A 143,205-nucleotide genomic window follows, 5' to 3' on the forward strand; every position below is an offset into this window, starting at 1 on the left:
GTAAGAGAACATGAGGTAGGAGTCAGAACAGGACCAGACATGAATATGAATGAGACTATCCAGATATATTCAATAGTAAGGGATACATACTCCTATGCCTCAGGGCATATGATAACCTCTACAGACCGTCAAGAAGAAACTTTCTCCACAGACAGATTATCCCATAATTCCCCATTGCCATGTTCTTACACTTGTTGCTGAAGCATCCCACTCTGGACGCTGCCAAGGGCAGGATACTGGACTATATGGACTCCTGGTCTAATCTAGTGTGACGATTCCTGTAATCCTGTTTAGCTGCAGTTTAGATAGACGCGTTAGGAAGGGAGGGGCAGGGATGATTTCTCCCCCACCCCCTCTTTCCTCAGGGCACCCAGACAAGACAGGGCAGGATGTCGATGCTTTGTTATTCCTATCCTTCTCTGCATTACCAAGAGGCCCCAAATGAAAGCAGTGTGCCATGGTGATAGGTGCTGTACAGACATTGTGAGATTTTCTCCTCTGAAGGGTTCACAGTCTAATCAGACGAAAGGTGGGTAGGAAAATGACTTCCCCTAGGTCATGCATCAGGTCAGTGGCCAAGGGATGAAGCTAAGCCAGGTCTCCAGAATCCCAACTTTGTGTCCTGTCCCTTGGACTGGATGGTACAGCACATTCAGCTGTCATTTTTAAAAAAATTACTCCTTTTCCTCTGACCTGAGCTAGGAGCCCTGTATCTGAAATCCTCCTTGGTGAGGATGCAGAGGGCTCTTCCGTTCATTTCAAACTTGCTTTCATCCGTGTGCCGGAGTGAATATTCTTTCTCTGCCCATCTTAACCAGTGGACCACGTCATCCTTGCTCCACAGCGAGGGCTGGATTCCTGAAACCAAGCAAGAACAATGAGAAAGGGGCAGGAAGGGACACTGGTCTTGTCCGGCATCAAACTTCCATTCTAAAGGAGCCACTTGAATAGTACACATCAAGCTCGTTGCTGTCTATTTTCTTTCTCAGGTGTCTTGTTCTCAGATTTATTGTCAGTGGGAGAACCTCTCCTGCTGACATAGTTCTTGCTGCTTGCGGGGATGGTTATTGATCACAAAGGAGAGCGCTCGCCCGTCAGCATACAGCAGGGGTAGCCAAGCTTGCTGACACCCCCGTCCCCCCAAGACCTCCCTCCCAGCTAGGCAGAATCGTCTAGCCCCACTACCCTGCCACAGGGCAGAATCTGAGCTCCCCACCCCAGTCTGGTAGGTAGAAAATGGGGAGAGGCACAAGGGGCTCCACAAGCCACACTTTAAAAGAGCTGCGTGCAGCTCACGAGCCACGGTTTGGCTACCCCGGCATAGAGCATCTTCACCAGATGGGCTGCAGTGGCACAGCGCTATCGGTACAGCTCTAGCGCTACATGTGTAGACATGGCTTAATTCTCTCAGGCCCGTTTGAAAATCCCAGCCTCTGAGTAGAACTAGTGCTAACCTCTCTCAAAGCACTTAACAACTATTACTGCATCCTCACACCCCTGTGAGAAGCAAGTGGTATTCGCTCCCTTGTACTGACTGGTCAACTAGAGGATAACTGCCTACTAGTGCTATTTGTTAATGGAGTTACTACTTTAGCTCCAGTGATAGAGGTCTTCAGTATAGTACTGAAGATTCAGAAGACAAACTGCTAGTGACCTATATAGTGGGCTGTTGCTTTTTCAGTGCTTCATAAAGTACCTCCTCAGTAATGCTGATTTATAGATCATTAAACAAGGCAGCATCTACTCACTGAGCCTGCCAGGTAACTTGAAAATTTCGCCTTCACTGATTGGCTGCAGTGGTGCCACACATCTGGACTGTGATTGCGGTGGTAAGGAAGCTGCTGTTACAGGGTTGGAAGAAGAATTGACTGTCACTTCACCCTGGGGGGGGGGAAAGAGGTTAACACATCAACTGAAAATGAACTGCACCAGCTGTAAGTACCCTCCGGCTGTGCACAAGTAGGGAGTTTTAAGCAGTCTCTCTATCCTGTTTAAAGAAAGTATCCTCTTGTAACCGCCCCTCAAAAGCTAAGCAAACTTCCGCCTGGGTGAGGTGGAGGGGACACCCTCAGGGACAATCCAGGGCAGGAACTAGTGCTGATTCAGCTGAGGGTACTCTCCTCTGAGTCAGTTCTCCAACAGGGTGATGATGCTGAAGCTGTGTTCTGGGAAGTGCCATCTCACACCCAAGACCTAAAGCAGAAGTGCTAATTGTGTGTTGGTGGGGATGGTCAGATTTCCCCCCTTTGCTGCAAGACCAGTGTAGGGAAGGATTTTTAACCCTGATGTACTGACCAAAGTCACTTGGGCAATTGCTCCATCTCCCTAACTTCTCCCTCAACTTTAACATCGGCTCTGTAATTCTTCTTCAGTTCCTATCTTAAACACACCATGCTCAACTCCAGAGATGGAAGAAGTGATCCTTTGTTTGTAGACGGGATGAAAGAAGCTTAAATATATATAATGCCTAGATCTAGGAAGGATGGCCTAGTGAATAGGGTGCAGGCCTGAGTTCAATTCCTAGCTCAGCTACGGGCAGCCGGAGTGATTTTTAGGCAAGTCACTTAATCTACATTGTATTTCAAAAAAAGAGCTAATATTTCCCTACCTCACAGGGTTGTCTGAAGATTAATTCTGTTAATGACTGTGATGCTCAGGATGACGTGCTGAGGACAATACTATAACTAGCTAGATAGAGGGAATACAACTAATGCCCCTCATCAATGATTTCAACATAAATGGTAGTTCCCATCCTATGCACTTATATGGCCCCAATTGCCATAGTTTTCAAGCATCCTCACACTCTTTAATGGATTCATCCTTCCAACACCCTGTTAGGCGGGGCTACTCCCATGCTATAGATAGCTGCACTGTGTGTGTTCCCCAACTCCCACAAAGTCCCACTGGGGAAGGAGGTGCTGTGATAGCCTGCAATTAAACCCTAATCTCCACAGTTCCAGGCTAACACCATAACCCCCAGACCATCCAGCCTGTATGAGTTCCCTCTGCAGTCAGAGAATTGATCATATGGGGATATGCACACCTGATTCTTATGGATTCTAATCCTTGTTTAGTGCTGAAGGAGGAGGCAGGGGAAAGGTCCCTGCCAATGTACTCTTAGGAAATATCATCCCAACCCTATATCTGTCACTCAGTTTTAATTGAGAGCATGTTTTATTGGTCCAGTGGGTGTGTGGGGGGAGCTGTAGACATGATATCTTGATTTTTAGTAATGCTTTTGACAGTTACATGACATTTTCAGAAGCGAACTAGGGGAAATGTCATCTAGATAAATTTCTTTAAGGTGGGTACAAAATTGGTTGAAAGACCATACTCAGAGTAGTTATCAATGGCTGCTGTCAAACTGGAGGGACATATCTAGTAGGGTAACACAGGGGTCTGTCCTGGGTCCAGTATTAATCAATATTTTAATTAATGACTTGGATAATGGAGTGGTGTGTGTTTATAAAACTTGCAGATGACAGCAGGCTGGGAGGGGTTGCTAGCACTTTGGAGGACAGGATCAGAATTCAAAGAACCTTGAGTTCTCCAAACTGAAGAACGGGTCTGAAATTGAGATGAAATTCAATAAAACAAATGCAAAGTGCTACACTTAAGAGGGAAAAATCAAATGCACAACTACTAAATGGGGAGTAACAGGCGAGGCTGAAAAGGATCTGGGGTTACAGTGAATCACAAACTGAATGCAAGTCAATGGAGTGCAGTTGTGAAAGGCTAATATCCTTCTGGGGTGTATTAACAGGAATGTTGTCTGTAAGACATGGGAGATAATTTTCCTGTTCTATTTGGCACTGGTGAGATCTCAGCTCGAGTACTAGGTCCAGTTCAGAGTGCCACACTTTAAGAAAGATGTGGACAAATTGGAGATAGTCCTGGAGATAGCAACAAATGATAAAAGGTTTAGAAAACTTCACCTATGAGAAGGATTTAAAAAAAACTGGGCATGTTTAATCTTGAGGAAAAGTAAGGGGGGACCTGATAACAATCTTCAAATATGTGAAGACCTGCTAAGAAGCCAGTGATCAATTGTTCTCCATGTCCATTGAAGGTAGGACAAGGAATAATGGTCTTAATCTGAAGCAAGGTTAGGTTAGATATTAGGAAATCCTTTCTAACTATAAGGATAGTTAAGCACTGAAATAGACTTCAAGGGAGGTTGTGAAATCAAGCACTTGTCATGGGATGAGTTAGATATTCTTGGTCCCGCCCCTCCAGCCCTACATCTCTGATTCCATGTGAGCAAGAATCAGATTGGTATCAGATCCCGTTTACATTGTGAAATGTTCAAGGAAGTAATCTTCCCTCCTCCTTCCCCCCCTCCCGAATCACAGTAATGTGGTTCTAACCAATTGCTGAGCTGACTTTTACACTGGAAAAGATTTCACTCCCTGGGATCTTTACAACCCATCCTGCAAAAAGATTAGCCAAATTTTCTAAAGCAGACACTGATTCTGGGCAACTCAGTTTGTGGGAGCCCAGCTTGGGTCTGATTGTTGGAGGTGCTGCACCCTTCCAGCTTCTATTGGCTTCATTTGGAGTTGTGGGTGCTCAGCACCTCTGAAAATTGGATGCAAAAACTACCAAATTGGGCAGCCACAAATCAAGGCACACAAAAGCACTAGTCACTTCTTAAAATTTGGCTATGCACTTTTTTCTAGCCTTTCCAAGCTCCTAAGGAACATTCACAGGGTCTCTAAAGCAAGGATCCTCAACCACATGCAGTTCTTCTGAAGATCAGTATGTCACTCTGGTTGAGCCCATGTGTTAGATGAGAACCTGGTCTCAGCCTGATTGAGTGGAGCATTGATAAGAAGGGCCATTGGCAATATGAATATTCTAATCTACATGCACCAGGTCATCTCTCCTGGTCTCAATGTCTTCCTAATATCCCAAGGTAGACACATCATTGCATAGGAGCAGCAATTTATAACTGCAGAAGGATACACACAATATTTGGCTTTTCCTACTTTCATAATACTCAATCATTCTGTAAGTCTTCTGTGGACAGATGTCTTTAATGTCTAATGTTAATTGTATCCGAAGAAAGCCTTCCAAAAATGGCTTAACTACTGGATCTTTCCCAAACTACTCTTCACTTCTTTCAACAGGTGGTTAGCTTTATTAGCAGTAGTATCATTTATTATAATTAAAATACGCTTTTCTTAAAAGCTCAGAAAATGTATTAATTACTAGGAGACAATCCAGCATGAATTCTTAACTTCCTTTATAGCAACATGAGGTATGTTTCAGATTCATTTTAAGTAACAGGCTACAGGAAAAATAAAAGTGAAAGAGGTTAGCAGGGGAAACTATTTTTCTCTTCTAGAAAAATGCTTTCTGGCTTTATATTTTTCTCCCATCAGCTCAACTATATTGCAGCTAAATTTACCTTTTTTTTAAAAGGTAGATATTCTGCTAGTTCACAGGTGTTCTTGGGGGAGAAGAAAAACAGCCTTAATTTTGTTCCATTTATTTTCTCCTCAGTGTTTGAGTCTCAGGCTCTTTGGTTATTTTTTTTCCTTAGTTCTAATGGGTTCTCTTTGGAGGGTCTACGGAGGCTTGCTGGCAACTAAAACGTCATAAAACTTACTTAGAAATAAAACCTAAATCATGGAGTATTCCTCCAGCTCTAAGTTAAGGTGACCTCTTACAGGTAAATCTGTAAAACTGTGGGCAGGGATGTCAGGTTTTTTAATTGTCTTTGCAAAATGCTAGTTCTTGGTTTTATATATAATAGTGAAGCATGATCTAGCTGCTTTGCCTGCTTCCCCTTATGAAGTGACCCTAAGGAAGGAAGGGGAATTCCAGTGTTTGTTAATAACAGGCTTATGTTGACACAGAGCAGGGAGGATCAGACTGTTTCAAGGAAAGATCTGACACACCCACAATCTTGCTGGGGTATGGGTGGGGGGCAGAGTGGGGGCTAGGAGTGTTTGGGGATTTGAGGGGGCAGGGGTGGGAAGGGGAGAGCTGTACTGGGTGGGGGGGTCATACCTATAGGGGCGGTGTGGGTGTAGGAGGAAGGTGGCTGCGGGCAAGTGTTTGAAAAGAGGGGGAAGATTGTTGGGGGGCTGAGAGCTGGGGGGTCTCGGGCCGGGCTGGGAAGGAAGCCGGGCAGGAAGGCTGCACCGAGGGGTGAGTGCGGAATGGGAGGCGAAGGGCGGTCGCAGCAATGAGCTCTTACCTTCATTCCAGGTGGGAGGTGGGGAAGGTGCAGCTCCGGCCCTGGGGGGCCCTCCGCTCCCGCTGCTCCAAAGCAGGTTTCCTCCCCTCCGCCCCCGCCCCACTTGGCCAGGGAGGGCGCCGATCCCTTCCCTCCGCCCCGTGCTGCCTGGTCCCCCCACCGGCCGCGCAGACTCTGCGGTCGCTGGTATTATCCTTCCGGGAAACGAAAACGAAACGAAGCGGATCTGAGAGGAGCAGGCGTGCAGCCCCGGGGCCACCGCCACGTCCCCCTCCCCAGGCCGCCCGCCGTGCTCCCAGCCGGGCCCCGCCCGACCCGCACAGAGCTGGGGGCGCGGCTGGGGGTGGGCGGCGGGCGGCCGGGCACCAGCTGATCGTGGGGTTCCCGGGATTCGCGGCTGGAGGGTTTGGGCGGGGGGGCAGTGGGGGTGACCGCCCCCCTCGCACCTCCGATCCCGTCCGTAAATGGGTTGTAAATGTGTCTAGCACCAGGACAGACACCTGCCCGGCAGACTGACTAGCTGCCTTAATCGTACCAGGAGCCAGCCCTGCCTCTCGGTCTGCACCCGAACATCCTTCCGATCGCTTACTGCGAAGCGTGCCTTTTCCTAGGGCAGCGAGCTAGCTGGTGTGTCGCTGCCCCCTGCAGGATGAAATCAGCAGCGTTCCAGCGTGTGTCATAGCGCCTCTACTGCTAACAACCAGGAGTCCCCTTTAGCTAAAACGGTAGCGGCTTGCAGGCTGTGTTTCTTTTTTTAAATAGCAGCAGGGAATTCTAGTTCTGTGAAGTTCCCTATGTCCCTGGTGTGCAGCATAGGGAGTGCTGGGAAATTCTAGGTAGTCCCGATTGGTTACTTCAGTGTGAGATTTGAAGGGCTGTGAATCCTAGCTCCTTGAGGACTAGCTGTAATTTACAAAGGGGTAGTTAAATAACTGTCTCTGCTGTTTGGACAGCACTTAGCAATTGGGGTCCTGGACCCTACCAGCAGCTCTTAGGTGTCAAGATAATACAAATAAGAAATAACTGGTTAGTGCAGTGTTTCTTAACCTGGGGTTTTAGAGGGCTCGCAAGTGCAGAGCTGGTATTGGGGGTGGCAAGAAAGGCAATTGCCTGGAGCCACAGGGGCGCCATGAAACTAAGTTACATGCCTCAGCCCCGTGGGGGTGGGACTCAGGCTTCAGGGGTACAGTAGTTTGGAAAGGTTAAGAACCACTGGGTTAGTGTGTGTCCGTCACTGCTGTGTCCCAGGGGCTAATGGAGATTCTCCCTTTTATTCAAGTGCAAGGGGCTTATCACAACATCATGCCACCAGCAGGGAAAACTCAGATCTTGCTCAACTAAAATTAGAAGGATCTGCTTTCTAATTGTAGCTAGTGTGAAGTTGTAAATAGCTGTATTATACAGCTCAGTAACTAACAAAGTCTGGGTGGGTGGGCAGAATATCTTACAATGTTTTTCTAACATTCAATAAACACTGTGTACAGCATCTCCCTTTATTTACACTGCCCCAGTTTGAGACAGTCCTGTGTAAATCTAGTCTCTACATGTTGATTCCTCTTTCCCTTTGTGACAGTTAGCCAGCTAGCAGTGAGAACCTCTCTTTACGTGGTTGCCACAACAGCAGATTCTGATTTCCTTGTGTCTCCTAAATGAGCTCAACTTCTCCTTGAGGGCCCAGGGAAAGGGGAGATCGTGGAGTTGTAGGGGACAGTGAGATTTTGGTGGATCTAATCCCCGTTACATTCCTGAAACTAAGGCAGCGGGGAGCAGTCAGCTCCTTGCCAGCCAATCTTCCTCTTGCCAACAACTCCCCCTCAGGGCACTGCACCACCTTATGGACAACTTCTTAAAGCCTGGGCCCAAAGATGATATATAAATGCTGTTCTGAGTTGCTTCAATAATCACCGACCCTTTTACCAGCTATGACTAACATGGGGTTTCAGCGAGACACTGGGGAGTGATGCCCATGAACCACATTCAGGGGCAAGATTTCATTTGACTCACTTAACAAAATCAGCATGAAACACTAATTGCAAATGTTAAACATTTATTTTCTGTATCTGAATAAACATAAGCTCAATTAAAATGTGGTTAGAAATTTTTCTATACTTTAATCCTGAGCTCTTTAATCATAGAAACAACCATAACGTATCATGGCACAGACCAAAGAACACAAATGATGATTCACAGACTTTTTTAAATAATCATATGAAACATTAATGTTTGTTCTGCCACCTTCATTCCCTCAGGGATTCTCCTATGTAGATTCAAGTTAATGAATTGTTACCACCCATGAAGGAATGCCACACGAAGGCAATTTCAAATATGTTTACACTTCCTGACTTGAGCTCCTTTGAGAAATTAGCATTGACTGTGCAACATGCTGGCGGGTTTAGGCGATAGAACCTGCATGCTGTAAAACATCATCTCAAACATTCAGCTTTGAATCATGAACATGTTTGTTAGTGCAGCAGGTGCAATGCAATACAGCGTTCTCTTCACTGCTTTAGTGTGATCACAGCTTTAAATATCAAAGTAGCAGCTGCTCAGAATATATTATCACCTAACCTGGAAGTTTCTTGAAACAACCCAGACAGGAGCTTCCTGGATATACAACAATTCAAAAAGGTTCAAATTAATATTCATAACAAACATTTTCAAAGCTGGGTGCCAATGGTAGACCCCCAACTCCATAGCTAGGTATTTAAATAAAGTGGCCTGATTTTCAGATTTGCTGAGCACCTGCAAATCACAGTGAAGCCCAGGGGAGGGGAAGATGCTCTGCACCTTTAACAAGTAGGTCACTTTTCTTTGGATGTGTAAACATAGAATTAAGAGCCTAACTTTTAGGTGGCAAAAATTTTTTGGGGGGGGAGTAAATATTTGTGCACTCAGCATTCAAAACTCTTGACAAATGATTGACAAGGAATTCTATATACTGCATATTGTATCTGCTATTGATTTTTCAGGAATGGTATAACATGGTTGAAAGTAAGTAATTAAAAAGCAAATTCTGTAAATATTGTTAAATAAAGGCCCAATGCTGTAAACATTTGTGTAAGTAACTTTACTCATGTGTCTAGTCTCACTGAATTCAAGAGGGTTTTAGGTGAGAAATTAAGACGCTTAAGCATCTGCAGGGTCAGGCTCATTAATGTGCATCTTTCCCACCAAAGGAATGTTGTGAATAATCAAAATGGTTACAGAGGTTGTGTGATCCATCCAGCCACATCACTTGAGGTCAGTGGCCAATAGCTCAGTGCAGCTTAAGCAAAAGGATCTTTGTTGCACACATCCCACTGCAAATGTAGCTTGGAACTAATGCAAAACTGTGTGAAACTTTGTAAGTCTCAACAAAATAACATAAGCTCTCCCGTCTCTAACCTCTTGGGAGTCTCCGAGGTGTCGATCACGTGAAAATGCACATGCCAAGGTATCCAGCAAGATGCTGGGAATGCAGCTGCGAGAATTATCACATCCTCACTCTAAATAGAAAACAGGAGGGGGGCCGTCCTGCAACAGCGTGACTTTAGTAGGAACACTGCCACAGGGGTGGACTGCAGGCCTGGTTTTAAGGAGAAGGAAAATGGTAGAGACCTGGTCCTGCTGCAGTATATCCATGGAGCAGTGACAGAGCAGTGTTAAATGAAGACGGGGTGCTCCACAAGCATGACTAGAACTAGAGGGTCCCTGCTCAAAGGAATTTGCAGTTTAATGCAGACAATACTTGTGTACACTCCACCCAGGCCTATCCCCCCCTTCTCTACCTGTTCAACAGCCTCCTCTGCCTCCACAGGCTGCCTCAAGTTTCTGCCAGTGCTGTGCTCAATGCCCACCCCCCTGGGAGCTAGCGGAAGGCCTAGCGTCTGGCCCAGCTCCTGGTGGCTGCCGCTCCTGGAGGGAAGACCTAGCTGAGGAAGAAGGGGAGGGGGCCCGGGTGGCTGAGCACCATTTAAACCAGAGACTGTGGCAGGTAATCAACTGATGCTGCCTGCCTGCAACGTAATCCTGCCTGAGGCACCTACAACGGTATAGTGAACAGGGATCAACGGCACCAAACCTGCCCCAAGGAATAATCCTTCCTCGGGGTGAGACAAGGCCATTCCCCCCCACGCCGCTTGGATGCTGGAGATAGCACCCCTTGCCCATGCCCCTCCCCAGTGGGTGCCAGGATTATCCCCCGTCCCCTCCTGCCCCGTGGGGGCCAGGATGATCCCTGCATCATTCTCCGCCCCTTGGGTGCCACTGCCAGGGACAGCCCCTCATCTCCCCCGTGGGGTACCAGGCAGCCCTCCCACGCGAGAGCGAGTCACTGCCCCGCTGCGGTGACTTACCCCCGGCTGCCACCGGGAAAGCCCGGCCCGGCCCGGCCCCCCCCGCTGCCCTCTTCTTTCTCGGACCCGATTGGCTATCGCTGTGAAGCCACTGGGCCAATCAGCTTGAGAAAGGGGCGTGGTTTGGGGCGGCGACCACGCCCTTCTCCGGCGCCGGCGACTGTCCAGACGGGAGCGGCCTGCTGCAGTTTGTGGTAGGGAGGAGGTAAAAGAGTGGGAGTGGGGGGGGGGTTAACGGGTGGCGGACTGTGAGGGGGGCTGCCCCTGCCCCCGCCCCCACTCGGGGGGTCTTAGAGGGTGCTCGGGGCTGCGGCTGACCCCCCCCACTTCCGGGGGTGCTCGGGGCTGCGGCTGACCCCCCCTACTTCCGGGGGGGCTGGGGCTGTCCCCCCACTTCTGGGGGGGTGCTAGGGGTTGGGGCGGCCCCCTCACTCTCAGGAGGTGCTAGGGGTTGGGGCGGCCCCCACCCGCTCTGAGGGGAGGTTCTCAGGGGGTGCTGCAGACTGGAGCTCCCTCCTCGCTGTGTAGGTGACGGGGGAGTCTCTGAAGTGCATAGGATCTCCCCTGAGTGGGGCCCATATGGGTACCTGCTTCTTGACCCCTGTTTCGGGGGCGGGCCTACTGTGAGCATCCTTCTCAATGAACCGCTCCTCTCCATACTCCTTTCCTGGTAATGCTAGTCCACTCCTGCTTAATTAACAACCCCCAGTCCCCCAAAATGTCTCAGCTTGTGGATGGTTACATGTCCACTCCTCTCCCAGGGTAGGTATGTGACTTGTTTATTGTGGTGATCCCAAAGTCAGGACAACGAATGCTACTGTGATCAACCATCCCATGTATGTTTTCACTATAAATCAGGAACAAAATGTAGGACCGGATTCCCCCCTTTTGCACACTGTGTATCATTTACACTTTTGCAAGGGGTGCAAAATGGTACAGTATCACAATTCTGTACTTGCACTGGTGATAGTGTTTTACTCTGACTTGGCACAGTTGTAAATGACGACACAAGGTGCAAGGCAGTTGATTAGTCAGTGTGTACATTTAGATTTACTGTCTACAAGCAGAGTTGTAGTGGTTTAACTATAAGTGTGATTTTTAAACCCATTGAGACCTGGTTACATGCAATTTCTGTACCAGTGTAACTATTTTGGTTAGGGGTGTGATCCTTTACAAGAGTAATAATTATTCAGTGCAACCTAGTGTGAATGCACTTTTATCAGTATTAGTTAGTAGGCATCCTTTGGTCTCGAGAGATCATGGGTATGCACCAGGGAGAGGTAAAAAATTTCTCAGTTGGTTTTATGGCAGCCGCGACTGGCTGAAGAGACCCACTCAAGAGCGACAATCTCTGTTGCATTTGTCATATTTAAAGATAGTGTTTCGACACTTTGGGCTCTGCATTCAATCTTTTCTAGAAGCGCAAATAGTCTGCTTCTACTGACAAGGTCAAAAGCCTTTGTGGGATCGATAAAGGTTATGTAAAGGGGCTTTTTTTTGTTCTCTGCTTTCTTTTGTAGTTGTCTCAGTGAGAAAATCATGTTGATGTTTCAGCTCTGAAGCCACACTGTGATTCAGGATAAATTCTGTCTGCCAGAATCTGAAGTCTATTCACGCCAAAGGCTTTTTGCATGATGCTAAGAAGGGAAATGCCCTTGTTTTTATCAAGAGTGAAGTTGTTGGTATCTCTCATTTCTTGTGGTACTTTGCCTTCTTTCCGGCACAGATAGAGCAACTCATAAAGGTTTTGCAGTACCGGATAGGTTTTCCACATTTTATGACCTCTGACGGTATGCAATCTTTTCTGGGGCTATTTCCCTTGGGGAGCCCATCTATAGCAAGGCTAAGCTCCTCGACAGTTGATTCATCATCAAGTTGTTTCATCACAAGTAGGCTTTAAATGGCATTGATGGCTGCTTCTGTAACAATATTTTCATGAGTGTAAAGCTCAGAATAGGGATCTACCCAGTAATCCATCTGCTTGGTACGGTCATTGATTGTTTCCCCCATTGTTGATTTCAGTGGGGTTGTTTTCTGTGAAGTCGGACCCAAGGATTTCTTGATCCCATCAGACATATTTCTGATGTTGCCTGTATCGGCTGTTACTTGGATGCTTTCAAATAGGTGCAACAAATAGTCACTGGCGCAACATCGAGCAGTTTGTTGTACCTTGGTTCTTGCTGCTCTCAATGCTTGTAAGGTTTTTTCATTTGGGTCTCTTTTTTATAATTGATTCAGGCTGTACGTTTGGCCTTGATGACTGGTCTCATCTCACTAGAATATGCGTCAAACCAGTCATTAGTCTTGTTTTCCTTCTTCCCCAAAACTGACAGAGCTGTGTCATAGATTATGTTTTTCAGTTGCTCCCTCTTCAGCTGGGCACTTATGGCACAATCACTGGAGTCAAGGGCTTGTTGTAATATGTTCTTGAACTGCTGTGACTTTTCTTGGTCCCTTATGGTACTGATGTTAATACGAGGACGTCCTTTTGCTTTAGATGTGTGTATTTTCTTTGGTTTAAGTCTGACCTTGCTGCATACCAAAACATGGTCTGTGTCACAATCAGCATTTTGATAACTGGGAGTAATAAGGACACTATTAAAGTTGGTATGTCTTGTAATGATAAGATCCAGTTGATGCCAGTGGCAGATCTAGGATGTTTCCAAGACACTTTGTGTTGCAGCTTTGTCTGGAAGGATGATTTTGTTACACAGAGGTCGTGGTAGGAACAAAATTCTAGCAGTCTCTGACCATTTCCATGCATCTGACCAGTTCCATATTGACCAAGACAGTTGATCCATGCATCATGATCAGCTCTCATCCTTGTGTTGAAGTCCCCTAGCTGGAAAACATCTTTGTTTCAAAATCCAGCTGATGGTAGTATTCAACTAGTCGTAAAATTGGTCCTTGATGTCAGAAAATGAGTGTTTGTGTATGCTCTATCATGAGATTGACTGGGTCCTCAGATGTGAACAAGTGTAGGACCAAATTTCTCTCTGATCCATTGTAGGTGGCTCAATCATCCACAGAAGTGAGTTCTTTATGGCAAATTCCACTCCGTGCTCTCATGTTTCTTCAATGCTTTTCTCCTGCCAAAAACAATGTAGTCATTTTCCCTAAGAGATCCAATCGATGCTAGTTCTGTTTTTAGGAGGGAGGCGATATCCACATTGAGTCGTTTCAACTCGTCATTGATTACGGCAGTTTTATGTGCATCATTGATTTGTTGAAGGGCCTCAGATAATCCAGTTGTCATGGTGTGAACGTTCCGTCACCCTATCTTTAAGGATGTTTTCTTTCTCTTAGTTAGCCTGGTGCGTTGATTTCAGTCCACTTGTCAAGTTATAAAATTCTAAGCTCCAAGCACCCATTGAAGCAGGCAGACTGTGGCGGGACAACACCCTCCTGTCTGGGCACTGCCCAGTTTTATGGTGAGCGGTAGTTGTCCAGTGAGATACAAGGATCTCTCCCACCATCAGAGACAGCCCCTGGTGCTCAACTCTATGCCAGTCAAATAAGGGCTTAAAACCGGTGACTGCTGCCCCCCATGCTGTGTCAATGCTCAAGGCGAAGCTGGAGTACCTCTCCAGGACACACACCTGGGCAGATAATATGGCAGTCCTGAGTCGCCCATGCGTTAGGGGTCCCCTCCCAGCATCCAGAGGAGAGGAAGGACCAATACATCTGGTACCTGATTCGCTGCAGGAGTGGCTGGAAAGATACTAAAATGTTAGTACCTGACCACTTTAGGATTTCCACTCCAGATTTTCTGTCTGAGTTTACTGTCATAACCTTTACATTCTCCTGAATTCACCCACAAGGTAGTGGGGCTTTTCTGTCAGGGGTTGCTCCCTTTGCCCAGGAGGGTGAAAGACTGTGAGTTTGACAAGTAGCACCATCTATTCTCATTTCAGTAGCAGGCCCAGCCTGACCTGATTGAAAGGCTCTATACTGGTTTTAAAGTGCCTTTATCGCTGATTTCATTATTATTTTGCAACAAATCACTCAGGTTTATTTCAATGTATCTTACATCAATTAGGAACAAGTTAAAGCTGAACTGAAATAGGATGTGTTTAAACAAACATAAGAATCAATGCAGGGGTGTGCACTGGCTTTGCTAAACTGGTGTAGCTTTGTGGATACACAGCCCATGGTTTTGTGTATTAAAATTATCTTTGAAAAATATGTTTTCATTTTCTTCCAACCCTGCCCCATGTTAATAGTTCTGAAGTATTTTTGCTTGGGTTGAGGTTTAAAATACTGTTATCTTTATATATGGGAAGTCATAGCATAGATTTTTTTGTAAGGCTTCTTATCTTGTGAAGTGTTCTGTGCAGGCTAGTGCCGGCACCTTTGTGGAGCCCTATTGACGTCAGTGGGACTCCACGAGAGCACAGGGATTTGTCCGCTTCGGAGTCAAAAGGGCTCAGATCCCTGTCTGTGCTACAAATTCAGCCGTGTTGAGAAACTGGTCTTAGCAGACACAGTTATGTTGGACAATGTGGGTGATATATAACTGTGGAATTCTTTTTTGAATCTGTTTGAAACTAGTCCCTGAGGAGGGGAGCAAGGGATAACGGTCTCAAACTGTTTAACTGTATGCCTAATCCATCATGTTGGCGGAAATCACTTGAAAAGTGATGCTCCGAATTGCTAAATTTGTAGTGTAGATAGAGCCTAAGAGAATGGAGATAACTCTGTACTTTGTTTCATGCTCCAAGGACTGTGCCCTTTACTGATTTATGCATTGCAATACCTCCCACCCTTTGGCTTCCAAGTATATTTAGGGAAAAGGATTGAGAAGCAGTTTTATTTCATCTGATTTTTTGTAAATAACTTACTACCTGGGTTTCTTGCCATGTCTGATACTACTTCCCTTTGGCATATTCAGTCTTGCCTTGCTTATAAGTGTCTGAGAAAAGGGCTTCACTACCACCAGCTTTTATATCTGTTGTTACTTTGTGATTGTGTTGTTATAATGTAATATTTTTGTTGGTTGGATGCAGTCTGCTATAGCTCATCAAAAGCAACAACTTATGGTTTTGGTGTTTTTAATTGGGGTGTTGGTTTATATTCTACTAGCTCAGAGAGTTTGGGGGTATGCTAGGATTTGTTTATCATATGACCCGAACCACCCAAAATGTCTGTCACATTTTATTAGTATTTCCCTACTACCATCCCTTTTTTCACACTGCCTAATACCCATTTAAAGCCAGTGGGAGTTGAATTCCACTCAGTGAGCCTGAAGACCCATGTGCAGAAAAAATTAACAAATAGAAGTTTAAATAATACTTTGCATTTCATAGTAAATTTCATTCTAGGATCTTACAGTGCTCTATGAAAATTAACTAAGCCTCAACACCATTGTTGCACAAACTGTAAACATCATAATGTAACTGTAGTGTCAAAGTCCAAGTAGGTGGCAATATTTTATTGTTTGCATTACGCTGATGACTGGAGGCATCAACCAAGATTAGGGTCCCATTTTGCTAGGTGCCACACACATGCAAAATAAGATTGAGGGGTTATGTTAATATACCCTGTCTGATTTTGTGAAAAACCATATTGTACGTTAACTTCCATCTTGAGTCAACCTTGATCATATACTGCACTGTATATTGCTAATGTTAGATTGCGTTATCCCTCTTGTGCTCTGGGAAGGCACTGATATCTAGCTGTCTGATCATGAATAACAGGGACATTAGGAACCACCAGCAATTGAATAGCTTTGCTCTAGCAATGGAGGCTGCCATCAAAGACTGATGACTCATATCCACTGTAATGACCATCTATGCCAACATTGTGCGAGGTGAGCAGAATGGAAAACCCCCAATGGGAAGGCTGAAGGAGATCTAGTGTTAAAAACTGCTTTTAAAAAGACACTCACTTTTTAGCGAACTGTGAGACTGTTGCCAGGAGGAGAAGACTGAGCAAGAAGAGTTGGGTACTGGATGCTCCTCGACTCCCTGAAGAACACTGACCAAAACCCAAAAAATCCACACCTCTGAGAGATGTAGTTATGCCGACCTAACCTCCAGTGTAGAGGGTGCTAGGTTGACGGAAGAATTCTTCTACCACCTCTCGCCATGGTGGATTACCTATCCGATGGGAGAACCCCTCCTGTCAGTATAGCTAGTGTCTATGCTGAAGTGCAATAGCGGCACAGCTGCAGCTGTGCCATGTAGCATTTTAAGCGTAGACAAATCCCAAGTCAAGGTAAATTCTAGTGAGGAATCTTGGGAGTTGATAAACAGGTCCTTGGTGCAGTAAGCAAGAGTTGGTATCTGGACAGCATAAGAAGCTGCCAGTCAGACCAGAAAAAGGACTCTTTTCAAGAGGTGTAAGGTATCTACTTTTTTTATTTTTCCACCTCTATAACTAAGGACTTGTCTACACAGGGTAATTGACCTAATAGCTATTGTGGAATAAACTATTCTGCAACAGCTATTCTGGAGTAAGAGTGCCTTTTTCCAATTTAGTTTAATCTTCTTTGGAGTATCTCCATTGCAGAACTGTTCCTGACTATCGGTTGTGGAATAGTTTATTCTGCAGTAGCTGTTGGAATCAATTACCCTGTGTAGATAAGCCCTAAACTAGTTTAGCTTTTGAGAGGTGTAAATGTAGATGTTAAGCAAATTTGCTTTTTTTGTTTTTAATCCCAGTTTCTCTCTGTTTTTAATAAATCTTGTATTTATTAAGAGCACTGTTGGGTGGGTAATCTCAGGCAAATATTCCCAAAGAGAAGAGAATCCTGTAACCTCTAAGGAGAGATGCTAAAGGGCGAAGAGTTTCTGGAATCTACACCCATCTCCCAGACCACATCTACACTATACTTTACATCAGTATAACTTATAACTCAGGGGTCTGAATAAGCCACACACACCCCCGGAGGGACATAAATTATGCCATTTAAGCACCACTGTAGACAGCGCTATGTCGGCAGGAGATCTCCTGCCAACATAGCTACCACCGCTTACAGAGCCTGGAGTAATTAAATCAACAGGAGAGTGCTCTCCCATCGGCTTAGAGCCTCTTCACTAGCAGCCCTATAGCAGCGCAGCTGTGCTACTGTAAACTTTGTAGCATAGACATAACCTAAGTCTCGGTCAAAAGACAGGGACAGAGGTGTCCTCTCCGAGTTAGTTGTATTGCCATCAAGCTGCATTTGGGAAAATGCAAGGAGAGAAGCCATAGGACCAATCAGGAGACAAGGGGAGACTGGGGGTGCAGGCCACATATCCCATAATTAAAAATATTGTTGCATGGGAGCTTTGTGGATGTGTGAAATAGAATAGAGAGTTAAGTTTGGACTGATTTAGACCCCACTGAAGTCAATGGGATTACACGGGGTGGAATCAGCACAGAATTAGGCATAAGGGGAATAAGTGGAGTGAGTGGGATCAATTAATCTGTGGTATAAAGTGCCAAGGCTGCCTCTGCAGTTTGCATGTGAATATCGCTTATCAGTGTACATCTCAAGATACAAGAGTGTTGTTTTGTTTTTGGCTGTGGGGATTAAGAGAGCTAAATTTGTCCAAGATAAATCCAACTAACATTTTACACAACCCATATTAATTTGACAGTGGAATAAGCTGCCAAGGGAATATGTGGAAGTAATAGAAACAAGCGTAGACATGTTTCAATGGAATCCCTGTCATTCTCTATGAATGCTTTTCTGCAGTGACACCGAATGGGTTGGAATAAATGATCCAACAGCAGCTTTTTACTCTAGCTGAGAGTGTCAACATCATTCTCTTCACATCTTTGCAGGAAGTAGTATTATAACACCTCCCATTAACAGAACTTTGTCAAAATAGACTTCTGTGATTTTTTAAAGTAAATAGCTTACACACTGAACATGTTCTGGAACTTCCTGTTTCTGCTTAACGCTTTATTTCACAATTGCAAAACAGCTTATTACAAAGCAAAACCTAATAAATAAAATTTAAGTGTTCCTATAATAAACACAAGGTGGCAGATATAACCAACTCCAGAACTGGCTTGCTTGGATTTTGCTACTCCTCTGCTACCAATAATTTATTTCACTTGGAAATCTGTTCCTATTTTGTTGCTTTCGTCCAAATAAAACTTCAGCATGTACTTGTAAAGTCAGTTGTTGTCTGTCTAATCTGATTAAATTTATAATGTGCCCATTAGTGTGGTCTCTGAGCTCCTCCTTGCCAGATAGGAGTGACATGTTTCAGTTTAAATGGACTATCCTAATTTACAAATAAAAGCTCAAAATGAATGGATATTTTGCCATTTAATGTCCAATTTTATCTTCATTAGTCTCTCTGTGTTTTATCAAGGCTGTTTTTTGTTTTAGGATCATTTGTGGCTCTCTTTTGGGCTTTGGAATGAATTAGGGCAAAACGGAGATCTGAAATTTGGGTCAAATGAGTTATCTTTTGCATTGGTTTGAAAGAGAAAGGTCAAAGGAGAGGTAAAAAGTGTAAGATGTGTGGAGGAATTGGCAAGCTTTGAAAAAGAAAAAGAGAAGAAAGTATACAGCAAGAGAAGAATGATTATGTACCTGTAGGCTTGGCAGAATTAAATTTTTATTTTTTTATAACTTTGTTTTTAAGCATTTTTTAATTTTTATCTATTTAAATATTCACAGTTACAGGAAATTATAGGGAGGGTCAGATGATTGGGGATATCAGAAAATAATTATTTAATGAGAGTCGTTGTTGAGATTCAAAAAGTTAAAGCTTTATATAACTGTTAAAGCACAAAATATTAACAATATATGTCCAAATTTTGGCCTTGAATTAAAATCTAATATGTCCTCAAGCAACAGGTTGGTTTTTTATAACTTTGCTTATCAGTAAATTTAGATTTTTATCACTGAAAATATTTTTTCATTGGTTTGTTGATATGGTGAAATTGACATTTATGATAAATCTAATCTTTCCAACACTATTTATGTGTGTTAATTTGTCATGAAAGCAAAGATAGAGGGAGACCTTGGAAGAGAAAGAAAGTAGGTTGTGGAAAAGAAATAAAGGTGTGACACACACAGCATTTAGGTTAGTGAAATTGTTTTTATTCATCTTCCTTTTTAACATTTTTGTTTGTGTTTTTCTGGAAAGTATCCCTCAGTTCTCTTATTTAGGGGAAGAAGGTGAAGGCTTAAATGCTGTTAGATGAACTTGTGGTCAGAGGTCTAACATTTCCATACCTAATACAACATAGACTTAATAATTTGATACGGACATATCCCACTCTAACAGAGAGTGCTTTGTAAAGGTTAGTTGGCTGTTTATTGCAAGAGTAACAGGTTGAATAGTGCAAGGTGCAAAATCAGACACTAGTAGGACTGTTGCAGGCCTAGTTAAGCTCCCCGTGAGGCATGCTCAACAAGCTGCTGTGTTTGGATCCCACCATACAAGACCTATGTGTCCTTGAGCTTTCCTTGGGCTGGGTAGGCTCCAGCACTTGTTTCTTTTTTTGGCTTCTGTGGCACGCTCCCTGGACACACGCTGTCTGTTACCCCTTCACAGAACAGGGACCTCATGGACCAGCTTCCCCAAGACCAGCACTGATTGCCACCATCCCCAGACAGCCTCATTTCTTCAACACATCCTGTCCTGAGCTTCATAGCTTGTAGACATTCTGGGTTACAGTTTACCACTCCAGTAACACACAATAGTTGAAGCATAAATTTGATCAAAATTATTTTCCAGCTCAGGTGCGCTCCTTAGCATATCCATTGTTCATCCAGAGACCAGCTTGCATCTCCTGCCAACATAGCGCTGTCCACACAAGTGCTTACACTGGCAAAATGTATGTCACTCAGGGGGTGTTTTTTCATACTCCTGAGCGACAAAAGTTTTGCCGACATAAGTGCTAGTGTAGACCAGGCCTCTGTCACACACAGGCAGGTTCCCCGAGTCGTCACAAAGACAAATGAAAGACTGAGGAGAGAAGCACTGTTTAAGGCAGGGAGAAATAGGAGAGCAATTATGTATCTCACACCTCGATTGTAACAGTTCTGTAGTTTGTATGGAGTTAGATTTATTCACCAGAATATATGAATTTGTCATTAATGGTTTAATGGAAGAATAACACAGTTTCGAATTATCTTTCAGAAAATGAGATACTACAATTTCAAGGCCATATTCTGCCACCCTTACTCCATGAATAGCCTCATTGAAATTGGTGCAGCTACTGGCAGAAGATAGTACTACTCAGCATGAGTAAAAATAGCAAAATCGGGCCCTTATGCTTAATTCTCATGATAGATGAGTGAAAGAGCATGAAATGGTACAATGGAAATCTGCTTTTGTGGCAGGGATCGTGGGGAATGGTATACGTGCAATCAATTCTTACTGCAGTCTTGTCATCTTTCTTGTATGCAGTGATCTGGCAACGTTACATGAACGACGGATTGGATGGGTGTTTTGATTTTGATGATGATTTGCATTTCTCAGTCATAGAACTCAAAGCCCTTTAGAAAAGTGGGTAAGCAATATTAACCCCATTTTACAAACAAGATAACTGAGGCATAAGAGTTAAATGATTTGCCACAAAACACAAAGCAAAGCAAACAGTGGCATTAGAAGGAGAACCTAGAAGTCTCAACTCGTGACCCACTGTCCAGTCCATTAGATAACAGCAGCCATCATCAATTGCCAGTCACATTTCCTAAAGTTCAGCTACAGAAGAGCTGTGAGGCCAGGACACATTTCAAAATGTCTTATCAACACTGTTCATATTTGAAAGGGTAGGCCTTTCTTGTATTGCTGAAAGGCCCCCTCAAAACTATTGAAAGTATTTTCCTAGTAATAATCATTGACAATAGCCATCTGTCTTGGATGGTTTAGACATAACACATCCTGCATCATGGCAGGGGGTTAGATTCTTTCCTTCTTACCCTATGATTCTATTTTAAAAAGTGGTATTTGTAAGAATATGTTTATCTGTTCAGTATGCAACATGTTTTAACATAACTGCTATTCTCATGCTGCATATTTAGTTACTATTGTATAACTGCAGTAAGTGATCAAGTAAAGGGGAGGGGATAGTGACAGAGAGAAACCACGTTTGAGCGGTGAATATAATGGCTGCAGCATTTTTGTAGAAGTGGAAGATACAGGTTTTATCTGGGCATATTTTACAATGGTCTCCCAGATTATGTGTAAGTAATTCCATCTACTGGAACGACCTAGTTTATGTAGAGTAAATTGGGAAGGAAAACAGAGAATGAAGAGGCGTAAAGCTTTATGAAAGCAGGAGGATTTGTTCCTCCATTCTGTTCTGTGTGAGAGAGGATTAAAAGCATGGGGTTACATAACAGCTGGTCACAGGAAAAGTAACTACAGTCTAGTCTTATCTACAGTAGTAGTTAATAGTTATGAATGAGTTCCTCTAATCTGTTGATATTAACAATTTGGCACACGTTTGAAAACTTTCTCTAGTCTAATGCTCATTGGGATGACTGATCTTCATCAGGCAAGTAACAGCAATTGCGATACAGACCCAGGAGACAGAAGCTCACAATATCAAAGGCATTTTAGACAGACAAGGTAAAAACAAGTAATATTTTGTTAATTTGTTTTGAGCCACATTTTACTTTTGAAAGAGCTTGTCTTTTTGGTTTTGTGTCACTGATTAATTCAGTGTATGCCTAGATCTTGTAATCCTGTATGGTAACTTTGTTTGTTTGATAGTGAAAACTGGATATATTGATCGTGATTTAAACTACAGTATATGTTCACCTAATATGCTGCTGTAGGTACAGAATATTAATGTCTCAATTCATCTGTTGTTTCAGTGTAATATGTATATGTCTACAGTATTTTCCCCCTGAAAGGCATTTTCTGATTTTTTTAGTCTCTGCATTCTTCCCCTTCCCTTTAGTCAGCCTTCCTGATCAGTGTTGAAATCATTAGCTCATTCAGTGATCCTCAAATCACGGATGGTTCAATATAAATTTGTTGAAGGGTTTGGTTTTATAGTATATGAATTGGTCAAAATTTCTATGACAGTCAAGTGGAACAATTTCCTTACATATGGTTAGTTTTCACTAATCCAGCAAATTTCTAGAGGATCCATTCATATGGTCTGTTAATTAATGGAATGTTTTGATGGATTTGAGCTAGACAGGTTTTAGGTTTTTTTCCCCTGATACTGCATATCTGTGGAGTAAGCACGTAGTACAGAAGAGCTTAAATCTTCCTGTATCTTTGATGTGATTCAAGCCCATTCATTCTCATGCTTCACTAGTGGAGCAAAATATTGACCATACATGTATTTATGCATGCTACTAGGCACTATATTGGGCAGGTGCGGAGCATATTTTGATGGGATCTCAGATTGTTGCTATTATGAAATGTTGTGAGAGAGCAAGGGGTGATCAAATATGTTAAAAACCATTTAAAAAAGCTGTGTTTAAGACTACCCAGCTGTGTCACTACCCAGTCTTGACCATGGTTTCTAAAACTGATTTTAATATGGCTTAGCATTTGTATTGTCTCTAAACCATTTTATCCCAGAACACTTTTAAACTGTGTTTCAAACCACTTCAGGAAGCACTGGATTAATATTAAACGGATAGGGTTTTTTTATTCTACTGAGGTGAAACCATTAGTAATGCAGTATATATATATTACTCTCCAGTCCCACAATGAGTTCCCATGCCACTTGATGTTACTTTTTGTTGGGATGACTGCCGCCTCCAGTCAGCTGAGAAACATTTTTTTTAAAAACGTTCTTGTGAATTTAGTGCTGCTACAAAGCACCAGATTGACAACTGTTGGATTGAAGTCCCCCATTTATCCACAGAGCAAGTGGAGCTTTTACCACAATTACCATGCAAACTCCGTCTTGCTTCCCTACCAATGCACCTCAGTTCTAAATAGGAGGGACCATCCACCGCTAGCAGTGAGAGAGAGTGTTTAGGCTTCTTGCCCATTTAGTCCTTGGTCTCTCTGTTGAGACTGCCAACAAGAAAGCGAGTTAGCGGTGGTGACAAATGTGGACATTTGTCTAATTGGAAACTGGCCTAAGAACATCAAACTGATTTCACACAAGCCACAAAAACAGCCATTAGATGGCAACAATTTTTGGTCATTACCAGCCTGGGCTGGATTAAAATCTGTCATTGAGGAGTAAAGAGAGATTATATACATTACTAATCTCTTGAGCTATCCAGGCTCCCCTGTAAAACCAGTTTCAAATTTAAGTCCTTTACATAGGTGTCGCAGTGTATACCCAAGATGGGCCTCTCAACATGTGAACCCATCAGACTGCTGAGCAGATTGGTGCAGCTTTTCTTATAAAGCAAGAGGTTTTAAAGATTTTCCTTTCATCCTTCTCCTGTGAGGAAAAGACTCTCAAAACAGGCCTTAATTTGGATAAAAACATTGACATGAGATGAATATTATCAAATTCATTTAAAATTAGCTTAAATGGACTGTTTTGTGTTCTGTAGTTTACTAGAGTTTAGCAACTTTTAGATTCAAGAGCAACAGTATTGAGAAACCGCTATGGGCACCTGCTTAATTGTCACATTTTAGAGGCACCTATTTATGCGTCTTGGTGTAGGTGTCAGCTTGGATTTCTCAGTTTTTGTTTTTGTGCAATTCTCAGAATTTGTGGATTTCCGACAACAGATTTCCCAACAGGTTTTGCTAAAAACTGTTACACTAACTAAATATTTTGTCAGGGGATCTTTAGTAGTGGCATAAATAAAGATGTTGTTGAAATATTCTTAGAAAGCATATATTATTTATAAGTGTGCTGTGTCAAATCAGTCTTGTAAACAAAGCAAGAGGTCAGTTGCCAGTACACTGTAGTAAACTTTAGCTATTATGAAACAGGGAGCAAAACACTTTCAGCTGTTAAAAACAAAAGGCCAAATCCTCAGCTGTTGCAAATTGGCTTACCATCATGGATTGGAGCTTTGCAGATTTACCCTAGGTGAGGCTGTGGCCCCCCAAAATACAGGGAAACATGTTTTGTTGATTTGAGAGCTGTAATTGTGCTAAATAAGACCCTTGTGGTCATCTCACACCAAAGTAAACAAAATACTACTTACACAGTTTGCCAACACTACCCACACTTTTAAAAATAGACTTTACAATCATTTTGCTTTTTATAACTGTGTCACTTTGCTATTCGCTTTATTCATTTGGTTATTCCTAGAGTGCCCACTGCGGTAATTGCTTTTTCCTTTTACGCTCCTAGATTTTCCTCTACGTATTAGGAAGCTCTTGTTTTTCAAGTTAAGAAGCCTTTGATTTCAGAGGTATTTCAGTTAAGCAATATGTTATTTCCCTGGCTTTCTTTCAAGAAAACTGACCATGCTCCAGTGTTACAAGGGGGTTCTGCAATTAATAGCTGAACTAATTTTGACATAGCTTTCTAGAATCTGCCTTTTATTTTTGTCTTTCTCATGTAGTTGTTTAAAAATCAATGGCAGTTATAGAGTAGCAGATGAGACAGGAATGAGTTAGCAGTTACTTATTGGGATTCCTTCCAGGAAGAGAAGGTGGAGTTTTAAACTGATCTCCTCAGGCTTTTTAGAATAAGAGTCTAGGCAAGTAACTATTGTATGCTGAATCTTTGTGGAAACCATTGAAAGACACGTCAGGGAAATATCAATAAGTGATGAGTAGAAATCAGATTTTTTTTAAAGGTTGTCTTTAGTGATTTTCTCATATAACAAATACATTACAAAAATGTGGATATTAAAAATATTTTAACATGCTGTAAATTGTTAATACATTGGTCCTGATTTTGATTTACCTTTATTAACACTTTCACACAGGTGTAACTCATTGACTTCAGTGGAGTTACTTCTGGTTATCACCAGTGTGAGAGGAGGAGTCCTCTTTTAGTTGCACTGTGCAAATACGTGTGCATGGTATACTTTGCACTAAATACCTACATGTAAAAAAAAAACTCGTTTAAATCAGCTGTTCATTGATATTGCTGTGATTGCAATGATCTGATGTCAAATAATCATAATGATAGTACTTGCTTCTTCAAGGTCACTGTGATTATAGACATCATAAAACCTGATTTGCATAAAATGAAACTATACCCCTTGATTTTGCAGCTTTCACACTTTAAAAACTTTCTTCAGATGATTATTCCTTCATAAGGACTGCACGATTTGTTCCCAGAACAAAAATACTCCTTAAACATTGCACTGTATTTATTCAAAGCACATTACAAAAATATACTTAGCAAGTTAATGACAAGCAGATAGATTTTACAGGTCAGGCATTTTGATTTTTTTTTAGATAACATTTGTTTTCATTTATCTAGTGTTTAATACTGCATTCAGATTTAAAATTTGTGACAGAACAGCCATGTGCTTTCACTGATGTGAGTCAGAACAAACATTTTAACTTCTCCAAATCTTATTTGTATTGAAAAGCAAATATTTTATTTATATTTTATTTTAGTTTTAGCAGTAAAAGCCCAGTTCTGTAGTTCTCCTAAATGGTATTTGCATTTGATTCTTTCTGAGAAATCCAGAAATGTCTTATATGAAAGCATCAAAGAACAATAGATGCTTTTGATTTAGGGACTGATCTTCTAAGGGATAGAATTTCAGAACCACATGCCGTAATGCCTATGCAATACTGTGTGCAGGTACCACTGTTGTGTGTGTGAATCAGGTATTTGTAGATCTTCAGCTACGTGTCTAAATTGTCATTTGCACAAGCAAATGTCTGATTTATCCCCAGTAATTGTACATGCAAGTTGGAGCCATGATCCGAAATCCCATGGAGTCAATGACAAGGCCCTGCGTACATCCTTGCATGTGTATTTGGGTGTACAACTGCATGATTCTGCCCTCTTCAAAATTTGACCCATTATTCCATAATATCTGGATTTAATATTTGTAGCGGGAGAGGGGTTAGGGCAGGGGTTCTCAAACTTGTTTTGCTGGGACCTCCTTTGAAAATATTTCAGGCTGTGACGACTGCCTCCCTTCCATGCCACCTTTACTTCTTTACTTACCTCCCTTCGCAACTGGGCACCCAGCCAGCATCCGCCACTCTTGCGACCCCACCCTCTACAATAGTCTGGTCATCCCCCTTTTGAGACAGGACCCCCCAGTTTGAGAAACACCAGGTTAAGTATACTTGAATGTGAAATTGAAAACCTAACCATATGAGATCAGGAGGGAGTTAAAGCTGCATCTTTCCTACCAGCCTGCACAATCAACACAAACCAGAAGTCCAAAAAGAATGCTTTAAAACATCAGTCTTATAAGAATGTTACTTGTTAGTCATCTGGCTATATTTAAACTAAATGTGTAAATTCTTGCATATGCAAACATTCTCTCTCTCTTTCTCTCTCTCTCTCTCTCTCTCTCTCTCTCTCTCTCTCTCTCCTGTACATGCTGGGCAAGGACTATTAATTTGAAATATTAACATGAATCAGACATCTGGGTGTTGGGGGAGGAGAGTTTTTCGCTGAGGCATAAACAGTTTAAACTCTGGTCCGGAGCTCCTTTATGACTTAGCTTTTTCCTTTTTTTAAAGGCGGATTTCAGAATGTGTAGAGCAACTAGGAACATATGAACGTAAGTAATTGGGTATATTGCATTTGTCTGTCATAATGAGTGTTTGTATGAGAGCTTTATTCCAAGGTTAGAATTAGAAATATGGATGATTCTTTCTATTATTTTATAGTTTTAAATGCTGCAGTTAGACAGGGTCTGGACTTTTCAGAAATAGGATGATGTTGTTCTGGAGTTTTTCAAAGAGCTCATATAAAGAATGGGTTTCCCAAAATTAATTTAATTTAATTTAAAGTGTCAATCTGTAACTTAAAATATTTTTATGAACTGAAACAAAGTTAGGTGCCGATGGTTACTAAGGAAGAGAATTAAAAGAGCAAATACCATTTTAAAATATAAAGGGATTTAAGAAAATCCTGCTTTATGTTATGCTGAAGTGTAACTTGAGTTTTTCTGTAGGCTTTGTAAATCGTTCTGTTCTAAAATAGATGGCGCAGAGAACACAGGATAAAACACCATTTTATTGGTCCTCATGATCCTTTTGTAAAAAGCATTTATGTGAGTTTTTTTAGGTTTATCCAGCACGTAGAAAGGCATATGATTGTTAATTAAAGTCCCTGGTTATAATTCTGTCCTCATGCCCATGATTGCGTATGTGAGAGCAAAATTTGTTTTCTTGTCTCAAAATGTGAACAAAACTCTTTTATATTTGGAGCAGTTCAACTTTCATTGGTCTTTTCCCCTAATCTAGTCATAATCCAGGTATCCTTTTCTTCTGGTTGGGAAGGAGATATCGCTTTCTGAAGTGATGAGGCCAACTTTAATTGCTAATTTATTTAAAAGATAATTCTTTCACATAGTGATTCATAAATGCTTGTAACAAAGTCCCATTCCTGTAGTATGTGGCTGCTCTTTACAAGGGTTAGATTTAAGAGCAAACATTTATCAAATGATTAATCCCCAAATGGAAACAGCCTTCATATGCCGTTGAAGCCTGCACCATCCATGCATCATTAGTAGCACTGTCAGGTCTTCTGCTGAGGGAAATGTATGTAGAAGGATATTGGCCAGGTGGGTTATTGAGGCATTTTGGCTTCTTTTGAAGCATTTGATATAGATCATTATCATATGTCTAGATGGATCTTAGTCTGTTCCAGTTTTGGCAATATCTGTGATCCTGTGGTCTGCTTGTTTTGGATAAGTTTATAGTAATCATAGAAATGTAAGACTGGAGGGGACCTCAAGAAGTCATGTCCATCCCCCAACACTGAGGCAGAACCCAGTATACCTAGTACACCATCCTTGATCGGTGTTTGTCTAATCCATTCTTAAAAACCTCCAGCGATGGGGATTCCACAACTTCCCGTGGAAGCCTATTCCAGAGCTGAATTATCCTTATAGTTAGAAAGTTATTCCTAATATCTAACCTAAATCTCCCTTGATGCAGATTAAGCCACTACTCCTTGTCCTGACTTCAGTGAACACGAAGAACAATTGATCCCTGACTTCTTTGTAACAGCCCTTACCATATTTGAAGATTATCAGCCCCAACCCTCAGTCTTCTTTTCTCAAGACTAAACATGCCAATTTCTTTCATCCTTTCCTCATAGGTCATGTTTGAGGATATTGAGGTAGCTTTGTCTATGATTAGCTTTTCAGCAGCATTCTGAATAGCTATGAGCAGGGCACTCCATTTGTCAAGGCCAGAGGAAAAGGATGTTGCAGTAATTGAGACAGGAGATAAAATGAGAGCCCGGACAAGAGTTTTAGCTGTGTGAATGGCCAGGAAAGGCTGTATTTTAGGTACGTTATACAGAAAGACAATTCAAGATGTAATCATAGTCTGGGTGTGAGAACCTAGAGAAAAGTCAGGTGATGCTCATTTTATGGGCCTGAGAGACAGGCAGGATTGTGGTGTTTCCCACAACGATGGAAAAAGGAGGTGGCAAGGTGGCTGGCTTGGGGGAAATATTATGAGCTCAGCTTTAGCCATTTTAGCTGTTGAGCTTGACTTGATGGGCAGACATCCATGAGGAGATGTCAGAGAGACAGGTTGAGATTTTAGTTTGGACAGAAAAAAACAAGCTTGGAGTGGGAAGGTGTATCTGTGACTCGTCAGCACAGAGAGGTAGTAGAAATTGTTTGTGGCTGGCATATGGTGTACAGGAAGAAAAAAAGGGGGGCAAAGGGCACGGCCCTGTCGAATCAATGGTGTCAAAGGCCACTGACAGGTCAAGGAGGACGAGGGTGGAGTAATGGTTCTAAACTTTGGCTAGGGAGAGGTCACTAGAGACTTTGGCAAATGCAGTCTCAATTGTGTATTCCAAATCTCTGCCTTCCTGAAACCTTCCCTTCCCACTCCCATCAGACCCTCCCTGCACTCTATAGAAACTATTCCCCAATCCCTTCCCTCCCAATATCGCCAGTGTTCCCCACTCCCAGGTAACCTGGATCTCCTACCCAACCCTCCCCAACCTACAGCATCAATGCTGGGCCCTCCATATGCTTTTCCAGTCTCCCACTCCCCCAGCCCATCCTGCTACCAGTTCTCAGGTAGTCCTATTGACTCCCTCCCTCCTCTTCCTTCCACTGTACCGACCTTCCCTCTAGTCCTAATCCTCCACTCTCCCCTTCCTTTTACTGCTTTCAGCCCTCCCTGCTTTGTGGCATGCCAGGAGTACCAGCTCCCCATCATCTTCTCCCCTCCCACTGCTCTCTGTTCACTCTTTTCGCAAGCACTCCTGAAAGCATCATCAGTTCTATACAATTTGATAAGTCCAGCTAGTTTTCAAGTGTATTAAGTCCTCTGGCTGAGCATGTTTTGCCAAGAAAGTCTCTGAAGGGTCTGCTCTCTTGTGTTCCTGTAAAGAATTGATGTAACTCCCCTTAATAGTAATAATTGATCATGAGTTTTGCATGTAAATCATCCAACCATCAATGGGAGAACAGATCCCTAAGGGTGTTTTGGTGTTAAAGGTAAAAGTGGCAAAGCCTGAATCTTAAATCATGGTGTGGATGTGTGGTGTTACACCATTAAAACCATTTTCCAGACCATAGTTTCAGGTTACATTTGTAGAAACAGTGAATTTCTGTGAAGACTGAAATTAATGAGTAATGCTATAAACTTTGCAAACAGTAAAGTACTATATGCAGAATAGGAGAAAACAATCAGTCATTTCATCAGACTTTAAAATGTAGTCTGTTGCCAGAATTTTTGGGATTTACTGAATTGCATGAGTCCCCCTATAATTCCAACATTGTTGGAAAAATGAATCCACTGTGTATTGATAGAGCTCTTTCATGAAAAAGGAAAACTATTTTGTAATATGTGTTCATGATGCTTCATACTTTAAAAGTGCCCTTTGATTACCTGCGTGTGATTGTGACTGTAGCAAAAGTGGAATTTGCTAGCGTGTATCAGAAAAAAATGTGTAAAAAGAGCCACTGTAATATGAAGATATATTTGAGATGTCTTTTTTGTTTGCATTGGACCTGATTGCATGAATTATGAGGGAAGAGGCGGATGCGCAATGTTTTGTACATAAAAATGTTCTGCAGGTAATTTTTGACTGTCATGATCAGGGTTGTAGCTAATAATTTGCAGTTTGTACATATGTTGGATCTATTCATTGATCTAAATTAATATACATGTTATCTCCTAAAGTTCATATGCAAGATGCTCATTAGCCCATGGTGCTTATTAAAACAAAACACGTCAGTCGCCATAAAAGAATGATTCCACGAAGAACTAAACAATGCACTTTGTAGTATATGCCTATCTACAGGATACCTTGGATAACTTCTGTCTTATGTTCAAAAGAGAAGGCACTAAGGAGCAAGGGCTATGCTGCTGCTGTTCTGCTTGTGTAGAGATCTGCAGAGGATGGAGAGATTCACTTAATGTGAAGCACTGTACATCACAGCGTTCCAGAAAAATGTGGAAAATCCCTCTATTTAAAGAGAGAGAAATCCACCAGCCCCAACGATGCCTGGCAGTATGCCTGAATCTGAATCCTTCTCGTGCTGTCAGATATTGCTTAAGGCACAAACAGGGCTCTGTCATCTCTCTCTGTTCCAGCTGCTCTTTGCATGTTCTCTGTTGTTCAGTCACGTAAGTTTTCCCTCTCACAGTAGTGTTTGACAAAGGGAATCTTTTGACTGGCACCTCTTGACTGTTCTTCCAGCTGCTCAATGGCTCACCTGCAGATGCTCTGGCCTTATTAACACATGTCCCAAGTATTTCCATCTTAGTTTTTGGTTGATTTTAATTTTGAATCTTCCTACTGTTGAAGTATGTAGTATTAACAAAGTTTTTTGTCTGAGAATTTCCTTAGGTTTTTCCAAATGTTTAACAATTGTTTAATGACAGAAGACTCTGTGGATCTTAGAAACTGCTCAGACTGTGGAACTTAGCTGAAAATAAGGAATACAATTTAAAAGCAGAAGTCAAAGGCTTCGTAGGTCACAAAGCAAAATAAAATTCCTTCACATAGCTCTTGTGTCAGAATTAGAGCCCTGTATTTGTTGTCCAGAATTACCAAACATTCTAGAGAGTGTATTGTGCAATTTGTGATTGTGTAATATTCATAACAAGGCTAAAAATGGAAAAGGGCAGCATTACAGGGCAGGCATATAGAAGACAAAAGATTATGTAGAGGTTCTGCATTTTTTAAAAATGATTGAAGGAAGTTACTTTTTTAAAATAATGAATATTTGAAGTAATTACATATTAAATATTTGGAACAACCATTGGCAATAAAAAAGATGATTATTTGATACAGGACTGAAAATATAAGAGATCAAACATCAGTGTTGTGTGCGTAAATTGGGCAGAAGTTTTAGTAACAATAGCTTCAGATTTGTAACAGCTCACTTTTTTGCTGTATGTATTTGAGAGGCAATTAATTTTCTCTGTTTAACGATAGCTCCACTTACTGACTGCAGGCAGAGAATCAGTGTGGTTCATGCACTGTATAATATCATATCATTCCCCCTCTAGTAAAGGCTATATATTACTGGTACTGAACACGGAACCACTTTTATGCTTGAGTGAACAAAGAATGATAGTTTCATGTTTATTCTGACTGGCTTATATAGAAAATAGAAAAGCAGCCTCTTCCCCATCTTTATTAGTTTGATACAATTTACTCTAAAGATTTGTTTTGCCGATGTAATTTTCATATGTATCGTGTATATATTATTATTTTTAGAAAGGCCTTCCATTGCGAAGCATAGGAAGGAGCAAAGCAGACCAAAAAGAGGGAAGTTCATAAAAGATACAGAGAAGAAATAATCTAGCAGGCTTCGATTTCTCCCAAACCCACTGAAACCTCTCTGCACCAACTCCGTTTTGTTTGTTATGACTCCAGAGGCAGCCAAGATGCAGCCTGAGAATCAGTGCAGTCTGCTGGTACTCGGTCCGGTTTCCCATATTTTAGCTATGAAGGAGCCGTCTGGGGAACCCAAAACTCCAGAGGTTTCATTCTGGTCAAATTTACATCAGTTGAACTCCACTGGTTTCACACTTGTTTACACTGGTGTGAGATCAGAACCGGGCCCCAGATCTGCTATTTCTCTCTAATGGCGCTATATGAGAGAGAGAGAGAGAGAGAGAGAGAGAGAGAGAGAGAGAGAGAGAGTGTGTGTGTGTGTGTGTGTGTGTGTGTGTAACTTTTTTTTTAGGTCATGTTATGCTAGTATTCTATACAATCATCTGGAATTATTTCCCTATAAGTGCAGGCAGAGAAGAGAAAGTTGAACTCAGTTGGCAAGCAATTTCTATCCCCCTCTCAAGGAAGATAAGAGCATGAGCAAATATTCTGTTTTTCATGTGCTCATTTTTGACTAACAGTTTTGTGAAAATTAGTGCAGAGATTGGGCTGCTGACAAGTTGTCAAGATGGCCTGTTAAATAGCAAATTTTAGATCCCCCTGGTTTTAATTCCACTTTCCTGCTTTTTCATCACTCTTCTGAATCCCGTCTTTGTCCAAGAAAAATCTATTTCTGCAGTACAGCCAAATAATCCATATCAAAAAGAAGTTGTTGGGCTAGCAGCTTATTGAAGCACAGATCAGCACAACTGGGGGCAGGGCCAATGCGGGTGATGACTTATTCACTGCTGTCAAATGGGGGAGCAATGTGTAACCCCCGACCCCACCACTGAAATCAGAGGTAGGGCACTTACAATCAGCAAGTGATGCTTATTCTTCCACTCTTGACCCTCTCTGGTCCATAAACGTCACTGTTCCTCGCTGAGGCTCCCCGCCATTCATGAGGTACTGCTCTACACACTGGAATTGTCTACTTTTTCCTGCTGTCAGACAGTGGGTTTAGATTCCATTTGATCCTCTCCTTCCCATCCAGATCTTTCTCAGGTCTGTTATTTTATAGCTTGAGGATATATTGTTTCTTGCTCTTTGGCCTTTCTTTCCCATGAGTTAGAGAAGTCATTTATCTGCCACATCCCCTCATTCTTAAGTGATGCTAAATGTTACTGCCCTCTTCCTTTGGTCCCAGTTGTGCTATATAGACAACAGACCTGTGGTGAAGCCACAGTGACCCAGGGAGACCTCAAGGAGGAATTCCTTCCCGTAGTTCTCCAGCATATGGAGGGAGCACTGCTACATTCCTTCAGGGGGTGCATTATCCCCCAAATCTCCACCCACCCGTGTGGTCAACCAGCTGTGCTCACCAGTGCTTGAGGACCTGCTCCCACCCCTTCTCATCTTTTTGGGGATATCTCATGCCCCAGAGGCACATTCACAGACTGCAGTTGTGCTAGGCTACTAAACAAAGGCCCCATGAATGTGTGCTCCCCCCAGTGTCACATCAGAAACCAGTTCCACCGTGTTAACTGCTTCCTTCCTAGGTACAGATACAAAATACGCACAGGGGGTGCTAATGCTAATTCTTGTAACGTGCTGTTGTTCCCTCTGTATTTTTTTCTCATTTATTTTAATCTCTTGTGTGGAGGTAGGAATCGTAAAGGTGTAGACAAATATTTTGCTGCTTTTCATTTTTAAGGAGAGTCTTTTGGCATGTTCTCAGGATGTCTTAAGAAATGACAGCAAGGAAAAACATTTAGAAAGGCGTGCAATTAGAGGCATACATTCCTTTTCTAACTATTCTGTAGTATAGAATTAGGCCAGGCCACACCCATTCTAAGTGTGTGTTTCCTGCTTAACTCATGTTTCTCAGCATAGTTCCAGATGGGAATTTCTTTGGGGAATTTAAAGGGACACTGTCACCTTAAAACGAAGATGTTGTTTTATTATCTTGGTTACACTTTAGACTACTAAGGTTGGAAGAATTTTAAATATCTGATGCACTTTGTTCCATTTTTGCTGATTGTTTTTGTTGCCTCTCTGGTCTTAAATGGTGAATTAAGCTAGTCACTTTCATTTTTTTTAGTTAGTTTTACTTTCCTGTGTTGCCAAACACTGTAGGGAAATGTGTAATTCTAAACAAAATTCCATTTAATTAATTCATGAGAATTTTCCATTAATATTATGTTTTATAAAACCTCCTGACCTAAACTACCTGATAATGGCCTTTAAAAACAAGCAATTAAATGATCAAATTTGTATTGGGATAAGGAAGAAGGCCATAGTATCGCTATGAGAGTTGGCAGGAGTCAGCAGGTCTGCACTGAGTTTTTATTTTCTTTAATTTAATAATATACTGTGAACATACATGAACTTTCTCTTTGCTGGATGTTTATTATTGTGAACATACTTGAACTATTTTCCATTGCCATGTTCCCTATTTACGATTATTTTTTATTTAGCTCTGTGATAGGTGGCCCAGTCAACCCCTCTAATATCCATGTGAGGTGACTGTGTGCTGGGGAGGATGATCCCTAACATCACAGAGCCAAGGATAGTGTAGTCGAGACAGCTAACCATCCCCCCACTTTTCAGTAAATAACAGGGGACATCCAAATGGAGGGTTCTATCTTGTTGAAAATCATGTGGAACAAGCATCAAGACAGTTTGTTGTTTAACTTTGCAAAGTGTTTTGCAGGTTGTCTGAAAGATGCTGAACCAAATAAAGCCGTGTCCATTTTCACTTTAAAATGTTGTAAAAATTGTACTTCCTTATTCTTTGCCAGACTGCCTTTGTAGCTTCTTTACAACCTCATTCCTCAGGGAATCACAACAGAAAACTCTACACCTTCCAGTTTTGCGACCAACACAATTTTTCTCTCAACCGCTGACAATTGAGAAATATTTTAATTTTTTTTAAATTGCCCGTTTCTTGAAAAAGGAAATCTCTAATGCAGTGGTTCTCAAGCAGGGGTACACAGACGTTTTCCAGAGGGTAGAGCAACTCATCTAGATATTGGCCTAGTTTTACAACAGGCTACATAAAAAGCATTAACGAAGTCAATACTAACTAAAATTTCATGCAGACAATGACTGGTTTATACTGCTCTTTGTATACTATACACTGAAATGCAAGTACAATACTTATGTTCCAATTGATTTATTTTATAAATCTATGGTAAAAATGAGAAAGTAAGCAATTTTTCAGTACTAGTGTGCTGTGACACTTTTGTATTTTTATGTCTGATTTTGTAATCAAGTAGTTTTTAAGTGAGGTGAAACTTGGGGTACACAAGACAAATCAAATTGCTGAAAGGGGTACAGTAGTCTGGAAAGGTTGAGAGTCGCTGTTCTAATGTTCCAAGCCAAGTTCCACAGCCCTGTAAATCTCTACTACTGGACACTCAGTAGGCGGCTGTGTTAGAGTCCCACTACACAGGACCTGTCTGCTTTTAAACTTCCCTGGGTCTAAGTAGGCTCCAGCACTGTCTCTTTCTTTGGGCCTCTGACACACTTCCTGGGCACGGAGTCTGTCTGTTACTCCTTCATAGAAGTGGAACTTCATGGTTCAACTGTGCTAGGTGCTCAGGACCAGTGCTGACCTGTTCTCTCCCTTCCTGCGAAGAAATCCCAGTAGTTTGAGCGCACACTCTCCCAAAACTGCAGCCTTGCAGGCACTCTGGTTTATCGTTTACCTCTTCAGTAACACGTGATAGTTGAAGCACATAACTCACAGGCTGTGTAAAGGTTTCTAACACAATTACTGTTTACTTGGGATGGCACGAGATATACAGGTCTAGACAAAACAATAAAACTCCTCTGTGCCCTTCCCTGCCTCAGTTTCCTCACCACTCTTTGGGATTTGATCAGAGGAATCTAGGACCCCACTCCAGTATATAGCTTCTACAAATAATAGAGTGAGTGAGTTTGTTTCCTGCAGCTAGCTTCTTTTTCCCTCAGCTGGCACCTCAGTCAAAAAAGGTACTTCTCTGCTATGAAAACATACCCCTCTGTTCCTGTCTGTTGCCCCAAATTTCCTTAGACTTTCTGAATCCCTGCTCTATCACTTCTATCCCTTGGAGGTTTTCCATTCTCCACTCCTTGCAGATAAACTTGGTCAAAGTGGTTTTCCAGCTGACACACTCTTCTTAGCTTACTCATTGTTTGGCCAGAGCCTTCTTGCTAAGTTTAACAACTTTTCTTTTTTTCTGAAACTTCTTCCAGACAGGATGGCTGATACGTCAGGGCCTCATCAGCCCATGGTTGACTCACTATGTATTGAGACGTTCAAAAACACAACAATTTCATATAACTAAGCAGATTTCATAACATGCACATAAACAGGTTTCCCAAATTCACACCAAGTAAAATCAAATGTTGGGAACCAGACCCGAGTTTAAATTTTGGCTCTGGTACTCATTCCCTTACAAAGTCACAGACTAGCTGTTCAAAAACTAATCACTTATTTTGGGTGCTGAACTTGAGACATGATGGGCCTGATTTTCAGAGGTGCTCTGTACCCAAAAATCCAGTTGAAGTCAGTAGGAGCTGTGGGCCCAGACCACCTCTGAAAATCAGACCCAAGCTGTTTCATGTTGGGCACTCAGAAACCATGGCCACCTTTGGAAATGTTGTCCTTGTCTTTTCTGTGCCTCTGTTTTCTCTCATTAGAACACTTTCTGACAGTACCTCACATGCATGTAAAGGATTAATTAGTTAATATTTGTAAAGAGCTTCAAAGATGAGAAGTGCTAATTATGATTTATACACGCTTGTTCCCACCATGGCAAGGACTATGGTAGTGTGCCTTTATTCCTAGCTTGAAAGGCAATCAGAACACTAATGAAGTGGGAGGGCTTCAATATAGCCTTGTTATGTGGACTTAAGAACCAGTTTCCATGCCGGATTGTTCACATAATTGTAGGTGCATTAAATGACTAGCTTCTAGCATCTGTTGTGCCATCCAAGCGTGACCATGGCATAAAATGCTGACTCAACACCCATTTTGTTAATCCATCAAAACTGGGGTTTGGTCACATCTATAAAGCACAGGCTTTTATCAGGGGAAGAATGGAGCCACACTGCCCCAGTGGAAACAGCTGGCATTATTCACAGTGTACCAGATTTTCAGAAGGGCTGAGCACTCCCAGTTTCAGTTGAAATCAATGGGGAACCCCAGCCCCAAAGTCTACAGGCTTCCCATGGGTGTGCATCCTCTGTCGTCTTGAGGGCTGTTAGTCTGGTATCTTTCACCAGCACTAAATTCACTTACTTGCGTGGGAGGAAGGGGATGAGAAATAAGGTGCCCGAAAGCCAACTTCTTATAAAAGCACATCAGCAGGTTAAATAGAAAGATTAAATTTATTGCCACTTCTAGGTGTCTGGTACATCTAACTTTCTCTTTTACAACACTGGTTTATAAGAACTCATGAGGAAGGATTGAGTCATTTCAATCCAGGCTCCTCCAGAGTGCTGGAGATCAAATGTGTGGCTCATGGAGTCTCTACAGTATATGTGTTTTTAATCTGGAGCAAAACTGGCTGCAAGATTTGTTGGTTGACTCATCGTAAAAATTCAGATCAGATTTGATCACAGCAGCTATTTCATAGTTATAAAATTATGATCAGTGGGTGTCAGGATTTCCTTGTCACCCATCGCTGTTTAAATGTAGTTTATATGGAAAGTTTGATGTAAAGTTATAGAGTGGGAGGTCTTGTCTACACTGGAAAAGTTTTGCTGTGATATAGCTATATCGGCAAACCCTCGTAATGTAGATGCATCTTATATAGCAAAAAAGTGGTTCTGCCATCACAGCTCACTCCAGCTCCCCAAGAACTGGGAAAGGCATTTCTATACCAGTCTGTGTGTCTCCACTAGGGCTTATACTGCCATAGCTATGCCGGTTTTAAAAAAACAAACGAACTGCATCCCTAACCAGCATAGCTATGCCAGTATAGGTTTTACATGTGGCCCAGGCCTAAAAAGGTCTGATAAAGCTTTGTGATTTTGATTTATTTATTTTTAAATATATGATATAAGTGTGTATCAAAATGTTACAAGAATTGCTGTGAATTTTTATGTAGTTTGAAATTAAGTGAAAATCAATTTTGCAATGGTTTTGAAGGCACTTAGAGTGCTTTGCTGTACTTTGTGGATGTACTCACCGTATATACTCAGTCTTATTCCAGGAATTAAGTTGTATAAAGTTGCTAGAAACAGAGTTGTGCCATGCTGTGTTCATTTAAATGTGTTCATTACTTGGTGATTAACTTTGTCATGCAGTAGTATGAGTGTAGCCAAATTCTAGTAATTGCTGATAGGAGTTATGTACAATGATGCACTGTGGTCTGCTAAATTTCCTCAAACTAAAATGACCTTAATAGGTCTCTCATATTACTTTGTATACCATTGGAACCAGTGGTACTTATTTAAAATAGAGTTGCTATTCAGAAGAAGGTTTTGTGGGTGCCAAAGACCTATTTCTCATGAATATTACATGAAGGGCAAGCAGCATCTTTTCTAAAATCATCCAGAGATAAATACGTTGGTAAATCAGTGTTTATATTTGGAAAAAATAATTAGTTGCCTCTTTTGTTAATTTCTAATTAGGAAGGAAACACTTCCATGGACCTGCACTAATGATGGTCTTAAAACCCTTATTTCAGCTCCATTGTACTGCTCATTAAGACCATCATCCTTGGTGCATCATGTCTGAAAAGCTTCCTCACTATTATTTATTAGTAGTTTATTGTTTTGTTATCTAATTTATTTTACTCACTAATTCTGTAGCTTTGTACATGTTATATCCTGCTTTACTGAACACACTTGAAGACATTAGACTCTAATTGAGACAAATGGTACACAAAATAATTGTTGAAGCACAGTAAGTTGTAAAAACTTCACTGGTAAAATCAATGTAGGAAAGTTTTTTTAAAAATAAGAGGGCTTTGAAGGAGCAAAGGGAGGGCTCTAAAAGCTCAGAGAGCATTGGATCCAGCCCTAGGTAGAGGGAGTTGAATTCATCTTCCAACCCTAGCAGCCTGTGATTCTCTCTTATAGGACTTCTCTAAGGACCAGCAGTCAGCTTGCATTACAGAGGCCCAGAATGAATATTAACTGTGCCAGTGGGACTGATCGGTCAAGAAATCAAGAGTCCAATCACTCTGCAGAAAATATAATTCTTTCAATCCATGATCCAGAAGAAGGTATCCTGGTCCTAGGCAACCAAACCTCTGGCATTTCTGCAGTGCCCAGGAATGATGGTAAGGATGATGGACACATTTACTTTATAACAACATGTAACTAAGAGAGACGTGGTTTCAAAGGTCCTTTGATTCCTGGATAAGTGTTTCCCAGAATCCGGAAGGCAATTCAGGATAGCAAAAGACACATTTTTAACTGGGCCTTTAAATGGCCTCCACTTGTGAGTGTACAGAATTGCATGTGCACATACATGTGCCCTTACTTAGTTATTTGCACCTGAAAAGTATGTGTGTGTTAATCATACCAGTATGAAAGATGCAGGTCTGGGTTGGAGTCTGGGGCAGTGTTGTCTTGGAAAGATGATCATATCTCTTTCCCAAGCAGCCAGGAGGGAATCCACTGAAGCAGGCCCCAGTCTTTATCAGACTATTCCTGGCCATATGTACTTGCCCACTACATGTATAATTCATATTCAAAGCAAGCACCCTGTTTCTCAGTTAACATAGATCAAGTACTGGAAATGATGTGGTGATGGCCTCATCACCAAATTTGACTTCAGTAGGAGTGGAGGGCACTCAGCATCTCACAAGATGAGGCCAATTCCTTCTGTTTATGCCCCAAATATTTTTTACTAAGGGCACATGAACGTTAGGCCCTATATTTCTACCAAAATGTCTCAGCTCTAAGGATTTATTTCTTCAGTCAAACTCTTGTTAAATGACAGCTGTGTCTCAGAAAGGAAATAACATATATGTATTTAATATCTCAATTTAGAAGCAGCTCTCAATTAAAACCACTTGTTAGCCAGACCTGTTCTATACAATTCTTAAAGAAGCCACCCTGGTTTAAAACCTGCCCTAGGAGGGCTGGGCCAGCGTCACGTAGGGTTACCTGGGAGCAATGGTACAACAGTCCTTTTGCACTCCACAGAATTATAAAATCTATGTCCCCTTTAAACCCCATGTCCATTGAGAGGGCCTCTGTAATTTCAGAGTTCATTGATGCCAACAGCTGGCCTTGTTTAGTAAGTTGGACCTTTACCACACATACCACAGGGGAACGTAATTAAATGAAACCAGCACAAGAGGCTGCCCTTGCTATTGCGTGTCCTACCTCAAGTGACCTCTCCAAAGTATCCTCAAATGTACAGAAATAAGAGTGTAATTCTGCTCCGTCTTTAGTTCGAGTGGTTGCTTAAGACAGTTATCAGTGTATTTTCTCTTAACCTCATTTTAATTTTCATGCTCCCATTTCATGCACTTAAACATCCTTGTTAATGGAGGTGGATAGAGGCCCCCTAGAACTTTAGGGAAGTTTGGATCTTAATCTAGATCAAACTTCAGGTCCATCTGTAGCATAAAGGTGTAGTATGGTGTTACATAATATAATGTACTGTAAAATGCTACTCCATATATTGACATCCCTTTTCAACTCTGAGTGTTGATGTAGGTCAGGAGCTCTTCCTTCTTGCATGACCCAAAGCTTTTCTATGTAATTGTTGGGTTTTAATATTAAACACAGCAAATAGCGCTTCATTCTCACAATATTTGTTTCTGTTGGGTTTAGATACAGAATCCAGATACGCTGCTTGCCCAGCAACTCCCCAATTCAGTAACATGCTACCCACCTCTGAAGATACAACTGGCACTAATTTCAAAACTGGAAGTAAAAGACATCTAGAACATTTTAATGCCCAAGAACGAAATGGAAGCAGCACTATGGGCTCCAACAGTAATTCACAAACCCAGGCCCCGGAGAAAGTGACTCTTGTTGTAGATGGCACTCGATTTGTTGTGAATCCGCAGATTTTCACTGCTCATCCTGACACCATGCTGGGAAGGTAGGTGATTTCAATAACTTTAAAATAGGTCAAACACTTTCTAAAAGGGACTAGAAGGTGAGCTGTCAGATCTCACAAGCTAAGCAGGAGCAGACTGATTCAGTGTTTGGCTGGGAGACCTTGTATACCCAGCTAGAGGGAAGTTGGTGATTCGGTAGGTTACACTCTCCCAGTGAATCAGTGCTGCGTATGACAGTAGGAAACACTATGCAGCTGACTCGGAGACACTGAGCTGGCTCACTTCAGCCCTTGTCTTTCTGCTTATTGTCACGTCCTTCACTTTTTTCCATCCCTTTGACTGAAACCGAGTCCTGTTTTGAGTAATTCAGAGGCTTAATCCACAACTATCCCAGGATCCTCCTGGAGATCCCTTCCAAACCTGTATAACTTATTTAATATGTAGATAAGTGACTTGATCATAAACTCACTAGCTTGATTACTACTAGCTAAAGTATATATACTTATTGCCACTTCAGCTTTTTTCCCCTCAAGCTGGACCTCAGTGGCAGGGCTTCTGTAGCCAAGGAGTATTTATCTGACCCAAGGTTGAATGCCAGCCTTCGCTGAGTGTTGACTGCTGCTTGTTCCATACAGAGAAGTGGTTCAGTTATGGACACAGATGTCTGCTGCAGCAGAGCCTGTTTGAGACCAATGCTTTATTTTATTGTGACTTTGAGGTTTGAATTTGGGCCTCCAACTGTAATAGAACTGTTTTGGGTTTTTTAATGTTGATGCACCATCTAGCCCACATCATGAATGTATTAAATATATTTGAATATGTGTTTTTATGTTGCAGAATGTTTGGAGCAGGTAGAGAATATAATTTCACTCGGCCAAATGAAAAGGGAGAATATGAAATTGCAGAAGGAATTAGCTCCACTGTATTTCGCACAGTGCTGGTGAGGACACATTTTTAGCTCTGAAAACAGTCATTCATCATGTTTGCAAAGCTATACTTCCTTCGAAGCAGCCACATGTCTTTTCAAATTTACGTTCAAGAACTATTTTACATTTGGATTATAAATCTTAATCTCTTTCTTGCATGACTCAATCTGCTCTCTCTTGTGTTGCCACTTCTGTTCCCTCACTTTATACCATTTCAGCTTCTGAACTCTGTCCTCACCTCATTTCTGCATATATTAATTGCATGAATAATTCTTCTGTTACATTGCAAAGCTGCATTCTTTTTGTTAACTAGGAAAAAAAAAAGTTGTTCATGAATGTCAGTTTCTTGTTCTGCCAGCAAATTAACAACAATATATTTCCAGATTAGGCTGAGACTTTTTTTAAATACCATCTTCATCCTTAACAATTTATTTACAGGATTATTACAAAACTGGAATCATTAACTGCCCCGATGGAATTTCTATCCCTGATCTCAGAGATACATGCGATTACCTCTGTATCAACTTTGACTTCAACACAATCAAATGTCAAGACCTAAGTGAGTACGGGGGATGAGGGGAAGCGGAAATTAGCTAGAAGTTAGGGCTTGATCCTACAAAGCATTTAAAATCATGTGCTTTACTCTAAGCAATTTAGTCCCATTGACTCCAGCAATACTACTGATGTACTTGAAAGCAAGAGTATGCGTAAGTGCTTTGCTGGACCTGGGCCAGAGTGCTCCACATCTTGCAAGATCCAAACTCTTGCTCCTCACTTTGTATGTGATTGCAAACAATTGCAAAAATTTAAATATTGGAGGCCTATTGCTGGAAACGATTCTGTGATGAGGTAATACTTTTGTGACCGTTGTGTGGGCCTCAGTTTCCCTTATGTGTTGTATTGTTGGGAGGAGAACTGTTTGCTCTCAGCGCAGGTTGGACCTAGGTATGAATGACACCTAGCTATCTGAGTCTGAATGAGTCAGTGAAAAGGACTGGCCAAGGCGGACCCCATATTAGTGACGAATCTGAGAAGCCAATAGCAAATCCTATCACCAGGCCATTGGCCCCTAGCAACCAAGAAACCAGAGGGAGCTGGAGTTCCCCACCTCTCATCAGGGAAGCTGGGCAAACTTTCCCAGCTTGAGAACAAAAGACGGGGAAGAGGTGAGGTGGGGATTAAGCATTGGCTGCTGGAAGGAGTCTAGGCTCTCATCTGAGACCTGGCAAAGGAAGTCAGACTTTAGGGCTTGTTTACACTTGAAATGCCCCTGCAGCACATCAGTGTAGACACTTGCTAAGCCAGTGGGACGGGTTTTCCCATAGGCATAGGTAAGCCACCTCCCCAAGGGACGGTAGATAAGTCAGCTGAAGAATCCTTCTGTCGGCCTAGCTCTGTCTACACCAGGGGCTAGGTCGGCTTCACTGTGCTGCTCAGGGGTGTGGATTTTTCACACCCCTCAGCAATGTCACTGGGTCAACCTAACTTTTCAGTATAGATCGGGCCTGAGAGAGTCACGGTGCTTGAACAATGGGGTTCACTACAGCTTGGCTGAGCTCACCAGAATGAGCCATGCTTTAATCTTCAGCTCGCTGCGGTGACTGAAGGACTTCCTGTGGTGTGGTCCAATTAACTAATAAACCCGACTATTGAGTGTCATTGCAAATGTTGGTGCAGATGCTTACCCGTCTCTACCAGGAGTCTCTCTCTCTGTTGGACTCACTGGGCAGAGCTCGCGGTGTGAAACAGGAGTGCTGGTGCCCCAGGGTTCAGACTTAGGAGGTGGTTGAGAGAGCATGGCCTACCCTGTGCAGGATGAGCAAGACCCCTTGGGGTCTGGCACATGGAGGGTGTCCTCCTAGAGCCTGTTCCAAACCTGAGGTGCCTAGCGCTGACCCTGTGGATCCGTGACGGAGGCATAAATTAAGTCCACTGTAAGAATTCATAATCTAGTATTCATTCTCTATTATGATTTTATATTGATTGGGTCTGGGCTTGTTTGGTTTGTTGTTTTTTTGTCATTCCTTGTAATGGCCCTAAAATTTAAATGTAAGATTAAATCAAGTTTGTATTCTATTTTTACTATTGCCAGCATTGTGATCTGGGAGGTGGACTAGGGATACTGCTCATCGGAACGTATATGTTTAAGGTGGTTGTCAGAGGTGCCCAGGGATGTGGGGGGGCTCTTTTATTGTAGCTATAAAGCATAGGGGCAGGAGATGCATGTTACATGATATAGTGAGACGGTGCTGTGGTTAAAGGGGTTGGGAGTTGGGACCCGGGAGCTCTTCTCTTGGCTCTCCCAGTGACTTGCATTAGGGGTGTGGACAAGCCACTGAGTTCACACCTGGGTGCCTAAAGGTGGACTCCTGCTGTAAACCTATACACAGGTACATAAAGAAGTGGCCAGAGTAACCACAGCTGCCATTGACGTTCGAGATCAGTGCATGCCCAGCACCTCTGAAAATCAGGCCACCTTTATTTAGGTGCCTAAATACAAATTTCCAGTAGGAGCTTTATTTTTTTACAAATGCATTTGAAACATTTGGTCTTGATTTTTTTTTCCTATCAGTTTCCCATCTGTAAAATGGGGTTTAACGCTTTTCTTATAGGAAAGCTTTGAGGCTTAATTCATTAATGTTTATAAAGTGCTTTGAGATCATCAGTCAAGTGCTAGAGAAAAGCAAGTGTTACTCTTTTTAAAATCAATATCTTAAGGAGTCCTTCCCCCCCAGAAATATCTGTCCTAGTTCACCTTGACATCAGTAACATTTGCTTATTTATACTTGATTTGTCTCCTTTTAGGTGCATTGTTGCATGAACTCTCCAATGATGGAGCTCACAAGCAGTTTGATAACTATCTTGAAGAGCTTATTCTGCCTATAATGGTGGGTAGTGCCAAAAAAGGAGAACGTGAATGTCACATTGTAGTATTAACAGATGAAGACACCGTGGACTGGGACGAAGACCATCCCCCTCCCATGGGAGAGGAATACTCTCAAAGTGAGAACCGTGCATTGTTTTTCAAACACATTTGTTTTAATGATGTGGCCGACAGCTTCCAGTGAATGCCTGTCTCAGGAGCTCTATTTGATCCTGGGCAAGAACATTTCCTTATATTTTGTATAGAAAGGACAATGACTTTCAGAGGTTGTGAGCACCTGTTTCTCCCATGGGAGTTGTGTGGGTGGCCAACACATGGACAGATCAGACCCTAGATGTTTATTTCAGACTGCTTGATTCACTCTAATTATTCTGTTGAGATTACAATAGCAGTGGGGAACAGGTTACCATGAAGTGAGATTTCATCAAAAGCCTGTAATATTTATTTTAAAGGATAATTTTCTCATTAACATCCACTACTTTTGACCTGGCTATGTGGTTAGTGAGTAAAGGGTTGGTAAAATGTGTCTGTATGAGCTATATGACAGACCTCAATTCCAGCCTTTTGCTGTTTTTGCCATCAATGTCAGTGGGAGTTCTGTGAACATACAGAAAGCAGAATTCTCCAATGAAGATCAGTTACTTGAATCTGCCTTTAGATTTCTGGCTTCAACAGGGACTGTCATAGTGGAGCACACCTTGAAAAATGAGAACACATACAAAATAGTATTCCTTCCCCCCCCTTTCCTCTGCATTTGGCAGTGGGCCTAATCACGTATCCCTCCTTTATTCAAGATTCGTATGGATATTAATGGGTGCTCTGACTGCAGGATTGTGCTCAAATGTGTGTGTTGGACTCTAAGTGTCCTTCTTTATTAGTGTGTCTTCTCCTTAGCAATGCCAAGGAGGGGGTTCAAGTGACCCCAGTTCCCATTGAAGTCAGCATCTCCTAGGATCAGGCTTCTTCTGCTTAATCCCACAGAAAACACTCCCCTTTCTGTGGTAGTACAGTCTGACACAATGAAGAGGGCTGTGGGGGGTCTCACATTTAGAATAATTTAATGAGAATCAGTCTCATTTAAGAGCAGGTGAGCTGTAATGCAGAAAAGGGAAATCTCCTGGATAAAAATGTTCTAGTCAGCAACAGCAGGGAAGGGTAATTATTGAAAAGGGGCAAGGTAAATGGATCTAAGTTTAAAGTAAGTGACAGGTTTGACAAGGTTTTCCAGTGTAGGACAAACTCCCTTTTCAGTGATGGACATTGCATTGTCCTTGCTTATGCATTACTTTTGATTAAAATGTTATCTAAACAGCCAAAACCTTCATATTTCCAACCTGCAGCTTCCTTGCTAGATGGGACAGAAAATATTTTGTTCAGTTCAACACGATGATCAATGATACCCAACCCCCTATAGTTAGAGAGAGAGCAGCCCCCCACCAACCATGTTTTAAGATGAAGGGGGCTGCTTTTATTGCACTGTTACACCCTGCATTGTATTGATCATTGATACAAGAAGATGCTACTTCCCTAAAAGTCATGGGGACAGATTCATTAAAGATGTGATATTCACTGGGTTTGCAAAATGAGTAACAAACACTGGGGGGGTAGAACTAGTGAAAGGCTACAAGACAAAGCAACCCTATACACACATTAATTTGCACCTTTTACTTAATTTGCATTTCCTGTAGCAATCCCTTCTGTCCCCCCCCCCCCCCCACCCTTGAATGGTAAATGGCTACACCTTACATGACTTTACCACTCAGCTATTTCCAAACCCACTTTCACCCAACCTGTAACTTGTATCACCACCTGCATTATCAAGGAATTTGGACCCTTCCATTACTTGATGGGTTTTCAAAACTACTTTTAATACCTAAGGCTAACTTTTCCTGACTGCTTAAGGGCTGCCCATAGGCATCAAAACTGAATATCCCAGCCCATCCCACTTTTGCTGATTGCTAGATGAATGTATTTCTGGTAGTGATTGATTCACTTTGTTTCTCCAGTTCTTTACAGTTCCAAGCTGTACAGATTCTTCAAATACATTGAGAACCGGGATGTTGCAAAAACCGTCTTAAAGGAGCGAGGGCTGAAAAACATTCGAATTGGTATTGAAGGTAAAAAATATTTCCTAAACAAAGAAACCTTAAATAAAAAGGAGAGCAATTGCCTTAGACACCAACGCCACTGCTGCCATTTTAAATGTACACTGGGGGAGTTTGTCGAATCTGAAGCTCTGTGCTATAGTCCTAGTTCGTTTTTACAGTGTCTAAATGTGGAATGAGAGCACTTGGGCAGCGAGGTGCTAGAGCTTTTGTCCCAGCAGCCATAATTTGTTCTCTAGGGTTCCTTTTGTTTGAACAGTACTGCTGTTACATGCAGGGGGTGGATTGAGACTGACTGGCTAATTGTGTTTCAGGTTATCCCACATGTAAAGAGAAGGTCAAGAGGAGACCCGGAGGACGGTCAGAAGTTATATACAACTACGTGCAACGGCCATTCATCCAGATGTCTTGGGAAAAGGAAGAAGGAAAGAGCCGCCATGTTGACTTCCAGTGTGTTAGAAGCAAATCCCTAACAAACCTGGTGGCAGTAGGAGAGGATGTTTCAGAAGACCATGAACTTCTGATGCATCATCCACCCCAGGTAGACGAACTTGATAGATTAAATGCACCGTTCTCACAAATGGCTCCTAACGACCTGCCAGATTAATACAAACTAAGGGGTGTGCATCTTCCCACTAGCTCACCTGTGTTGGGAAATTTCTGAGCATTGTTTCATCCCAGGACATGGGACACGCTGTCTTGCAAGGGGTTTCATCCTTGTAGTTGCTCTTATTATAGTGTAATATTTCAAGCATGTTAATAATGAGCTCCGGTCCCTAAATCTAAAGGTGCAATTGCAAACAAAGTCTCCTTGAGCAGGAAGGGATGATGTTCGCGGCACTGCTGGAGGCTGGGAGATTTCCCCAGGTATCTGTGCCCACATGAAGTGGTGGTGGTTGAATCTTTATCTAAACCTGTGAAAGAACAGAAGTGTTAAAAAAAATTGTTTGATAAGAGGGGGAATTCCATTAATATAATGCAGTTCTCTTTTGATGCTAGACACTTGCCATTGTTTTAATGATAATCAGTTACAAAGGGACCAAACAGCACAGCAAGACAGATTCCATTCTTCCATACAAGCACAGGATGTGACAGTTGTGTCAGTAAAACACTTTGGGTGGAGGAATCTGTTTGCACTCTTTGCATCCGGCTGGTATACTACTGTGCTCTAGAAAGATGGCGGTAGTTTAACAAGAAGCATTCGGATGTTCACATGCAAATGCTCATTTAAAGTTCCATGCGAGCCAGGATCATATCTTTTTATTAAGGGCAAGATTGTGCTGTTGAGTTTAACGAGAGTAGCAGATGGTGTGGAGTGAAAACAAATCTAGCTAATGTTTTACCAAATAAATCAATCTTACTAAGTAGCCTGTTAAATGTGTGAAACTCCTTTAGGGATGGCTATATAGCAGAAGCGCTAGTTTCTGCCTGCACACTCCTGCTTAGCCAGAGACTCTCAGCATAGCCATGCAAACTGAATTTACATTGGCAGAACCTGTAGTTAGTTTTGTCAGCCCCTTTTATAATCACCTCAGCTATACATTGAAAATTCCCATTGGCTTCAATAAGCATGCCCCACACATACCTCAAGATGCAGAATGCGGGCTGCTTTGCAGATTCCAAGGTAATCTACTTCCAGTTTGCAACTGACTGGGTAATTTTATTCTGTTCAACAGGCAAAAGATATGGGGAAGGGCGGGAGAAATAATTTTAGCAACATTTTATATATACACAGTAAGAACAGCTTTGTAAGAAAGTCAGTGTATAGTTGAGAGAATATTTTTCTGCTTCTCCTGAATTGTTTTGGGAGGTGGAGTGAATGCTAACAGCTCAATTGAGACTGGTTTCAGGAACATGCTAACCATGACAGTGTTAAAAAACGGATGCAGCTAACCCAGTCCAGTACAAAGGGAGCCTGAAGCCCTAGTTTTTTTTTAAAAGGGGTGCAAATGTTCAGTTCTTCCCCTACAAATAACCACCTGCGGTTAATTGCAGTTGAAACTCATACCACTTAGACTTCTTCCTGCCTACAAATATAGAGCCTAGTTTCTTAAAATCAGCCCCTAAAAAAACTAAAAAGCATCCACTTTCAGAATTGTTGCTTTCCTCTTTTCACTCCACAGCCCGCCCCCCTCCCCCCAAAAACAACCACTGTTTGGTGAAAGCAAAGCATTTTTCCAAGCATATTTTCATTCTTTTCCTTCTGTCTGTTTGCAGATTGTAAACTAGATCTAGACCCTCTCACTGCTAAACATATTTGTGTATTTTTCTCACCATATTTAACTTGACAATATTAAGTACAAATTGTCTTATGAAATATGTAAACACTGCTTTAGTTTAAAAAGAGAAATACTTGCTGATGTATCTAGTTTCCATTTGTAGCTGTGCTTGACTATCTCTGAGACCAGGTTCCCATATTTGCAGTGTTTCTTTTTGCCTCAAAAGACATTTCCTCTCCTCCTTACAAGTGCCTAAGGAAAGGAGATTTTCAAAAATGCCTACTAAAAGTCACTAGGACATGTGCTCCTAAATCCCTGTAGGTGCTTTTGAAAAAGCTCCTTCCTAACTCTTTAGGGCAGTGACAGAAAAGTGTCCTTATCCATTTGCTGGCAGGTCAATAGACATTTTATGCAATCACTTATTTTTTTCCTTTCTGTTGAGTACTGGAAGACTTTATATGGCACATGGAAAAAAAAGGTCCTGGTAAAGGATCTGATTGAGCCCTTTACTTGTGTTGATGGGGAGTTGCTCACATGAGAAGATGAATTAACTTCATTCACCAGTGAGATTCCAGGGCTTGCAATCTGGCCTTACTGGTTGTATGTTGTGTATTTATTGCTGCACCACCTTAGGTTATAAGTAAACGATACATATCGAATAGCTAGTCTGGAATTTGAGTTTACGTATTTGTCTTTTAGGAGCCTCAACACACACCCACTGCCCTCCAACTCCCTTGTCTACATTAGAGCTTCAGCTGCTGAACACTGGGCACTTGAACACCTCTTGCAGGGTCAAACCCTTTTAGGCTTTAGTGAGTGTTGAGGGCACTCAGTGCCTCATATGATTAGGTCTAAGTGTGTGAGGGGTATGGGATACAGCCAATTAAGAAATGGCTTACGTAAGCCATTTTGCTCACCCAAAATTGTGTAGTTTACCTTATCAGGTAGCAGCTAATTAAAGATATGGCATGCTCAAAGCAAATTCCTCTGGAACATAATTTAAAACTAAGTAAATGGTGATATTTAATGTCACCTACTGTTCAGGTACAAGAGCAACTCCTTTTTTGTGTTTTATATTTGGTTCAATGTTACTCATGGTGTTTTCCAGGATCCTGCAGTTGTAAGGTTTCTTTTTGATAATAAAGTGTTATAATTTACATGCAGCCTCTGTTCTCTCTATTAAGCAGAAAGGAAATTTTAATGGCTGAACTGTCCATCACACCTGCAGCTTTCCTGATTCCCTTGGTATGCTTTCCACTGACCGTTCTGTTCCTTTCCCTCCTCAAGATCCCTTAGGCAGCCCTGAAGAGACCCCCATTTTCCTCTGCTTTACCCTCAGGGCCCAATGTTGTTACCATCATTGTCCTAGCCAAGGTAGATTGAATGGAACAACTGGTGGAGCCCATAAATAGACGACATTAGTCAGCCTTTGAGGGCACACTTGAGCAAGAAGAGGGGACCCTCCTTTGTTCCAGGGGCTAGGCTGGAGTGAACCTGTCTCCCATGCATCCAAACATTATTATTAGGTCTCATCTGTTTAAAGGAAGTTTCCTAGGCAAAGCTCTCCATGGCCTGGCTTTTGCAGTCTTTTCAAAGACAGACCAGTGCTGCCACTGACCAATGATGGAATCTCCTCATTTCCTGGCAGCTTGAAAGGCTGGGATGGCTGTTGAAATTCAGCTTCCTATTTTGGAATTAACGCGGCTTGTTCATCTAGCAAAAATGTTTGCAGGTGTCAGACCTGTTTAAATCTTTCATGCAGTTGTAGGCACAGTAGGTTGTAACAAGAAGTTATACAGTAAGATTATTACACACCAGCATTAAGCGTCAAATTGGCTGTTGGTATAAGTGGTGACCAAGATTTTCAGAAAGGGCTAGTGATATTAGGGCTCTGTTCTTGGGGGCCCAACATGACTACGTTAGGGGATCTGATTGTCAGAGTATAGGTGTTTGGCCCTTGGTGAAAGTGTCCATCAAGGGCTTTGGGTCAAAATACCCCTGAGCCTTGCCTAAGTTTGAATGCAGATTTACATTTCATAGCAGGTACCGTAGCTCCATAAAGAGCTGAACCTAACACCCCACAATCCCAGCAGCCCCAAACTGGGTGGCTTAGTTCCAAGTTTACATACAACAGGGAGAGGACTACATCTGCATTATACAGGAGCAATGCTCATATGGTTTGGCCCCACTAAGGGAAAAAAACCTAAACTGCTGCATATTTTCCCTCTTCCATTTGAACTCCATACATCCTTTTTACCAGCCCTAAACCCCTTCCTGGGGAGATGGCAAAGTCCAATGAACTGTGGATTGACTGCTTTTGACCCCACCCCACTGCCTGATGGGTTCTATTCCCAGGCTGAGCACCCTGACTGTCCAAGACTTCTGACTCTCCACCCTAGTGACAAGGAAGGAGCAATACCTGTGCATGCAGCAAGAGTTAAGTTCACATGCAAAGGGTCGTTTCTGCACACATTTCAGGGGTTACCACCGAGACCTGTGATGATTTACTTAGGATAGACCCTACAGGCACCATAATAGGATCAAGACCCCATTGTGCTAGACTTTGTAACAGAGACTGTCCCTTACACAAAACGCTTAGAGTATGAGACAAGGGGAGCAGTGAGTTGTCTACCCATTGTCAAGTGTTTTGTAGGCATCACAGCAGCCTGTGATTACGAAACATTTTAAAAATAACTCTAGATCCAGACAGGTAGCAACACTCAGCATGCCTATGGCTGTTTTCTTGCTGGAAGTGTAGCCTGGAAAAAAAAAAAGTTACTGAAGAATCTAGGTGGTGAGTTAATACAGTGGATTAGGACAAGAGGTTTTACTCACCCTTCAGCATTTTCAGCCTTGGTTTAGGTCAGTGCTACTAGCAAGACTAGCAATGTGTCACAATCGTCAGCTGTTGCCCAAGATCATTCTGGCTGGGGACAATGGGGGCTAGGACAGAAGGCTGGTGGCAGAGCTATAGGAGAAAGCTTGAACAATACTTGCATGGTTCGAGTTTCTCATCCTTGACTCTTCGCATTCATGAGCCATAATGTCTTTCAGTGGACAATAAAAGCCCCAGGGGTTTCATAAATATGAAGAGCATGCATCCAATTCATTGAATTTTTTTAATTTGGGGCTAGGGGAGGTGGGAGGGGATGTATGCTCCTTCATTCTAAGAGTGCCATAGAACACAAGAGGAAACCACCACCAGCTTTTGACTCAAACATTGATCTCCAACCGTCCTCCTTTCCATAGCACCTTTTCACTACAGATCTCAAAGTACTTTCAGTTCTCAGCACTTGATAGGAGTAGTATCATCCCACCGGTCCAATGGAAGAGACACCGGACCAGGAGGCAAATGACCTGAGCTCTGTTCCATGCTCTGACCTAGTGGGTGACCTTAGGGAGTCACACACTTGTGCTCTGGCTCACCACCAAAGACTGGCCCATTTACAGGTGCTGAGGCTACAGGCTGAAGAGTTATCAGCTGCTGCCGAAATCGATGGCAATTATGGAAGCTTCCACAAGGAAGCATTAGTCACTCAAAATCTGCCACAGGGGAACTTCTGGAAAAAGTTGGCTTGAGTTTAATTTTACCACTCGCTAATGTTCAATAAGAGGCAAAGTAGCAGGGGGTCAGAAACCAACATTACCACTAACCCATGACACATGCCAGCAGGCTTCTGGCCTAGCTGTGATTTGTAAAAAAAATAAACAGGCAAATGTGGCTTTGAAGCCATCTTTAATTAGATCCAGTACAAGAGAAGAGAATATCTTTCATCATTTAGTAACCACTCCACATGTAAACTGGCCAACACAGACAAAGATGGCATTCTAAGTCCTAGATCTTTTGTAAAAAGATAAAAGAAGGTAGAGCACAATTCTAAGTTAGTTCCCGTCTATTTCATAAACCATTCAACCACCTATTGCATTCTGGCTTATTGCAACTTGAGATAGGGGTTAAAGCATTTGTGAACACACAGAGCTAGAGGAATCCCAAGCTGTAAGTGGTAATCAGATATTGGGCCCAGGGCTGTGTGTTTTGGCAAGATTGATCTGGTGTTCAAACACAGACTTGACAAAACTGCCAAGCATTGAGGTGAGAGCTACCAACTGGCTGCAGCATATCACAGAGTGGTAGGAAGGAGTCTAATCTTCATAGTCTCCATCATGTACTCCCTCCTCACCCCTTTTAAAAGAGTGAGCAGTTTATTCTCCTGCTCCGGTCTCCATACTCCACTCTCCCTCCCTACATGTAACCCCCTTTTTGACAAACCTCTTCTCTCCTCCTTAACTCACCTACCCTTGCAGCCACTATCAATGCTACACTTCCCCCTTACAGCAATAATGGGTCACATCCTCAGCTGGTGGGAACTGACTTAGCTCCATTGAAATGAGCCCAAAGTATTCTGACTTACACCAGCTGGAGAGCTGGCCCAGAACCTTAGCAAACTAAGAAAATCCCATGTTCCTCACCAAAGTCCTAGTATTAGGGTTTATTACAATCTCCTGTTCTTGTGCCTCAGATATAGGGTTAGCTATTGCAAACTGCCAAGATCAAGACGTTAGCAAGCTGAGCTCAGTGACACATCACACAATGCAGCCTTTAGCAATTTAGAGCAGACACCACCTTTCTTGTGTCCAGGAAATACATATTTATGGTACTCTATAAATACACGTGTATGTTCTTTTTAAGAACATTTGACCATAATAAGGTTGAGACAGCCTGTGCCCTTATAGTCACCCTTTTTACAAGACTATGATAAGCTTTGTATAAAGTATGTCTTGTGAGGCATCACTGGAAAACTGATAATGCGCTGATCATTATTGTCCTGGTAAAAGGGGTGGCAGCATTGTATGTAGAGTTGAAGGATTCTACTGTCTGACTTCACGGAGATATGCTACAAGTTTAGAGAAGCAGGCACAAAGGAGTTCCTCGAAGACCAAAGGCAAACTGACACCCAACCCAGGTGTTAACAAAATCAACTGGACTATCAGCTAGGGAAGCAGCCCTTCTTTGACACATCTTGACAATAAAACAGCTGGGGGGTTCCCATGTAAACAGACTGGCTGTTGCCTGAACCCCAGCTGCAGATCATTCTCAAAGAGGAGGAACAGATACAAAAATGAGTAACAAAGGCCCCAAATCACCTCTTTCTCCTCAAGCCATCAATGTTTGAAAGACAAAGGAATCATCCTTGAACTGGGGGACGGGTCCTGGCCGAGGGAACCCAGCCAGCCTGCTGTGTGGTAAGAGAGCTTTTTGGCTTTTACTTCACTTACCTAATTGAATAAGCTATTAGTCTGTGTTTTACCTTTTATTTCTTTGTAACCACGACTACTTATGCCTCATTGCTGCTAGTCATTGAAAAAGCTTTGTTTCAATTGTTACTAAACGTGTTTTATCTAAACCAGCGTGTGCGGCTGGAGTGATTGGGAACCTTCTTTGAGATAACAGAAAATGATATGCACAAACTCTGTTAATGAAATGACAGATTTTTCTATGTGCTCGTATTGTCCAGAAGGAAAACGCACACATTTCTGGGAACAAGTCTGGGACTAGGAATTTCAGATGTTGTGCTGCAATATACTTTGTGGCTGGCTAGCCAGAGCAGCCCTACACTACAGCTGGGAGTAATTTACATGCTGGAAGCAGTTTATGAGTGGCAGGCCAGGTGTGGTTGCTCTCACAGCAAAGCACTGAGAAAGGCCCCCCAGGCTGGAGAATTGGGGAAGGGGGAGAGACAGCTGTTCAGCAGTCTAGATTGTACCTTGGGGAACGTCAGAGACCATATTTCTTTCACTGGCAACATCTTGTTCTTTTGGCGGTGTTTTTTCTACACTGAAGATTCCACACCCCAGGGCAAAAGCAGAATGCACATCAGGAAACAATCCTTGATGTAGCTGAAAAATAGAAGATGTTTCCCTGGTCAAATCCACACAGTTGTGGTGGTTTTAGGGGGTTAAAATAATGAAATATGCCAACACCAATATCTAAGTCCAAGTGCTTAAGTGAAGGACCTTCTTAAAGTAAGTAATGGCTGGTTTACAGTTTCTATGAAAGAGGAAGTCCCCTTTGTAAAAGCAACATACAGCAGCAAAACTGCATTGACTGAAGAGGATATGTTTATTTGCACAGCTCAATAGAATGTAAAGATTGTGCCATAAAAATAAGTTAGGTATCCCCTTGCTGAGACCCCACCATCACAAGAACAAGTCTGCCAAATGGTACAATGATTTAGTACTAGCTTCATATATTACACACTGCTTTTCCAACTGACCATTTAAGACTAAGTCAAGGTACAGCAGTAGTAAAAGACACCTCACTACCGTTTTGTGCTAGGTATAATATGAAGAGAGAAAATGGCAGTATAACTCACAGTCACAGCCCTTAGGAAATTTAAGATTGGAATCAGTTTCTCCTGCAAGTCTAGCTGGAAAGAACTAGTCCTAGTCCTCAGGACCCTCCTCTGTTTGCAGCTTTAAAGAAAACCCACAAGGTGTTCCTAATTACCTCCATTTACCAGCTAATGAGAAAATACACAAGCTGGTAACTCGTTAACTTAATCAAAATGTTTCTAGCCAACCGCAACCCCCCAACACTAAAGATTGCCTTGCTCTCCAGATTTAGAAAGGAGTCCAGGCCTTTACTTGGATGGTGGGGTACTACCGGAGGTTTGTACCCCCTTTAGCTCCCTGGACCCTGCAAAGTCTGACAAGGTGGGTGGGACTGAGCACTGCTCTCTCTGCTCTGAAGAAGGCTCTAATTCAGGGCCTGGTTCTGGTAAGCCCTGGTTTTGACAAGCCCTTTATGGTGTTTGCAGCTGTTCAGACATAGGGCTGGGTGTGGTGCTGATGTGCAGCAGGGGGAGAAGTGAGAGAGAGAGATCCCCATCATGTCCCTGAGCAAGAAACTGCTTCCCCAGGAGCAAGACCATGCTACCAGAGCGCTGCAATGCCTGGCCATGGCGTGGGCCCTTGAAAGCTGCAGCCATAACTATCCGGGAGGTGCTTTACTGTGTTTACTGACCACGCACCCCAACGTGGCTGCCTCTGCTGAAAGGGTCTAATGCCAAGCTCCTGAGATGGAGTCTGATCCTCCAGGACTGAAGTGGCCCATGTTAAAGGGAGTGCAAATGTTATAGTAGATGTTTTGTCACGGAAGGGGGTATGTGAACTTCCCCCGGTCACAGGATGACGTGACCTCACTCACAGACGGTGGCGAGATGTGACAAAGTGGGGAATTTTCTTGATGCTTTGTCAGAGTGCTATGTGCCTCAGTTTCTCCGACGTGCTGCATGTCTAAGGAGGTGGTGGGAAAGGGTGTTTGTTGTTGCAGAGGACCAGGTGTGACTCCACTTAGCAGCCTGGACCCAAATAGCCTGGGCATTTTGTAACATGCAACTGATGGCCCAGAGGCCCACCCAACCTTGGGAGCCAGCTGGTTTTGGCCAGCGGAGGAAACCAAGAGCTGAAGAAAGAGACAACTGGTGTTGTGTTTGCCCAGGAAAGAGAACAAAGGACAGAGGAGGGACCTTGGAGGTGATACAGTGTGGGCCCCTGGGAGGAGTGGTGTCTTCTGGACTGGGACAAACAGGGGCCCGAGCCCTCATGCATAGTCCCAGCTGGACTGTGCTGAGACTTCCTATGCGCTAGGTCCCTGAGGAAAGTCTGTGCTGGGTTCCAGGTGTACAATAAACCCTTTTGGTTTTACACTGGCGGAGAGTCACTCCAGTCTAGAAAGTGGGGTTGCGTTGCTCCCCCTTGCAGGGGGAGACAGGCCTGCTGAAGGCTGAGAGGTGGTTCCAGGAGGTGGTGGAGCACAGGGCTTAATCCCTGAGAGAAAGCATGACCTCCAAGGAGGGCTGTCACAGGGAAGGGGGTTCCCCCAGGGACGTTGGGAGCTGAGAGTGCTGTCCCTGTGATTCCATGACAACTTGATAGCAGAGATTCGCAAACCAGGGGCCAATAGGCAATGCCCTGCGGCACTCAAGTTAGGAGGTGTGCACAGCAGCTGCCTAACTCCACACAAGGCGGGCGGGGAGGAGACAGCCTGCTGTATAATGTTTAGCTCAATGGTGGCGGTCCTCACCCACGGTAGGGGTGAGCCTGAGTCTTTTTCCTCTCTGTGCCTGATGGTGAGAGGGGGCTTCAACAGAGATCTGCCACCTTCCAGCTGAGTGGCTGGAGACAAGGCATGGGTCTCCTTCATAAGCTCTGGCCCAGTGACTAGGGTCCTCTCCTGGGGTGTGACAGCCCCTCTAAACAGAGATGAACAGGGATCTGCTGTCTCCCAACTGGGTGTCCTAATCACTGAACTGAGGGGGTGTGCTTTTTATTGCATGGTGAAACTGTTCCACTTTAACTATTAATGGGGCCAGACCAAGTCTGCAACAAGCTGTAGTCCAGTGGCTAGGGTACTTACCTGGGAGGTGAGAAATCCTGGTTCAATACTTTTCTCTGCCTAGTGGGCAGGGAGTACCTTTCTTGACAAGGGGCCACTTTAATTAACTGTTAATGGGGCCAAATCAAAAGTTCTCTCTTACGAAGGCTTCCCTAGTCTAGTGGTTAAGGCCATGGGCTGGGATGTTGGTGTTCCTGGTTCAATTCCTGACTCCTCTCACAGAGAAGTGATGTAGCAACCAGGTTATGCTTTTAATTTAAATATGAAATGGCTGACACAGTGGATTGCAGCCCACAAAAGCTTATGCCCACAGAAATGTGTTAAGGTGTTACAGGACTCTCCTTGTTTTTTCATCATTTGGTAACCATTCCACATGTAAACTGGCCAACACAGACAAAGATGGCATTTTAAGTCCTAGATCTTTTGTAAAAAATTAAAAGAAGGTAGAGCACAATTCTAAGTTAGTTCCCATCTATTTCATAAACCATTCAACCACCTATTGCATTCTAGCTTATTGCAACTTGAGATAGGGGTTAAAGCATTTGAACACACAGAGCTAGAGGAATCCCAAGCTGTAAGTGGTAATCAGATATTGGGCCCAGGGCTGTGTGTTTTGGCAAGACTGATCCGGTGTTCAAACATAGACTTGACGAAACCGTTATGCACTGAGGTGTGAGCTACCAACTGGCTGCAGCATATCACAGAGTGGTAGGAATGAGTCTAATCTTCATAGTCACCATCATGTACTCCCTCCTCACCCCTTTTAAAAGAGCGAGCAGTTTATTCTTCTGCTCCTGACTCCACTCTCCCTCCCTAAATGTAACCCCCTTTTTGACAAACCTCTTCTCTCCTCCTTAACTCACCTACCCTTGCAACCACTATCAATGCTACACTTCCCCCTTACAGCAATAATGGGTCACATCCTCAGCCGGTGGGAACTGACTTAGCTCCATTGAAATGAGCCCAAAGTATTCTGACTTACACCAGCTGGAGAGCTGGCCCAGAACCTTAGCAAACTAAGAAAATCCCATGTTCCTCACCAAAGTCCTAGTATTAGGGTTTATTACAATCTCCTGTTCTTGTGCCTCAGATATAGGGTTAGCTGTTGCAAACTGCCAAGATCAAGAAGTTAGTAAGCTGAGCTCAGTGACATATCACACAATGCAGCCTTTAGCAATTTAGAGCAGACACCACCTTTCTTGTGTCCAGGGAATACATATTTATGGTACTCTATAAATACACATGTATGTTCTTTTTAAGAACATCTATGATAAGAAACCATGTTTCTTTCACCTGCAACATCTTATTCATTTGACAGTGTCTTTTCCAAAATGAAATTCCACACACTAGGGCAAAATTCAGAATGGACATCAGGAAACAATCCTCAGTCTATTTAAAAAATATTTTTCTCTGGTCAAATCCATAACAGTTGTTGTGGTTTAAGGGATTAAAATAATGGGAAAATGCCAAAGCCAATATCTAAGTTCAAGCACTCAGGTGAAGGACCTTACTTAAAGTAAGTAATGGCTATTTTTCATTGAAAATTGTAAATATCTGCAAGAGGAATTCCCCTTTGTATAAAACAAAAAACAGCCGCAAAACTACATTGACTGAAGAGGATTTCTTTATTTACACAGCTCAGCAGAATGTAAAGATCATTCCATAAAAATACATTGGGTTTCCCCTTGCTGAGACCCCCCACCATCACGCAGACAAAGTTTGCCAAACATTACAACATGATTTAGTAATAGTTTCATGTATTTACAGAGCGCTTTTCCAACTGACAGTTTAAGGCAAAGTCAGGGCACAGTGATAAATGACACCTAAGTGCAGTTTTGTGCTAGACATAAGAAGAGAGAAACTGGCAGCATAACTCACAGTTACATCCCTTAGGAAATTTAAGATTGGAATTAGTTTCTCCTACAGCTAATTCGCTGGAAAAGAACGAGATCCATTCCTTGCAACCCTCCTCTATTTGCAATTTTAAACAAAAAACCACAGTGCATTACTAATCACCTCCATTTATCAGCTAATGCGAAAATACACAAGCTGGTAACCAGTTAACAGAATAAAAATGTTTGGCTAGCGTATCTAGAACAAAGAAAAAAAATCTTATTCTGATAACAGTGAAGTATAGATCCTGGAAATAATACACAGTACTGTTTTTCTAGTGTTGATTAAAAAAAAAAGCCTGTAGTAAAAGTGGGCTTATGATGCATCTGTTGTATAGGAAAAATTGCCGCGTAGAAGAGACGACTGACAGGTCTTCACATTTAGGGGGAGATTTTCAAGGGCACCAAATCCCCATTGAAAGTTGACAGAAGTTAGGTTCCTAAGAGTCACTTGTGCCTTTGAAGAACTCCAAGTTTTAACTCAAGGCAATTATATACACAACACCCAAGTGGACAATCTGAGTCTGAGTTCAGAAGGCATTCAGAAATCAAATGTTGAGATTTCCACAACACAGTATTGTATATAGACTTTCACAGCAAACCACTACAAACTAGAAACGTTTAGCTCTCTCCCTTGTTCTTTGGTATTTATAAAAACACCAGTCCCTTTTAGTAAAGGGCTAATAATGCAGCTGCTGTCTCAAAATCCTTTACTCCCGAACTTTAAGAGCTTCAAAAGGGTTTTGATTTTCACATTTTAAGAAAGCAAATAAGCTGTTAGGAATTGCAAAACAATTTTCAATAGTTAAAAATGCCAACAGCTCTTAACTTTCTAGTAGTTTATAAGGCAACGTTTTCAAATATGAGTGACAGAGCAATTTTACCACATCTAAAATGTAATAATCAGTCCCTGATTAAAAAAACCTATAAGTAGTACAAAAGGATGCTTTGCTGGCTAGCAAAGAAGACCCAGATCTTATTTTACTTTGCTTAAGTAGTCCTATGAATAATTCCATTGACAACAGTGATCTTTGTACCTAAGTAAAGACTACTCTTGAATTTAGGATTGACAGAATTTAGTATTTAAACTGTTTACAGCAATGCACTGAACCAATTCCTACTATGTAGAAATACAACAGCACAGATTCAGTGTTTCTGGAGGATGTTAAGAAGTTGTCACCCACAATCCTAATCAGCCTTTCTGTTATCTATAGTACTTGCACTCAAATTAATCCTTCATTCAACATTTACTCTGACTCTTTAATCCAAGAGACATTTAGTGGAATATTCCCTAGTGCACCCATTAAAAAAAACGATTACATTACAATCCCATTTTCTTCCCTTTGTTAGTCTAGAAAGCTAGCGTTAAATACAACCAATAGCCACCGGGTCATCTTGAGACACTGATCTAGCTTTTAAAAACAGTGATTTTTATATGCTAGGTATTTTTAGTATTCAGCACCAAAAATATAATGTAGCAGGAATTTAAACTGTTCAAAGTAATATGCACTTGTTAAAAATCTCATTAATTTAAAATCTAGTGACAAACTAAAGGTCAGCACCACAAGGGGGTGGATCTGTTTGTTTCACGCGCCACTAGGAATGCACTGATTGCACCTATTTTGTAGCTAAGTGGTATTCCTGCGCATGGAAAGGAATTATCAAGAGCTCAGCTGACAAAGAATTCTCCAAATTAGTTTGATCTACTTAGACAGCTCTGTTAGAGGTGTTTAGGCAAGGGAAGGCACTTCGGGGCTCTCATGGAGAGCATCCTGATTATAAAGGAATATGCTTTCATAAACTACATTAGGCAATAGTTAGTCAAGAGAGACATGGCAGGACTCATGTACCAGAATTTTCAGACCCCCCTTGGAATACTCTGGGTACAGATGTCCTAGCCGTGGTACGGAGAGGAACTTTGAAACGCTAAGTAGTGGATAGGAAGACCACTGTGAATAAGGGTTTGCAGAGGAGCCCTAGACAGAATTTGACACCGTTTGCCATAACTTGCTGCTTGACTAGCCACTAGCAAGTTTGCATCATCATCTTTGAAACTGATCAAGGCTGGCAGGTTTTACAAGAGATGGCAGCAGCAAGGACAGAAAAACCCCATGTCTTGGCCTATTATACATAGGAGGCTCATAATCAATCAGCATAAATGGATTTCTCTTCCTCCTTCTCATATGCCCACCACCCACACTCCTTTTCCAGGTCTGCTCCTGTTATTGGCTAGTTTACTAATCTTCCACAATAGCCACGTGTTTACATGGAGGTTCTTCCATACAGCAGTTAAATTGTTGGCGTCTGTGGAATAAGTTCTGCCAGGATGTGTGGGCTGTTTCTTCCGTGGTTGCTCAGAAAAAGCAAAGTGTTACCCAATTTAATTTAGAAAAATATTTAATGGCTTGAGGGTCATTGTCTTAGTACCAAAAGTAAAGTGCACCGCAACTTGAGGCTACTGATTGAGCTGAAAAAATGCTATTAAAGAGGTTTTTGAGTAGCATTATAAAAAATAGCACTACAAACTATGGTTAAGGCAATACAAGTTTTATCCTTCTACGAGATAATTTACTGGACAGTTTTGTCTATCTCAAGCTTTAATTATTGCTTTATTTCCTCTGTGCTACAGCTCATTAGGAAACAGTGCCAGCAGAACTGGCAAATTGAGTATATCACTCAGTGCAAGACTGGTGAAACATTCTGTAAATGCCAAAAGTTTTGTGATGTTAGAAAGCCGAGGCTCTCTTCTCTCTCTCCTCTCCTGATGGACTGAACAATCTGGCAAGGAATTTAAGGTGAAAACAGAGAGAGACTTGCTCCTGAAGTAGCAAAAATAATCCGCCTGCATCAGAGGTGGCAGAAGAGTCCCGTGGAAGTTTTCAGTGGAGCAGAAGAAACAAATCCAAGTAAATAACAATGGTGTGTAATATATTGTGTCCTGAAAAACTTTTCAAAGAGTTCATAGCCCTCAGATAAATTGTTTTAAGGTCATAAACCCAGTACAGAGAAACAAGATCCAAGGTTCAGAAATAGTCCCATGTCACAATTCACTACTTTCCTGCTTTCATATAGGATGGTATTGCCCCTCGGGCCGTCAGCCCCTCAAATCGTTTGTAGGTGTAATTGATGAAGACCCAGTCTTTGTTCTTGTAGTCGGTCTCTGGATGGTTACTTGTGGCCACTGGAAGAGAAATTGATACAAGTGTTAACTTCTTCAGATATTATACTGTACTCATCATATGTTCTGGCTGGGAAAATTCTGTTTCCTAATTTTATTCTTCAGTTCTAGAAGAAAGGGAGTTGTTCCAGTCTATGGTGTGTTAAATATCCACATGCTAACAAATGCTCAAACAGGCCTTGACACAAGATTTGTCATTATAAAACATATGGTGGAACAGCCATTCATGGATTAAAGCAGACCCATTTTGGCCATCTCACTAAATAGAGCATGTTATAAAATTACACATATTAAGTCTCACAAATGTGCCCTGAGAAGCACTGCCACATCCCAACTATGCATTTCTATGGCAGTCACGTGTAACAGCAGAGGAACCATCGTGGTCTTATTTGCACAATAGAAGATGAAAATGTTCTTCATAACACATTTATACAAAAGACACAGGTCTGCTCATCAATGTCACTTCCATGAGGGGTTTTTGACTTTAATGTAGCCACAAAACATATTACACTAATCAAGTGAGGAGGATGGGGGAGGGAGAAAGATCTGACAGTTCTGAATTTTGCTTTTGTTTGGGGGTTTAAGTCTGCAACTGTCCGTAACTCCCCTCACATCTAAGATGGCAGCAAATACAGAGTCTACTCCCACAAGCCCTTGCCTCCCCATGATGTCAATGGAAGTATGAAGGACTTGCAGACTTGGGCCCATGGTTTGTAAAACTTACCATTTAGAATCACTCCTAAATATTAGATGATTAAGGATTCTCATCATGAACTTGCTATCAAGACAGACTTGCAGAGTCTACTTTATCATTATATGTAAAATAGTGACAAGATGAAGGGGAGATATTACCTGTTGGTTTAAGGATATCAGATTCTGGAAATTCGTCGAAGTTTGAGGTGTCATCAATGCTTTTAATTTCTATTGATATTGCAGCGGGTCTTTCTCTGTCAAGAGCAACATTCTCAATATTAGGTTTTAAGGCAGCATATGGCAGGCAATGAATACATTTCCATTTTTACAAGGACTCAAAACAAAAGCCTGGATCTGGATGTGCTTGAACCTCAGGGAAGCTCAGATCAGGATCTGAACTTCATCGCTGTCACTCAGGCCTGGTTACTTCACAGACCTGGTTCCCTGCAGGTTCAAGTCAGAGCTGCTCATTTTACCATCACAAGCAAGTTTTTATTGTAGCAGCTCTCCTGACAAACCTAACCATTTAATGTAATTAGACCACTGGACTGAAAAATTAAACAAGGACTTGCTTTCTGGAAGGATACTGAAGTGTCTGGCGTTATCCTACCTGATATGCTCCCAGTCAACCCCTTCAAAGAAGGGATTACCCTTGACTTCTTCGACACCAGGTGCACCAATTCTGTGCTCCCATTCACAACAAAATCTGTGAAAGAAGGAAGCATGAAAATAGTGTTCTATCTAGAAACAGTGAGCCATTTTAAACTGAAGCTAGTATTTACATTTAAGAAATTGTAACTGAAGGATAAGGATAAGAGGTCTCATTTTTAAAGCAACACACAAAACTATGCTAAGGAATGTTAAGGCTGTGATAGAACACAGGGAATTTACATTTAAGGATAATACGCCCTTTCATTCAAGACCACCAGAGGGCAGCTGTACACACAAAGCCTGTACATTACACTAGGAAATGCATGGTTTTGTATTGAGACTAGATTCAATGTGATCAGAAATATTACACGCATGGTTAAGATTAAAGAGCAAAATGATTGCACGTTCTCTTTCGCAAACCCAACTCAGTGTGCACTGGAATGTGTTTATAAACTAAGCTCTACACACACACGATGCCCAACACACTTGCCTGTTGTGTTGCAATGCTGGGTCTGGAAAAAAGTTTGAGCCACTTCCAAGGAGATTTATAAAGAATGTATTCCCTCAACTAGTCTGAGTTTTAGTGTGTACGTTTGCCTTGGTTTAGACCAGGAAGAAATGTTTCTGCGTTGCTGATTGCTTCTTCTGAAAAGCATAAAGACTGATGGGCAGTTAATACATATCTGTCTTAAGGCTGTTATATGGAAGCAAAGTGGGTAAACCTTATTTTCAGACAGGAGTTTGTTTGGATAGACTATCCAATTTCCAAAGGAATTTAGACCACTCATAAGAAATGTTTCAAATGCATATGATGGAAAGCCAGCAATTCTAACCTGCTGTCCTAACAAGCATAAGCTTTTTTCAAGGACATCTTTTGCCAATATAAACAGAAAGGGTCCATACAGCCAAAGAACACAGCTCAACATCCTCATTCTTTGTTTCCTTCAAGTGGAGATTGAATTTCTGCAGAATTCAGAGGCACAGGAAATAAGGGGATGAAGATATTGGGAGCATCTCATCTTGTAGCCTCTTTGCCTCCCACAACATCAGCATTTTACAAGAGCCTCCACTAATGTGGCTCTTCAAGAGCTCCCAATTTAAATGACAATGAACAACCACGAATTTGCCGAGATGCAAGACATTTGATTAGTGATTTTCTGAGTCAATACATAAGTGGGACAAATGTATCACCTTAAACTAAGCAGCACCAACTCTCCCCTGATAGGCAAGTTGTAAGAGAGGTGTTTTGTGCAGTCTGTAGGATGAGAAAGTTAATGACATATACCAACTGGCACCACACTACAAGCTTGGTTAACTGCACAGTTGACTGACTGGTACCTTAGAATCAGATCCTTTGCTTTCTCAGAGATTGGAACTTCTGGGGGGAAGGTGAGAGTCTCTTTCCAGTTCATCACTTTCTTATATGTTTCTTGTGGGGTCTCAGAACAGAAAGGGGGATAACCTGAAAGAGAAAATACATGCCAGCAATGAAGTAAAGAGTAATTTGTGGCTCCTGCAGCTTAAATTGCACTAATTTAAAGCCACCAGAAAAAAAAAACAGGACGACTGCATTTGGTTTAGGAGACAGAAGTTTAAAAAGTTGAACAGTAAACTGGAGAAAATTGTTTAAAGTGAAAATGGGCACTAAAAGGCAGGTCTACACTAGAATCGCTACATCGGCACAGCTGCACCGATGCAGCTGTACCGCATCTGGTGAAGAAGCTGTATGCTGACAAGAGAATGCTCTTCCATTGGGATAATTACTCCACCTCTGCAAGAGGCAGAAGTCAGTGGGAGAGCGTCTCCTGCTGACATAGCACCGGTGTGGACAGCTCTTAGGTCGGTGTAACTTGCGCCGCACAGGGGGCCTGTCTTTTTCACACCCCTGAGCGACGTAAGTTAGATCGACTTAAGCGGTAGTGTAGACCTGCCTTAAGTGTTAAGGTGCAGCAACAAGGATAAATGAAGCAATGAAAAAGTGAACTTTGACTCTGCTATTATGTAATATGAATTTAGCATATACTCTTAAGTTTTTGCATTGCTTGTTTCTTACCAATTAACATCTCGTACATGATGACCCCAAGTGACCACCAGTCACAAAGCTTGTTGTAACCCGTCTGCATGAAGACTTCAGGAGCAATGTAATCTGGAGTTCCCACAGTGGAAAAGGCCTGAAATGTAATGGCTTCAGTTACATTTTGAGACAGATCCTTTCTCTGAAAACGAGGATATATACTAAAAAAGAGGAAGACTTTGTGGTAGATGCTACGCTAGCTCCAAAAAGGATAATCCACGAAGGAACTTGCAAAGCAAAATTGTTTTTGCCCTTTCCTTCAAGATGTGTAAAGATGGAGTCAGTCTGTTAATCTTTCCACATTATAAGCCTTGGACATAACTCTTCTTCCTGGATGACTGACAAATCTTTGCAGAAGCAGAGGGCTTGAACAGAACCCACAAAGACAACTTGTCCAAACCAAAAGACGACTTTTTTTTTTAAAAAAAACAAGATCCTACATGCTATCAGGATACCATTAAAGTGACAGCTGTGAAAAAATACTATTGTAGGAGAAGGGAATAAAACCTGTTTAAATGCTGCTGCTTTATTCTTAGAGAAGATTTACTTTTAGAAATCTTTTAAGTGAGATTCAGAAAGAGAGAGCTAATACTGTTTAAAAGTCTCTGTAAGGAGCTGTTCCTCCCTCCCCTAAAGATACAACCAGGCTAGACAGTGACCAACAACTGCAATGCAAATGCAGTTCACACCAGAGAGCTTGGCTCGAGTTCATCTCTAGCATTAACACTACCAAGTAACATGCGATAGATATAAATCTAACCACTGAGTTTCTTTGCCAGATCCAGCTAGACTTGGGCAGATGTTATTGTTTATGAAATCTTCAGGGTAAAATCACCACCATATGCCTCAATCTGCTTTTTTTCCCATTTCTCTTAAGGCATCACAGTCTGGGTATGGGCTAGCAGTCTCCCCAGAGGCAATGTTACATTGGAAGTGGCTAAGAACTTAGCAGGTTTTAGCTATAATGGCACCAGAAAAAGCATCAAGCCATGAGGGTACTCTGTCTTAAGCGTAAAAGTCACCAGTGTTTTACATATGGACAAGCTACAGTTATTTCTGTTTTAAAGCCTGTAGCCAGGAAGTGTGGCCTCCCTCAGAGATTGACACCAAGGGAGAGCCAACCACCTCCTCCCCAGGGGTTGGAACCCAGGAGTGCAGCACCTGACCAGAAGCAGGTAGGCAGGGCTAGGCCTATAAAACCCAGGCCTGCCCGCTCAGTCAGGCCCCAGCGGCCGAGGGAGAAGGATGCCTCTCCCTTGGTGCCTGTGCCTACGGCCACACCCAACTGTTACCCAGAGAAGCTGCCAGAGTTACCCATGGCGTGGGGCCCTGAGGATCTGCCTGAACCAGACGAGCCAAAGGAGACCCCTGGATCCTACAACCCAGAGGAAATGCTACCGGAGCTGCCTACTGCCTGAGGACCTGGAGGAGCAACCCCAGCTGCCAGCCCCTGGTGAGCCAGAAGGGACACCCAGACTCTGGGATCTAGAGGAACTGCCCTCTGCAGAGGACCCCGAACAGTTTCCAGACCTGCCGTCAAGCAATGAGGAACCAGGGTACGGCTCAGGACACCAGGTACTCTAGGGAGAGGGTGGGAGGAAGAAGCCCAGAGAAGCTGACTATGGTTCAGCTGAGCTTGCACTTGCTCCGAGTCAGTGTGTTTCGGCTGAAGTCCCACTGACCCAGTGATGGGGTCACTAACAGGGCCCTTGCCTGGGACGCAGTGGAGACGGGTGGGCCTGTGTCCCCCTCCCCCCTTCCTAACCCATCCTAGGGGTGAACACCCATTGAGTGCCAGAGCCTGTCCCTTGCTGCCTGCCACACCCTGCCAAAGGACTGGGGGTGGACTAGCAATTCACCCTGCTAAGGGCTAGAGACTGCTGCCCTTCTGCCCTGCCCTGTGTAAGGGCCAGGGCCTTGGACCATTTCCTCACCCTCTTGGGCAATAGACTGTTTACTTGCCCTGCCAAGGGCTCGAGACTGTTTCCCCCATTGTCTGCCTGCCCTGCCAGAGGGCTAGGCCTGAGACTATTGCCTCACCCTGCTGAAGGCTGTTTCCCCACTGTCTGCCCGTCCCTAGCTGAGGGCTGGGCCATAGGCTGTTTGCCTGCCCTGTGAGGGCAAGAAACTATTACTCCTAAGGAGTGGTCTGAACCCAAGGCTGGTCCTACTAAGGACTGGAGGCGGCCCCTTTAATTTGGACTTCCCGAAGTGCGTAGGCGCCACGAGGTGTGGCCTCCCTTCGAGATTGACACCGGGAGAGCCACCTGCGCTGCCCCCTACAGGAGGTCTTCTACAAAGGCCAACTGCACAGGTCTTTCACAGTATTTCAGAGGAGTGCTCTGAGAATTTTGAGAAGTGTCAGTGTAAATGCTGGTCATTTTTAATATCAAAACAGCCAAGCCACTAGCATCTCACAGCTCAGCTGTAGCATTTCCAGACGGAGGGATTGCACTTACCAACTGACGTCTATTTCTCTTCCACGTTTCTGCTTTCCTTTTGGAATTCATGTTCTGGAAAGCTAAAGAGGACAAGAACAGACAACAGTATTGCTAATTTTCTTTTCTTTTTACTTTCTAGCCAAGATAAATAGCCCCACTTGAAGTTACACAGAGGGGTAGAGTTACCCCTAGCTCGTCAGCAGCTTCCAGATCCTGCCACTTGACTGTCTGCAAGCACTAGACACCGCTGTATTCTGAGCACTGCTGTATTCTGTAAGCACCTCCATTAAACATCCATGTTTTCAGAAGTTTATAACTCCAGGATCAAAATACTCACTTCAAGATGACAATATTCAAAGGACTAGATTCTGATCTCAGTTACATCCATGTAAATCTGGAATAAATCCTCTGAAGTCAATAGAGTTGCCTCAGCTTTAAAATGATATAAAAGAGATCACAGTCCAGCCTTTTCTCACATTTCCATAAAGTTCCAGACAAATCTATTCATGCATGGTATATGCTTTTGTCGGTGGAAGGCAAAATAAAGAAATTGATGTTGTGGGGTCTTTTAGTCAGTCATGTAGCATAGATACAACTAGTTAAAAAGCCTAGATGGGGTACCTGGGCCTTAACTGCTTAGTAAAACCTTAACCTATGGTATTTTACAGTACACACATTCAAGCTGAAGTGCAACACAGAAACAGGAGGGATAATATAGGTTAGCATTTTCTTCACATCCATCTCTTGTCTGCGAATTCAGTTCAGAAGTTCTCAGATTGAGATCCCTGGACACTGAAGTCCTCTCTGTCCAAAGAGCAGGTAAAGCAGAGGCAGCAGCAGTGCCAGCTTCCCAACACTGCCCTCCTAACATACCTCAACCCTGATTTGAAGGGACCATCTGTAAAGGATATGGAGGTGTTCAATCTCCACAACTCAGAGGCTAAAGACAGACTGCCAGTAAAAGGTCAGTTAGTGCTAACTGTGTTGGTGGTTTTTGTAATGTGTACTCCTGTTCCCTGGGAACTGGACTAGGCCCAAACTTTCAGTGGTGTCAATCATTTGAATGAAACTATTTTGAAATAGCCACGACAACAAATAATATTCATAAAGTTAGTTAATTGGGATTTCAAAGCCTCTGATCTGGAGGAACTGTTTCATTTAAAAGCACTGGCATGGACATATCAAAAGTCTCTTTACCAAGCACACCTCCTCACCAAGGAGAGAGCCAAGAGAAAGTGACTGCCTCCTCCATTCCAAGTTATACATGAAAGAGGAGGCACTAGCAACTACAGTCACACCAAGATCAAGCACAGAAGCATTTACACTGGTGTCACTGCAGAGAGAAATTAACTAGAAACTGAGGAGTAGGAAGTTCTGTTTATTGCTAAGAACCTAGCTTCAGGAGACTCTCCAATTGCTTATTGTTTTGGTGCCATGCCCCAGCTCTTCTTGGGATGCAAAACAATTAAACAGCATGCAATGAGTCTACTGAGTAGAACAGCAAGGAAATACCAGGCTTGAAGGAAGGAGCAAGCTCATTAGAAAGGTAAATACTTATTTGTATAAATATCTTGATTAGTAGCAAAAATAAGAAAGAAAGAGCAAGAGGCAAGCTGCAGTTTAACAGAGACTAATGTGCCACATATACCATCCACCCTTTCATCCCCCAGCTCTCCACACATGCAGGGTTCATTAGACCCCTAGCAGCAGCTTTCCCCACTCTATGGAAATCAGTCACTTTCAGAATTTCTAATGCAGTTCCCAGAGGAGAAAATGTAAGTGCTGGTACCCGACGACAGAAAACTTACTGAAATCACTAGGAAGACTGTGGTTCAAGTTTCTGTAGAACTCCGTTCTGTGAGCTTTCTTCAGCCCAGTGCAGAGACCGAAATCTGATAGTTTCACATGGCCCTAGAGATATAGAGACCCAAAATGCAGAAGCAATATAATACAAGACATCCACCCAAAGAATAGTTATTTACCCAAATATTTCATACGACAAGACACTAAGCATATTTGCTGTCTTGCTCTAGCCTACCACTGGAATGAGATATTGAACCAGTCTAGGAATAATGTTCTGAACTGCCACACAGTGGATGTGATTCAATTTCCAGTAATGCTCCCAATACCTGTTTACTTCAATGGGAGCTGAAGGCATTTAGCATGTTGCAGGATCAACCCCATCGTCTCTTGATGGGGAATGCCTCATGCCATTCAATAACCACCATCCCAGGTAAGAACAAATGAGTCTGCCCGAGGAATGCTGTCTAATCCTCTGTCAGAAAGTGGATGAGTTACGGGTCGACTCTATAAAAAACACAGGGCATTCCACAAAGAGCAAAATATGTTACTCTGCCCACTGGTTGAATTGGCCTCATCCACAATGCAAGACAGCAAAGACAGCAGTGACTTTCACTGTGAAGTTCTTTTCTGAGCCTAAAAAGGGTACATTAAACCCTAAACTTGCATGACTCTGTAAAGGTCTGCACCAATTAGTGCATCTTATTTTGGAATTAAAAGAAGTCAGTAAATTCTTCTTGCCAGCAAACTTCTCCCGGATGAGTGAAGCAGACTAATGTAAAATTTTACTTAGCAATAGGAGGATATTGAAACACCCCCAACTTCCTGGGTTCTACCTACTAAAAATACACACAAGCAAGCAGTATCCTGATCAGTCTGGAGAAAGACGCCATCGTTTTACGAAGAAATCAGAGCTAATGAGACGAAGCTTAATGGATCAGCTACACCCTCACATTTGGTGTAAACACACTACTCAATATGTGGTGAGCACACGCAAAGCGGATGTCAGGAAATTTTTTAGACTAAGGAGGAAGAAATGAAACCAAAAGACTGTTTTAAACAGCATTGAAAACCACCAAAAACAACTCAGAGCAACTGCCACAAGAGAGCACTCTGTGAAAAAAGGTACTGTCATTTAAAGATTATACAGATGTAGCTTTACTTCTATCAGGCCCATTGAAGATAACCTTCAATTTCTTACCTTACAGAGGGTAACTAAATAATAGTGCAATCTATTATAGTACCCAAGTGTGACTCAATGGGTAAGGTAACATCTTCTGTTGGTTCAAAAAAGATATTACCTCACCCACCATGTCTCTCTCACATCCTGGGGCCAACACAGCTACAACACTATGACTATACAACACTATGCATACAGTGATTAATACATTTGTACCTTACTATCCAAGAGGAGGTTATCTGGCTTGATATCCCGATGGATAAAACCCAGCTGATGAATGGAGTCAATAGCTAGCACAGTCTCCGCTATATAAAACTGAGTTTCTTCTTCCGTGAGGGTGTCTTTTTTCATCAACAGTGTCATCATATCACCTAGAAAAAGTCAGCCACCACACACAGTAGAGGTAAATACAAACTGATAATTACGCTCTAGCCACTTAATAAAGTATGTCTCCACAGCTATTAAATAAGACATCCGTTTTACAGCAGAGAATTGAGACACACTTTTTTTTTTTAAATAATTATATTTTATGCAATGTGAATTCACAAACACCCAAGAAATGCATACAGAAGTGTAATTAGTTCTTCACTCAGCTACAGTCAAGCCCATTGGTGTGTCTTAGTTTGTTCAGTTGAAAAAGTATTTAACAATTAGACTATGAAAATAAAACTTCAATAGACTGAAAGCTCTTTGGGGCAGGGACCATGACTACCTGTTTGCTTGTACACTACATAGCACGATGGGGCCCTGATCGAGGCCTCAGGTTGCTAGCACAATACAGATGCATAATTTAAAAATCGAAGGTAGCACATATCTCGAATTTAATCTAGATTCCGGGCAACGTCTTCTCTAGGTGGCAATCGCAAATAGAGTGATCACAGACCATCAGCTGGCAGCGCTAAATGACAGGTTGAAGTTGTTTAGTGATGTAAAGCCACATACAGGAATTTGTTGGTGGCAGGTATTGAGATATCCAATTTTATATAAATCCAGTTGACCCAAATTAGTTTGTACTAATCACCAAGAGACCCACTGAAATACACAGTCTGTGAATTAGCGAGGAAATGAAATGTAAAAGGATATGCCAAATGCACTTTGGTTCATTTTGATCATTTTAGTTTAGTTTTCATTAAAGACTGGATAACATACCAGATGATGTTATAAAATAATGGATATAGGAAGCCTCACTACAACAGTCAGTTAATTAAGTCATCACTGAGAAGTGAAGAGAGACTGTCTTCTGAGTGTAAAATATTGTGTGCTATGTAGCAAGCGTCTACTGTATTTGATTTTGTGCCAGTCTATTTGAGAGTTTCTCACATTCATAACATCCAATTAGCAAAAAGCTGAATTGTCTGCATAGGATGTCTCTCAAACCAAAGTTAGTTATGGACAACCACACAAGATTGTATATCTGGATCTTAGATAGCAATTGTGCAACCAGAAGTATATATTTAGCAAGAACAGACTGCATTGTTGAACATCGGGTCTGAAGTCATTCTTTTGGTTACAATAGTCACATCATATGCTTTCAGTATAACCCAGCAAGATTTCAGTATAACATTCTTGTAGTTAGTGTACTACAGTAGTTTCAGCACTTAGGAGTTAACCTCTTTACTGTCTGCAAAGAAGAGCTTTAAAGGTTATTTCTGATGCAAGGCCAACTACAAGAAAAGAGAAAATTGACAGCTGGTTCTGGTTCTAAGAGGATAGTTGTTAGACTTTGAAGATAAGCCCTAACAGAACATCTAGGCAAGTTTTCAAACATCTGCACTTAAGAATGGCCGCAAAAGAACGTGCATCCAGCACAGATGGTTAACTATGGGCCCGGCAAGGTGCCACACACCCTCATTCCCCAATGAAGTCACCAGGCATTAAGAATGGCTCAGTTCCCTGCAAGATGAGACCCAACACGACACTGGACAGCAATTACACATGTACAAATACCAGTAACAAAGACAGACAGGATATGTTATAAAAAGAGAAGACAGCCACAGGAAAAAAAGGAAAGTGACCTTTTGATCTCAAGTAATTACCTCCAGGCAGGAACTCCATGATAAGGTAGAGGTTTAGCTTATCTTGAAAACTATAGAACATTTTCACAACCCACAAGCTGTCTGCCTCCACTAGAATGTCCCGCTCCGCACGAATATGGCCAACCTAGGGATATATGCATGCATTTGATTAATTATGATGTTTACTATGTTTTATTAGATGCACATGTCTTCACACACAGTTCAAACGTTGTGAGGGGATTCAAAGACTGAATATGCAACTGTCAAGCCTCTACATTAGGAATGGAAACACCATCACATGCCTCGATATTTTCATCACTGGATATTTTCAGATATTAAAATGGTGCAACAGGTTTTTAGGCAATTATAACTTTTGAAGACAGCAATAGCTTTATAAAATATGCTTCTGAGAATGAAAAGGCAGAAAAGCTTACTAAAGATCACTGCCATTCTTTCATCTGCTTTGTTTGGAATGTACCTACTGCATAAATTCCTTGCGATTCTGACTCCATCTGACCCTTCAATGTGTAGATCTGAAGATCTTTTATGTTCAACCTTATGACAGGTTTTTGTTTGGAGAATCTTTAAAAAAAAATTATCCAGGTACAAAATACCAATGACCTCCATTATGCTGCCATATACTAAAATGCCTAGAGTTCTCTTTGTGGCTTCTCTCTGACCTACAAGATGGCAACAGCTTAAGTGCTTCTGGAGTTAAATAAGGGCATGTTTACACAGGAACATTTACTGCTATAGTCATAACAGCATAACTCCCCATGTGGACACCCTTACTCTGGAATAAGAACTACACAAGCAGGAGAAAGTGACTGAACAAGGGAAAAGTGAAAGTTACTATAGTGTTGTCAAATGCATAAAGTAAACAAAAGAGCAAGATTCCCTCTCCCCTTTTAACATTTTCCAGTTATAACAATCTCCTATGTTACCTATTGCAGTTATAGTTACACATTTTCAGAGAGAAGTGTTCTTTTCTAAATTGACCACGTTCCTTTATGGTCTTGTCTATACTTGCTTTTAAAAGTGCAGCAGAAAAGCACAGGCTCTTCATCTAAAGGATTTACTAATACTGAACTATACCATGAACTATTTGTTAACACTGGCGAACAGTTACATCAGTAGATATACTAACTACAAAAGGACTGATTGTGTGAGTAACTGTTCACCAGTGTAAGCAAAGGGTTCAGAATAGGACCCTAGTTTTAATGGCAATTGTAGGGCTTGATCCTGGAACCACCATCACCACAAGCAGTGCTTGCTACAATGAGCAGTCCAATTAAATGCACTCAGCAGGACTATTCACAGTAGGGAGGACTATGTCTGGTTGTGAACAGTTGCACGATCAGACCCTAAAAGTTGTCTTTGTCCTCATCCATTCGAGCAAAAGACCAGCCTAACACCACAGCGTGTAACTCAACCCACTGCACACAACTATTCAGGGAGTTTTCATGGAGAAAAATAATCCCCTTTTACCCAAGAGTACCGTTTATATATACACACCTACTAAACCTATAAAAAATGGATCCCCTACAAGTCAGAACTGCCGCTGCGGCTAGTATGGTGAAGCTTGTCTTACAGCTACCTGCTTTATACCTGGACTGTAGACAAACAGAGCACTTCAAAGTCTAATACTGTTACTTCCTTAACCTTCACAGGGAAAAGAGAAGATTGATTGAATTATAGATATGATGGAAATACACATTTGATTTTGAGGCACTTATTATACAAGATAAACCACTTACTATTTGGGCTAAAATATCTACTATATTAAGAGCACTAACTAAAACATGCACAAAAGGTATTATTTACAGTTCAGACAGATGAGACATGGATATTTCATGACCAGGTCTACTGGTTACATGAGTGAGATTGGAAGTCAAGTCCAGATCTCAAACACATCAAACACAGTCCCACACACCAAGCACTGACTTTCAAAATTGCTACATAAAGACAAAGAGGTCGAGAATGCAGCGCTATTTTTTTAAACTAATACCTTTAAAAGACAAAAGTTAACTCAGGAATTACTGCCCACAAAAACACTGCTTCCAAGATGAACTCCAGTGCCAAACAGGGATTGATTGGTTCAGACTGTAATATTTCCAGAAGTGCTATCAAAGATATAACACAATGATTCAGAGATTGGCATTAATATAAAAAGTGTCACTATTCTGGAGATCCTGCAACTAAGTCTGAAAGATTTGTACAGGTACAGCAACTGATATTTACAGTTAAATCCATTAGACGTACTAAATCAGGAAGAAATCAGACTTGCAGTAAACCAGCACTCTGAAGATTATACTCAGAGTTCACATACATATCTTTGGTGTCAAGTGTAACATAGTAGGACATAAAATATAAAAAGAGGACATAATCAGTTGCAATACAAGTGTTCCTCTACTCTGTTTAAGGGAGAAAAACTGCTGTTTTGAAGACACCTTACCATGTATTCAAATGGAAACAGAATTTTCAGTCCGACTCTATATCAGACTAGAATGTCTCTTGAGAAAAGCCAGTACAACTGCAGCTTTCACCAAGAGATTGACCAAAGTTAGAGACAATGAAATTCTTTTAAATGCTATTTTGAACATGTGAATTAATGCATATTATTACATATTTACAACAAGTCACTGATACTGTATCTCTTTATTTTTAAATTAAAACTACATTTTTCCTCATGACCATATAAGTGACATGATTTTCTCCAGTCTCTCTTCCAGAAACAGTTACAAGGAGGTTGAAATTTTCAAAGCCATCTAAGGCAAATGGAGTATCCAAATCCAAGACAGGTTGGAAAGTGTCAAAAAAAAAAAAAAAAAAAAAACACCAACCCAAAATCTCACTCTCTCTCTCTCACTCACTCACTCACACACTTTTTAGCTAGCAAAATCTAAACCATATGTTGCTGTGATTATTCTTTAGTCTTTTTTTTCTTTTCTTTTAAATACAGGCCCACTTTGTTCCCCCGGATTCTGAATTTGCAATGGAGCAGAAAAAAATATTTTAAAAAGAGCAGAGCTACTAATATTGCTATTTGGAATTACTATTACTCACCTGCTCTTTTTCAAGCATGTCAGCTTTGCGTAATATTTTCATCGCATACACATGCCCTGTATCTTTCTTCTGGACAAGCCGCACCTTCAAGTTGTGCAAAAATATGGAGTCAGAAATACATCGTTATCACCCCAACTTTTTCAAGTTTCTTTTATTGTATTCTGGGTATCATACCCTAAAGGCAACATTTCACTTCTATTTTCGAAAGCAGAATCAGAAAATAAAGACAATCAGCACTATATGGTTTATGATATGGTAATGGGTACAGAGCTTGCTCTAGGATACCATATCACTGTAACAAAGCTGGTATCATCTGATAGCATTTAGCGATCTATGATGTGAAACGAGTTGGATGGCCCAAACCCAGTTTACTGGACAAATTTCTAGGTCATGAAACCCCATTATAAAAGGCATGGTGGTGCACAGTTTCAGCTATCATTGTTTCCCAAAAATAGTACTACAAGATCAGGATTGAGGCATACTGACTGACACAGCAGTGTAATGCCGGCACTGCTGCTATTATATCTGTTCTACAGATAGAGGGGCTTTAAGGTTGCCAACCAAGCCCCTTTCACCGGCATTTCAGTCTTTTAAAGTATGTGGGGTTTTGTTTATTTTTTTATACAAATTAGCACTTACTACACATAAAGGAAGATACACTTGAATGTCAAACTTTAAACAAACATTCAGGAGAGATTGTGTCATTTGCCTTCAAACTGTACTGATCTTTTAAAAATAATCTTTTCAAAGCTATAATGCTACTACAGTTTTACTCAATAATTAGTTGTTCTGTTCTTACCTCTCCAAACGCTCCTCTGCCTATTACTTTTAAGGACTCAAAATCTTCCAAACCAAGTCTTGTTCTCTTTAAGCGAAGAAACTCCGTTTCCTTTCGAGCATGTGCTGACCTCCTGATTCTCTTCTAGAGTTTGTTTTGAAAAGAAAGTCATACAGTTTATGAGATTCCATAGTGAAGTCCCCATCTGGATCATTCTGAACCAATTAGAGAGGTCATTAAAGTTATGACAATGGGTTACTTATATTATCTAACCAAAATACTTGTTTTGATGTGTTCATTACCTCTTCATCTTTTAAACCTTCCTCTTCCATTACTTTTTCTAGCTTCTTCTGTCTGGGGAAAAAAAGCAATGAGAAAAAATTTGTTTAATTCTTCAGAAAATCCTACAAAAAACATACATACTTTCAACACCGGGGGAGTGTTGTCTAGAATTAAGAGCCAGGGGACTAGGAATTTGGCTCCCAGGTTCTGTTCCTGTCTTACCCAGTGTCACACCAGGCAGCATGAAAGTCTAACCTCTCTGCTTTGATTTAATTCATCTGTAAAAGGGAAACGATATTTGCCTACATCACAGAAGTATACATGTTTATTCAAAGACTTTCAGATTCTTGGAGAAAAGGCAACATGGAAATGCAAAGAATTAGAGTTATAGAAAGATGCTGGTCTCTCTAGATTTAAGCACAAGCCTAACTTTCCAATAGAAGTCCAACTTCACCACCTCCCCTTTATAACTTCGCTAATTTAAACCAGTCTGCCTGAATGCCTTATTTTATGCAAGGATGGTCTGATGGCTACAAATGGACTGGGATTCAGGAAATCTGAGTTCAATTCCTGGTTTTGCCACTAAGTTCCTGTGTGATATCAGACAAGTCACTTAGTTTCTCTGTACCTCAGTTCCCCATGTGTAAAATGGGTAAAATAATTCCCTACCTACCTACCTAAAGAATAAATTCATTAATGTCTGTGAGACACTCAGCTACCAAGGAGATGGGGGCCATATTTGTACCTAAGCTGATATTAATGATTTTCTCCCTTAAAATATTGATACACATTTACAACCTTAATTCCACTCTTTTTTCCTTTTCTGGCCTTGAGTTGCCACTAAGCAACTGCTGGGGTATAACATTTTAGCCTCACATCTCTATATCATGTACACTGAAATAGCTCTCCCCTTATTTAGGCACCCAGGAAGTACAATCTGCTCATCCTCACCATTGCATATGCACGTGCATGCACACCTCCAAATGTGAACTGCTGCAGCAGTAGCTCAGCAGGACCATGCAGTTGTTGGAAAAAATTTCAACACAAGCATTTACAGGTAAAGGGAAGGAAGCCTTTCTGAAAATTCTGGTTATAGGGCCTATTCTTGTGAGGTGCTCACCACACTAACTTCTCACTGAATTCGCTGGAAGTTGAAAGTGCTCAGCACCTCAGACAATCTGGCCCACAAAAAGAAAATATAGGTTTAAGGAACTTAAGAAACTCATTACATCTCATCTATCGAAGCCTATTAGGCTCCTCCTGACTAAGAGTTAGTCAAGTTAATGTTAAATGAGAGTCTTTACAGAAGTTGCTTGGCGCTTTTGAATAAGTGAATTTCCCCTTATCAGATGGTTTCATCATGAACTGTAACGCAAAATGAAGCTGAAACCACATAAGTTCATAAAACTACAAGAAATGTTCAGAGGAAACAAAAATCAAAAGGGTAAATATTTGTAGAGATTGGCCTCTTTACTGCTTTTATGAATTTAAACTAACTATAAAATTGATTCCCACTTAGATATAGCAAATTTTGACGTGTCTAATTGACTATTTTCAAGCTTGAAAAGAAAATGTCTCAACTAATTTTATCAAAGCAAGCTTAACAAAAAGGCTTTTTTTAATTGCTCGGCACTAGAACAATGGATTTAAGAACCGATATTTAGAATCAGAAAAATATTTTCTTTTAATTTATAATAATATCCTCTAGCGAAACATTTCTATTCTTATCAGCATCATACTTGAGGAGCTCAAATAAGTAAGGTAGTTACTAGTAAGGCCTAAGGTAACATTAAGGAAAGTTAAATTTGGGCTATAATTTACTAGACAGCACCTGCTCAAATAGGAGCTCAAGTTAACCAATCACGTCACTAGTTTCCTTTCACTTCCCCTCTCCAAACTGGGATTTTTACCTCATTTCCCGTTCTTCATGCTGTGCTATGAGATTGCTATAGAAATTTTCTAATGTCACTTTTGTCATTGTAACTCGCTCCTTGGTGTGGTTACTCATGGATGAACAGGGTGTTGGACCCGTCATTGCCATGGCTACTAGAAAAGGAAAAAAAAAAAGGTAAAAAGTATATTCGACATTACTAATGACAACACAACATTAAAGCAAGAACTCTGACCAATTAAGTGATGCTCAACTGCATTAGAAGTTGGAATTAAGTATCCAGATTGAAGATAATATTTTATATAGTTTTAATATCTGAGTTATCAGAGAGAGACAAATAATGATAAATTAGCTGTCTAAACTGGAAGCCATCAGTAAATTAGAGCATCTGTCGGAAAGAGGGTTACAAAATAAAAGGTACCAGTCAGGCTTCCTGTTTTCGAACAGCATTCAAAAAGAGGGAAGGAAACTTGACAAATATTATGCCTCAAAACCATAATCTTGGGCAGTATTGAAAATGTTTTGTATTTCTCCCAATCTGTTCTCCCCATCTTCTACAAATGTTAGGGATTAAAAAATTCAACCCGGAGACACTTTGTCAGGGGTTTCTCTTTCTTTTACACTTGGAGAAATAGGGTACCTCTATGTTTATCAGTTACATGCAAATCCCCTTATTATGAAACTTACCAGGAACCAAAATATTAACAAATGGATCTGTAGGGCAGCTGAAGAAAGACAAATTTGCTATTTTTAGCTGCTTTTGCAATTAGGTTCTCCCACTTTAGTAGAAGTTTCCACAAAACAGCTTGCCAAAATCCAGATAGATAATTACCTCTAACCAAGTATGAACTTACACTAGATCGTTTTTTTATTTTTTTAAAAAAAGTTTACTGCATCTACATCTTAAATTAGTTTCCAAAATTATAAGTTTAAGAAATATGCAAAGCAAGTCAATTCCATGTTTTGGCTCAAATTCAGGGCAAGACCCAGGCACCCTAGCTTGTTTACTGCAAGATACAATAAGTAAAATGCAATGTATATAAAATGTACTAGCTCTTTGAACATTTTAAGATTGTATTTTCATTGAGGTTTTCTAGTGGTAATATAACCCACAAGAGCAAAATTCCTACTGCTGGAACATATCCCTAGTAGTCAGAGATAAAGACAGAGGTGTAATTTAGAGACACTCTCTCATTTATAGGGCAGCAAATTTGTCATGGTGCACAAGAAGTCTGGCCCTGCTGCCTTCCCCACCCACCATAACAACAGAGGGGTGGCAAGACCAACCCAGAGCAAGTGGCATTGTGACCCTGTGCACCAGGTTGCAACACCTGGACCAGAGAGCCTGACCCAGCCCCAGGGAACACCACTGCCTGTGTCAGAGGTGTGTGCAGGGCAGGCTCTATCCAGCCCCCTCTCACCTCCACTCCCCAGGGCCTCTTCTTCTCTCCAGCTGGGTTAGGGTTGCCATGCCAAGGCCGAGGGTGCTGCAAGGTGGGAGCTCAGCCCCGACGCCCGGCCGGGTTAGGCAGCTGCGGGGCGAGTGGGAGGAGATGGCGGGGTTCCCGCCCCTCCGACCTTTATAAATTTACAGTGACTGCTCCATGAATTTTAATTTTAAAAAAATGAAGTGACAAATCTACAACCCTAGTCCCTCCCTCAAAGAACTTATAATATAAGCTATTTTTATTTGACCTTTTAGACATTTTCTCTTTCTTCAAAGAAAACAGGCCATCTAGGGACTGTTGAGGAACTTTTGCTGTATATTTGATGATGATTTTTGAAATTATTTCTTTTAAAAAATAATAGCTCTAAGTGACACTATCTGCATTAGAAAGGCCAGAGTCTCTCTTTACACAGCACCGCAAGAGCCTGCAGATCGGGTATCTGTGTACTGTAAGCACATTTGCATCATTCACATTGATTATGCTACTAGTTCCTACTTCCCAGAGAACAGAAAACCACCCAGTGAAAAGCAGGTACTGGGTGGCAGATAAAGGGAGGGGGAGGAAGAAAGACAACTATACCTTGCTCAAATGCAATTATGCGGGTGTAAAGTTTGATAAAAGGGAGAGAGTGCATGCCTCTATTTGACTAAAGTGGACAGCGACAGTGCAAGCTCCCTCCACCAACACGGGGCACCTTGAGGAGCCAGAGGAAGTCTCTGTGGCCCATTTGGGCCGGCAGATCGGACAAAAGGGTCGATCAGTGCCAGGCCCGGTAGCGAGAGGCCAGAGGAACTGGACGAAGTGTCAGTGAAAGGAGCCAGTCCGAGTTTTAGCCACACACCAAAGAAAGGATCAGGCTCCCTGCCCCTCCCCGCGACCTGCTTTACCCCTGCGCTGGGAGCTCAGCCCCGACGCCCGGCCGGGTTAGGCAGCTGCCCATCCAGATGCCCGGTTCGCAGGAGGAGCGGCAGGACCCCCCAGCCCTGGCCCAGCTGCTCTGCCCCAGCGGGTTACAGGCCAGCAGGCCCCTCCCGCCCAGGCGGCTGGGGCAGCTGCAGATCGTCTGCCACAGGGGCCGGGGCAGAGCCCGCGTGGGCCAGGTGCAGCCAACGCCGCCGCCAGCCGCTCCGCGCTCCCAGAGCTGGGGGGGGGGGAACAGCACGAGAACCCCGGGGGGAGGGCACTGGGGGGGCAGGCCAGGAGGGGGGGGGCGCCGCGCAGTCGGAGCAGAGGGGACAGAAGGTGGGGGGCAGGAGGTAACAGGGCAGAGCCAGCTCCCCCAGGGGGATGGGGACAAAGGCGGGGGGGGGCGTCACCGGGGCAACAAGCTGAGGGGAGGGGGTCTGGGAGAGTCACTTACCGGAGCCCCCTGCGGGGCGAGTGGCAGGAGACGGCGGGGTCCCAGCCCCTCCTCGGAGCCGGAGACTTGCTCCTCACAGGGGAAGGGAGGGATCGGGGCGCGTCCCTGAGCCTACCGCGGCCCCCCCAGCGCTCCTCTCCCCGCCGCCGCTCACGGAACGGACGGTGACTCGCACGGGACAAGAGACAAGCACCCCCTGACCTGTGAGCTTCCTAGCGACGACGTTGCGCATGCGCCACCGCCCTAGTCCGCGCCGAGTCCTTCCCCAGGGAGCGGCGGGGGCTGCTGACGAGAAGTACGCATGCGTACATTTCATTTCCCTCCAGAGGCGAGTTTGCGGCCGGGAGGGGGCCGCGCGGGGCGCATGCGCATTTTCCTCCTTCCCTTGCGCTCCTCGCGCAGGGTCGTTTGAGTCGGTCCCGGTCCCGCACAGCTGGTGCAGCTGGCTGGGGCCGGTCGGTGTGTGGATAAGTCTGTAACGCGGCCAATGCCATCTACTGGATGACGTTTGACAGGGCGTGATGACAGCACTGTTCATGCCAAGCATGCAAAAATCAGGACAGCCCCTTCTCCCCCCCAAATCATGAGTGGCCTAAAATTCGTGAGGTTTTGTTAAAAAATAAAGCGCAGCGGCATAAGAGTCAAGACTCGCATCTTCTTTTATCAGCCGTTGACGTACTGCTTGGGAAACTTAACCACTGCGCGCCTCAGTTTCCCCATCTGTGAAATGGATCTAATCACCTCTACTGCGTAGATGTCTTGGAAAGTTCACTGCATTGCATTAATGTTTCTAAAGTGTTTTGAGGTCCTCTGACAGAAGGTGCAATAAATGGTAAAAGAATATTATTGGTAGAATGGAACTGGACTGAGACCATCAATTCGTTTCACAGAGGTTGTTGAATGTGGCTTTTGATTGTTGCCTACCAGGGCTGATTTTGGAACAGGGGCTTTAGAAGCTCATATTCCAATCTCAGACCCTGTCTACACTTACCTCCGAGATGCGGCGGCAGTCGACGGGAGTTACGCAAGCTACGCACAAAACTTGCGTAACTCCCATCGACTTCTCTGCTCCTCTTCTGCGCACCGCCTTCGCTGCACTGCGCCGATGGGAACTGCGTTCCCGTTGATGCAGCGCTAGGCCACTTGTGAAGGTGGTCTTAGCACGTCGATTTCTGGATCGACTGAGCGGGTCTTCACTGACTGCTCAGTAGATCTAGAGAAATCGATCTGACAGTGGCGACTTTGCCGCTGTCAGTGTAGCCGTAGCCTCAGCTGAGCCCATCCAGTCCTGCCCCCGTCTCAGCACATATAAGAAGAGCAATTGTGATTCCATGTTAATTACAAATATGTAGCGATATTAGCAAAAGATAATGTTGCTTTATTTTATTTATATAGTAAATCAAGTACAATATTATATATATTTCATGTTAAAAGCCTTTTAATTGTAATGACACTGAGGACTTTCGTTTAAATTCTGTCACTGTGTAAGATGAGAAACATCCTCCTGACCTCTGCCCATACACCAACAGTGGATTTTCAACGAATTCATGTGGCACATGAAATCTCCCTGTCAATGGATATGTTGATATATTTGTTACAAGCATGACCAAAATATACTATCTAAAATTGTTTTGCAACTGAACTGGATGTTGCTTTACTTAGACACAGCTAGCAAATTTGGCATTAAAGGTGACTGGCAAAATAAAAATGTATTTGTGCCCTTTATTGCTCCTTTTGGATATGTGGAGATTACCTTATAAAGTTTATTTTTCCTCAAGAAAATATTTATGTCACTCACATCTTCTTCTGTTTTTTCCTTGGAAAAAAGTTTCTACTTTGGAAACTTTAGGAGGACCTGAAACATGATATCAAATATGGAGCTTGTAAACTGAGCTGCATCTGTTCCATTTCTCCAAAGATGCAGGGTGGTGATGTTGAGTCTTATCACTTGTCTATCTGGGGAAACTGACCAGCATAGTGATAGCAAAATAATTGTACCACTGTAATTATGCTGGTATAATTTCCCATGTGGATACTCTATTCCTGAATAAAGTGACTTTATTCTGGTATAATTGCTCTGGTATAATTATTCTGCTTTAGCTATGCTGGTCAATTTCCCCATGTCCACAAACCCTTAGGCTGGGAGAAGTGTTGATCAACTTCCAACCTTCTGCTATCATGCCCTCCAAAGATTTTCCAATATCCTCCAGGAAAAACTGAGTGGTGGGGAGCTTCTATCTCTGATGTTAAAAACAACCAGAAATATAAATCCTGTGGCCTGGCTAAGAGTTGCAGAAGACCATGAGCACAATGGAACAGGCGTAGGACTTCTGCACAAAGGGAGATTAGGATGTGGCAAATTCAAGCAAGAGCTCCCCATCCTGGCTGCACCCAAACATACAAATGGGGCATTCAGAATCATAGGACCATAGGGATCTACAATCAGGCAGATCAACCAGACAGGTGACTTAGCAAATGGGTGGCAGGGGGATCAGTGGGGATGTGTGCCAGAGCTGCAGGGACTACTGCAATCTGGAAGCAGCAGTAGCATTTTCAGCAAGGGAAAATTCTGACCCCTGCAGACCAACCTGGCACACAGACCCACCAATGGGGGCGCAAAGGGGGCAATTGCCCAGGGGTCCGGCAATTTAAAAGGGACCGGACCCCTTCCACCTGCGGCCCTGCCCACACTCCACTCCCGCTCCATTCCAGGCCCTGCCCGGCCCCATCATGTTGCTTCTTCCCCCCTCTCCCGACCCCCCACAACCTCCCCACCAACACTTGCCGCTTGTATTCCTCTTCTCCTCCCCCACTTGCGTCCCCGCCACTGCTCGTTGCGTCTCCCGCTCCTCCAGTAAGCTCCCCCCAGCTATCTCTCTCTACCTGGGAGAAGAGGGAGTGTGGAAGAGAGGAGGGGGAATGGAGCAGGGGCCTGCAATGGTGCGGGGGCAGGGCCTGGGGCGGAGCATGGACTGTGGGCAGGGACGTGAGCGGAAAAGGCAGGATGGGATTGTTCTCTCCTGTGGCCCAGAACTGCTGTCGATGGGCCTTCTGGCACACGATCCTCTCACTCAGTCTGTGGGCTGAGGAGAGGATCTGGCCTTTAAGAGGCTGTCCATGCAATATCAAGGAGTAGTAAATGGAATGAACAAACACCCTTTTTCTTTTGTCGTTCACCTTTAAATTAGAGCTTACCCTCAAGATAACATCACACGTCTCAAGCAATGGGCAGACTCAGATGGAGTCAGTCTAGACGGAAGAGTTCTTTGTCTGACCAATAGGATTTCTCTTGCTACCATCATCTTTGACTTGAAATAGGTCGGAAAGGTCTTGCAGGTTCCAATTACCCTTTGCATTTTTTAGATACTGCAGCAAATCGGTTTTCTTTAGTACAGGGAAAGCTTGCTCCCTCTCTGCCAGTCCCAGCAGCTGCTGCTTCACCAGGTTTGGGGTCTCCTCCCTGCTAATACTGTCATAGAAGTCAGGGAGGTCTTGGCTCTTCTGCCAGTCCCATAAGGAATTTGAATGTGCGGCGTCTCTGGCTCTGGCTGTGTGCACACCGCCCATGGCATTGTGGAGCCACATCAGCCGCTTCAGCCCTTGAAGTGCTCTTCCTTTATCGTGCATGAACTGGTGTTCCGTTACTGCTCTTTTACTGTGATGTGAAAGGAAAGCACAGTTAGGAAGCAGAAGACTGTTCAGGGCTGAGCTCACATTTCCAGTGGATCTGGTTTTTATACATAGATTCCAGAGTGTTTTACAAAGCTAGGTATGTATCATCTGCCTTTTAGAAATGGAGAAACTGAGGCGCAAGGAGGCGATGAGACTCTCCCAAGGTCACAGAGCAAGTCAGGACAAAACTGCAAACAGAACCCAGCTCTCCACCTCCCCAATCTTGTGCTCTGTTCAGTGGTCCAAATATAGGCCCCCAAATTCCCAGATTCAGACCTCAACTTTATGAGTTTGAATTTTCTTTTGTTACACTAGCGTAAATCAGAAATAACTCAGTTGAAATCAATGATGTAAGTGAAAAGAGCATTAACCCCTATAGCCCTATAATGAGCCAGGCCAAAACTGTTGACACAAACACTCCTGAATGCAGGGATTGAAAATCTGGATACAAACCCAACTGTTCCCAGATTTCAGTGAGTTTAGATTAGGCCAACTATAGCAATAGGCTCAAGCTGTGAATCTGGAGCTGAAACAGGATTCAGATCTGGAATACTGATTAGGACCATTTTCTAAATAAATCCGGTACTTGCAGTTTTCTTCTCCATGAAATAATTTGTTGTTTGTGTTGATTCATCATTGCCTGGATTACTACTGTGCTGTATTACAAGGTGTCTCCTAAACTGCATTCAGTACAGTATAAAAGTAACAACAAAACACAAATCATAACATTAATGTATCTAAAAATACAGAGGGTCTGATTCTTTACTGTGCAAAGTGAATGTAAATGCTAGCAAATCAGACTAATAGCATTTTTGTACAGGAGTAAAAGGCTACACACGATGCTTGGCAGTGAAGAAAGCAGCCCAGTGGATTAAGTGCACACCACTGACTAACAGCAACTTACTAACCACATTATCTTCAAAAGTGATTTTTCTTACTTTTCAGTTTCTTGAGATGTCGCAAAACAAGCAAGAAAAAAGATAACCAGGAATGTAACTATCTGTAGAGATCTTTGGGATAGAGGCATCTTCTGACTTCTTTGTATCTGCTCAACAAAACAATGAAAGGTTGACATTATTACCAAACCACTCTTTCTTTCAGTTGCTTCTTTCATTCTGTCAGGTGCATTTTCAACCTGTAGGCATATTAGTAACTGCTCTTGTGCATCTGCAAGCACAGTAGATCCCACTAGTTTAAACCAACAGGAGGTGTGCCTAGTAAGGATTGACTGGAGTAAAGAGCTCAGGACTCATCCCTAATATTTGCCATTGGCTTCAGTGGGAACAGGATTGGAGCCTAAGGACTGAGTAGAATGTAGAAGACTGAGTAAGAACTCTGGGATTTGGTCCTATTATAATGTGTCATCTCAGAGCAGTAAATGTATGGTGAGCCAGATTCTCTTCTCACCTGCACTGTTGTAAATCCAGCCTTGACTGGAGTTACGGAGATCCAAATCTGCCAATGACATGAGATCGCACAACTCTGATATTAAATCTTTGCTGAGAAGCAGGATGAAACTGTTGTGGATTTTTCTGAGATTTACTGGATTTGTGGATTAGGGAAGTAAGAATTAGCTCAATGTAACTCTATGTGCAATTATTATTTTTAATTTAAATTATCACTACAATCAAGTCGACACCGATATCTATCTATCTATCTATCTTATCACCACAATGTCTGGGTTGTCTATTTTAACTATAGTACACAGCTTTAAACATTGGATTCTTCCTATCATTTTATTAGCAGTTCTTCAGATTAGCTGTTATAAGGAAAACCTGGCATATATTAATTAAGGAAAACAAAACAATTGAAAAAGGCAGCATAAAATTTATGCAAAGGAAAGATTAATTTTTTTGTATATAATTTAGGCTTATATAGATTTTTTTTTTAGATGGAAAAGATTGTGTTTGGAAACAAAAGCAACTACAGAAGCATTTTGGAATAATTCTTTTGAAGCCAGCTTCAACAGCATCCAAAAATGAATTTGCTTTGCACTGATTTTGAGCAATAAGCTAGCAGTACCTGGATAGAAGGGTTTTCCATTTTTCTTACATCCATGGAAACTATATCAAATAGGTGGACAGTAGAACTTAACCTCACTCTTGACAAATATATTTCCCTTGTTTTAGACTGATCTCCAAGGAAGATGGGGAAAAAAGGCATTGGAAGGCAAATGGCTACCAGTTCTGATTTTTTTCAAGTATATCATATATCAGCTATGATACAATATTGTGGACGATTCAAGATGTAACTAGTCTTTTTGTATCTAATACACAAGCTGAATCTTTATATTGTGATCTACAATAACCTGTGCATCAATGAGAAGCATCTATAAGACACAAAAGTACGACATTAACATATGGCATACTTACTGTTGAGCCTAAAGAGGGCACGGTCAGTTCCTGATCAGCACAGATCTGTCTCACGGCTAGTCCTCTAGTGAAGTTCCAGTTGCAATGACAGTGTGAGTCTTCCAGCTTCTTTTATACCTGCTCAGAAACCACACAACCAATAGACATGAGCTATACAGTACCTTCTGTGGCGAAGACCTTTCCTCTCATATCAGTGAAATCAGTGGGTTTCATTTTTCCAAAGACAATAAAATATGGATGATAACGTCTGCTGTCCCTTTGGTGATTAAGGAAAAGACTTATATTATGTTAACAATTTTTCATCACTTTGCTAGCCTCCCAGACCTATCAGTAGCGCTTTAAATTTGTGAAGTATGTGTCTGGATTAATAATAATGTAGAAGTCTGTACTGCTAACGATGACAAAGTTGGTAAAACAGGACAAGTATTCATGGAAAATGTATTGGAGACATCTGTAAATAAAGATACCACTGGACTATAATGTTCATGAAGAAGAATTTTGCTTAAGCCCATTGCTTGTTCAATGAAACACATCTGTGTACTTGGGATCTTATAAATTAGGTAGATATGGAAAAGACTTAGCAGATCATTGAATTCATACTGCCACAAGGAATGTTATAACTGCCCAGATAAAGCCTGTATTAGGTATTAAACTGATGGGACACTAGATCTTACACAAGAGGCCAAATTCTGATGTGCCTTAAGCCAGTGGTTAAGGCTAAACAAGGGAACATGGTATGAATATTGGCATGCACTTCAGGAACTGTACCCATGTGAAGTTTCGCCTGAATCTGGACACCCATGAAAAAAACAAAGCATGGCAGTGCTGCATGTATTGAGTCTGTCTATGCATGGGAAAAGGTTGGAATGATTTTCAGGGATGCTGAGTATCCGCCACCCCACCTGAAGTAAATATTCCTTTGGCGATCTTTACCATATTTATCTTCACAACACCCCTTGAAACAGGGAAGTTCGATATCTTTGTTTTTACACATGGGGAACTGAGGTACAGAGAGTGACTTACTCAAGGTCCCAAAGAATTCTGTAGGACTGAACCAACTTTCCCCAAATCCTAGGGTAGTGAATTAACCACTGATCCATTCTTCTTCAATAGCAGTTATATTTGCTCAACACCTCTGAAAATCAGGCCCAAGATGTCTCAAGTCAACAAGCCAATATCTGAGGCACCCAAAATAAGTGTCCACTTTAGAAAATGTGGCTGTATATGTTTAGCTACCTGGAAAATGTATGTCTGAGTGTGTTTTCACTAAACACTGGGAGCCAGATTCTGACCGTTGCTCCTGCTATTTAGTACCATTCTGGTGTGGCAAAGGTACAGAAAACATGGCTTAAACAGCCAGCTGAGGATTCCCATAGCATGGAAGAATCTTAGGTTGCTGATTCTATGCACATACAGACAAACGTCTGCCCCAGTTTACCAGGTGTACACAAGGTATGTTGGGGAGAAGGGACAAGGTGAGCTTTGGTGATCCCCAGGTACAGAGCAGCCCCATGTGGACTTTTGCAGCCAGACATAATTTAGAGCAGTCTGGAGAAGTTGGCTTAAAGCAGAGCTCTGGGGCAGCTGAAGATCTAAGCTTGGAAGTCTTAGGCCATGATCCTTGCTTTGCATGGAGTTTCTTTAACATTAAGGGGCTCTGGTTAGACATATGCCTGGGTGCACCTCATTGCAAGAGCAGGGCCATAGATGTTAAATGAATTTAATAAACAGAATCTAGTTTAGGATTGAAAAGGACCAGAGTTCTGCTCGGAATACATGAATTATGTCTGAAGTTCTTCTCTGCTTTGATTTCATTATTTCCCAGCTTACATGCACCAGCTAGAAAGCATTTTGAACTTTTGCTTTTCCCTACATAAAATTCAGTTTGTTCATTTATTTATTTATTTACTTATGTTAATATCTTTAATTCAGGTGAATGGTGCTGCAGTGATTGGACAGGACACTAAAATCTTCTATTTCTCCCAAGAAGGGGGTACAACGCCCAACAGTGCTTATTGCCAGTAGGTCCCATTCCTGACCTGGCGCCTAACTGATATCAAAAGAAAGTCTCCCATTGACCTCAGTGAGTTTTGGATAAGGTCTCTGTATCAACCACAGTGAGAGGAAAGAGAGGATTTGAGGCCTCAATATTTCTGCACGGACTGCCAAAGAGATGGAGTCATAAGTCTCAGCTGTGGTGGTGGGCGGTTTCTTCTGTGATGTGGACTGTCCATCAGGTGACTAGAGGAATCACTGGTCTATTCTAGAGGGGCAATTTGTATTTTCTGAGTTTAAAAGTACTTGTCCTCTTGGAGGATTAATTCCCTGAAAAGCTTAAAGAAAAAGACACCAACTCAGTGGGAACAGAGACCACAAATTCACTTCACATAGGTCACCAAACAGCCATACATTTCCAATATTGGATTCATGGCTGGTTGCAAGCCAGTGACTTAATGACAAAAGCATATGTACCCCAGTATCAGCCCCCACAGCCATCCAATCTCTACCAATAGTTCCTATTGAAATCAAATTGCATTTATTATTGTCCTCGTGTGGGTTTATTTTGAGCCATGATATTTCATGACAATCATATTAGGATTCTTGGTCTTCCTTACATGAGTTCCAGCTGACAGTGCAAGGGTAATTAATTTAAGAGGACAAAGCCTGTCACCAATTAAAAACTAGTTTTTAAAAAGCTGCTAAAATAGAAGTCTGCTTCTGTCTTTAGTTTCCAGGGTAGCCTAAAGTTACACTGAATTATCTCCCCATGAAGGCAGAGCTTCCTAGTTACATCTTCAAAGACTAATAATCGTTAGCAAAAGTCAAGTCCAAAACATCTGGTCTAATTCATCCTTGAACTTTTCTCATCTCCTTTATTTAATGAGCATTCACTGAGTGCAGTTACTGGCATCTTCATCATAAGAACTCAAATTGCATTTGTCTGAGCAACTGCAGGAAGGTCAGGGCAATTGAAACATGGCCATTGAATGAGCACTTGAAGCATTCTGTCATGGCCAAAGTGCATTCATTACCTTGGCTACTCTGCCTCACTGGATACTTTTTTCCACTTAAGAACCAAGAGGAAGGAGGTAGAAAATGTCCTTTGAGGTTGTGGTTTCAAAGGTCTTGTATTAAGTGAAATTTGGGGCCAGATTTCCTACATGCATATATAATTGGCTATGGAACTGCCCAGTTTAAATTACAAGTGTAAAGCAGAATGCACATTATTGCAATACTTTCAACAAAACCTACAATTTTAAGCCTTCAAAGCCAACTTTCTCCTTTTCCTTGCTGACATGCAATTTTCTAATCCCACTTGGAGAAGTGTAAACCAAGAGTAACCAGTGCTTAATTTGTAAAGAAAGAGGTGCTGGGGTTCAAGCAATTATTGTTGGGGCTCAAGCAATTTTTGTACATTCATAACTGGTGCAGCAAGCCCAGAGGTCCTGGGGCTATGAACTGCCAAACCTAGAGGTCCCGGGGCTCAGCCCTGGCACGAATTAAGCACTGGGAGTAACTCCACTGACGTCAGTAGTGTTGCATTCAGTATTCAGTACAGCACTACTGGTCGTCCAATCTAAAAAAAATATATATATTAGAATTGGAAAAGGTACAGAGAAAGGCAACAAAAAAGATGAGGGCATTCTCCGTATGAGGAGAAATTCAAAAGACTGGGACTCTTCAGCTTGGAAAAGAGGTGACTAAGGGGGGATAGGACGGAGGTCTATAAAATCATGAATCGTGTGGAGAAAGTGAATAAGGAAGTGTTATTTACCCCTTCACATAACACATGAACCCAGAGATTACCCAATGAAATTGCTACTTATTAAACAAATAAAAGGAACTACTTCTTCACACAACGCACAGTCAACCTGTGGAATTCGTTGCCAGTGGTGTTTTGAAGGCCAAAACTATAACAGAATTAAAAAAGAACTAGCTTAAAAATTCATGGAGGATAGGTCCATTAATGGCTACTAGCCAAGATGGTCAGGGATGCAACCCCATGCATTCAGTCTCCCTAGCCTCTGTTTGCCTAAAGCTGGAAGTGGATGACAGAAAATGGGACACTCAATGATGGCCTGTTTTGTTCAGTCCCTCTGAAGCACTTGGCAGTGGCCACCATCAGAAGACAGGATAGTGGGCTAGACAGGGCCGTTTTAAGACCTTCGTAGGCCCTAGGCACACTTGCCTTCATAGGCCCCCCGACCGAAATAACTAATTTGATTTTAAGCTATTAATAAATAGTTTTTTAAATAAAAATAAAAAATTATATATATAAAAAAATGTTCGTAGGCCCTGAAAGTTTCGAAGGCCCTAGGCACTGTGCCTATGGTACTTAATGGATAATACAGCCTTGGGGCTAGATGAACCATTGGTCTGACCCAGTATGGCCATTCTAATATATAAAACTGCTATGCGAGGAACATCAGGCCCAATGACTCACTGTTAGCACTACCAACATTATTAAACCAAAGAAGTGCTAGCAGAGTTTGACTGTAGCACTTCTAAAAATAATAACACAAAGCACTTTATATAACACATTTGTATCAGTTCTGCACAAGCATTAATTAATTAATCCCTATAATACCTGCTACCTACCATCATACACGACTACACAACACTATCATCACCATCAGCAGGCAATATTCTTATCCCCATGTTAAAAATGGGGAAACCGAGTCACACAGAAGTTAAGTGACTTTCTCATGGACACAGCTAGTAAGTGGCACCACATGGGAGTATGGATATAAATTAATTTTACAGGGACTGTTCTGTGGATTCATCTGGAGTTGGGATTCAGGCCTAGCCTACACTTAAAAATTTCACAGGCACAGCCATGTCATTTAGAAATGTGACAAAAATCACCCCCTAATCAGCATAGGTCTGCCAGCAAAAGCTCTAACGTAGACACAATTATATCAGCAAAAAATAGTCCTTTTACAGGTACAGCTTATTTTGTTCAGGAAACTGGTCTAAACTGTACCAGGAAAAGAGTGCTTCTGCCAACATAAGCAGCATCTCCACTAGGAGGGTTTGCCAGTATAGCTACATTAGTAAAACTGTATCAACCGGACAATCTCATTCCAGGCGATATAATCATTTGTTTAGGAAGCAACTGGTTGAGATTCTGCTATTTTAGGGCCTTCTTTAAAGTGCACGGAAATCAACAGGAGTCTCTCCATTGCCTTCAAGAGGCTTTACACCCAGTCCTAAATTTGCCTCTGGTTTAGGGCCTGTTCTTGCTCCCACTGAAGTTAACTGCAAAACTCCAAGTGACTTCAAATAGGATGAGGCCCTTAAAGCTTAATAACCCTGTTTTCAGTGTAATGCATTTGAATGAGGAGGCCTGTGTGTATAGAAAACAGAATCAGGGGTTCCCATGAGAGCGACTCTTTTGTTTTGCTCTGTAATCCACTCCCCAGGGAGCCAGGTGGTGTGAGGAAATGAATAGGGAAGGGCTCCACAAAGCATAATAGAAAAGGCAAAGAAAAGGGATGGAGGCCCAGCACAAGGGCGAGGTTGGTGGGGGGAAGGGACTGAAATGCAAAGGAGAGAGGAGGCAAATAGTCTCTTTAGGGCAGTGATGGAAATCCCTTGTTTGGGGCTACTAAAATTAGACTGGGCAAAACACTTGAATATGCTCTATCATGGACAATCCCTCATCTGCAGAGAGACAGGCTGGCTGATCTAATGGTCCTTTTCCATTTATTATCATTAATTGTTTGTTATCATTATTGTTACGATGATGATGATGATTACGAAGACTATTATTATGAAGATGATGATGATGATGATGATGATGATGATTAGCAGTAATAGCAACAGCAGCAGTTGTCATTTATGTATATTAAAATAGCGCCTAGAGACCCCAGCCAAAACTGGGACCCCACTGTGCCAGGCACTCTACTCTAATACACTGATCATAATAATAATTAATAATCATAGTCATGGGGCTACTCATGGTAGCAAAGTAAAGCACATGCAAAAGTACTTGCTGGATCAGGGCCATAGAATGAGAAATAGTCCTTCCCCAGTGGTGCTTACAATCTAAATAGGCAAGACAGATGAGAAGTTGTGGGGATGGGAGAGAGCACACAAGCACAGTGAACAATCTGATGGCTTGCAAATGTCGTCTTAGTTCCATGATTTTTGTTGAATTTTGTTTTGTTTTTAATTTTTCCTTCTTGGACTTAACATGCTTCAGTTACATCAGCCTCTAATACACTAAGGTTTGAAGCAGGCAAGTGATCGAACTGCAGGGGATGGGGACCCAGAGGTGATGGGAATGCTATTCTCTCCAGGGGAAATGCAATGGAAATTTGTCAAGAAAGCAGCATTATGCTGGGTGCTCAGTCAGATGAAAGTAGTCACAGGGTTAACTTCAGGTTCTCAGGAAAGGGCAAATTGGAAGGGAATCAGGAAACCTATCTCCCTTAGTTATTCATATGACCCTTATCACAATGCTACCAGAGCACACACCTCGTGAGGTGGGGCAGGGTGTTCTCATACCCATTTTACAGATGGGGATGAGAAGCAAGGCATAGAAAAGCAGTTTGCCCAAGCTCAGGAAGTTTGACAGAGCATGGAATTGAAGCAGGGGTTCCCATCTCCCAGGCTAGTATCCTAACTGCTGGGAAGTCTCTTCTCTTTGGAAGTCTCCCTGAGGTGTCAGAGGCTGGACTTAGCAACCTTGCTACAAAGCTCTCCTACTTTTCCAGGCTTTTCCAGGAGGGGTAGGGGGCATGCTCATGGGAGAGGGTATTCTTTGAGATTTCATTTTGGAAAGGATTTATTTTTTTCTTAGCATTTGGGAGGTTCAGAATTTGTCTGGGGGAAAGAAAGAAAGAAAGAAAGAAAGAAAGGCACCGCCCTGCTGAGAGGAAACTGTTTGACCACATGGATGGTAAATATAGCCCATTTCCCTTTGTTGATGGTTAAGCAGATGCTAATGAATTGCTGCTTTCCCTTCCCCCCCATCCTGACTGAGCAATCTGAGGAATCCACACCTCACAGTAAACTCTAAAAATCCCCACCACCACAAACACACATTGTAATAGCCACAGAAGTTTGAGGTGTGAGAACTCATCCTTACACCTTCCTTCACCCCCCTATTCGCCCTCTCAGGGGAAGGAGGAGGCAGAAGCAGCATTGTCTTGGCAACCGTTTAACTGAGTTTAGGCTCCCATTTGTGTTTGAAAGATGATGGCCACATTTCGGGCTTCACTTTGTTTATGTTTTTTACAGCTGTTCTGTAGTGCATCTTTCCTACTTTGGTGGGGAATGGGGGAGTGTTGGAGCAGGGGGACACTCGTATGTTCCAGAAAAGCAGTAAGTAAAAGTCACACACAGCTATCGTATGGTGGGTAGGCCACAGAGAGAAGTTCTGGGTCCTGTGGATAGTTATAAGCCCTGGCCCCTTTCACCTTCTCCCAAACCCTATTATAATGCTGAAAGAACTGCGCCTCTCTGCCTTCCCTCTACACTGCTTTAAATGGGAAGAGAGCAGTGGTAAATAAGGCTCAATGAGTATTATAATCCAGCTGAGTGGGAACGGCTCAGCACTTCTGAAAACCATGACCCAGGTGCATGGCCCAAGGCTGCAGAGACAGTTATGTAGTAGGAGAACCGGAGTGAGAATTCAGGATGCTTTGAGCCTTAGGTTTGTGCCTAGGGAATTACAGTGCATGTACTAGTACTGGGTACTAGAGCGCATTTCACTTTGGATTCACAGCAGCTGACTTGTTAGCAGTCAAAAGCATGCAATAGACAATCAGATCTACACTACAAAGATAAGTCAACCTATGTTAGATTGACTCACAGCCACCTCCTTGGGTCGTTGGTGCACGTCCTCACTGGGCGCACTTCCACCAACCAAAGAGAGGCAGTGTGGGAAGCTGAGAGCCTGGTCTTTCAGCTCCACTGGCAGCTTCCTGCCGGGAGCCCAGCTGCCCCACAGGCTCCCAGCGGGCTGTTCCCTCCCAATCCCCATTCCCCACTGGGAGCGGGGTCCAGCCACTCAGCTCTCCAAGGATGCAGGGGGCAGCTGGGCTCTAGCTGCCTGGCTTTCTTGTCAATTTAGGGCTTCACTGGAGCTGTGAAATTGACAAGTATGACAGCCAACATCTGATGCAAGTAACACAATGTCTACACTGACACTGCCTCACTACACCCTCTTGTTGAAGTGGTTTTATGATGTTGGCATAGCAGGGGAGTTACATCAGTGGGAGGAGCATTTCAGTGTGTACACCACCACTGTTTTGTCAACAAAACTCTGCTGTGTAAACCAGTCCTAAACCAGGCAGAAACAACTGACTAATGCATGGTATGAGGGTCCTGGTTGGATTGAGAGATTTTTTTTACTCACTTAGGCCTGGTCTTACAACTAAAAATTAGGTAAATCTAGCAACATCACTCAGGGCTGTAAAAAATTTCACTGTGCAACATAGTTAACATAGTTGTCCCTGTGCAACATAGTTAGCTCATTCTAACTCTCAACGTAGACATGGGAAGGTTGATGATAATTCTTCTGTTGACCTAGCTAGGCAATTACCTACATCAACAGAAAAATCCCTTATATCAACATAAGGAGCATCTACACTACAGTGCTGTAGCTGTGCCACTGTAGTGTAGACATGGTGTGAGTAACCCTACAAACACCGTTTCTGATCTGAAGCTGCATTTCATAATTGGTTCTTGCACAACTTATTCTAGTTACAATTGTGGGAGAGGGCAGCTCTGATGCAGTTTGCAGAGGTTTGGAAATCAGGTTGCTTTAGTTCATCTGATCTTGCCTCTGCCACTGACGTACCATGTGACCCTGGGCAAGTCACTTCATCTCTCTGTACCTCAGTTTCCATATACATGAAATGGGGATGATCATATTTATCCACAATTGTAAAGTGCTTTGAGATCAAGGGATGAAAAGATCTTTAGAAGTTCATTAATATTACATCTTTGTCTCCCATAGTAAGTAGCTTGTAGCTGTAGCACTGCAGCTTGGGCTTTTATTGTCTCTTACAAACATCAGGGTCTGTACTTGATGGGCGACCTGCTACCTGCTGCGGGTAGTTTTGTTGGTGATTCAGGAAACGGTGGAGCTATGTTCCTTCTATTCACAGTGCTTAGATCCATTGTTCTGTAGCACGTTCTCTTGGGCTAAAGATGTGAGTTGAAGGGGTTACTTCCATTTTCTCCCAGTCAGTCTCCGACAGGAGGGGGAAAAGGTGGAGGTACGCTTTCAAACTCTGCCTACTAAATAAACTCTGCTTATATGAGCTGACAAAATGAGACGGTGCTCACAGTATGTTGTGCAGTTGTTCAAAATATGATGCTCCCTAAGCTCCACTGGGCTCCTTTAGCTTGACTCCCACCTGCGGGGCTTAAATATGCCCTTGGGTTCACAGTACATTGGGCAGATCTGTGATCCTCCCATTCCTTGCTTACATGAATGAGGAATGAAATAGGTAACATGTAGATGTTTAAATGATCATCACTGGGCTTCTGAGTTATCACTTCACTGAGATGAATAAAGCAGTTCACATGGCTCAGAGCTACTGTAGGTTTTCTACAAAATAAGGCGAGAAGCTTTTGCTGGTATAGTATAAGGATGAATAATAATACTCATTAAATCTCATAATGTATTATTACTAATACGATACCAGCAAAAGCTTCTAGCGTAAGTGTGTTTGGAGAAAACCTACAATATTATGGATATTAATGATAATTTATTATTATTAATAATACTACTTAGCTCTTAGATAGCAGTTTTCATCAGTAGATCTCAATAATGTTGGTAAGGGCTGTGAATTTTTGCAACATTTCTATACTGACAAAAGCCCTAGTGTAGATATAGCTATACCAATACAAAAGTGCTTTCAACGGTACAATTTATTTCGTTCAAGGAACTGATATAAACTATACTAGCAAAAGCATTTGATACGTCTCCACTGGGAAGCTTGCTGGTATAGCTATATATTTAGCCTTAGACATCTCTGCATCATATTGACTCATATTTCTGAGGGTTTTTACACAACCATAACAGACAGCAGCTTAAAAGAGTTGCTAGTATGCCGTACAGCTGCATATTGGCCCAGTCCAAACCTATGTCTCCCATAATGCTTGCAATGTTTTAAACAGATGAATCCTTTGCGCATCAGTGATGTCTCCTCAGGAGAAGCAGAATATACTTCACACACCTTGTTGCAGCCAGAGACAGTATAATCTTTACCCATTGCTGTAAAATGGCCCTAAGCTCATTTTTTGTGTCAGTTTTGCCTGACCACATTCAGATGCCAACAGTCCCTACTTTACACAGGAATATATGAATGGAAAAAATAATTCACTCCAATGCATCATCAGTATAACAGCCATGAATGATATATTTGTCCCTGTGCTATATGATATTGTAATAACAGGAAAAGGTAGAAGACGAATATATTTCTTTCTCTTAACAACTCCAGCCAACAGGATTTTTCAAAAGTAATTTTAGTACTTTGCAAACTTTGGGGAAGGAAGAGAAATTGATGGCACACTTACAATACAATTCTCATATATATATATATATATATATATATATATATATATAAATAGATTTGGGAAGATTAGATTGTTATCGGTAAATGTTGATAAACGTTGATTTCATTGTACACACACAAACTGACAACAAATATTTCCATAGAAAATAACTGATATTTGCTTTGTATATTTTGACATGTGGGGTTGATGGTTTGTGTTTCACCAGAAAGAAAGCTTGAACTTTTTGAATCCCAATGTCTACTGTCATTATTGCCTGACCCTCCATAATTTTGCACAAATGTGAAAATTTAAATCAGTACACACTGAAAAAAATGTTTATATATAAACATCAATATTCTCCATCAATGTTATAAAAAATAGAAATAGACTTTTGTCAAGTCTCTTTATAAAGCTGACTAGGGATGTTCCCTTGTGAGTTTGTCACAATGCTGTGATCTTGATGATACCAGATTATGACACTGGAATTACAGTGCAGCCAGCATTTCAGATCAGCCTCGATATGCATCAAATTGATCATTAATTCCTATTTGTTTTATGCCTTTAAGGCAGTTTTGGATCCTTGAAAGTACTCTACTACTTAATTTCCTTAATAGCCTCTTGTGAGGGACTTTGTCAAAGACTTTTTAAAAAGTCCAAATAAATAATGTCAGCCAGTCTTCCTTTAGCCAAAATAGTGTTGATGCACTGAAAGGATTGTACTAGGGCCCTGTCTATACTTACAACCTTACAGCAGTACAACTCTACTGATACAGCTGTGCCATCATAAAAGCGCTCGTGTAGATGTGTTATGCCGATGGGAAAGAGCTCTCCCATTGACATAATAAAACCAGGTCAACGAGCAGCAGTAGCAGTGTTGGCAGAGAATGTCTCCCGCTGACATAGCGCTGTACACACACGTACTTATGCTGGCAAAATTTATGTCACTCAGGGGTGTATTTTTTTCACACTCCCTTAACAACAAAAATTTTGCCGACATAAGTGCTAGTGTAGATGGCCTAGATTGAAGAGGTACTATTTTCCTTTACGGAAGCCACACTAGGGCAGATAAATGATGGCTGGGTAGGGCTTGTCTACACTTAAACCATTACAGTGGCACCATTGTAGCACTTCAGTGTAGACACTACCTACGCTGATGGGCGAGATGCTCCTGTCAGCATAGATAATCCATCTCCCCAAAAGGCAGTAGCTAGGTCATGGAGGAATTCTTTCATTGACCTAGCACTGTCTACACCAGTGGTTAGGTCAGTATAGCTATGTCTCTTGGGGTGTGGCTTTTTCCCACCTTTGCGAGATGTAGCTGCACCAAGGTAAAATTCTAGTGTAGACCAAGCTGTAGATGACAAGCTGTAGATGACAGCTCACCAAGCCTTTTTTGAGTTTGGCAACCTCAGCTGTTACAAGTCTGAACATTGCTTCCCAATGTCATGACTCATGAAGACTTTTCTGATTGTCCACTCTTGTGATTTTTTCACATTCCTTGTTTTTCTTAAAACTCCAGCTCCTCAGACGTGATTATGTGAGAATCTCAGTTTTCATTAAAAAAAAGCATGTGGTTGAGCAGAAATGCTGAAAAATGTGACCTGAGGAAACCCTAAAGACTCAGAAAACAGAAGGTAAAGAAAAATAACTTAGTATTTATTGTTACTTTTTAAAATCTCATGATTTTTAAGCCAGTCTCTTGAGTTGCTGTGGCCTGACACAAGATATTTGAACAATTGGGATTGGCAATAATGTGTCACTGATGTTTGTGAAATGCTATATAATTGTTATTAAGCCAGTTGCCTTTTATGCCTGGAAGGCTCAATTACTCCTCCTCCAGTCCCAGAACCCTGAACTACCCAGAAGGGAGTTTGAGGACTGGAATGGAATGGAAGGCCCCATGTGAACGTAAGGCAGTTATTATGAGGGATGGGCCTGCACTGCACCCAACTATCCCCACGCTCAGAGGGATTTGGACTGGGGAGGTTCTGGTTCCACTCATTAAAGCCAGAGACCAATTGGGGTCTGGTGTGGACCCCCCGGTGTTCAGGGGCTGGGTTTGCCATGTCAGGATAGGGGCAACAGCTTATCCTCATGTCTTTGTACATTAACCCCAGTCTCCTTCTTGAGTCCTTTCTGGGCCCCAGGCCTCAGGGCTGGGGTCACTCTGAACTGGTACTGGCCCTGCTGCTGACTCTAAGGGAGGGAGGGAGAAGAAAGAAGGGCTCGGCTGCCCCTGCCCTTCTATTCAGGCAGCAGGAGAGGGCGGGTTCCATAGAACTGTCACTCCTCTGAGAGGCGCTCTGTGATTTGACAGCAGGCTGGACACGTGAGGGCAGGGTGGGGCTATATAAGTGCGGGCGGGGGAGGTGGCTGCCGCCATTTTGTCCAGTGAGGAGAAGCGGAGCGGGAAGCTGGTTGGGATCAAGTCGGCTGCGGCGTAGCGCGTGCTCCCTTCTCGCATCCACTCGCCCACCCCGGGATTCGGTGAGGGCCTCGCCAGGGTGGGGGTCAGGGCGTGGCTGAGCCGGGACCCGGCTCCGCGGGGAGGACGGGACGGATGGAGGCGGCAGGGGCCGCCGGCGCCGAACAAAGAGCCGCCGCCATTTTGTGTGACTGGGCCGGGGCGGCGGCCGCTCCGCTGAGGCGATGGCGGGGCCGCAGCGGGGAGATGGCACCCGAGGGGGGACGCGCCTTTCCCCCTGCGATAGGGCGCGGCGAGATGAGGCCTGGCTGGGCGAGAGGCGCTGCGTGAGTCCGGGGAAAGGGACCTCAGCGGGGTGGGGCCTAGACGGAGCCCTCTCTAACTACCTTCCTTGGCGGGAGCCGGCGCGGAGCTGCGCCGGGAGGGCTGTCTCTCTCCCCCCCCCCCCCCCCGTCTCCCTACAGCCCCGGCGAGACGGGAGGCGCGTACACGCCCGGCCTACGCCTTGGCCCTGATCCACGCTCCCTCTGCGGCGGGTTGCAGGACTGGCCCTGATCCAGGCTCCCTCTGCGGTGGGCCGGCCCTGATCCGGGTCCTTGGCTGTGCGGTCCGGCCTGGCGCGCTGCTCGCAGAACAATGGCTCGGCGCGCCAGGTCTGGGGCGCCCCCTGCAGGCCTTGATGTTGCCAACTTTCTAGCCCCCGCCATTTAAACCCTGGCTGCTTTGGGGGCGGGTTTTAGAGCTCGCCTCCAGGAGGGGTTAAAGAGCCAGAGGGCCTGTAGTCTTGCTAAAGAAGGGTGGTGTTAACTGGGAGCTAGCTAACTGGAGTTCAGATCCTAGTGAAGACAAGTCACTTTGCAGTTCTCACCAGCTAACAGGTTGAGTTAAAGCCTGTGGGGGAGCCTAATCTTTACACTTCATTATGCATCATTACTGTGGTTTCTGGGCACGGGTATTTAGATACCTATGGATTTCAGTTGATGTTAGCAGCCTAAGTACGTCAAAGGATCTGGGCCAAAGGCCAAAATACTGCACTTCTGTCTAGGCTGAATGGAAGTAAAAAAATTTACTTTCAGTATTTCTCTCCTAGTGATGCATCGAGACTCTTGTCCGCTGGACTGCAAGGTTTATGTAGGTAACCTTGGAAACAATGGCAACAAAACTGAATTGGAAAGAGCTTTTGGCTACTATGGACCACTGCGCAGTGTATGGGTTGCTAGAAATCCTCCAGGCTTTGCTTTTGTTGAATTTGAAGATCCACGAGATGCAGCTGATGCAGTGAGAGAACTAGATGGAAGGTAAAATTTGCTTTTAGATTATGTAATTAATTTAATTAAAATTAAACAAGCTATAGCTAGTGTTAAGCAATTTGTATTCATGTTTAAACTGACTAAGATCCAGTAACACTGTGAAACATGGTCTTGGGGTACTTAACCAATCATTTGGCTGGTCTATAGTCAGTATTACTAACCCATTAGTGTAATTTATAATGCAGAATAACCATTTTAATTGAGATGGTCAATTGTGCAAATAGGCTTTTTGTAGATGTTCATATTTTTGGTCTTTAGGGGGTATGATGGATTCCTTTCTAATACTGACAAAGCCCTAGTCTGGATGCATTTATAACAGCAAAGAAGTCATTTTGCTGCTATAGTTTTTCATTTGGGGAATTGGTATAAGAACTCTGGTGTTTGTATTAGCTTTCTCTGTTAGAGGAATTTGCTGGTATGCTGACAAACCCTTTCTGATATAGACTTGTCCTGAGATTAGAAATTCCAAATATCTAATATGTTTGGAAGAAATACATGAACCTCTAGAGTGCAAACTAGTTTGATTCTGCCTGCACTTGGCATATGGGGCACAATACATGGACACCTAAGTCTACAACATTCCAGTTTGAGTTGAAGGGGCCTTGCAGTTATTGTGAAAAACCTATGAAAACTATTAAATACTTAATGTAACACTTCAGAAGTGTCAATTTGATCATTGCCCTTAAGATGGAACTAAGTTTAAAAAGTCTTTGAAAATGGCTTGTTCAATTGGAAATGCAATAGAACAAAAATAGAGTTTATTTTAAAAAAGGTATTTCATACTCAAAATTCAAGACAAAAATAAATACTTGCATTGACCACCAGCCAGATTTGAAAGTATAAGCAGTTGAGCACAGCCTTGATTTTGGAATTCACAGGTCTCTATAGCTACAGCTTGAGTACAGATTTCATGTTAAACCGTAGTGCAATTGTGACTTCCATAAATTGTGCCTGAGTGTTAAATGCTTATCTCGATTAAATTTAGAAAATGTATTCGTTTAGCTTTCTTGTAAAAGCCTCTACATGGAGAGAGGATACACAGGATTTTTTGTTCACTCAGAAATGGTATTAGTAGAGAAGCCATATTTGTTCTACAGTATACAGTAAAATCTTCAACTAATAACAGAGGCAAGTGTATTGGAACATTAAATCAGACTTACCTTGACATAAGACAGCAATGCTGTGAAGGAACAAAACTGCAGTGTTCACTAAATTCTATCCTCTAGTTTTCCAGCTGTATCATGTATACGCTACAATTTGAATTAATGGAGTCACAGCTACAAAATCCCTACCCAGAAGAGCCAGGATACTTGGGTAGCTTGTCTCCTGTTTTCTCTCTCTCTCTCTCTCTCTCTCTCTAAGTAGCTTTGGACATGAGGCTCTGGTTATCTGTGAATTAGACTTTTTATATCCTGCTGATAGTATCCAAGCATCTTATTCCTCACCTACATTTAGTCAAATATATATTTCCCTTCCAGTGTTGTCTGTGTCTTCAGTACACCACGTTTGTTGGTAGGAGCATTAACAATAACATTTCTTCCAGAACACTCTGTGGGTGCCGTGTCAGAGTGGAGCTATCTAATGGTGAAAAACGGAGTCGTAACCGTGGTCCGCCTCCATCGTGGGGTAGGCGTCCTCGAGATGATTATCGCAGAAGAAGTCCTCCTCCTCGCCGCAGGTACCCCTAAGTCAAAAATCATGCATAGAGCTGTTGAGATTGTTACCATTTAGCATCATAGAATCAGGCTTTCTTTTAAGCATGTTGATGGGTAACATCTTAAACATCCTGATCACAATTTGGAGATGCCAGACACTTAATATATAAAAAAAATCAAGAGGAACATAAATTGTGTTGAACGTTGGCTTTGTCCTTAAGTCACTACGCAAGTGATAGTCAGTGCCCTCTGCCCTGGATTTACCCTTTTCCCTCCTAAAATCTGCACATCTTCTAGTCACACTTTCCCTTTCTTCCCATACATCTATTTAGGCTGTTCCCTTTCCTTTACTCCATAATGGCAAACATTACATACAGCAGCTTAGCTTTTCCATGCAAATGCATTTCTCCACTTTGTAACAATTCAAATACTTGCCAAGCAGGCAGCTGTTTAATGTTAAAACCAGTAACAGTTGCATTTAAATGTACAAATCATCTAATTTATGACACTAGTAAAAAGTTAAAACATCTTGTGACAGCATCTGTCATTTGAGCTTTGCAAACCCAAATCTAAAATATAGCAGGGTTTTTGGTAACTACCTACGTTCTTGGACCTGAACTAACTTGTGTAAATATTATATAACCGTGCACTTCTCAAACCTACAACGTGGTTCATACAGAACTCAATTTACCTATTGCAGGTGAGTGAAGTCCTCACAAGATAATCTTGAAACCATGTCCCTTTTGCTGTTTAAAAAAAAAAACACAATAGGAGTATTTGTTAGCTGATAGATGGTTGTACTGATGGCTTGTTTTTCATTTTTATGCTTTTTGGTCCATCTATTAATAAAAATGAACCCGTTACAGAGTCACCATCATGTCTCTTCTCACCACCCTCTGAGTCTGCATTAGCCAGTCAACTAGCCCTTTCAGCGTCATGTGACCAGCGCGCCCCATTCAGCTTGGCTGGTGTCGTTTCACATGACCCAGGCATGGCCAGTCGTCAGGTTGCACCGCCCTTTGGTTCCCGAGCATGCTGTTTTCTCTCAGCCTTCTCTCCAACCTTAACCAAATCGGCAGCAGCCACCTCGACCGCCCACACATTCCCGGCCAATCAGCTCAGCTGTTTATTTACCAAATGTCTTCACAACAACTACAGCAGCAGCCTTCGGCTAACAAAAAAGCAGGAAAAATCCACAACACCCCCTTCGCCAACCAACTAAATACAACGCAACATCTGGCAAAACCTTTTCAGCAAATTCTTCTTGGCAGTCAGTCCGGCAGCCTCACCTCACCATTTCTAGCTTGTTGAAACCAAAAACTAGTAAGTTTTTCCTGCTTATACAGTTTACTGCTGGTTAAAATAAGGAGTAAGCGGCTTATAAGTATTACTTTTTTCAATCAAAGGCTGGCTGTGCATAATTGAGTGGTAACGTACATATGTTGCTTGAATAAAACTTTTAAGGGTGATAAGGAAACTTCTAATGTAAATGGAACCAAAAGTAAATGAGGTATATTTGCATGTGAGATGCCAAACTAAATTTTTAATAAAGCTCTAACATTTAGCTTTTCCTTGCAAATCTGCCAAGTCCTATCACCTTTAAATGGTTTTACTAACAGTTTTCAAAACTTAAAACAATTACTTTTTTTGGGATGAACTGGGCCAAGCTAAGGTTTTTAAATCTAAACACACTCTATGGCATTTCAGAAAATGCCAGTCACAAATATGCAGTTCTAATGTAGCACTTAATGGCATATCAGTATTTACACAGAGCGCATTTTCACTTTTTCTCCACTTGGTATCTCTTGTCTTGTCATGGACCTTTTTGGCTTGCATGGGTTCCAAAACATTGGTCTATGCTGTTTTTTGGAACCACTTGTGGGACTTTGGTGTGGTGTTATGGGCAGTGGATTTAGTTGAAATGGAAGTGTTGCATTGGACAGGTCTGCTGTGAAGCATTTAGTTAATCTGAATTCTTGGTTGGAAAAGTGCTGTTCACACTGAGCTTTGTTTTACTGCATTAATCTTTCCATGCGTTTTACTGGACGATGGGTGCCAGTTGTTTCTTGGCACATTCACTGGGCCCAACAGTGAGTTTGACAAGTTGGGAAATACCTCACCTCCTTAATGCTAAAGAAATTCATAAAAAGCCTCATTTTTCTATTTCTGGTTCTAGATCACCACGAAGGAGAAGCTTTTCTCGTAGCCGCAGCAGGTAAGCAACAGTTAGTTAAAGACGAAATCTAGTGTTTTGTCCTGAATACCTTCTAAGGCATCTTTCCTTAGTTGGTTGTATTCACTCAAATGTCATATTTAAAGTAGTTCTGCTGATACAAAACAGTTTTATGATGCAAAAAATGTTCCAAAGAATAACAATAGATTGTTTTAATAGGCTCCAGAGTAGATGGAAAAAACAGGATTTCCATTATTGTTCCAGTAATGGTGTATTTCTAGCATTACTGCATGCATGGCATTAATGCATCTTATTTTCTTGTTGCTACACTGCTTTGCGACCCATACAAACTTCTGGGGAAATTGACATTACCCACAAGGCTGTTCTCATGAAATGGACTATCTAGAGTTATTTTTCACTTCCTGCAAACATAAGTGTTTTGTAAGAATAGTTGTAAGATACTGTCCCTTTAAGTCAAAGCACTTAATGCCAAACTGCTCGAGCATTGTGCAAACAATTCATAGGAAAAGTTGCATCCATCACTAAAATGCATTAGTTTCTTGTTTGGAACAGGGAAGCTGCTTAGTAGTATGTAGTTGCATGATATAGCAGTTGATTGAGCACAGGAAATACTGATGGAAACCAACGAGAGTTCTGTGGCACTTTAAAGACTGACAAACTTAATATTTGTCCAGTGAGTTCTCTAGCACTGTAGTCCTATGCATGTAACTTTTAAAATTGGTTTGATTAAATATAAACCTAATCATGCAATAAGAGTTTTAAGCAATGTCAGAACTCCAGTTGATTTCTTTTAACTACATGAGGAAGGAGAGGCTACTGCCACAATCTTTTATTAATGGATAAGCATTCTTACTAAATAGTTGCACATTTAGAGAATGTGAATTCATTCTTTTTATGGAGGTGTAATAGAATTGTGCTTTTAATGCAGCGCTGAACTAGCCATATTAACCATCAGGGCAGTGATGTTTGAAAAAGACCATTTGATATGAAAAAACTATTCTGATGCTCAAATAATGCATTGCAAAGATGGAAAGACCTGAAATTTTCTTCGTCTGTTGTAAGATAGAAAGAAATACACTTGACCTTTCTTTATACATTTCTTTGCATAGTAATGTTCCTTCATGCATATTCAAACATTTTGTTGTAAATAATCCAGTTACACTTTTTGCTGAATAATCTTTCATTGTAATCTTATAGGTCCCTCTCTAGAGACAGAAGAAGAGAGAGATCACTTTCACGGGAGAGAAATCACAAGCCTTCCCGTTCCTTTTCCAGGTCTCGTAGGTAAGAATATATTGTCTCTTCAGAAATACTTCGGTACAAGACACTATTTAAAAATAGTGCTGTAAAATTATGCTCATTCACTTTCCAGTTAGAACATTTCTCTAGTGTTTAGATAAGTTTTCTCAAGGAACTTGGAACCCAAGTTCAGTTTTAATAAATTTATAACTTCATTCACTCAATACAGTATTTAGAACCTTTTCAGAGATTTCAAGTGTATAATTTATGGGTTAAGTCTCTCTTCCCAAGTAAAATGATGTAAATGCTTCCATCTCTAATACACTACCTTTCATTTTCTTCTTTAGTCGCTCCAGGTCAAATGAGAGGAAATAAGACTTCAGGAGGAGCTGTGTACAGGAAGTCATTAAATCTGAAGACAAGAGGGAGGAGCATGTACAGACCATTGTTTTGTTTGAGACTTCATAAAGCTTGGTGCATTTTTAAAATGTTTTAGCTGTTGAACTTGCTTTGTTTCTTGTATCTTGTAACAGGTGACAAACGTAAAGATGTGAATCTGTATATGGTTCTGGACAGATCATATGATTTGTAATAACATTGTTTTATGATGTACCCTTATGCCTAACTCATTTGCCTGGAATGGTGTTCAACTTGTCTTTCATAGACAGAAGAACATATTTGTAGTCTCCATATTGTCCTGGAATCTTTTTGAATATCAAATGTAGATAACTTTTGAAAGGAAGTTTGCAGTGAATATACATAGTAATCTGTTATGACAAACTATTCACTCTATCGAGAACAAAATGATTATTTCTAGTACAGTTTTTGGAAGGAAAGTGGAAATTGCAAACCAGTAGCAAGTAAAGGAATGCATTGCAGGTGGTTTTGTACAGAGCTTTTTTGGAACTTCTATTGACTTCCCACGTTGGAACTCTGGAGAACTACATTACATAAAATGTAGATTTTTATCCCTTGGGCCAAGTAATTTTGTATTTAATGTGATTAGAGCATTTCTTAAATGGTTTACCAGACAACTTGCATTTTAGACTATTCCAGAATGTCTGAGCAGACCAAATTACACAACTAGAGTGGATGGCTTGAGTGCATATGGGTACATTGTAGAAGTGAGAAAACATTTCTTTACTGTGCAAATTTTCATGTCACTTGTAAAATGTTTTGTGAAATCCTTGGAATTAAAGTTTTGGTTACAAATTGGTTGTAAGCATTTAACTTGAGTATCTAACATTTCTGTGCAGAACATTTATATCTGGATGGTTAGGCACTTAATTCAAATGTAATACTGTTTCAAGGTAAAAGGAGTTAAAATTACAGCCCTATTAAAATTTAATACATTTGTAATTAGCTAGTCAGCAGTACTACAGTTCAGTTGTAGAATGCAAGTTGTTGAGAAACCACTTGCTGCTTGGAAATAGTAACTGCTCCATGACTTTTCACACTTAAGCATGGTCTATGATCCCATGGTTGGGTTTATACCAGTCTTGCTAACAACTTAAAGTACCTTCTAGCTAGGATTGGTGCTTCTCAGTAACAAAACTTGTCCAAAAAAACACTTCAGTTATATGTAGGGCACTGACTTCCTGCAACCCATAATTGAGTTGGCAGCCCATTTAATAACCAGGGATTCAGAGCTTATCAATCTAGCTTTCTATAAGGCTTTAAAATTGCTTCTGTCTGTAAACAGAAGTCTTGCATGGAGATTTTATTCAGGGTGTAAAAATCATTCATGGGATGGTTCCAAGTGTAAGAGCTCCAAACTGCAGAATGCTTTTCCTTCTGGGAGGGAAGGGAGTGATTTTTGTATTTAGATTGTTCCAAGTATAATGGATTTAATCTTGTTTAATTTTGTTTGAGAGGAAAGGCAAGAAGGGTGCTACATCAGGTTCACTTAGTTTTAATGGAAGGAATTACATGAATGCCATTCTAATCTAGGACCTTTTTATTCACAAGGAAAATACAGATATTAAGTATTAATGAAATGAGTTATGCACAATATACAACTAATCATTTGTCAGGAACAGAACCACTTCTCAGATAGTTGACATGGATACCAACCCACCTGATGTAGTGGGGTTTTTCATGACTTTATCATCAAGTAAAAACATCAGTCTTAGCAAAAACACTGCTCATGGTAGCTTTTTTTCTTTTCATGAACATAAACACCCTGAAAAGTAGGCATGCTGCTCAGCAATGGTTTTCTTTACTTCAGTTTAAGATTCCTGAAGTTTGGCTAGAGTACATTAAATTCCCTTTATTTTTGTATCTTAAACACTACACACCCATGGGATTAAAAGTCCCATGCACCTTCATGCAGAATGTGTGGTTCCTACTGAACTAAATGTTTTTCTGAATATTGCCTGCTCTTTAAAGGTTTGATTATAGGAAATGAAATACTGCTGCATTGCAGTAAAAGCTGGATCTGTATGAACTTACATTGTCACCATGATAATACATAACTACACTTTCAGAAGTGATCTGATTTTTGGGTATTTAAGAAGGTTATGCAATGTACCTGGCCTCTTCCAGAAGAGCAGAGCACATACCAGTCTTGTGAACTTCATTTGGAATTTCAGATTTTGATGTCACATTAGGCAATCACAGTTGACTATGTTGAAATGTGGTAGCTACTGTGTATGCATTTAGCTAACTGGCAGAGGTCACCCTACTATATATTCTTAGTAGTACCTTGTTACTATTACTAACCTGTGTTCTTGGTACATCCTCCATAACACTCCTTATTCTGTCTCCATGCCTGGTGACACACCACTGAAATGCAGCCAGATACCTATATAGACGTGACCATGATGATTTAATATACTGAATCTTACCTGTTTCTTTCCTCACTCCTCTGCTCTCAGCAATTTGCACAGAGGGTGCCAGTAGGCTACTTCCATTCTTCACAGGTGCCTAGCAGTGATCTTTCCTGCTATATATGGGTTCTTTAAAGTTTGACTAAAACAATGCAGTCCACTTGAAGTAGCAGGGATACAGTACACTAAAGGAACAGTGATTGAATGGTTCCTATACCAGTGTAGGTAGGAATTTGACTTGCTTAATTTGCTTTTCATTTCTCACCTGAAAAATACCACTTTGCAAATAAACTGATGCTTGTTTAGGTAGGAACTGTCCTACATCAGACCAGTGGCTATCTACTCTGACAGAGACCAAAATCAGGTATTTCAGGGGAAAGTGCAAGAACTGTGGTAAAGGACAACACTATAACAATCTGCTCAGGAGGCACTCAAGTGTCTTATTTAATATTTTCTTATGTAACAACCTGTGTTTTCAATTCCATGCTCTGCATCTCCCTCCTAGTTCTGAAATAGACAAGACCAAGTTATGGAGCTGAGCTTTGGGCTGCCTGCATCTTATGCTCCCTTTAGAATCTGTGTAGTAAGATTCCCAGGCTATCACTCAGGCTAAAATGTCTGGAGTCAGCAGGAAGTAATGGAAGCAGCTGCAAGCAAATTAACAACCAGCATACACTACCTCACACATGCATAGCTTCCCTTATGTGCCATCCATTCAAATCTACACAAGATTCCCAGCATAAGATAAACACAACCACCAGACCATAACTTCCACACAATGCTGAAGACAGAACATCAGTCACTGAAGTGATTGGAACTACTGCAACATGGTTGAGGGTTTGTTTCGTTTTTTTTTTGGTAGGCTTTGCTGTCTTATCCAATTTGAAATATTAAGCTTAAAAAGACTTTACAAATTACACCCATGAGATAACTAGTTACTGAAAACCTGTGCCAAGTGTATATGGGAACATTTGGCTAAGCTAGATGTAAACCAGGAAATTAAACAGGAGAATGTATTAAAGGAAAGGGAATTTGATTCCTTTCATTAACACTGTTAAATTTAGCACTTCAGGTAGCCAGTGACTGTTCACACTTGTGGGATCAAGGCACCTACAGCATGAGCTTCTAGAAAGTAGTGATGGGGTGAAACTCACTCCCTCCTATCCTGAAAGGAGTAACCCCGACCACCCTTTAATTCCATTCCAAAAGTGCTGCAAGCTTGGATCATGCAGTGTCCTCAACATTTTCCTTTCCCCAGATCTTTTTTTCCTGCTCTTCAGGGGGCAAATTTTGTTCAGTCAAGTGCTCAGTCAGATTTAAAAAAAAAAAAAAAAAAAGGGCATTGTGTGGACAATGGAAGTGGGCTGCCTCACAAACTGCGTATTTGGGGGAGAGACTTCAGCACTGGTCTGCTAAATCGGTCCATCGCTGAAATCAGCCTCTACCTGAGGATCTGGCTGTAAAAACTTGGCTGACGATTTGGCAATGAAGCCTGGATCTGGGGTTGAAAAACCCAGATCTCCATTTAACAGCCAAGCACTCACTGGTCCTGGATCTGCAACAAAACAGATCCTGAGCCGTATTTTTTTAAAAAAAGGAAAAAGGACCTAGTTTTGATAATGTAAGCCTGTAGCTGACAAATATAGATCCAGAGCCAGAAATCAAGCCTGCATCTGAATCTGATAATATGGATCCAGGGGTAGAGTCTGAATTCAGATTTGACAGTAAATATGCAAGTGACACCTTTGAGTACAAAGTCACCTGCCCAGTGGTTCTGTACTAAGGCCCCACCCACATCTGCTGACATCAATGGAGTCTAGTACTGCAGTTCCAACACTATGATCTTTGCTGAACTGTTTGTCCTACTGACTCCATACCTAATATAGTGGAGAGAGCAAACAGATCCATCCTCAAAGGCATTTAAGCACTTAAGTCCTCAAAACACTGGACAGGGTAAATGCATTACAAACTTCTGATCTGATCCAGAATGGTACATTTCTCACTGCAGAAGAACGTTTTAACATTTGCTTCATTTGGCCACTTTCAGATGCACACACTTGATGTTCTTGTCTGGGAGATGGTTTTTTCCTCCTTTCTGATGCTCCATCTATCAGACCCTTTTGCCTTGAAGGCAAAAAGAGGAATGGAACTATTCTTAGACTCTTACTACCAGAAGTCGTAGAAGCCAATTTAATAAGTTTTGGAACTGTCAGTTCCCTTGGCAGGATCTATTGGCTTTCTCTTGGGCTCCCAGCCCATTCCTAACAGCTCAGTTTGTCTAGCAGAAATTTAGCCACCCAAGACTAGGTTGGCCAGAATAGCTTTTTAGCCTGTCAGATCCTCAGCACGTGTATGCTCAGAAACTTGGTTTTGGGTGGCTGAACTTCTAGATAATGTAGTAGTTAAGGTTTGGTTGGGCTCTGAAACAGTCCCTAAAACATGAGGATGCTATACTTCAATCCTCACTTCTCAGAATTGATAGAGCTCACAGATCCCCAAAATGTCTGTACCATGCATCCTCTGTAGGAAAATGGATTCTGGTGTTGGGATCCATCTGAGTGTCCAGGAAAAGACTGCTTATTGGCTTCAGCATTTCTTTGTAACCCAAAGGAGATACCTGAAATGCTTTTTCTTCAGGGAATTAAAAGGCACATTGCCAAGGTTTTGCAGAGAAGATGCAGTGTGCTGTAAAACCAAGTTAGATTTAGAGCAGCAGATAAGGCGCCACTCTGAGATCCCCTGTATCTGACATCATAGCTACACTGACAGATCTGCGCGTCTGACCTCTCATAGGAGGAAAATTTGTTAGAACACTAGTAGCTGAAAGCCTGGGTTGTCTCGTGTGTGTAATATGTAAAGTCGTGTGTAAAAAAGCCAAAAATGGCTGAGAATTTAAAAATGGGATAACAGATTGCAAATCCCAGTAATGAGGCTGTTTGCTGGCTGTGTTGATTTGTGTGAGGGCTGTGTTAATGCTGGAAGAGTTGTGTGGATGGCAAAGGATGGGGGGTTACGGAGAGGCTGTGTGTAGTATTTGGGATTGTGTGTGCTGATTTGTGTCTGGAGGCATTGTGCTGGGAGATTTGCATGGGTGTGGCAGTTGGGCCATGTAATCCACCAACTGTGCAGTTTCCCCTCATACAACCAATGAAATTGGTGTATGCACATAACTGGAGTAAGGGTGGTGACTGAATATCACAGTGGTCTCTAGGCATGGCATAGTTATGGTCCTTACATAGCACAGATGTAATTCATAAAGTCAAAATGGCTAAAAAACTTAAAAACTGGATGGTAACAGACTGGGAAGCCCTGTGATGATTGAACCTGGTGATATTCTGAACAAAAATAGCTCTCAGCCATGCTTGTAGCCTCTTCCATCGCTTCTCACTGACAAATGTTTAGGCTTCAAAGTGAGAGACAGTGATATTCCTGGAATCTTATTATACAGACTATTGGGATCTATGCTACCGACCTCCTAGCTGCCGGTTCTAAAGCAGGTCCGGTTCTGGAGTGGTGTCACCATGCAGTACCCACTGTCTAGGATTTGATAGTGCCACTGGTAGACCCCACCATGGGCAACAGAAATAGCTAAGGGCCCATCCTTAGCTTTACCAAGCCTCCCTGGGGTCTAATAAAGTATTCGAGTCCAATGGAGCAGCTGGCCCAGCATTTCAGAAGGTCTAAGTAAATCTAACTTTGATTCCTCCCATCTTGGAATAATTTAAGGATTGAGATTGAGACATCCATCACCTACGCTTCGTAGATTTTATGTCATTTAGTTTGAGCTAATACAGATCAAAGAACCTCACTCAGTGATTCCTGCACTGAGCTGAATAATTTGTGGCTGACTCAGAGCATATCCTTCAGAAAGAAATCCAATCCTGATTAAAAGACTAAGTGATGGAGAATCTACCCCATCCCTTGGAAAGTTGTTTCAATGGTCAGTTGCCCTCACTGTAATTAATGGAAGGAACTGATGGAGGGTTGGGGTCAACTCCCCCTTTTTATACCCTCTGAACCATCCAGGATGGGAGGGGCATGGGGCGAGTGGCCCCAACTACTTTCCAGAAGGTTCTGGAAGCTCATGGCGCAGATGCCTTGATCCTGCAAGTGACTATGCAGCAGTTCATCTCCAAGGACTCCGGTAACCGGTAAGTAACCTACAATTCCTAATTCTGCTGCTTGAATAGAAGACTTTTTTTTTTCCCATTCCTACTGCTTGTTGTCTCACTGCCTTACATCCTGAAAGCATGCTGTAAAAATGCAGACACGCATCTAATGAAAGGTACAAACGCCTTGTTCCTCAGCATGCTGTGTGCAGTGGGGCAGCCCAATGACCAAGTTTGCTCTACTGCTCTGAAGCTCTGTTGCCACAGTTGTCATGCCCCTTTCAATCCAGAAATCATGAAATTCCTGGAAAAGATGGAAAAAATCCCCCCTCCCTTGAAATTGCAGTGTAGGGTCTTCTTCTGTGGCCTTGTCAGCACCAGCCTCTCTTAAAATTTCCTGGCTCTCCCCCTTTTATTTTTAAACCTATACACACTAGTTGTCCTCCATCCTGTGAGAAATGGCAGTGGGAAGCACCAATATATCACCTGCAGGGACCCTTCTCATGAGCAACTTCTCGTCCAGGAGGTGCAAGCTCTCCTACAGGTAGGGGCCATCGAGTAAGTTCCTTTGCAAGTGAGAGGGAAAGGATTTCATTCACATTACTTTCTAATCCGAAAGGAAGCCTATGGCCTCTATTGAGACATTGGTTGAGGTGACGTAGGTTCAGAAGCTGAGGTTCCACATCGTCTCCCTGGCCTACATCATCCCTTCCCTGGAGACTGGTAGGCCACCCTCGACCTAAAGGATACATATTTCATGACCACAGATGGTTCTTACAATTCATGGTGGGAGACAACCACTACCAATTCATGGCCCTTCCATTTGGCCCATAAGTAGTGCCAAGATGTTTACAAAATGTATGGCAATAGTCATGGGCTACCTCAGACGTCAGGTAAGACAAATTTACCCTTACCTTGACAGGGTGGGGTGGCAGCCCATTCAACAAGAGCACAGGCTTTGTCAGCAGCTTTCTTAGCTCAAGTTCCAATACTGGACATTCGCAGGCCATGACATGGTTGTCTGTTCATACCTTCATGTCCCACTATGCCATCATGCAACAGGCATGGGATAATGCGGGCTTTGACAGAGCAGCATCACAATCGGCACGTTCGTGAACTCCTGGCCCACCTCCAGAGGCGCAGCTTGTGAGTCACCAGACATGGATATGAGCAAGCACTCAAAGAAGAAAAAACGGTTACTAACCTTTTGTAACTGTTGTTCTTCGAGATGTGTTGCTCATGTCCATTCCAAGACCCACCCTCCTTCCCCTCTGTCAGAGTTCTGGCAAGAAGGAACTGGCGGGGGCTGGCAACCCCCCTTATACCAGCACAGACGCACGCCACTGCAGAGGGCACTGGAGCCGGCCCTACGGATACCACTGGGGGAAGAAATCTCCGGCACTGGTGCATGTGGTGCACACACATCTGACATGGAATGGACATGCGCAACATCTCGAAGAACAATTACAGAAGGCTAGTAATCAGTTTTGATCATCCCCCTTCTCTTCCCTTTGCCGTTTCCCATCACCACAAGTGACGCAATGCCTCATCAATGATGTTGAAAACTGATGAGAGCCACTGGAAATGGCGAGCAGTCCCCCTCCTATTTTGGTTTCCTTTTACCACTTGTTCCCAGACCCATGCTCAAATCACCCATCTCCCCCTCGTAATGACTCAGGGGAAATGTACCATGAGCTGCTGAGTCACCATCACCATTGTGATGTTTCCTCTCTAAGTACTAACCTACTACAACACTGCTTAGCTTATAACAGTTTATGACAGCCCTAAGTGACTTCACTGGAAATAAAGGAAGTGACTAGTGCAGAAAACAATATATACATTCAGACTTGATTTGCAGTAGTACAGCTACTGCAGCTAGGTAAGATAGGATGATTTAGGAACTTGGAAAACAGGTAACAACAAATCAAAACAGATTTCACTGGCCTATGTTTAATGCTAATAGCCAAAGAGTTAACATTAAAAGAGCACAGGACTGATGATAAAATACTGTTATAACCATCCAGGCTCCTAAAAAAGCCGGACTACAAAACCCCAAATTAAGGCTTGTACATTTATGGCCCCCACGTGCACTTCTGAGTTTAGATGACAAAGCACGATTGAATGTATTTTGTGAAACCCCCATGGAGTCAGATTTTCAAGTGCTCAACATCCACAGTGGGCAGTAGATTTTCCAAAGAGCTTGGTACCCAACTCCCTCTGTGACACTTACATCTCAGAATGTTTCAAATGAAAATATGGCTTTCAAAATATACATTTTCTTGGTTCTAAATGGGAGTGAAGTGGAGTTATTTGGACAATCTAATCCCATTTACGAGTGCCGAGCCTGTCTGAAAATTCTGGCCCTCGACTATATCTGTGTAGTACTGGATCCCCTTCCAAATTCCATGTGCCTCGGCTGCTGGCCCCAAGTCATTCCCAATGCAGCTCACTAACACACATTTTAAAGGCCAAATAAAGATGTTGTTCATCTACCTACCATACTCCCCCTCTTTAATTATAACGGACCACAGAGCCAGTATTGTAAATGGAAAGAGAAGGGGCAATATTTACGCATACCAAGGTCTGTCTAATTAACTTTCTAGGGCATGATTTTTCTGGAGAGTGAGGACTGCATGAAACACCCTCACAAAATAAGCTCCCATTTTAGTGATCCAGTGAACATTCACAGCTACCCAAGCACAAACTCCATCCGCAAGTCAAAGGGTGGTGAGGTAGAGCTTCAAAGCTTCATGAAAACAAAGAAAAGGCAAAAGAATTCTACTGCCACCAGCCTGACCCTACAGTCCAGTCCGTACATAGACACCAGAGCAGGGCTCAGACTTGCTGTGGTATGCTGGACCTGCCCTAAAGGATTTCAGTGTGTTCATGCTAAAATGATATACAGGGATTGACTTCATCCAAAAAGGAAATGCAGCTAGCTCTGGGGTGAAACATACCACCTGTTTAACATGGCACAGCAACACTGAAGAAAATTTCCTCCCATCTAAACTACAGAAGAAATTTAACAAAGTAGTTATTTAACTTGGAATTTAGCCAGGACACCGGGATTAACATCCCAACCCTTGCGAAAAGTGCATTGATATCACAGACACAAGTAGTAGCCACTGCTTCAAATTTCTGCCTCATCTGAAAGACTGCATTTTGGCAACAGCGCAGAGCTCTCTCTTGCCACGCTGGGACATCAATGCAGTGCTACTAGGTTTATTTTATTACTGCCATCCAAACCAATATGCCTTTCAGAATCAATCTGCTTTTGTGCCAGATTTAGGCAAATACAGAATAAAGAGACACTGGAACAAAACATACCTAAGTTATTCATATGCTACTTTATATTATACATTGTATTATTTAGGCATTGGCAAGGCTACAGTGCCATAGGGTCTGACCAGCCCATTGAAATTAACAGGAATCTTTCTATCAGCTTAAGTAGGCTTTGGAGCAGGCCATTAGGAGAATTTTAGCTGCCATCCTTTTTTTGCATGAGATGATTTTATACCTGATTCCATCATGGACACCATACATAAAGCCCAACAGTAAGTGGCAAATTTATACCCATTGTAACTATAGAATTCAGTGGAGTTATTCCTCATTTACACCAATGTAAATTGGATCAGAATCCGATCTCAGCAATCCTGTTCTTATTTAGACACAGGCTACCCCAGTGAAGATTATGAAGTTGCACACATGTAAATAAGAAGTTTGGCCCAGATCATTTGCAGTGTATTTATAAATTACACGGGGCACTGTGCTGACTGCCAATGCCATCAGAAAAGTGTGTGATCAACACAAAGCATTCTTGTTCATTTCATGTTCATAGAGAAATGCCTGGGGAGCACTTGGAGACATTTCATCAGCAGCGGCATCAGGGTGCGGCTACAGTATCAGGGTGTGGTGGCATGTCACACGGGGATGTCATTTTTCAGCTAGATGGAAGATCATTATTGCCAGCTGTAATGAAAAACATCGCTTTCCTGTGCAGTTCAGTGCAGGAACAACTAGAAAGTTATTTTGAGCACACGGTCTGCACTGTGCCCATGAGGAAGCAGTATCATTCTCAGCCTGATAACCTTTATGGTAACCTAAGTATTGCCAGTACAGTATTTGGATTTAGTGTTTGCTCAGATTTTCTCAGGCACGAACAGTGGTTAAAAATACCATATGATTTCTGACTAGGACAGCCGCTATTGGGTGTCACCTTAATGCTATTTTATGCCAGGAGGCGGTGCTCTGTGAAGAAATGTTTATCTGGGGGATACAACATAGCATTTTCCAGTGAAATCAAATTTTAAGGCAGATTAAATTCGTGTGATTATCATAAACTCTTTTGGCGCCTGTGGTGCTTTTATACTTCCAAAAAGTCAAGGACCTGGTTCTGATCTCATGTATTTTACAAAGGCGTGATTGTAGGTTCTGATTTATGTTGTTGTAAGTGAACACAATCAGGCCCCTCGAGACAACTATTCCCATAACAAACCCTGTGATTGCCCCCACTAGCTAGGGCCAGAGCCTGCTTCCTTTGAAGCCAATGACAAAATTCCCATTGACTTTCTGATGGATTGGACTCTCAGTTTGTGTGCATGTGACAAATGACAGGCCAATGAGAGTTTCACAGCTGTAACTGATAGCCTAATTTACCTTATTATGTAAACCTAGGCTCTCTCTAGATTTAGTTTCCTGTATGTCTTTTAATGTGGGTAAAGATTTGCATAAACACATAGATAGTTATTCTATATTACAGAGGGAGGCATAGACTAGTGACCTCAGTGCAGAACTGGGAGCCAGGCCCTCCTGAGTGTTAAATCTATGCCCTCTGCAGTCATGGGCAAGTCTCATGCAGAGACATTTTCAGAAGTGGCCTCTGATGTCAATTGCCTCACCCAAAAACTCAACCTTCCCAAATCAGTGGCCACTCTTGTACATTTTTAGCCTTACCCTCTCTTTCTAGATCTGTAAAATGGGAGAAAGGACTTTACTGCCTTCAATTTGCATTGCAAAAGTCAATGACTTAGCTGATTAATATATAGCCAGTGCCTTGAAACTGGCAGAGCTCCAATGAAGCTAATGGATCTGTCACTTTGCACCCACTGAGGATCTGACACAATGTTTTTGGAGGCAAACACTAACATACAGGGGCTTCTTAGTTCATTGGCAAGTGAAAGCTTCACCATTCTCAAAGACCAGATATTCATGTGGGTGGAGTGTGGAAGGGAAGGGGAAATTGATCCCCCAACACAGGGCCAAGGGCTGTCAGTCTAGCCCTCTTCTGTAGGTGTTATTTCAGGTTAAGAGCAACCCCCTCCCCTAATGCCAGTTATACCAAAGCCAGTGGATCAGGTAAACAGATCTGCATCCTCTCTCCAGGCCTATCGCTAACTTGCCCCCAGCATAGCCTTCTGGGTACTTATGGCTACACACGGATGCCTGTGCACCCCCTTCAGACATCAGGGCCCCTTGTACAGACCTTGCACGGAGCTTAAGAGAAGCAGGGAACTCTCCCCTCCAGGTTCATTTTACGGTAGGGTTCAACATATGAACTTTGATTGCCTCCTACTGCCTCCGTGCAGGGAGAAAAGGCTGATCTGTTGACTCACAAGAGGCATGCAGTTCCTGGTAGGATCAGGCCCTTTCTTACTGGGTGAAGGCAGTAGAGGACAATCAAATTCCCATCCACAAGGATGGGCATTTATTTATCCAGGCATTGGTCACATCTTGTTTTGCAGGCAGGTCTATGCGAAGGAGTCAGGTTCGCTTTGCAAACAGTTGTGGAGTGGCTTGTGCTGGAGAGGCTCACGCCTTTGTTAAAATGGGCGGAGGGCGTGGCATCAGTGATTATTTTAAAACCACAAATCAGTGAGCAAGCTTGAGTCAACAGCTCACCCTAGAAACAGCCTTCTACGGTGTAAACACCGAGGGCCATATCCCACTTTTTTTTACACCATTAGGCCAGACTGCGATCTTAGGTATACAGCCTGAGCGAGGGACAGCGTCTAAGCTGCACAACCCAAGAGTGGCCCCAGGACGCACAATTCCCTCCTCACTGCTGTAGGAAGATATTAATCTACTGCCCTCTCCTAGCAGTGAATTACAACCTTCCCTACACCAGCTCAGCTGCGCTAGCCACTACATTAGGGACAGAGCCAGATCACCCCCCGTTCTCTGCTCACCTGCTCCAGGAGACCAGGGAAGAATAAATAGGCACACTTGGTCCTATTGGATGGGGTGTAGCGAGGGTTTATAACCCCAGCACAACCTCCCCTTCCTGGCCTCCTTTTCTTTTGTGTGCATGTACTCCCCAAGTCCTAGTCACGTTCACTAAAATCAATGGGACTATTTGCCAAGTGAGGATGGCAGAATCAGGCCCAGAAGTTCCAAGTGCATGCATTCCCTTACCTTGGAGAGGTATGTGATGGGTGGGCTTTATGTTTTAATGTACAATATTTTATGGATGAGGGGATAAGATTAAGTTAAAAAAGGTGCCTGGGTGGTGAGTTCAAATTAAATCCAGGTGTGGCTGGGCCAGATTTACAAATGTATTTAGCTGCCTAAAGATGCAGGAAAGCATCTAGTGGGATTTACAAAGGGGCCTAGACAGATCAGAAGCCTAATTCCTACTGTCCTTCAGTTGGAGGTACCTAACCCGTTCTCTAAAGATCTTTGTCAATCCGGCCCCAAGCGACCAAAAGTTCTCATCCTCCAATGGCTGTTCGGTGGTGCCGCCTGAAATCAGTGTAAGGGGTCACCACTCATTCTTAATGGTCAGCTCAACAAAGCCACAACCTAAAACCTTTAGGGGCAGTCCCAGCACAGAAGCCCAGGACCGAAAGGGCCAGGGAGATTGAATTGCCCTCACCCACCCTGAAGTGGAGAGGAGAGAGGTATGTGGATGAACAGAGCTGATTGAATTCAAATGAAAATTTCCAATCAGGAAATTTTGTCTAAAATGAAATTTGTTTCTGCCCAAACCCTAAAAATGTCAGTTTTTGAAAAGCAGAATCTGGCTGTGCTCCAGAGGTTGTCTCCTGTCAGTTACACTGGAGTAAATCCATCTAAAATGATGGATCAACACTAGTGTAAGAACCAGGACCCAGAGCGGTGTTTTGGGGCCCAATCCTATGAGGTGCTGAGTGTTTTCAACTCCTCTTGATTCAGGGTGCTTAGCACCATGCTGGGTCGAGCCCTCTAATTGGGCTCATGTGAGCACCGCCTCATAGCCTGCGGTGGCTCCTCATCTCCCCTGCCTTAGTTTCCCTTATTGGGCTCCTTGACAACTCTTGCCAGGTAGGGTGTGGAATTGTTTTCTACTTCCCTGGAATCCTGCTCCAGCTCTCTCTCCCCTACGATTCCCAGGCTTCTCTCTCATCCTCTCTAAGCTGAGAGATGTCAGTGGCTAGTCCTCCTTCCCCTGCTGGTGTCTCCCTCTTTATAAAGGTCCAGATGCCTTCTCCCTGAAGCCCAACTGGGCAGCAGGTAATTAGTCACAGGTGCACTGGATCCCACTCCCTCTTAAAGGGGCCAATCGCCCTGTATCACACCCAAAAAGCTTTGGCACTGATCTAGAGGCAGAGAGATCGAAGGCATTTTGCAACTGTTCCATGGCTCAGACATTTGATCTCTACTGCCACTCCCTCAGCAGGTGCATTAGGCAGGTGCAGCGCATTTTGCAGAGTCATGGTTTTATCTTTGACTGTGGCAAATGGTATGAATCAGTAAAAACAAAAATAAAACATTAAAACCCCGCAGGTACTTCCTGCAGCCTGATTTCAGGACATTGTAACAATGAGGTTCTTTTCTACCAGCCAACAAAGTCCCTTAAGCTCCTCCTGGAAAATTCCTGAAGCAATTACGTTAATGACTATGAATGAGCCTAAAAACCACTCGCAGTGGAAATGAGTTAGGCGGCAAATGAAATGAACAATTCATACTCCAGACTCCCTGGATCCAGCAATATTTCCAGTAACCCAAAGACCTTGCTTTAGAGAATGCCTCATACAGCCATCTGTGCTTGGCAGGATTCTGTTTACACTCTACTGGGTTTGGTGTCTCATCAACATGCCTTCATAAATGAAGCAAACAATGGCTGAATATGGCAGGGAAAGAGTCAATTACCACGATCCAAGTTCTTTTAGGGGCAGAGTTAATCAAGCATTCAGCGTTTTGTCAGTCTTGTCTCTCTTTCCTGGGAAAATCCTATTAGTATAAAATCACTTAATAGGGCACTTCAAAGAGCTGATGGGAAAACATTCTTCGCTCAGTTATCAACGCCATTCAGCCGAACACTGGATTCATTTAGACTTTTGCTGGAGCATGAACGTTTCATTGAGTGTTCACATTTCCTACTTTAAAAAATAAAAGCTCATTAGTCAAGATAATGGAAAATGTTGGAGATTTTAATCTTGCTGAATAGATTTTAAGAGCCTGAATATTCATGGATTTGCCCCGTGTGCAGCCATTTATACCTGTGCAAAGTAGATGTCACACACTGCCCATCCGATCTGGTAGCATTTGATACCTATTTTGTACAGGCATGAAGGATGACAAGACGTAGGGCAATGGGCAAATTGGACCATAGCTATATTCTTCCAAGTACAGTCTGATTCAGGAAAACACAGCCAGCTTCCTGATGTTACTCAAGAAAGGTATGAATTCAGGTACACCCCAGTCCAATCCTGGGAGCTGCTGAGCATGGAGACAGCTTTTTACAGGATCAAGTCCTTATTTAATCTAATGTGAAAAACATGTGCCTTTTCCCCTCCATTCTTTCCTTTTTCTGCCCTCTGCTTTAGAGATGAGGGTCTGACCCTGCAGTCCTCAACTCAAGAGACACTCAGTGACTAAAGTAGAAGAGGACTCGAGGATCATTTATTTTTCATATTCAGAGCAGGCAAGATTCTGCCTGGGGACACTCCAAGTTAGCCAGTTGTTATATATATTAATGACATCTTCTATTCAGGCAAAAATCAGCCTTTAAAAAACTCCTTAAATGGCTAGACAATGTACATGCCAGCTTAAAAAGATAGTTGTTGCTACAGTTCAGATGAGACCGAAGACACAGGGTCTGATTTTTCTCTCCGCCTTGCATCCAATATCATCATCCCTAAAGCAGTAGGGGCCAGATTCTCATTCTGCTTAAGCTGGCATTGGTCCCATTGGCTTAAACTGAGCTTCACTGATTTACACCAGCTGAGGATCTGGGCCTGCAATTCTGACTGAGAAGAGTGTTACCCCCACTTTGCACAGATGTAAATGACTCCACAAGGTGCAAAGCCGTAGAGACTCCAGCCTGCATGGCCAGGTCTACAATACAGACTTCTGCCAGCATAGCTAAGTCAGTCAGGGGAGTGATTGGTGACTGGCAGAGATGGACCAGCCAAAGCCCCCAGTGCAGATGCAGTTATACCTAGAATGTTTAGGGTTCTAAGCTATGCTAGCAAAAGCAGTTTTGCTGGTATAGCTGCATCCATAGTGGGTTCCTTTTGCCGGTATTTTAGAGTGGTACAGCAATATCTGCAAAGCACTTCTAGTGTAGATCCGGCTTCTCTCTTTACTAGAGAGGGGCTGAACCAAAAGCCCAGCCCAACCAACTGAATCTCAGGGTATCTGAAACCTCCATGTGAATTTTACAGACCTGTGCCACTCTCTCCTTCTTACAGTCCCCTCTCTCTGCCTTATGTTTAAAATCTGGATCTAAGTCAGTTTCGAGTGGAGGGCCAGTGTTCCTGGGACTCCTGTCCACACTGGGCAGTGAGATGTCTAGGAGCCTTTCAAACATGACAAAGTACGTTTCTGGAAGGGAATGAAACTGGGCTTTAGAGGAAATATGTTCAGGCATGTTTTACAGCTAGACTCCACTGCCTCTTCTCCTAGCATGAGTCCAGCCCAGTCTCACTGATGAGCAGCAGCTGACTCACAGACATTGTGGTGCAAGAAACACTGCCTTCGATGATCAAGCCCCGGGCATCTGTATTTGCCTATAGGTTCTGGAGCAACTTCCACAACCCAATCAGCTGCAAGCAAAATACGTGCGCTGAGGTCTACTCGAATGAACACTGAGTGAAAAGAGAAAAAAAAGCTGTCAAAGGATTAATACGATTGTTATTTATATAGCACTACAGGCATGTGCAGTGTTGACAACACCAAGCATCCAAAAATCATGGCTCAGGCCCCTAGAATCAGGAGTTTAAGATCTCAGGATTTTAAAAATCAAACAATAAATAATAAATTTGCAGGCTTTTTGCCTTCTGAGACTTCAGGGGTCATGTTTTCAAATTTTCCTCCCAAATCAGGAAGGCTGGAAACTTTTTTTTTTTAAATGAAAGCACAGATTCTGCTATAACCGTTGGACCAGGGACACCAATTGGTAAGAGGCTCATGATAAAAATGTCAAGAGGTGGCAACACTGGCTACACACAGACAGCTACATCCCTGCTCTTTTGAGTAGAGAATCTAATATGTAACTCAGCAAAGTGTAACCACAGGTGACAGCGGAAGAAGGGGGCTGTGAAGCTACGGATAACCTCAGTGAGAGCTCAGTTGGGATAAGCAGCTCAGTAGTTTAGAGCTGTGTCTGTTGCTTCTGAAAGTCATTCAAATCCCCTGGAAGTGGGAGGTATGGCTAAGACCCCTTTAATTACAAGGCAAGTGGTGAATTCTCCATCACTTCAACCCAAGACAGGAAGATATGCTTAGGTCACACAAGTTAGTGGGATCAATACAGGGGGTATGTGGCTGAAATTTAATGTGACCTATGCTATGCAAGAGGTGAAGTGAGATGAGATAATGGTCCCTTCTGGCCTTAAACTATGAATCTATTAAAAGATTAATGCAGGAATCACCAGCTGAAAATCTCTGGCCTGTGTCATGCAAGAGAGCTGACTAGATGATCATAACAAACCTTTCGGTCTTAAAAGTTCCTCTCTCTGCTCTAGACTGGGACAGCATCCACAAAGAAGCGGGACAGAGGTGACACTAACACCCTAAAGGCTAGCAAATCATTTTACCAACAGATTAATAATGACAGCCATAAAGCCCTTCACTTCTCAGCCACCCCTGGTGGGGAGCACAGCAGCTGTTTAGCAGCACACAGTAATACTAGGAAAGAGATCATCCTCGATTTGGGAGGGATCACGGAGGATGAATACTATGAGTCAGTTAGGGCAGGGAGAGGAGGAAACTTCAGCCAGCCAATGGTTAAACACAGCATTGAATTTAAATTTGGAGAGTGCTTTGGGAAAATCTGTTCACAGTTGGGAGGGGGGGGGGGGGGCGGCTGAGGCCCAGATCCTCAAAGGTATTTAGGCAATTAATGCCCATTGCTTTCAATGGGAGCCTGAAATACCTAGGAGGAGCTGGGCCCGAGTTCCTTTGAAAAATCTAACCCTGCGTGTCATGTAGACAGTTAAGATCTGAAGAGTACTGTCTAAATCAGACTTTACAGCACATTCTTCTCTTTGCCTCTCCTGGGTTCTAACAGTTCTTCCAGGTGACTGGGTGTTTTAAAGAAAAGTTCTCCCTGTGTTATTCTTCTCTGATGACTGGAAGGTTTTGGGACCTCTGGCAGAGGAGCCCTGCAGTGGGCTCTGTGGCTACCCAGACAGTAGGTCTTATCTCCTTATGAGCTGATCTGTAGAGGTGCTGGGCAACTCCGTGGTCCCCTGGTGTCAGCAGGAGCTGAAGGTGCTCAACAATAAAAACGAAGGCCACAGCTGCTACTGTAATAGTCAGTTCCCTACAGCTTTCGGAATGTGAATGTTTTCTAATGCACGTTCCACTGCTGCTGAATTTGCCACACCCTGAACTACTCAATACCAGCATGTAGCATCACCAGAGCTCCCAAGGACAGAGGGAGCAGACCACAGAATGCATCTCCCTCCCCCCCCCCCCCCAGCACAATTTCTCTGCTCTGTTTGGCAGGGTGAGAGCTGGGAATAACAAGGGAGGGATTTTCCATCCCCATGCCAGGGGTAAATGCCACAGCTGCAGAATCAGAACGAACAGCTCCTGGAAGAGGATTTGTAAGGTCATTAATCACAATGCAGCTCTGTCAGAGAGAGCTCGGACCCTCACACAGATGAAGATAGTGGACATCATTGCATCAGTACCTTCTAACGAAATGAACAGCTGCCATTTGGTTTAATACAGAACCATAAGAATGACCAGACTGGATCAGACCCATGATCCATCCAGTCTAGTATCCGGTCTTCACCAGCCACCAGCACCAGATTCATCAGAATAAAGTACAAGAAACTCCATAGCTGACAATTATGGAGTAGCTTACCCAGAGGGAAAGCCTCTCCCTGGCTAGGTTAGTAATGGATTGGCTTCTGTTTCAGGGCATAAGGACCTAGCATTTCTGATTTTTGCATCTTTTCTAGATCACTACAGATGGTCTCATTATCCAGGTCTCATGCTTGTTTGAATCCTGCCTAGGGGCCTCAGTGCAATTTTGTGACAATGAGGTCACCAGGTTAGCAGTGCCTTTTGTACAGAAGTGTGCAGTCTAAGTGTAGTAGACAAAAGACCCCAATTTAAAACTTCATCAGAATAGGACTATTCCAGCCTCTCTATTTTTGTGGGGTTTTTAAAAAAAGGTTATTTAAACAAACACATTTGAGTAGTGGGTCTTCATTTACAGTGATATAACAGCATTAGCCACCTTCCAAGCACCTCCCCATGGAGGGGAGTAGCTCTGTAGCACCTTACCTCAGTTTCCCTTCTTTGAAGGTTCTTCAGCCTTCACACACAGGCTTCTCTCCATGCAAACACCCCTCCCTAGAGTCAGGCTTATTATAAACAGAACTCAAAATCCCAAAATAAAGTCCACAGACTCTAACTCAATTTTCTGCTGTTAGCAGGCTACTTCCAGCCCCTACCAGATTAGAATCTTGTTTCTCCTGGTAGCTCAAACTTTTTTTTTTTTTTTTTTTTTTTTTTAACCTTCTGTGACCTGCAAGAACTTCCCAGATCTCTCCTGCAGCTTCTGCCTTTATATGGCCCAGATGTCTTCCCTTAAGCTTAGTTGAGCAGCAGGTAATCAGTCACAGGTGCACTGGATCCCACCCCCCTTTCCTGCATGCTCTTAAAGGGGCCAGCCATGCACTGATAAATGTTAATAATTGCACATAGGGTACAGATGATACTCTGTGCCACTCTTAGCTATGGCACAGTTATGCTTTTGCTTTCTGTGTAAAAGACCTTCCAGTTTCTAAGCCCGCTCCTTGCAAGCAGAGTTGGTGGCCATTTTGTTCTCACTGCTCAGTATAGTTAAGAGGAGACGCACTGGATACTCTTATGGTGGAGACTTTACTATTGCTCTTTCTGTTGGTGGCTGCTGCTCTCTTAATCTAAAGTAAAGATCATCTCTCTGAATTTTGTGGATGGCCAAATGCAATGTACATTTATAGCCTTTGCTTTCAGAATTAATTCAAATACATGAATTCAAAAATCAGAGTTGGTCAGGTTAATAAGCACGTGCTAGACAGCAGGGTTTGTTCACTAAACTGCCCTGGATAAACTTTAGTCTCTGTTACGTTAAAGCTATAATCAAACTAAAACCCTTTGTTTAAAAAGCCCCTGAACTTTGGGAAAGCTGATCACAGCTTCTCCGGGCCTATCTCTGTGCCAGATATGATAACATCTTTGAGCTGATTTCTTGCTCCCAGGATGTACATGCATCCTGTGTAAGGGGATTGTGGGGAAAGAGATCTGCCCTGCGTCATGGGGCAGTCTCCAGCAGAACATGTCCAAACATGTTCTCTATTAGAATGGCCAGCCTGAAATCTGCAGATCTAGGAACTTGGCAGTGTGGAAGGGGTTAAATCTACCAATAGGCTGATGGCCTGATTTTCAGAAGTGCTGAACCCCCACTGCTCTGAAGATCTGGGCCCATGCTCCTAACCAGTTGCATAATGTTGCATATGGAAGATGGAGGGGAAAAGCTTCCTTCCTGATCTTTGCAGTGATCAGTTTAAACCTGCAAGCATGAGATTTGGCTTCCCCCTATCTAAGGGCTTGTCTGCACAGGGGTCATTAGCCACTGACGTAGCTGCATCACTACAAACCCCTCATGTAAATGCAGGGTAAACTCACAAGTGCATCTCAGTTTTTACACTGGTGCACTGTCTATATTGGTGGATGGCAGCAGTGCAGCTACAGCTGAGGCCAGCAGCATTTAACATCTATTTTGTTGCCTCTTTTGGATCAGAAATGGGGGTATGTGCTAAAGCATCCACATAGTTTTCTGCTTTCAGAGGTGCTCAGCACCCACTGTGTCAGCTAGGAACAGGGTGAACAAACTCTGTAGCCAGATGTGCCAAAGGGATGCCCTTAGCGGAGCTAAAATAACACCACAGCCCGGCGGGCAGCTCACTCACCCCCTTTAATCCTCTTGGAGTAGCCCCTGGTGCAGATACACTGGCCCAGGGAGCTGGCAGGGGGATGGGGAGCCTCACTCACCTCTAAGACAGCGGGGGACATTTCAACCCAGGTCAGTGGCTGCCCTGCTGCCCACTGCTCCCTGATCTGAGCCAGCCAGGCTCTTCTCCTGCGCCCAGCCACCCGCGGTGCCCGGCGCACGGCAGGAAAGCAGAGCTCCCCGGCGGGGCAGGTCGCCATACCGCCAAAGCCCCCGGCGCGAGGGGCGGCCCAGCCACACTTCCTCCAGCCCAGGGGGGAAGGAGCGAACCGCGGGGCAGCTGAGCCCTGCCCGCAAGCAGCGCCTCGGGACTGCCCGGCGCTGCGCGGGGGGTGAGCTCAGCTGGGATGTGGGCGGCAGGTGGGGAGGGCCGGGGGCGGAGCGCTCCACCCAGCCTGGATATAGACTGACAGGGCAGCGCTGCAGCGCACAGGCAGTGCCGGCGCTTTGCGGAGACTGCAGCGGGCAGGGGAGGCTGGCCGTGCCGTGCCGGCCGTGCCGTGCCGTGCCGGGGAGCGGACGGTGGCGAGGAGGTAAAAGGGACCGCGGCCGGGCCGGGGCAATGGCGGGGCCGGGGCGAAGGGCTCAGAGCGGCTTTTGGCCCCGTCCCCTTTGTGGGGGGGGTCACCGCGTCCGCTTTGCCGCCGCGCATCTGCCCCCCAGTCTCCTTCCTCGCCCCCCTTCGGAGGGTGGCTTCGCGCCCGGTTAGCGGCTCCCTGCCTTGGGGGGCCCAGCGCAATGCCGGGGTGCCGGGCAGAGGAGGGAGGCGGCGGCTCCCATGCCCCCCACTTCTCGGCACCTGCGCGCGTCCTGCCCCCTCCGGGCTAAGGGGAGTCGCAGGGCGGCCCGCACCGGAGCGCCCGAGGCTAAGCCCAGCCGTGCAGGGAGACCCCGGCCGGGCACCCGCTGGGCCCCACTGACGGGAGTCGCCCGGATCCCCCCCGAGGCGAGGCTGGCGCAGAGCCCTCACTTCCCCGCTGCCAGGGACGACACTTGTGTCGACTCCCGGGTCCGCCTGCGCTGGCTAGCGGCCGCGGGGCGGGGGGTCCCCCCAGCCGGGGGCTCCCCGACTTCCAGCCCTAAAGGCTGACGGGGATCCCGGCTCTCCACTCGCCCAGCCGAACGGCGCCGTCCGTCAATTGCTCCCGGGCTCTTCGCATCCTCCTGGAGCCGGCGGAGGTACCGGCCGGCTGGGGGCCGGCTCGGGGGGGGGGCGCAGGGAAAGGAGCGGCGGGCGAAACCGATCGCGCCGGAGCAGCTCGGGCTGGAGGAAGAAGACATTCCCCCCCCCCCCCCCCCCGCAGACCGGTGTCACGGGGGCTGAAACGGCGCCTCGCAGCGCGCAGCCGGGCTGAGCCGCAGGGAAGGGGCGAGGCGGCGTGTGTCGCACTGGAGACTCGTGTCCCCCGCACAGCGGCCACCATGGCGGTGCTGGCGACCCTCCGAGCCAAGCGTTTCATTGCCGCGGCCGAGGGCGCGCCTGGGCAAGCCCCGGGGCGCGCGGCGGGTTTGGCTCCCGGCCGGGGCAACTCGGGCGATGGAGGCAGAGCCACGGCGTGTGACAGCCGCCAAGGACGTGACGGCCGGGCCCGACCGCCGGGGGCGCTGTGGCGGCGAGACGTGCCGGGGCATGCCTGGCTCGGGGCTGGGGGGGCCGGGGCCGCTGCTGAGCAGCAGGGGGAGCCGGGCGAGCGAGGCTGACTCAGTCACACCCGCTCGATGTGATGTAAGAGACCTGCCCTGTTGCATGGGCCGCCTCCCTCCGGCGAGTCATTTCCAAACGCGCGTCGGGGCTGGGACTTCCCTGAAACCGGGCTGTCAACACCGCCAGGAAAAGCCGGATCTGACCCTCCTGGGCAGGGAGCGCACGGGGGGGGCACCCACGCCCAGCAGCGCGCCCCGGGAGGGAAGCAGCCCGGCGGACGGGCTCGGGGGATTTCTTGCTGCGTTCGAACGCCGCGTCCCCAGCTGGTCCCTTCCAGTGCGCTTGTTAGCAGCCGATGGCTCGGCCTGATCAGAGCTGCTGTGTGAGTCTGGGCCGGCCAGCCACTCGCTGCCACACACTGCTGAGCTCGACGGGGGGGCTAATTTAAAGGAAACGGCCCAGGTAACTAGGGCTGGCCCATAACTCGGCTCAGCCCCACCCACCGTTGCTATCCCCTCCAGTTTGGATTTGCTTGTTGCTTCCTCTCCTCAATAGTTGGGCAGCACTTCTAGAGATCCAGAGGGGTCGCCCTGTTAGTCTGTGTACAGCAAAAACACCCAGAGTCCTGTAGCACTTTAAAGACTAACACATTTAATGTCTGCAGGCATCCGCTTTGGTGGGCTGTAACCCACTTCGTCAGATGTCAGGAACAGAAATCCGATAGGGGGTGTATATATACCAATCTGGTTTCTATTCCTTACATCTGATGAAGTGGGTTACAGCCCACCAAAGCGAATGCCTGCAGACATTAAATGTGTTAGTCTTTAAAGTGCTACAGGACTCCCCTTGTTTTTACTTTTAAAGATGAAGCGCTCACTCCTCTGGGCACGCTTGTCCCATCAGCTCCAGGTGTCTCTGGCAGCAACTAAACTAGCAGGAGGAAAGGTGCCCAGGCTGTTTGTGGCTCTCTCGAGTGCCCGTGCCTGCTGTGTGTGGGACTAAAGGGGTATTTCACAATGTATTCATCACATGCTGTACTCATAGGAAACTTGGCTGGCCCAAGGTGATGTAATGCCGTCCTCCCGCGGGATGGGGGAAGGCGAAAGGCGTGTGTCACCCTGCATGTCCCTCGCAGGGTGTGTCACTTTGGCAGGCCTGCTCACTGGGACTGGAGTGAACCCTAAGCAACCCCCCCCCCTCTGCCTCTGGTATGATGAACAAGAAGTAGAAACTTCCGCAGGCTATTGAGGGTGGGCTGTTTATTCCTGGATGATAAACACCACCTGGTGGACAAAGTAGTACCGAACACTTAAAAGACTGATGTAAAATGTCTAAGGCACCCAGTTTATTGCTTAAAGTGGCTATTCAGGTAGAACTACTTCATTTATTGTAATCTAGGTTCAGATGGTTGAGAGGAGCAGCAGAGCCATAAAGCACACAAGTAAAGAAAGTGAAGCCTGCCAATTACCCAAAATACTTCCACTTTCCCCCTCTCCAGACGTGCTTTGCCTGGAAAATGCAATATACCCAAATCCAGATTGTTCTCGAGATCTGGAATAAAGAAGATGCAGAAGGGGACAAGTTTTAAAGTCGCTCTTTGCTGCTGTTCTTTTTGCTCCTAAAATTTCCTTTCCCAGCTTGGGAGTGTGGGGAGGAAGGGGCTGCATTGAGCTCCAGTCAGTTTCTCAGGAAACCCAAAAATCCTGATGTCCAGTTTATTTGCTTCCTGGATCTCTCCCCTGCTCTCTCTCTTGAAACAAAGATCCTGATGTGACCTCGCTGAAGACAATGGCAAAAACAACCAGCATCCCAAGGAGCAGGTTTCATGTCTGTTAACCATCTTCAGTGGGTGAAGACCTGGCTGTTTAGCCTGAATGTAGCGTGCTCTTCAAAGGGTCCCCAAAACCTTATTGGAATTAAACCTCCTCACGTACTCCTGTGTGGTAGGCCGGTCTCATACCATTTTGCCCTTGGGGCAAATGAGGCAGAGGGAGGCGACTTGCCCAGGTCACACAGCAAGCTCTGCACTCTGAGAGTGCAATTGACTTCCACGTTGCACTCAACTTAATTTCCTAGTGAGATCTTACCACCTGTAAGAAAGTGGCTTAGAGATGCGATCACCCCTGTTTTCAAGAGGGTTAGGGTGAGCAGAGCCAGTGACAAGTTGCCTTTAGCTTACTGAAAAGTGCTTGCCTAGATCTGGAATAGCTGGATCAGCACTGCCCTGGCACCCACTAGTGACCACAAACATTACCCTGTAACAGCTGCTTGTTAAAGTCTGCAGGGCGCTCTAGCAGAATTTAATGTGACTTACAAGAAAGCTTCATGGTATGAAAGGAAAGTAAAAGAACCTCAGTGGTTCTGGAAGTCAGACTGACATTCAGGAAACTAAAAGTCAAGAGCAGCCCTGTGTCATCTGCACTCAACGGCTTCCAACACACACAGTCAGGAGCGGAGGGTGAAGCACTAATGGGAGATTGTGCAGTTTTGTGGCGCACTGATCCTGCGAGGCACCGAGTAGATGCGGGCTTGTCTATGCTTAACGCTACAGCGGCACAGCTGCGCTGCTGTAGCACTTCAGTGTGGACACTGCCTGTGCTGACAGGAGGGGTTCTCCCATTGGCACAGGTAATCCATCTCCTCGAGAGGCTGTAGCTAGGTTGATGGAAGAATTCTTCTGTCGACCTACTGCTGTCTACACTGGGACTTAGTTCTGTTTAACGATGCCATTCTGGGGTTGGCTTTTTCACATTCCTGACTGCTGCGGGTAAACCAACCTAATTTCCTAGTGTAGACCAGGCTTTAGACTCCAGTTTAAGTCAGTGGGAGGTTTTGAGACTGCTCCGCACCCCTCAGGATTGGGCATGCTTGCATAATGGGTGTGAGTATTTGCTTTTACATGCATCAAGTTGAAACTTGTTACCTGCCAGGGCTTGTTTGGACATGCTGGAACTTGCCTGACTCACACAATGATGTCATTCCACTAAACTGCTTACAAGGGTGGGAACTATCAGGAGATATGAAGGTTGAGTTCTATTTTTAATTTCTTAGCCTCTTCCTCGCTGGGCTGGGTGAAAAGGCAGGAGGAACAGGACAAACTGGATCGATTGAATATTAAAGGTTAAGGGTCAAGATATACAAACCGAATGTGGCCTTTAGTCACAGTGGTGCTTAAATATCTCAGACTAATAGCATAAAGGCTAAATTTTTGCTGTCAAAGGACTGTGTGAAATACAGAGCTGAGCAAATAGTTCATTGGTAACTAAAGTGGTGAAAATAACTTTATTTGTTTGTTTTTTGGTTCGCGTGCAGTATTGAAAAATCAAATGCATTTTGGGTTGAATGAAACACTGCTTGATCCAAAACATTTTGGGTTTTTTGTTTGGTTTACAACAGTAAAGTAAACATCAAATGAACTTGGTGTTTTGATTGAAAAAAGATTATGAAAATCTAAACTATTCAGCAACATTGTCAAATTCCTGAATTGTTTTGGTTGATCCAAATCAACTTTTGGGGGGGAGGGGTGAGGAGGGAAAGGGCTCAAAGATTTGGGTAAAATTTTGCCCAGTTCTACTGCTAATAACTTATTTGACTCTAGCTCTTCCTGCTCATGGGCATACTGCGACTGCCTTCTAGCCATTGTGAGCTTTGATGTTGTGTGCTGAGCATTCGCAGTCCCCGCTGCAGGCAGTAGAAATGGCAGGTGCTCAGCACATCTGACCATCAGGCTCTATGGGAATAAGTTCACACTATCAATGGCGATCAAGGCCATAGGGTACTGAACATACATATAGTAAGACAGTTCTTGTCCCAAATAGCTCGTAGCCTAAATAGAAAGACAAAGGGTGAGACAACTATCCCCCTTTTACCCGTTGGGAGGTGTGGAAGTGGCTGACTAAATAGTGCAGTTGCACAGCTCCTTGGTTGTCTCAGGGTGTCAAATGAGGACATCATTCCTAGGAGAAAACAGAACTGATAGGTAGGAAAGTTAAAACGTTGGTGTCACTGACCCCATGTGGGCAATGCAGTGTTGCAGCCAAGTCAGTCCCATGACATTAGAGAGATAAGGTGGGTAAGGTAATAGCTTTTATTGGACCACCTGGGCTGACAGCAGGGTTTGAACCTAGGTCTCTGAGCACTAGATAGATAGATCGATAGATAATCCTTGAGCTTAAGTGGTAAAGGCTGAGCTAAGTCCTATAGCTGGGAAGCAGTAGCAGAGTCAACCCTCATGTAGACTAGCCACTAGAGGGAGACAAGTGCATTCTCTTTGCATGGATTACACTGGCATGCATGGTGATTGCTCACTGTTGCATGCCAGGGATGGTCCCAGCAGATGCCTGAACCCCCATGGACCTCAGTGCTCATTTACTAAATTCACTTAGTAAGCCAAGTACTGATCACTTGCACTGCAGCTCAGTAACCATATGTTGCTTTTTTCCCTTCCAGCTGAAAACATGCCTCTGTCACAGAGTAACATCCGGCATACCCCCTGCAGTAGGAAGCTCTGCCGAAACCTCTTTGGCCTGGTAGATCACGAGCAGCTCCAGAATGAATTTCAGGACTTGATAAGGAGACATCTGGAAGAAGCTCAGCACAGATGGAATTTTGACTTTGAGACAGAAACACCGCTGGAAGGCAAATTCAAATGGGAGAAAGTCCTCTACACTGATGTGTCTTCTCCGGACCTGCTGAGCCGCTCCAGAGATAATGGTGGGGAGAAGAATCAGAGCTCTCCAGCACTGAAGAGCTCCACAAAAGCTCTTAACGTGGCCCTCTCAAGTGAAGCAGTACGACAAGGCTCTGAGTCCTGCCAGGCCAGGTCCCCACAGCACTTGAAACGAAAGCAGACCAGCATAAAAGGTAAGGATACTAATACTTGTCCTGTCCCCTAGTTCACAAGTATCACTCGTGGCTACCAGTGCAAGGGATAGAACGTCAGTGGCAGCTTCACCAGGGCGGGGTCGTCTCTGTGGGGTGGCATGGGGCATTTGTCATTGCAGGCATTGGTCCTTATTGTCAGCTTCACCTGTTCACACTGCAGTGTTTCCTCGAGGGTCCAGCTGAGATCAGGATCTCATGGCAGTAGGTGTAATGAGAGAAGCCAGTGCCATAAAAGGCAATCTCCACTCCGAAGAGCTTGCAGTTATCCCCTTTCTACAGCTGGGGGATTATATCTCCAATGACTTCCCAGGGCCACACGACATATCGGGAAGAGCTGGGACTCGAATTCAATTTAATCACAAGACTGGAGTAGATAAAAATGAAACCAGCCTCCCACTGCCACTCAACCAGATAGCCAAACCGGGCTCATTAAAAACCTTTGCCCTGCACTGATGAGCCCTTTCTCACTGTCAGCCAGGCAGTCATGACTCCTGATTACTCCTGCCAAAACAAATACAGACGCTTATTGCTCATAAAGCTCCCCCAGCCACAGTTTATCTGAAGGGATCATTTGCACTCTTATTTGATAGCAATCTCAACAGTCGTCTTTTCTTTCTCCCTCCAGATTTCTACAGTTCGAAGCGGAGGATTGTCCCCTGCAAGCCAAATCCGTGATGCTAGAGCACAAGCTGTTCTGCTTCCATGTGCCTCATGGCTGAGGCACCGTCATCAGGATCTGTCTTCAACCACTAACCCTCCTGGCCCTCTGCAGCCCACTCGGAAGACCGTTTCTAATGAAGTCAGTGGAAGGGTTGCTTAGGGACTGAATAAAGTGAGTCACAACTGAGCTGCAGGAAGGCTTCTCTTGGGACTTAGCTACAAGCCTCCCTCTGCATTTTACTGTATAAGCTGCCTACTGGATCTGTCTGTCGTGAAGTCGAGTTCAGTGTTCTATTTATGAATAGGGCTAAGTGTCTAAAGACCTACTTGTGTGCAATGTCTTGTAAAGGCTTTATTTAAAATAGATTTGGAATAGTCTTGATTACCTCCTTTTGTAGGCCTTGGAGAAGAGGGAATGATAAATGCTGGCCACTGAGCCAGGTGGGAAAGAAGATGTGTGTGGCCCTAAAGCAAGCAGCTCTGACGGCAGGGACTAAGTGAATGAGTAAGGGGTGGGTGCTTCTTTGGGTGATAGGATGACACAGCTAGATTTATCCCTAGCTAGCTCAGCTCAAGTTCTACTTCGTGTTTAAATTCAACCTGCTGCTTGCTGACTTGCAGAAAGGAATAACTTGTCGCTCCAGCCCTTGGGTGGTTCTTCTGCATTATAGACAGGCTGTTAGGGCTGGAGGGTGGGCCTCTAACAGGGTTAGAGCCCTCCTCTCCTAATACCAGCCAGTCCAGTTCGTTGCTGGTCAACCTGGTTGATGCACCCCCCGAGTGGAAATAGACTACTGATGACACAGGTGGTGCCACGGCCAAATGCTGCACTGAGTGAGTGGACTTCCAGCACTAGCATAAAAGCAGAATTTATCCTATAAGGCTCACCTTTGAGTTGACCCTGTTCTGGTCATGACACAGAGCTAGCACCACCATGAGGCTATTGCAGGGCTGTGCAGAGGATCCATCTACCCAGCAGTTTGCTACACTTCCTGATTCCTCTGGTAGAACTGTAGCACTCCGCTGTACATCAGGGCTAATTCCCTCGTCACTTCCCCCTCCAATAGGAGGGGGTTAGTGGTTGGTCTCCTTCATTATGTTGTGGTTCATAAAATGGCTTCAGCAGTTCTTGCTCTCCAGTTAGACTCACTGCACGTTGTCCTCGTGCGCTAGACGCCAAGTTCTCATGGCACCTGCTGCTGGCTTTCCTGGCTGGATTGGCTGCACGCAAAGGTGGAGTTCTCCCTGTTAGAGATGGTCTCAAGCACCACCAGAAATTCTCAGGCACTTTCTCCATGATGGGCTCATCTTCTCTGCTAATGGAGTTGGACTTCTAAACTGGACAGAACAAATCCCTGCCATAGATGGACTTAGTCACACGTCTTCACACCCCCTTCATTGATGCACTTTGCGTTCAGGGTAACGCCGGCAAACTTTCAGCACTAGTACTTGTATCTGTAAATAAGATGCTGCTGCATATACTGGAAAAATACAGTTTAAAAATGTAACTTTATTATGAATAAACACTTGGTGTATAAACTAGGCTGACTTGTCACCTGTTGTCTTTCTTTGCTTGCTCTGAATAACGGGAGTTAACTTCCGAACCCAGTATGCTATTAATGCACCCCTGGGCCCTCACTAGCTGCATGAAGGATGGGGCAGGTGCTAGCCTGGACTCAGGAGATCTGGGTTCAATTCCCTGCTTTGCTAAGTACTGTGTGACTGAGGCAGGTCACTTGGTCTCTCTGGGCCTCAGACCCCACTCTGCAATGGGGATAACAGCACTGCCCTGCCTCACAGGGGCATGGAGGATAAACACGTAAAGCAGCATGAGGTGCTCCGAGTACTAAGGCCTGATCTACACTACAGAGATAAGCTGCCTTGTGTTGACCTATGTTGCCCTAACTATGGAAGTGTCTATATTTGCATTGGCAGGAGTGACATTGAACGGCCCCGCTACGGCAACTTAACTCCACCTCAGTGAGAGGTGGAGAGTCAGTGTAGATACCGCATTGCCTACATTGACTGACTGTTACTGGCTTTCAGGCGCCATCCCCCAATGCCCCGCATTGACAGTACAAGTGCTCCTGGGGAGGACCTGCACTGCTGACTCTAGGAGCAAAGCGCAGATCTGCACAAGTGCTGTAATTACTGCAGTGGCTGTTTGCTGATGTAAATTGGGTCGACTCACTTTTCTAGAGCAGACCTGGCATGAGATAGTGTGGACCAGTAGGTATCTGATACACCTTGCAGCAGGGTCTTAGCTGCCTAGCCAATCGATGCGCGGCAGTCAGGCTGAGATCACCGAAAGCTGAGCTGGGACTCCCTCATTCACAAAAATAGAGCCCTTATGCATTGCTCCCCCAAATGTGAGTCTGAAAAATCAAGGGCTGCCCCACTAAGGCCTCTTATCACCTCAGAAACATGTCCCCCTCCTTTAGAACTAACCTCCTAAGCACTGGTCTCCTACCCTACAACTCCACTTCTTTCCATCAGAGCTCCAAGGGAGACCCTGGGCCACAATTTCTGCTGCTATAAATCAGCCTGGCTCATTCACAGAGGATCTGGGCCCCTAGAGCATTTCTATCATCCACTCTGCTCCTGTCCCTGCTGCTCAGAACAACGTTTGTGTTTAAAGCACCAACTATGGGGCTTCTACCACCTCCCCTTGGGGAAAGAGGGAAATGAATTCCACATCTTAATACATCTTGTTAGCCAGGAGCTTTGCCTTCCTTAATTTGCACTCCTGTATGCCACACTAAATCATTCTTCCTTCTCCTAGGGTGTTAACACCCTTCAAATATTTGCAGAATATTGTCATGCTGTCCCTTAGCTGTTCCTCAGCCAAGGTCTACAGATTTAGCTCTTAATCTTTCCTCCTACGTCAATCTGTCCACCCCTTCCACTGACTGTCACTGCTCCCCTGCAGGCTGTCAGCAGGAAAAGGCACAGCACATAAACAGAGCAGGAGATAAATATCCCTGAGCTCTACATACCTCTCAACATGAGCATGGCCCATTTCCTCAGTTGATCTTCCCCCTCACACAGGATCAACATGGAGGTTTTTACATGGTTCTGCAAGGTGTAGCAGGAGACAGATTTAAGCAGGATCTTCACCATGCTCTTGAGGCACTTAGCTACTACCATGCCTGCTGGGCAACCAGACATCTGTGTCCCATCTCCTGATAGCCCCAAGTACCACACTCCCTGCCCAATCTAATTGATAGGATTCTCTCACAAATCCTGTAGCCTTCTGTAAATCCTACTGGAGGACGCATCGGTATTCTCTAGCACTTATAACACTGCAGATCAGACATCAAAGAACAGGGCTACATGTCACAATCCTCCCACTGTGTGCTGCCATCACACTCACATTTCACCTTCCCCCCACAGTGATCCCTCTCAGGTTCTCCTAATGGCTAAAAGAACCCCACTAGCTGCAACAACTGCCCAGATTTTAAACAACCTGCAATTTATCCTTAATAACAATGCACAATCAGACAAAACCGTTGCCCAGCAGGTTCTACAGCTGGAAACACTCTCGGAGGTCGAGAACACCCTCCCTATTTCTAACATTAAACCACTTCATGGATAACTGCATGCGCTTGGCTTTGATCTCTTAAGTGGGGAGGTAGATAGGATCTGCTAGATGTTTCCAGTTATGTGCAATGGTCCTAGGGACATTTACACTCCCCCTTCCCCCCCATAAAGCACCCATAAGCAGTATAACAGCAGTAGCAGTTCAAAGCTCATGTTCCAGTTAGCTCAACTTTGGAGAGCAAGAATCAGTGCTGGGTACATCTCTAAGGTCATGAATATCTCTCATCTAGGAGTCATGCACTGGACATGGCAATTCAGTTCTGGTGCCTGAATGAAATAATACGTAGTACTTACCTTTTCATCTCCAAATACTTTACACACATCTTCTAAGTCATGAAACCTCTCTGCACCAGATGGGAAAATGGAAGCAAAAGTGACACTGACCAGTCTAGTTCCACTGACCCAAAGAACAGTTCAAAGGTGAAAACTAAATTTTTTTTTTTAATTCACGTTAATAATGTAGGGAAATTTCAAAAGAACCTAAGGGAGCTTGATGGTCCTAACTCAACAGGTGCCTAACTCCCTTGTGTTCATTTGAAATTTCCAGCCAGAGAGTGCCGAATGGGACTGAACCAAAACCCCTGATATAAAGATACCAGAACTTTGTGGGGGTTGAAAATACAGGCTAAGGCCCTTGAAATTAGAATGACTGGCATAGCACGCAAAAGTGTGCTTGATGCTTTACAGGCATATTAAAAAGACAAATCCCTGCCCCAAAGAGTCTATGAGCCAGATTTTTAGAAGTTCAGAAGCCTTTGCTAAAAGTGAGGAATTCTCAGTTGTCCCCAATGGGAGTTGAGAACTTTGGAAAATCTGGTCCCTTATTTCTCTGTTTTATATAAACAGTGTCCCTTTAAATATTGTCTTCCTATGTTAAAGTCACAAAGCAATGACTTGTGAACAGGAAATGTTAACAGTTATGTTTAACCCAGCAGCGGAAAAGTAAGTTGAGCAAGAGAAAGAAAATGACAGATCACGTCCGAGGCAGGTTGATGAAACATAGCCCCAGAAGCAACACCTCTCCTCTGCACTTACTGTCCCAACTTACTACAAGACATAAAGGAACCAACTCACTTGAGAGTAGGTGCCCCACACTTTGCAAAGTCTGAAATCCTTGCCCAGAGGCATTGCTGAAAGGTAAGTGTATTTTAAAGCTTGCTTGCTTTTTTATTCCTGAGGCTGATTTAGCAGCAGATCTGCTGCAAAACCCTGAACTGATCTTCTCTTTCGCGTGAAGAAATAGTTCCCGTGTTGCTTACAAAATCTTTTTGTCTAACTTGGCTCCAAATTTGATTTAATCAGGGCTGGATTTTCAGGAGTGCTGAGCATTTCCAAAAATCAAGCCCTTAGTGGAAAGGTTTTGATCTTGATATCAACGGGCTTACACAAGCATCTCAAATGTGATCAGTTGTCTAACTGCTGTGGCTGAGTTAGTGCACATCTTGCTACTTGAAAACCCAAGGAAGTAACAACCAGAGAGAGCCCACACCCACTCTGCTCTTTAGCTGAATAGGATACCTCAAAAGTGCTCTTTGACTTGCTGTCAGGGTAGCCTGCCTTTCTGCTTGTCATTCGCCTATCTCCCTTGGATACCTATTGGTGCAGGACAACTCAGTATGACCAGACGGAGGAGGTGGCATGCTCTGAACAAACAAACATGGCTTTGGGGGGGTCCCCAGTTCTAATCCTGGCTCTATCACTCATCTGATGTGTGACCTTGGGCCAGTCACTTTAGGTGGGATTTTCAAAAGCTTCTAAGGAAGCGAGGCCCCTAACTCAGAGGTTCCCACACTTTTCTCTGCCGTGGCAGACCTTGATACTTTTAATTATTTCGAGGCACACCAGCAGATTGTCTCCAAATGAACTCATGAATATTCATGAGCCAATTCAGAACTCTTCAAGCCGTTTTTCCAAAAATTCGGTGGCACGCCTGCTCAGGCCTGACGGCACGCCAGTGTGCCGCGGCGCCCCGCTTGGGAAACACTGGCCTAACTCACTCTGCTGCACTCAGACATGTAACCCCCTTCAGCATTTTTTTAAGTACAAACGCTTCCCCATTCTGTGCCTCAGTTTTTCCATCTGTAAAGCGGGGATAACACTGACCTTTCCACATACCTCACTGTGGTGGTGTGAGGATAAGTTGCCAAGTGTTATTAAAGCCACGTGACCAGATCTGCCATAGAAGCTTTTGTTTCATTTCATCGTGGGCAAAGGTGGGTTCACACCACAAATGACCCAAAGTTAGAGGAGCCAAAAACTTTGTGGACTGGGCCAGTCCCTAATTCATAGTTCAGATTTGCAGCTCAGAACCTGTTTATGTTGATATATTTTTACAGGACTAAAAGCTCCTGTTTGGGCAATTTTTATTTTAAAGCCTGTTTAAGATGAACATCAGATTTCAGCCTAGTAACTCACTTCCTGTGAAGCCTGGTGGATTCATATCATCATTTCTGTTTAACCATTGCAAAACACACAGCGTACTGAAGTTAATGTGCTAACTCACCGTCACTCCCCCTTCCCTTCTCACCTCCCTCTCCTTAGTGTGAACCCGTTAACCCCTTTAAGTTCCAGTGCAAATATAATTTGTTTAGAAGGAACAGAGAAGAGCAGTCTCTGGGGACAGCTTCAGGTGACGTATAATGAGAGGAAGGATGGCTTGGGGGCAAGGGAGCTAGCTTGCATTCAGGAGACCCATGTTCAAGTCCCTTTCCTGCCACAGACATCCCCATGTGACCTTGGGCAAGTCACTTATGCTGAGATCCACAAACGTGTTTAGGTGCCTAACTCCCATTGAAACCATAGTCTCTCTGTGCCTCAGGATACATCTACGCTGCAAAACAAACCCTGCGCCAGTGAATCTCAGAGCCCAGTTCAATTGACTTGTACTTGTGCTATGGGGCTAAAAATAGCAGCACAGACATTCCCACTCAGGCCAGAGCCTGGGCTTTGAGACCTTCCCCTCTCACCAGGGGTCAGAGTCTGAGCAGGATTGTCCACACTGCTATTTTTAGCCTGAAGCATAAGCCTAAGTCAATTG

At 43.3% G+C, this 143,205-nt stretch overlaps 5 protein-coding genes and 2 long non-coding RNA genes across 11 annotated transcripts in view; 3 read left to right on the forward strand and 4 right to left on the reverse strand.

Moving 5' to 3' along the window:
- The window catches only part of ETV7 (ETS variant transcription factor 7), a 13,404-nt gene extending 7,139 nt beyond the window's left edge, over nt 1-6,265 (reverse strand). For both annotated transcript variants that reach the window (XM_067531768.1, XM_067531767.1), the window contains exons 1-3: nt 6,206-6,265; nt 1,749-1,881; nt 694-858 (exon numbers count right to left, since the gene is read on the reverse strand). In XM_067531768.1, the coding sequence (XP_067387869.1) occupies nt 694-858; nt 1,749-1,881; nt 6,206-6,211 (304 nt within the window). In that variant the 5' untranslated portion in view covers nt 6,212-6,265. The remainder of the gene's footprint in view (nt 1-693; nt 859-1,748; nt 1,882-6,205) is intronic.
- Nucleotides 6,266-21,974: 15,709 nt separating this feature from the next.
- On the forward strand, nt 21,975-50,639 carry KCTD20 (potassium channel tetramerization domain containing 20). Its single transcript, XM_067531870.1, has 9 exons — nt 21,975-22,067; nt 27,045-27,085; nt 39,406-39,608; nt 41,116-41,389; nt 42,186-42,288; nt 42,713-42,833; nt 45,080-45,277; nt 47,165-47,275; nt 47,578-50,639. Exons 3-9 carry the CDS (start codon nt 39,452-39,454, stop codon nt 47,868-47,870), a joined length of 1,257 nt encoding a protein of 418 aa, XP_067387971.1. The 5' UTR covers nt 21,975-22,067; nt 27,045-27,085; nt 39,406-39,451; the 3' UTR covers nt 47,871-50,639.
- On the reverse strand, nt 46,039-55,928 carry LOC137142474 (uncharacterized). The gene is made up of 4 exons (XR_010916939.1): nt 55,857-55,928; nt 55,248-55,380; nt 48,849-48,928; nt 46,039-48,177 (listed from the first exon to the last, which is right to left on the reverse strand). It is a non-coding gene; the product is annotated as an uncharacterized lncRNA (long non-coding RNA).
- Nucleotides 55,929-59,486: 3,558 nt separating this feature from the next.
- Nucleotides 59,487-82,990, reverse strand: STK38 (serine/threonine kinase 38). 3 transcript variants are annotated; one of them, XM_067531579.1, is made up of 14 exons: nt 82,831-82,990; nt 79,841-79,976; nt 77,951-78,002; nt 77,670-77,792; nt 76,871-76,954; nt 73,826-73,949; nt 72,006-72,160; nt 70,618-70,720; nt 68,828-68,889; nt 66,348-66,465; nt 65,633-65,756; nt 64,254-64,349; nt 63,803-63,897; nt 59,487-62,953 (listed from the first exon to the last, which is right to left on the reverse strand). In XM_067531579.1, the coding sequence occupies exons 1-14, from the start codon at nt 82,943-82,945 to the stop codon at nt 62,823-62,825; spliced, it is 1,518 nt and encodes a 505-aa protein (XP_067387680.1). In that variant the 5' UTR covers nt 82,946-82,990; the 3' UTR covers nt 59,487-62,822. The 3 variants fall into 3 exon arrangements, with proteins under 3 accessions (XP_067387680.1, XP_067387682.1, XP_067387681.1); XM_067531581.1 differs by having other exon boundaries at nt 79,841-79,973; nt 82,630-82,990; XM_067531580.1 differs by having other exon boundaries at nt 82,630-82,990.
- An 18,563-nt stretch (nt 82,991-101,553) lies between these two features.
- SRSF3 (serine and arginine rich splicing factor 3) lies at nt 101,554-109,226 on the forward strand. The gene is made up of 6 exons (XM_067531503.1): nt 101,554-101,675; nt 102,704-102,911; nt 104,467-104,601; nt 106,755-106,793; nt 107,970-108,056; nt 108,359-109,226. Exons 2-6 carry the CDS (start codon nt 102,706-102,708, stop codon nt 108,384-108,386), a joined length of 495 nt encoding a protein of 164 aa, XP_067387604.1. The 5' UTR covers nt 101,554-101,675; nt 102,704-102,705; the 3' UTR covers nt 108,387-109,226.
- On the reverse strand, nt 104,493-128,110 carry LOC137142247 (uncharacterized). Its single transcript, XR_010916871.1, has 3 exons — nt 127,669-128,110; nt 105,270-105,324; nt 104,493-104,607 (listed from the first exon to the last, which is right to left on the reverse strand). It is a non-coding gene; the product is annotated as an uncharacterized lncRNA (long non-coding RNA).
- Nucleotides 128,111-129,826: 1,716 nt separating this feature from the next.
- Nucleotides 129,827-138,111, forward strand: CDKN1A (cyclin dependent kinase inhibitor 1A). 2 transcript variants are annotated; one of them, XM_067531597.1, is made up of 3 exons: nt 129,827-129,912; nt 135,474-135,887; nt 136,534-138,111. In XM_067531597.1, exons 2-3 carry the CDS (start codon nt 135,482-135,484, stop codon nt 136,581-136,583), a joined length of 456 nt encoding a protein of 151 aa, XP_067387698.1. In that variant the 5' UTR covers nt 129,827-129,912; nt 135,474-135,481; the 3' UTR covers nt 136,584-138,111. The 2 variants fall into 2 exon arrangements, with proteins under 2 accessions (XP_067387698.1, XP_067387697.1); XM_067531596.1 differs by lacking the exon at nt 129,827-129,912 and having other exon boundaries at nt 134,573-135,887.
- Nucleotides 138,112-143,205: the final 5,094 nt, after the last annotated feature.

This window comes from Emydura macquarii, unplaced genomic scaffold (assembly GCF_026122565.2).
Source record: "Emydura macquarii macquarii isolate MOO-44397 ecotype Brisbane River unplaced genomic scaffold, CSIRO-AGI_Emac_v2 contig_3220, whole genome shotgun sequence".
Classification (NCBI taxonomy): domain Eukaryota; kingdom Metazoa; phylum Chordata; order Testudines; family Chelidae; genus Emydura; species Emydura macquarii.

What these genes read in the sequence shown, in the direction of transcription:
- SRSF3 (XM_067531503.1), top strand. Translation starts at nt 102,706, where the DNA reads ATGCATCGAGACTCTTGTCCGCTGGACTGCAAGGTTTATGTAGGTAAC. An exon ending in AGTCCTCCTCCTCGCCGCAG is followed by an intron (nt 104,602 to 106,754) that starts GTACCCCTAAGT and finishes TTCTGGTTCTAG; the next exon opens with ATCACCACGAAGGAGAAGCT. An exon ending in TTTTCTCGTAGCCGCAGCAG is followed by an intron (nt 106,794 to 107,969) that starts GTAAGCAACAGT and finishes GTAATCTTATAG; the next exon opens with GTCCCTCTCTAGAGACAGAA.
- CDKN1A (XM_067531596.1), top strand. Translation starts at nt 135,452, where the DNA reads ATGTTGCTTTTTTCCCTTCCAGCTGAAAACATGCCTCTGTCACAGAGT. An exon ending in AAAGCAGACCAGCATAAAAG is followed by an intron (nt 135,888 to 136,533) that starts GTAAGGATACTA and finishes TTCTCCCTCCAG; the next exon opens with ATTTCTACAGTTCGAAGCGG.
- KCTD20 (XM_067531870.1), top strand. Translation starts at nt 39,452, where the DNA reads ATGAATATTAACTGTGCCAGTGGGACTGATCGGTCAAGAAATCAAGAG. An exon ending in CCTGACACCATGCTGGGAAG is followed by an intron (nt 41,390 to 42,185) that starts GTAGGTGATTTC and finishes TTTATGTTGCAG; the next exon opens with AATGTTTGGAGCAGGTAGAG. An exon ending in GGGAGAGGAATACTCTCAAA is followed by an intron (nt 45,278 to 47,164) that starts GTGAGAACCGTG and finishes TTGTTTCTCCAG; the next exon opens with TTCTTTACAGTTCCAAGCTG.
- STK38 (XM_067531579.1), bottom strand. Translation starts at nt 82,945, where the DNA reads ATGAAATGTACGCATGCGTACTTCTCGTCAGCAGCCCCCGCCGCTCCC. An exon ending in AGAGAAATAGACGTCAGTTG is followed by an intron (nt 66,466 to 68,827) that starts GTAAGTGCAATC and finishes ATTACATTTCAG; the next exon opens with GCCTTTTCCACTGTGGGAAC. An exon ending in CATGTACGAGATGTTAATTG is followed by an intron (nt 65,757 to 66,347) that starts GTAAGAAACAAG and finishes TTTCTCTTTCAG; the next exon opens with GTTATCCCCCTTTCTGTTCT.